Source organism: Etheostoma spectabile, chromosome 3 (assembly GCF_008692095.1).
Source record: "Etheostoma spectabile isolate EspeVRDwgs_2016 chromosome 3, UIUC_Espe_1.0, whole genome shotgun sequence".
In the NCBI taxonomy this organism is placed as follows: Eukaryota; Metazoa; Chordata; class Actinopteri; order Perciformes; family Percidae; genus Etheostoma; species Etheostoma spectabile.
In genome coordinates, this window is record NC_045735.1 from 31403583 (window position 1) to 31528039 (window position 124457).

General features: G+C 40.7%; 4 protein-coding genes across 7 annotated transcripts; 3 read left to right on the plus strand and 1 right to left on the minus strand.

Annotated features, from left to right (window-relative positions):
• Positions 1-7219: 7219 nt before the first annotated feature.
• On the minus strand, positions 7220-20989 carry LOC116676276 (CD5 antigen-like). The gene is made up of 9 exons (XM_032507502.1): positions 20916-20989; positions 15424-15456; positions 15062-15346; positions 13300-13617; positions 12918-13205; positions 10392-10694; positions 9998-10306; positions 9313-9395; positions 7220-8549 (listed from the first exon to the last, which is right to left on the minus strand). Exons 1-9 carry the CDS (start codon positions 20974-20976, stop codon positions 8439-8441), a joined length of 1791 nt encoding a protein of 596 aa, XP_032363393.1. The 5' UTR covers positions 20977-20989; the 3' UTR covers positions 7220-8438.
• Positions 20990-35947: 14958 nt separating this feature from the next.
• On the plus strand, positions 35948-62237 carry LOC116676636 (A-kinase anchor protein 1, mitochondrial). Its single transcript, XM_032507607.1, has 11 exons — positions 35948-36148; positions 41853-43477; positions 48848-48972; positions 51461-51587; positions 51752-51879; positions 52860-53037; positions 55053-55200; positions 57287-57354; positions 58059-58132; positions 60723-60788; positions 61842-62237. The coding sequence occupies exons 2-11, from the start codon at positions 41878-41880 to the stop codon at positions 61902-61904; spliced, it is 2577 nt and encodes an 858-aa protein (XP_032363498.1). The 5' UTR covers positions 35948-36148; positions 41853-41877; the 3' UTR covers positions 61905-62237.
• A 9309-nt stretch (positions 62238-71546) lies between these two features.
• On the plus strand, positions 71547-101521 carry LOC116676400 (CUE domain-containing protein 1). 4 transcript variants are annotated; one of them, XR_004328694.1, is made up of 12 exons: positions 71547-71751; positions 80460-81108; positions 82308-82435; positions 84668-84794; positions 86148-86412; positions 91025-91090; positions 91317-91397; positions 92529-92622; positions 94406-94464; positions 94808-94874; positions 99800-100301; positions 101511-101521. XR_004328694.1 is itself a non-coding variant. In XM_032507532.1 (11 exons), coding segments are annotated over exons 2-11 (1200 nt in total). In that variant the 5' UTR covers positions 71547-71751; positions 80460-80796; the 3' UTR covers positions 99801-101442. The 4 variants fall into 4 exon arrangements, 3 of the variants coding, with proteins under 3 accessions (XP_032363423.1, XP_032363427.1, XP_032363424.1); XM_032507532.1 differs by lacking the exon at positions 101511-101521 and having other exon boundaries at positions 99800-101442; XM_032507536.1 differs by lacking the exon at positions 101511-101521 and having other exon boundaries at positions 86151-86412; positions 99800-101442.
• A 2961-nt stretch (positions 101522-104482) lies between these two features.
• LOC116676354 (WD repeat and SOCS box-containing protein 1) lies at positions 104483-121234 on the plus strand. The gene is made up of 9 exons (XM_032507526.1): positions 104483-104889; positions 107599-107767; positions 109928-110211; positions 111207-111338; positions 112000-112100; positions 115581-115753; positions 116235-116348; positions 117482-117589; positions 118612-121234. The coding sequence occupies exons 1-9, from the start codon at positions 104850-104852 to the stop codon at positions 118772-118774; spliced, it is 1284 nt and encodes a 427-aa protein (XP_032363417.1). The 5' UTR covers positions 104483-104849; the 3' UTR covers positions 118775-121234.
• Positions 121235-124457: the final 3223 nt, after the last annotated feature.

Here is a 124457-nt window from a genome sequence, read left to right on the forward strand (position 1 = left end):
TACCCTTTTCAGACCCAGATACACTCACAAATGGACCATGACTATCTCTGCTTTTACAGCCACACCCGCTAGTGTGGATCATTTTTCTTGTGAACTGCCACGGTCACAGGAAAGTCAACACTTTCTCTCAGCTACTCCGGAGCCTCAACCTCCTGCTCAGGCTGTTCAGCTGACTGTGTTACCTGCCCACCACCTGCTCCTCTGCGTGACTCTCAACCTATCATCCTGTGGACTCCTGACACTGCTTTATCTGCTCCTCATGAAATGGCAGAAGCCGAATGTGTCACCGGGTCCTGGAACCAATTTCTCATAGTGCAGTGGGGCAGTCCCTGTATCCATTATTTGCTTCTTTCAGTACTGCCTCTCAAACAGAATAGAATCCCCGTACACCCACTGATGTAGGCTTCGATACTGCCGGCAGTTGCACTGCCGAGACAGGTCTAACTGACGTATCACTCTCGATGCTACCCAACCCCCGGATCCCCTAACCTGATGAGGTGAGTCCTTTGCCTTAGATCTAGTATACACCACACCCTTCCCCCTACACTCTTAAATCATTCCAACGAATGGAAAAAATCTGTTTCCTATAACACCGGCTAGGCAACTCATAGTTAACCCCTACTTTAATGATGGGTAAGGTTGGTTGTGACCTCCAATAACACCTCTGCTGTGGGCCCCTCAGACTGTGGCCATGAACACAAACAAACTGGTTCTGTCTCCCTCCTCTATTGCCACAGCTCGCGTTTGCCCAAACTTGGCCTTGACAAGAATTGGGTACAACCTGTGTCTAGCAAAGCATTTAGGGAAAAACAAACCTACCATTCACCCGTATCCACAGTTAGCGAATTAGCTTTCTCTTAAAGAAGTGCAACCTTAGGCTTGGTATAACCAGTTTATAGCTTTGGGCTTTTTAACCGGACAAGGGGCTTGTATGGCCTGCCTCCCACAGCTGTAACACACTAAACAAAAAACCGCTGCTTTGCGACCCGCCAAACCCCTGTGTCGTCTGATCTAAATGTGAATGTTTCCAATAGCTAGCCTGACTGCGGATGGCTAACTTGAAACCCAAAACCCCTTCCAAACCCCTCAACTTACCCCTTTGGAAGTCTGCGTTGTCCGGCTAAATGGTGCGATCCCGTCCCTCTGTGAGCAACACATAGGCATCCCACCAGATTATAACAGCCATTGCTGCATAAGTCGGATCACTCTCCTTGGCCCAGGCTGTCACTTCTGATACGCACCTTCCAGTACTGCTCCATAAACCTTGCCCTCCATCAGGTCCTCTTTACTGCAGGTGTCCCCGTACTGACCCACTTGCCAAAATAGTCTTTGAGTCAGTATACAGTTCTTGGTGTACTCATCGCCGGTGTGTCATAAGAGCACCACGTGACGGTAAGTTTTCCTCTGTTTGATTTCATACTTTTTTCCAGCACTGCAGCTTTCAATAATCATATTTTTTGTATCTTCTGGATTCTTGTCCACAAGCCCCTCTGGCCTTCCCATCAAATTTGGATCAACCGCACCGCCACTCTCAGCCGTGGCCGTCATGACCTCAAAAAGCCAACCTCCTACACGTAGTGAGAAATGTTCAACGTCATTCACAATCTTCAGCGTTGCAGCTTCGCTCTCCCTTCCGTGCCCGCGGTAGTACAGGTTGATGACGACCCCTGGCAGCCTCAAGGTCCACTGAAGTTGTGTGACTTGGTGAGTCAACACACCGTATTTCTGTTCCTGTTTTGCAGCTTCCTTTTTCTTGTCTTTTATCTCTCTCCATTGCAGATGCATGAAATTCTCAAACATATGGCCAAGGAGACCAGACCAGATTCAACAGATGAACCGGTTGTTCTCTTGACTGGAAGCCATCTTCAATCCCCAATGGCCCCTTCTTCCACTTCAACCTCCATCTGCTGCTGTTGGAGCTTTTTAGGAGGCATTTTCCAGCTTGTTTTAACTTCTGACACCACATGTAATGTTTAGCCCCATAGTGGAGAAGGAGAAATGGACTCTGGAGTTCTCCACCTGGTGACTTGATTTATTTCTTCAGCAGTCACAAGGAATTGCAGCATTGCCAGAATGACTTATTGAAAAATAATAGAAAAATAAACAAAACATGAAAACTAAATACTAACTATTGAAATTACTATCACCAACTAATATCAAACAAAATGATAAAAGGCTAAATCAGGCCCGACTGTTTGGGCCCTAGCAACTGCACTCTTACTGGCCAAAGTCGTTCTCCTCGCGAGAAGCCTCAGCCTCTTTCCTTTATAGCAGAAGCCCCTCCTACAAGACAACCAAGTTAATGGAAATCAATCAAACCCTATTGTGTTACTTCAGCATTCCAAACCTTTATGGCTACATGACTAAACGCTATATCAACGATAACATCAAAAATGAAAGTTTACATGCTGAACAAGTTCTCACAACAAAACTCTAGACATTCTGTACACCCCTCTGGACTGGCTGACACTTGGGCCATTCAAGATCTTCCCTCTATAAATTACTCCAGAATCTATCACTTCCTGTTTTGCCAATCCAACCCCTGCTTGCAATGAGAACAGGTGAATGAACTAAAATAAATAACTTGAACTGAATTATGTATGTGTTGCTTTTATCCAACATATTCCTAGTCGTTTGACAAGTACTGAATAAAATGACAAACCCATTGCTACTGCTTACACTAACCATTCCCATTTACTGGACATACAAAGGTTAGCTTAGCATGATACCACATGCTACCCCAGATTTACATGAAGGCATGGGCTAGCCCCATGACAGGCATCAACATTCAGTTTGTCAAGTAGGGGAGAGCCGGGACAGTTGAAACACTTTTTAATTAAACGTAATTAACAAAGCGGTCTTATCACACTGAAAGCTGATATTTTGTCACTAGCAACCTACACGTGTCATCTGTCAAATACAGTTGTATTTTTAGCTTTGAACATAACCGTTCAGGAGTTATTGCAGCAAGAGTGGGACGTGCGTAATGTTTCATCTGTCCCTCCTGGACGGGACGAATGAAACAGCATGCGGGGACAAATGAAACATACAGTTTAAGTCATATAACCTTCCAACAACTTTAATATTTTACTGTATATCATGGATGGTACTTCCAAAAGGTGTTATTATAGATAGATTGTTGCAGGTCTACGCGTCTTTGTGAACGTCTGTTAAAAACTAATTGCCATCATCCTGAAGCGCGTATGAAGCGGTTATTGAAATATCATGCACTGTGGATGATTGTGCTATTTTTGTAGCTAGAACAGTAAGTTTTTCTATTTATATCATGTTTCTATTGTAGAAATGTCATTTCAGTAGGTTTTTACGGGTTATACCACTGGACATCCAAATAACGCGCCCCAACCCTTCCGTCTCCATAGGATAACATGGGAAAACTCGACCCCCCACTGGTGGCTCAATATATTTTCATCTGTCTAAAACTGCTTTTCCATGTCTCACCTCCATAAATATTGTATGAACACAGATATTTGTGCATTTACTTAAATCCATGGAGTTCCAGCCAGGTCGGGGACAGTTGAAACAGCTGTTTCAACCGTCCCGACACGGACATATGACATTACAACGCCTGTTTTGCCTTCTCATGTAAACAAGCATGAAATATGAAAGTCTGGGATTGTGGAGACACCTGACTGGTCTACCGAATAAGCAGTAGTCAAACCTTTAAATGAAAAACCCTCGTTAATATCAAAACAATTTGACCGCTAATGAAGTTTACTTTGACCATCAAAACGCGTTTATCGGCTGTAACTCCGTGATAAAGAAAATAACAGGAAGATATTTAGCTGATAGGTGGAGGTTAACATGATCTATGTTCAGACCTAAGGAAGTCTGTCTATCATCATCGCACTCGGAGAAAACTGGAATGTTTCATCCGTCCCGCGTTTCAATTGTCCCGGCTCTCCCCTACATCTTCTAAGACAAACGTTGAGTCACTCTGTGTGTCCAATATGTCTGTGTGGTTCTTGTATTGAAGACACAAGGACTGGAACGATACTTGAAGTAGCGGAAGCACGTTGTGTTGATGCATGGGATACGACCTTGTGCGATTCATTTCACAGATGAATGCCTTTTTGTCTTCACCACTCATCGCTGCGAAGGAGGGATACTTGGTGATGTCATGAGCTTCACTTTTACAGACGGAGCAAGGTGATTTTGGTTTACTATTGTTTCTTGTTTCTCCTGAGCAAAACTTTTTTTTTGTGTGTGTTTGTGTTGAGAGCTTTGGCTCTTTTTGGTGATCTTTTTGGTGATCTGTGGCCTTGAAATTTATCAGCAATGGAGAAGCAATAGGGTTACAGGCTATCTGTGACTCTTTGCTCAGGAACTTTGTGAAGCATGCAAGATCTGGATAGCTTCCGGATGTGTCAAGTTCCTCTACAACAATTTGACTCCACTTTTGCACAATCCATTCTGGTAGTTTTTTGAGCAACTTGTGGTTTTCCTCACAATCGTGAAGGATAGCTAGTCCTTTGACGTGTGGGATTGCCTCAGTGCAGCCTTGGAGGCCATTACAGACTATGCACCCGCTATGTAGCCTGATATACTGTGTCATGTGGGCTGGAACCGGCACGTTTGATTTACAAGTGAATAAATCTAATTGGCAGTTTCATACATGATGTATAAAATTGCCAATTAGATTCACTATATCCATTACAGTGTTTCCCCTATTCATTTTAAGAAGTGCTCCGCTGTGAGTCCACCAACAAGCCAAATGTCTGTGGAGAGTTCAATTGTCTGTAAAAATAGCAGAACAGTATTATCTAGTAAAGTCAGTTGAACAGGTGAAGCTAATGCTGTTGGTAACCTACCGGTTACAAACAGGCTTTGCTAGTGATCAACAAGGTAACATGCTGCAGATCTGGTGTTATTAGCCGAGCTGGACAGAGAAAAGATCAGCAATGCTGTTCCAAGGTGTTTGGCGGCAATCTGCCATTCCTCCAGGATTTGTACTCCTCCAGGACACTGAGGCAGGCAGGAAAGATTGTAGCTTTTCCCTCTCACTGTTTAACCCTTCCCCCCTGCCGGCCATCAGTACCAAAACCTGACACCATCATAACAGTTTCTTCCCCTCTGCAGTCAGGCCCTGAACCCCCACTGACACTGACTCTCTAACCATCAGCATTTTAGCAATGTTCTTGTGTGCACATTGCCATGCTAGCATTCAGATGGCCAGGTGGATAACGCCTTGTCCCCCCTCACAAGCCGCGCTGGTCATCTGTATTTATAAAGAGTGGACATGAAGCAACGAACAGGTCTCCTTCAGAGCTCTGAACTTATGGCCTGAACACAAAGAGATGAGGGTGGGTGACTTTGGAGGCAGGCTTTAGGCTGCCCAATCAGAAGTTAGATACAGTACAGAGATTCCTATGTTTTTTTCTACTGAAAACATTTTGTTTACTTTTGATTGGGTGGGCAAGACGTACATTGCCCTAGCTTCAGCCGGCTAACTAGAACTAAACTAAAATGGAATTGAACAGTCAGAACTAAAATAAAATAAACTAATTGAAAATTCAAAACTATAATAACCTAAGTTTACGCTATGTGGATCGCATTTAACTTCTCTGAACCGAATTTCTGTGAAACTGGTGGTGATAAGAAGCTGCTGACAGATCACACCTTGTAGGACTGTGTGATTTCATGACAAGCAGGTCAGGCTGAGATTTTGTCAGTCATTAATCATTAGAAAACATTAGGGAGTCATTCCCCGGAGTCCTTCTGTTCTTTTTCCCCAGCATGTTTCCTCGGATCAGGGAGGCTCCAAAAATCAGGGTAGCAGCTGTCGCCATGGTCCCGCTACACGTCCTGCGATGCCATGTTACATCCTACCACACTCTGCTACGCCCAGCTACGTCCTGCTGTGCCTTGTAACGCCCACAGTGCACTGCTATGCTACAAAGAACTACTACAAACAAACTACTATTTAATTTATTTTTTGTGACTGTTACCGCCACTCTTCATTCTAATCCCAACCGGGTCGTCAGACACCGCCTACCAAGAGCATGGGTCTGTCCGAGGTTTCTGCCTAAAAGGAAGTTTTTCCTCGCCACTGTCGCACTGTTGCTTGCTCTGGAGGAGACTACTAGAACTGTTGGGTCCTTGTAAATTCTGGAATGTGGTCTAGACCTGCTCTATCTGTAAAGTGTCTTGAGATAACGCTTGTTATGAATTGATACTATAAATAAAATTGAATTGAATTGAATTGAATTAAATTGTGAAGCACAGGTGGTCAGAGTTCAACTAATGTCTTTACAGGGTCATTTATTTTAATATTTTTCAACCTGGACCCCATTTTCCATGTACTGGTGTCTGAGTGACTAATGTGAACAAAAATCTTTGAAATTGGTCCAATATTAGCCAAGAACGTTGTAACACTAGCTGGGAACCAGACTGCGATGTAATCATATAGGGCAAATGTGCATTGTCCATTTCCATCCACTAAAAGTACTGTTTTTACCAGTGACAGGCTCAGATTATTCTGAGAATATTATGGAAAGGATCCCTGCAGAGATGGACCTGTTTGGAAAAGACTATATTTCTTAAACCAGAAACAGCCCTGAATAACACCATCTCCAAACCCACCAGATTCCATTTCAATTCAATTCAATTCAATTCAATTCAATTCAATTCAATTCAATTCAATTCAATTTCAATTCAATTTTATTTATAGTATCAATTCATAACAAGAGTTATCTCAAGACACTTTACAGATAGACCACACTCCAGAATTTACAAGGACCCAACAGTTCTAATAGTTTCCTCCAGAGCAAGCAACAGTGCGATTTAAATAAACAATACTGTTAGCTTGTATAGAGTAGGAAATAAAAGCTCATTAAATCATATACCTCCATCCCGCCTTCATCAATAACAATTTTAAGCTTTTCTCATAGTTACATCTGTATCTCAGAATTAACAGACAGTTTTCTGGTAATTATCAGAAAAATTCTGGTCAGTCATAATAAGAACCTTGTAGTTTTCTCTTCTGTTGAATGCAAAGCGCTCACATTAAAAGAAAGCAAACACAACATTTTCACAAAATAAGAAAATTCAACACTAACAAGAGAAATTAGATAAGATGATACTTTATTCATCCCACAGCGGGGAAATTCCCTTGTTACAGCAACAATCAGCTCATTCAGAGTTTTATTTAGTTTAATTAAAGCGGTTTTATTTCATTGGAACATAATAGATGATAGTGAGTTAATAAGAAATCTTGATATGATATGAGATACATCGCGTAAAAAAAGTACAAAAATATAAAGTTAAAATCATGAATTAAAATATATATGTAAAACTGCTACATTTCAGTAATCATTCTACATAACTGTCATTGTATGAGTCCGGTACCACCGATATCTTATAAATAAGATCTAAACCCAGAACTTGTAACCCTCTTACCCTGAATTATACTTTTCATTTTGGCTTATGGCCTTTTTCTAACGCAGAATATGCTATATTTGGTGATATATAACCTAGCAAGCTAACATGACATGATACAGAGTTGCTTTAAAATCAGCATAGTATTCCTTTAAGTATGAAATTAAGCAATCCATTACAAAATCAAGTAAATTCCTGTACAAAAATAAACATTTGTTATAAAAAAAAGCATGACATTTGTTTAGAAAAAATACCGATTTGTACTTTGTTTGTGAGGTACATGACTTTAGTGCATTGTATTTCTTTAATCAATCACAAATGCTAACTGATTCTCAACTTGGCACCAGATTTGGTTCACCAACCCTGTATGTGCAGATCTCCAGCTGCAAGAAAAAAATCTTGTGGGGTGATTGTGTAAGCAGCTCATAACAACATTTGTTGTTAGGTTGTGAGGCTAGTAATTATTAATAAGTAAGTGAGATGGCAAAGTACAACCAAATTCTGCAAAAGAGGTAGCATTCTTCATTTTAAGCCAATCCCTGATGTTTTACTAACCCTCCCTAAATAGTTTACAATGTTAGCTATCTTAAACAGTTCATTATGTTTAATAGTATGGTCACATGATCAAAATATCCACCGCAGTCACGTGTTATGGTCACATGTTTAAAACGGGCAATGTGCGACAGTCTGTGTCGTTTTAGGAATCACTGGCAATCAACCTATTCTGTTGTTTAGGTATGAAGAAGGTGGCTCTAAGTTCTCTGTTTTCTCAGGATTTAATTCAAATGTCACTCAATTTAATTTGCTTTGAATATTGTAATACATAAATAAGAGGATTTTGTCAATGTTTCAAGTTTTTATTTAATATAGTTTTTCCAACATTGTTTCTAGTTTTGAATTGTAATTTCAAAGTCTCAGGCGTTTGTACGCTTTCAGTGGGAACCAATGGCCTTCGAGCTGTGAGCTTTATAGTATATAACGTAACATAATAATTTGTGCTCCTCTCACATCCATCTGGATGTGAGAGGAGCTCTTTGGAGGTGCTACTCTGTTCCTTCCTCTTCAGTTTGCCCTTCTTCTACTGCAGGAACACCCAGGTGATAATCATTTAGCTCAATGTCCTCCTGTGTGTCTGTCTGCCGTCCCCTGCTGGCCTGTAGAGATATGACAGAACACAGAGGTGACTTTCTGCATCACTCCAGTGGTTTCCAACCTCTTTCCTTAAGTGACCTTTTCTATAAACTATTGTTAAGTAGAAAGTCATATAACTGATTAGTGACTACTTTCTCAAGCATCTTGGAGTAGGTCAATGAGAGAAAATTAGTCTAAGAATATGTCAGGTTTTAAAGCTGTTTCTAGGTTCTACGTTTAAAGAGAAACCGAAAGAAGATGAGTGCAAGAGGGGATGAATTTTATCTCTAATCATTATAATTTTATCATTGAAGAAGATTATGAAGTCGTCACTACTAAATTTCAAGCTTTCGAGAGGCATTTCATAACATAACAAGGGGCATGAACAGTGTTTTAATTAAAGCAATGATCATCAGGTAAGTTATTAAAAATCTAGGTCACCGTGCCAACTGATATCATTGCGGCCATCACGGCCACTTTGTGCTACATGTTAAGGTTTATTTGGTAAAACGGTCATCAAGAAGAAATACCCCTCTAAAATGTAAAAGTAAATAATATTATTTAGTAACAATATTGCTTGTTTGTGGTGGTGATTTCCAAAATGCTGTGATCAATGTTGGTTCTTAAATGTCTGTCGCTAACGGTTATTTGGCTGTGTGAACGCTGTCATGATGTGTTTACATAATAGTTGGTTTAAAAGGTTGTCTTACACCCCTTAAAATTAAGAAGGCCATCAAACCCCGAGGTTGAGGACCAGTTGTCTAAACAACACGCATGTGTCCATACCTTATAGTAGAAGTAAAGAGCCACGTTCACCAGCAGCAAAGTCAGCAGCAGGACAACCGCTTTGATGATAAAAGGCCTCGAATCTGATCAAACCCATGGAGAGTTATCACACACAACATCATGAAATCCAACAAATCCCATTTAACACAAACTGTGGGGACCTGAAATCTAAAATCACTTTAACATGTACACGGATCGCTTACACCTATCACACTTATAAGTTAAAAAGTTAATTAGTATCCTCTGCTCAGCCTCTTTTTACCTGTGGCATGTAAACAAAGAGGTGTGACAAAGAGAGAGAGAGTGAAGAAGAGGGAGAGAGATAATATTGGCTAGTCTGATCATATTACCATTCTGATTAATAGCAGGTGGGTGAAACAATACATTAACAAGGAATATATGTTTAACTTTATCTAAAATATGAACCTAGCAGAGCTGCTGTCGGACAGCTTTAATAGTGTCTTGAGAAACAGCAATTTTAGATGGATTATTTCAGAAGCTATAAAAATCTAGTTCTGTTTCCTCTGTCAAGTTTATAACTGCAGTTTAGCAGTCTGACAGGCAGATAGGCAGGCAGACATGCATTTCGGTAGGCAGCTCACCAAGGCAGATAAGCAGTTATGCATTTTGGCAAGCAGGTATTTCGAAAGGCAGACAGGTATTTTGGTCATACATGATGTCATACCTGTGCCTTGTGTCACTGATGAGCTTGAACAGATGAGATTCAGGATAGAGGAATGGGAATATGACACTGCACACTCCCTCAAAGTAGATCCAAACTGAACACAGTCTGAGCTGATCATCCACACAGATCGGACTGAGGACTCTTTCTTCCATCCTACGGAAACAGGAGAAAGACAGCCCAGCTCTCTGCACGCAACAGCTCCTACCTCTGTGATCAAGCCAGAAACAATCACTGGTCTCCAGTCTCCCTGATGTTTCACCTCCAGTGACCCTGTACAACGACCGATTCCTCCCACCAACCTGACGGGTTCTGAATAGAAACAAGAGAGTTGTCTGCGAAAGAGTAAAGTAAATTTGAACAGAAATTAACCAAATCAAAGCTGCTCTTCTTCTACCTGAGCAGGTGAGTCCAACAGCTTTTCCAGATGAGCAGTTGTTTCTATCTGAGCCTGAGCTTCTACAGTCCAGGAGAGCACGCTCATTGCCACCACACTGGAACTCTTTGGTCCTCATTGGACCCTCCACTTCTCCAAAGAGCATCCCCTGGAGGACTGAAGGAGCCCCACAGCCAAGTTCCCTACAGACAACCTCTGCATCCTGCTGGTCAAAGTCAGCTTCACACACTGAGGACCACCTCTGGGTCTTCACCTCCAGTCTGCCTGAGCACAGACTGGTCCCATTTACCAACCTGACAGAGTCTGATAGATAGAGATGATAGAAGATAAATTAGAAAGCGATAAAAGACACCAAACAAAACAGTGTTGCCATAAAACAGTACAATGGCAACGTGAGTTTACCATTAAAAACAGAAAACATGGAGTCATGTGATCAGCTGGAGAGAGATAGCAGCTTAAAGTGTAGCTCTTGGCCCAACCTAACCAATTAATTGTGTTATATAGTTCCAACTCCGATATTCTATTATTGTGTGCTCGTCAGAGTTACTTAACACAGAACGGTTACAAGAGCAGAGCACAACGCAGCGATACTGATGCCATTGCAGAGGAACTACTGGAGGAACAGAAAACTACTTTCAACAAGTGGGAATCGAAAACGACAAAAGCTAACTGCGATTCATGCTCATTTAGCATCTCTGACTGCAAGCCTTGGCGCCGTCAGATCTGACGTGAACAATCTAAAAACTACCATGAAAAGAAACTGAAGTACCCTTGACAGCCATGGCCACGCTTTTCAAGTGCTGGAGGCGAAGCTGGCAGACACAGAGGACAGACACCAAATCTGCAATATCTGCATCGTCAGGTTAAAGGAGGGGGTGGAAGGCTCTAAAGGGAAAATGTTGACTTTGCATTACTACAGGATTTGCTATAGGCCGATACAGTTTATCTTATAGATTTTTATCATGCAATTGCATCCTCCTCAGCAAGCTCAAAAACAAAGGGAGTAGCCATTGTTGTCGAACGGATTCTCCCTCTTTAGCGTCATCAAATGTTTTTGATGACAATTTCTATAATACGCTCACCAATCAAATGCTGGAGTTAATGGACTATTCTTTTGTTGTTGGTGCGGACTTCAATGCTGTGTGGGACCTAAACATTGAACGGTCAAACATAAAGGCCTCTTGGGTTCAGGTTTAGGCTCCAAATGCTTTGAAATCATGGGCCAGCAGCTTGGGGTTTATGGACATTTGGCGTGCAGTTAATCTCACCTGTAAGGGTTATTCCTTTTTCTTAGGTAGACATCATTTTTTCTCCAGAAGAGACTTTCTTTTTGCATCCCCTCAGTTGTATTATTCTAAAGTGGTGTTACTTCCAATTGCATTATATGACCATAAAGGGGTTCTGAGCTCCACCACCCTTGGCCAATGTGTTGTTAGGTGGCGTTTTAATACTTATTTACTGAAAAATTAATCCTATAGACCCTTTGCAAACATGTGACAACGCCATTATAACAAATTTATAAAGTTTGTTGCAGAATTCCTGATATTTGCAGAAAATAATGTTGGCTTGGTAAACTACCATGGAAAGCAACTCTTGTAGTACTCTTGACAGCCATGGCCACGCTTTCCAAGTGATTTAATTTTTAAGTGTCACATCAATCAAGTCACAAAATCAGTTTTCTACCATCTTAAAAATATTTCTAAATTAAGGGGCTTACTGTCAAAAGAAGACTGAAAAATTGATTCACGCATATATAACAAGTAGATTAGATTCCTGTAACGGTCTGTTCACCGGCAGCCCGAAATCAGCTGTGCAGTGACTACAAAATACTACTTACTTCTTACTAAATATTACTGGAACAAAGAAGTTTGAACATATTACACCTGTATTTAGACTTGCACTGGCTCCCAGTAAAGGCTAGAATTTATTTTAAGATTCTACTCCTAGTATATAAAGCTCTCAATGGCCTTGCACCTCAGTATGCTCATTGGATATGAACCAGCGAGAACCCTCAGATCCACAGGCTGTGGTCTGTTAACCATCCCTCTCTGTAACTCGAGAGCAGGGGAGGTGGCTTTTTTGTATTTATGCCCCAATGATATGGAACACCCTGCCAGTGGAACTGAGAGAGGCATCCACACTGAACACTGAAAAAAGGCTAAAAACCTTTCTTTTTACAAAAGTCAATGAATACCTGAGTTTGTCGCTGCGTGTGTGTTTGTGCATGCGTGTTCAACACATTTTTTGTATATATTTTACTCTGTATAACCAAACAAAGTATTATTTTATGTTGCTTTTGCACGAAGCACGTTGTGTTACAATAACTTGTATGAGATGTGCTATAGAAATAATGTTTGTTTGATCGATATTTTGTTGAGCCACTGTCGCTGCTTAGCACCACTCAAGAATACTGGGATTTGTTTAAATAAATGCAAACAAGCCAGTGTTTTTATTCTATCCCAGTATAAATTACTCCACAGTGTTGTGGACATAGGTCTGGCAATGCAAGACTAAGGATGGGCTGACCTGAGCAGGTGAGATCCAGGATGTAGGAAGAGGAAAATGAGGCTGCACACTCCCTCAGACTAGATCCAGACTGAACACAGTCAGACCAGATCCTCCACACTGATATGATCGAGGACTGTTTTCTCTGTTCTACAGAAACAGCAGAGCCACAGTCCAACTCTCTGCAGGCAACAGCTGCTGTATTTGGGGTCCAGACAGAGTTAAAGTCAGACACTGGTCTCCATTCGCCCTGATGTTTCACCGTCAGTGTTCCTGCACAGCGGCTGACTCCCTTCAACCTGACTGGTTCTGAACACAAACAATAGTGTCATCAGTAAAAGAATAAAGTGAATTTCATTAGAACATAAATAAATGAATCAAATTAAAGCTGCTCCTCTTCAACCTGAGCAGGTGAGTCCAACAGCTTTTCCAGGTGAGCAGGTGACGTTTCCATCTGAGCCTAAACTTCCACAGTCCAGGAGAGCAGCCTCATTCCCTCCACACTGGAACTCTTTGGTCCTTATTGGAGCCTCCACTTCTCCATAGAGCGCCCCCTGGATGACTGAAGGATTCCCACAGCCAAGTTCCCTACAGACAACCTTTGCATCCTGCTGGTCAAAGTCAGCTTCACACACTGAGGACCATCTCTGGGGAGACTGATTATTCTTCACCTCCAGTCTGCCTGAGCACAGACTGGTCCCATTCACCAGCCTGACAGAGTCTGGAGAGGTGATAGAATATCAAATACAGAGACAAAAAAGGTACCAAACACCAAATAAAACAAATGATTCAAACTGGACTCAGCACAGTTCCAAAATAAGTTCATAATTAACAGCAAAACATATCCTTACATCTGCACAGAAATCCCATTTACATTTATACCATGATCTGGGGAGTACTCGATTCTGAATGGCTGCAGGGTATCTAAAAAAAAATGTTATAGGACACCTACAAGAGGAGTCCTATAACGATTGTAAAACATTTGTTTTTCAATGATTTAAAAATATTACTTGGCAAGTGACCAGGGTGTCAGCGGGTTAATGCCCTTAGGTGTCCATTGTCAGGTATTTATGAAATTCGGCGGAGGTAACCGTCCTCCCAATCGTCCATTACCTGACAATGAACACTTTGTTGGGCATTAACTGTTTCTTAATACACTCAATTTATTTCCATTTTTGAACACTTTACACTTCTTTTTAAACAATAATACGGTTTAATCATCTGAAGTTTTCTCTATTCTATTCCTTTTGGCTATGTACTCCACAATATTTTCTCTCCATACAGACAAGTTTAAAAGAGTTCACTATTTCTTGTTTGTCTGTAAACCAGAATAAAAATCTAGAAAATGAACCCTAAAATCTAAAAGAGATAAGGGCGGGACTCTCCTTTTAAGAAGGGTGAAGGAAGCCACGTGGGAGTTTGGATACTGTCAGGTCCCGAAGGAGTCCTTTCAGGCTGGTTGCTGGTTTGCCCAGGGGACAGACAGGTATGTTTCATATAAACAGATATGTATATTTATTTATGCATTCAGCTTTTAATATCCTAAGGGAGCAGCTCATCAGACTCCATTATGGCTGATGGAGACAGTCTGCTGCCATTCTAGCTAGTGCAGGTGTGTGTCAACCTGATTACATTACTTCCTTGATGTCACTGATGGGCTAGTCAGGATGAACAACAGTTCATTTTTAGGATAAAGGCTGACATCTGGCATGTGATTTTAGGCCCCAGCCGCTCTCTGTGTGTTGCCATTCTCAAAATGTCTTTGCTAGGGGAAACATGAAACTTTGAGCTAGCAAACCTGCAGCTAACTACTACTAGCCCACTGTATTTAGACACTCACTTGGAGGGCGACCAACCACAGTTTTGCCCAGCAGGACGCATAGTATATCATAGCCCTGCTTCTTCTTTAAGTCATACCTGGCTGCCTTCAATACAAAATAATATGACTAAGAAAACAAACTGAGCCTGTCACATTAACTTGTGACAGGCTGAAAATGGCAAGTTTAAAAAAAAAATTTGATCTGCAACAAGGCAGGCCTGCTTTATTCTTTTGGGGAATAATTGCAAAGATTTGCAAAGACTATGTTTACAGCATTTGCTAACTGGGATAATTTGCGATCATTTAGGGGGATTGCTGTCATAAGTAATGTTACTGATGGGCTTACCTGAGCAGGTGAGATCCAGGAGGTAGTAAGAGAAAGATGATGTTGCACACTCACTCAGAGCAGATCCTGACTCTACACAGTAAGACCTGATGTCCCACACAGATCTGTATGAGAAATCTTTTCTCTGTTCTACAGAAACAGCAGAGCCGCAGTCCAACTCTCTGCAGGCAACAGCTGCTGTCCTCAGGGTCCAGACAGAGTCCAAGTCATTCACTGGCCTCCATTCTTCATGATGTTTCAGCTGCAGTGTTCCTGTGCAGCGACCTCCCTCCAACCTGACAGACTCTGAACAGAAAGAAGAAAGTCATCGGTAAAATCGGCTGAGTCTGCCAAAATGATTCTTAATTTTTTTCTCTATTTACCTTCTGAGTTGTGTTTTCCTTCAGTCTGGAGTTCTGAGAAGAAAGTCAGAAGGTAAACATGTATAAAGCAGCACATTTGGATCACAGCTGTGGACAGAACAAACTTTCACAGGTTGTTCTGTAGAGAATCTTCTAGCGGCTCAAAAACACCTCAGTAAACTACTGTTTGGGAAGAATGTAAAGCCCTTGCAAAGTGGAAAAATGCAAGTGTTTATTTCCTATGTTAATTTTTCATTTATCTCTTGTCATATGGCAAATATATGTTAAAAATAAAACTAAAAAACACTGTTGTCATCCTGTGAAATGGTTTCAAATGTCCAATTACATCATCCTGCACTCGAGGGCGTTTACTAAATTAATGTCCAATTAAAATGTATATTAGTTTTTATGTCCCTCGACCATGACTACAAATCCTGCCTGATCTGGGTCAACAGCGAGCTAGCTAACAACAGCAGTGACAGAGGTTGTGACAGCGTTGAAACGCGCACACACACACACACACACACACACACACACATTTACGTTATACCATTCACACACTGTTGCGGCTGCTGACAATGTGGCTGAGCTCTAAGTCAATCATGGGAGACTTTGCTGATTTTCCCGGCTCTGTGCCAACGTAGCACGGCATGCTACATGCAGATGAACGGAGCTACAGCTAGATGACAAGGACCAGGTGAATGGGTGAGCAGGCAGAATGGGGGGAAGCACAGTTATTCTGCATGTACAGCCGGCTCTGCTGTCACTATGTTCATCCACTTGTCAATCCAATCATCTGAAGTTTGCTAAAGTGTGTTTCCATCCCACAACTTTAAAGCGAATAAAAACCTGAGCTTAATGACGTCACATGTTGTTTTGTGGTCAAATTGGTATAAGGAATAGATTTGAGACATTTTAAGGTGTCCATTTATTTTCACACTGAATCGCACAACATTGAAGCTAATATTTGCTAACAAAGTTTGCTAGCCAAAATGGATTGTGGTGTCCACCTATAAATGATTATTACCGTAAGTTGTAATAGTGCTTATGTGCCGGCTGATAGCGACATGTCAAGCTATAATAAGACAAGCATGACGCTATCAAAACAATATGGCTTGATACAGAGCCGTTTGAAAATCAGCAAAGTTTTTCCTTTCATCTTTTATCATTCAGATTTATCAGAAACAAAAACGGCACCCTGCACACCACATCCCCCGAGTCATCAAGAAGAAGGGAAGCATGTAGGTGTATCACGCCCAGAGGGGGGCCAGGTGTAGGACAACTGACACACATCTGTGTTAATCATATCCACAAGACAGAACCGTATGAACAGACATGTTGGATGGAATAAAAAGAGCACTGATTGGAAAGTTTGATTTATCTTCTGATTGGATGGTTAGCGGGCAACGTGCTAATTGGCTTGTCCGCTCAGGCCTAGTCTCACTTTGCCAGAACATCCACATGCTGCGGAGCGGAGGACGGTCTGGCCACTCCACATAGCCTTGCGGGATGGGAGAAAAATGTGTTTGTTTATACCAATGTGCTGAAATGTTTGGGGAGGAGCTGCCCAGCAACAGGCTGTATTTGTAGCATTGATGATGTCATCATTGACATCGCCTGTCAGAAGTCAGAACCAAGGAAGGGGGGTGTCTTGTATAGTGATTAGTCATGTTTGCTTTATGCATTTGAGGGGAAACTGGGGGGAGGTAGCATACCTCAGAAAAGTGTTCTTCTAGAGAAGATAATATCTACTTTAACTTCCGGGGGTGCGGCTCTGTAGCGACCAGGGGCCTGTTGCACGAAACTAGGATAAGGGATTAAGCCGGGATATTCAAGTTATCCTGGATGAATTTAGCTTGGACTTGGTTGCACGAAACCAGATTGAATTAAGCCCAGCCAAGTTACCATGGAGATTTATTCTTTGCGGCTAGCCTGGTCCAGAGCAGGCTAACAGCCAGGCTAAGATTAATCCTGGAGTCTCATGTGTCAAATCAGCTGCGGCTCTGATCCGAAATAAACGTGTTTAACAGTTATTGCGTTGTCTTCTGCATGTGTTCTGCTTTATTTTTATTAACATGCATTAGCCTACTTTTCACTTTTGTTTTCGCGAGTTTGATTTAAACCCTACTACAGTTGTTTAGATGTTAGAAATGGTTGCACTGGCACCCTGATGCGGAGTGGGACTTTTCCCGGTGGGACGGTACTATGTCGAGGCTGCCTGGCGTGCGGCCGCTGCCCGGTGGCCGGTGGCCGCCGCTGCCCGGTGGCTGCTGCCCGGTGGCCGCCGCTGCCCGGTTGGCTGCTGCCCGGTGGCCGCCGCTGCCCGGTGGCTGCTGCCCGGTGCCCGTGGCCGGTGGCTATTGCCTGCCAGCAGACCTGCGAGTTGTGTCAGTGTCCACTCTCTCTGTAAAAGTAGAGATGAGCGCGCAGCGCACTCCTTAATAAGTGGGCCTATTGTTTTTTGTTATAGCTTACATTAGTTTCATAACCTTCCTAATAAGTCTCACATCACCGGACTAAGAACGTGGCCTATATACAGCACGTATGTAGTGGAGTTATCATTCATCACACCGGGAACACCACAATGCTTCTTCATCTTTTTATTTTGGTGCGGTCACTTGTCAGAAGAATAAAAAAACATGAATATTGTTTTACATATGCTCACAGCGTGTATTGAAGTCATTTACTTTTTTTTCTAGTTGTGGTCCCTTTCTGATTGTTCTGTATGAACATTAATTGTACAAAGAATTAGATATAGCTTATAGAGATTTGTGCATGGTTGTAAAACATGTTCTCACGTTGTGAATAAGGGTTTGAAATTCCGTAGTGTCCGTAGGGTCCATTTCCCGAGGAACATTAATTCCCTCTGCTCTCTTTTGAGGCAAAGTAGATATTTTTAAACCCCCACACATTCAGTAGGGTCCGCTATGTTGGGCTTTTTTTCTCCGTTTGATAAGAGCCGTATTTCCCTTTTTCCATATTCTTCCCTCCTCGTTATTTTCCATTAGAAGCTGCTGCTCATTGGGTGAAACATTTGGCGCATGCGTCTTCTCATCTCTGCATCAGTAAATCTGTGATCAATACCGTGGTCTATTTGAGAAAGCCGTGAACGTGCACTTATCCTGGCTATCTCCACCTGGCCATCCTGGCTCAGCAAACGTGCAACCGATTAAGCCGCGATGAGCAGGTCACACTAAGTCAAGCTGCGCTTTTTCACTTATCCTGGATATCTTTATTCTACTTTCGTGCAACAGGTCCCTGGTCTTGTGCTACTGTCGCCTTTGTTTTCTATTAAGTGTTTTTCTTCTGTTTAAGTGTCTTTTCGTTTGTTTGTTAGCAACACGAACGTGTGCTTGTGACGGCATTGCCTATTGATATTGAGCAAGTTGATGACACCTCATCTGCCAGGTACTGCGGGCAAACAATAGCCTCAAACAATGGTATCAAGCCTACACTTAGCTGGCTGCTGTTGGCTCTGATGATTATTAGTGATCTTTTAGTTCCATGCACCGCAACACAATGGGAATATGGACTACAATGTACAGTATATACTCCAGAGATACATTGTTGTTTTTCCAACTATTCCAGTCTACACCCCCGGATCATCTGCCGGCTGTGATCCGAGCCACACGGGCGTAGCAAAAGCGAGGAAGGCGGGGAGGCGTCAGAGAGCATCTTCGCCGGCGAGAAAGTAAACCAACACTACCTCAATAATCCTGAGCAACACGCGGTCCAAAGGAACTGCTTTGAATTTCAGAAATCAAACTTTATTGTGTTTACTGAGATCTGGCTTCACAGAGTCCCTGATTCTGTGCTTAATCTGGACGGTCACTCGCTTGTGCGAGTCGACCGCCCCTCATGAACGTCCAGCATGAGGATTGTAGGGGGCTTGTGCATTGATATGAGTGACAAAGGGTGCAGACAGTATACAGTAAGAAGCACCATGTGCAGCTCTGATATAAATAGTAGACTGCTCTGTATACCCCTATACTATATTATATAGCTTTTTTCACCCAGCATGTTTCCTTGGATTAGGGTGGCACCTAAATCATGGTTGCAGTTATCCCAATGGTCGTGCTCCGCGACCTGCTATGCCCCGTTACACCTTACTACGCTCTGGAGTGCCCTGCTACGCCCTGCTGTGTCATTCTACTCCCTGCTATGTCCTAATACGCCCTGCTATGCTGTGCTGTACCCTGCTACGTCCTGTAATACCCTGCTATGCCATGAACTACTACAACTACTATTTCTAGTCATAGTTCCGTTATCTTTATTGTGACTATTATTGCCACTGTTCATCACACCCCCAACCGGCACCGTCAGACACCGTCTACCAAGAGCCTGGATCTGTCTGAGGTTTCTTCCTAAAAGGATTTTCTTTTTTCTCATCACCAAGGTTTCTTCCTAAAAGGAAGTTTTTCCCCGCCACTGTCACACTAAATGCTTGCTCTTGGAGGGATTGCTAGAATTTTTGGGAGACCACACTACCTCCCAGTATTATCATATATCGTATTATCAGATGTCATAGTTGCTGTTTATTGAAATGCCTTGAGAAATGTTCCGGGTCCCAGCTTAGGACAGAGGTAGAATCAGTGGAAATGAATATGTACTTTTTGGAATTTTGCCGGTCTATCTTTGACACTGTGGCTACGATACCACACACTTCCAGTTAGAGCAAGTCTAGAGAAAACTATAATTTACAGACACCCAACAATTCCCCCACTTAGTACGGCGGTGACGAGAAAAAACTTCCTTTGAACAGGCAGAAACCTCAAACAGAATATAAGTGTTTATAACAGCAACATAAACACTTTTGAGTTGAACTAACTAACGTACAGTATTATGTCATTGTTAAATCTCTTATAAGCTTCTTTGTTGCTTTGCTAGGAATAATGCTTACTCTATTATGTAATATACAGTTACAGCAACTATTCCAGTTGCAGTAACCGGATCTAAAGCCAGAACAATGCCTTATTAAGGTTAACAACTCCTTTAATATGCACTTGTGTTGTGTGTGTGAAAAAATCCAGCAGGATAGCTGGCTAACAACATCATCTTTGAGACGTTAGCCTCAGGTCCTGGTGAGTCTTAGTAGTGGTAGAAATTAACTGAAAGATCAATGCATGCCATCTTATCGGACATTGACTACAGCTGGCTTTTGCAATTGCAGACATTAAGCGATGCTCAAGTTTCAATGAACAATACATGGTTATTACTAAACATGCACAATTTCTGTACTTTTAATGTTTACAGTATTATCTTTAATAACTTCCTGTTGGTGAAATCAAACATTGTACCCATATGTATTAGTGCCTTGTCACATGTTAAGGCACTAATTACCTTGGGAGAGACATCCCAATGTCCCCAGTATGGACGCTTGTGTTCATGTGTGCGTGCATGCATGTGCGAGTCCTACCTATCAATAGTGGGTAGATTTCCTCTTTTCTAAAATGTCTTTGAGTGTTGTAAAAAGCACTTTATAAATAAAATGCATTATTATTATTCCTTGTTACCTGAGCTCCACAGCAGCAGCAGCAGCAGCACCAACAGGTGACCCTTGTCCATGTGGACCATCTCTCTGCGTTGCCGTCTGTCTTCTCTGATAATCCTGTGTGCAGTCCTCAGTGTACATCTGCATACAAAAAGAGGTGGAGCTTTACTGTGATGTATAATGTTGTGGTATTTAGTTTGACAGGAAGTGCATTTCTGTGAAGCTGAGAAAATTGACAGGTCTGTGGTTTCTGTCTACAGCAGCTGAGATGCTCCTATCCGATAAATGCTGTCAGAGTTTAATTATTATTGAAGGTATTCAATGTGTTAACATCAGCAGAGTCACCTGACTCACAGCTGCCAACAACAATTATATTGGTTATTGATTAATCTATTGTTTACGAGTAATACTACTGCAGTCCCAGTTCAAAACATGGCTGTTGGGAACATGCCGATTGCTCGGCCTGTCACATGATTGTTTTTATTCTAATGGGACAAGTGACGGGAACACAGATTATAAGCAATTATTTTGCCCCCTAGTCACTAATGTGAATATTGGACCCACTCTACACATGCTACACATCTCCAGAATATCCTTGACATTAAATTACATTAAAAAGGCGTTTTTCAGACACGCCACCGGAAATTTAATTTTGTTTGAGACCTGTTTCTGTCTCAGTACCAAACAACACAGAGAAGCTAATGTGAGCTAACATTTGTGAATGCCTTAACAAAACGTATATTCCTAATGCTAAATATGGCTGTTAGCTGTGTAAGTATCTAATGTTAGCAAAAGAAAATGTTAATAATATTTATATTGTGGGGGGCGTGTTGCATTCGCTTTGCCGCACCATTTGACTCTCGTTCAAATGGGGTGACTCTGCTACTAATCATTCATTGTCCTGTTGGAGACATTACTGGGAGAATTAAATGTTTAAAATATCAACTGAAAAAAAACACTTTTATTAATTAGTTTTTTTAATGTGTGCATGCCAACGTGGTGATCCCTCATATGGACTTTATTTCCTGCAGTCCAACCCTTCTGCATTCATCACTAACAACATGAGATTACATTTATTAAATACCAAATAATATTATTCTGCTTTCCCGGCAGTTTGTTCTTAAATTTAGTGAAATGACTGCACCAAGCAGAACATGCATAATCTACACAACACATCAATGATGACATGCAAAGATTCTTATGTCTTAGTTACTCAGAGTTGGGGGTTTTTAGCCGCAGATTATCTGGAGAGTGACTATGCCAATAGTGTTTCTAAATCACTTCTCTGAGATACAAATTCATCTGGATTACAAGAGACTTTCAAAGTATTTGATCTCAAAGGTTTCTTCTTAGTTCCAAACAGGTTTGACTTAGTTTTACCCAAATGTATTTAAAGATTGTTATCTAGCCACTTTCTAACACCTTACTAAGAATGTTATCATCAAATTGTGTAATACGGATGTGTAACTACTCCCACTCTGTAATGTTTCTTGTATTTTGCCCTGTAAAGCACTTTGTGACTTATGTCTGTGAAAAGTTCTTTATGAATACATTTTACTTACTTACTTTGACTGAACATAACATTAGAATTAGGCCTGCCACTCTAAAAACACAAACTCGCATGCAGGCAGTGATATAGTTCCTCTTTGTTTCACCTGCTAGTGGTTTGAGGTATTTGTTTGCGGTGTGAAAATGTTCTCACATTAAAAAAATTCATACAATTTTTTATGTGCAGGTCATTTTTGTATTGAGATCTATGTTTCAAAATAATCTGCTGACAGGGATTGGAGGACCCAAATGCAGAGAGGAGCTGGCACGCGGAAGAGGTTGCAAAAAGGTTTATTTTAACAAAAGGGCAAAAGAGAGTCCAAGCAAAAAGACAAAGTCCAAGGAAAAGGGAAAAACAAAAAACGAAGCTCAGGGGCTGGCAAAAACCCTCTTGGGAAGGTAAACTGTGGGGGAATAATGGGCTGGAGAAAGAGAGCCTGGAACGCTGACTTCCACACGAACAAGACAAAAGGATCTGACAAGAGACAGGCAAAGCACAATCATTAAATGTACAAGGTAATGAGGAAACGAGAGGCAGGTGGCAAGAGGGCAGGGGAGCAGGTGGAAAACATCAGGTCATCACAAGAGCGGGAAGACACAGGATGTAAAACTAAAGCCAAGACGAGACAAAAACCCAACTTCAAAATATAGCAGGAAACAGAACATACAGACACTCAGGGGAACACAGGACCAACCACACAAGACCAGGGAGAGAAGATACAAACACCAGACAGGACCAAAAGAGGAAACGAATCCAAAGCAAAAACCTCAAACCACAACCTCTGTAATACAAAAACATTTACAGTAAATGATGGCTGTCAATTTACAGCAGGGTTTTAACAGTATTAACCTGTTATTGTTAAATTAAGCACTTTACTAGCAATACAAAAACAATTGTAAAACTTCTCCTCTCACCAGAGTGAAAACCTGAGGCACACAAGCACAACTATTGATATAGGGTTGAGGTTTGGTTCCAGTTTAGGTAGGGGTGAACAGATCTCCACAGGGAAACTTACCTCGATACCGAAGGGGCAGTCTCTACCTGACAAGGGAGCAATGAACCAGGGGAAGTTTCTTAGAGACAGTCTTTAGGGGAATGTTGTTGGAGGAAAGCCAAGCGTTCTGACCTCGTTCGTACACAGGATGCCCGATGGTGATCAGCTATGTGCCGGTTACCCTGGGTGTCCTTCCAGACCATTCAGCGTCATTGCTTTGGGGGACCAGAAAAAGGGAACCTCAACAGTTGTGAGTTGTGTGAGAGGGAATGACACCTTACTGAAGGCCCTGAATAAGTGTTTGTAAGTTTGTAAAGCCCAGAAAGTATTGAAGCTGCTTACTGGAACTAGGGACCAGCTTCTCTGCCACTGTTTTATTTTATCTTGATCCAACGTCATTAGATGACTAGTTTCTGATGTAAACAGGCAGCACGGTTGGGTTGAGGGAAAATACATATTCTTATTAATGCTGACATGTCTGATGAGCTATTAACCAGTTGTTTAAATGTTTTTGAACAGAGTGTATCTGGTGAGTTCTCTGATGTTCTGAGGGACAGAGTTCCACTCCCGTGCTGCTATGACTGAAAAGGCACTCTGACTAAATGCACTTTTCTGCAGAGGAACAACACAGTCTCCTCAGGCCGACCCTTGTGTTACTCTCTGCGTGGTGTTCCTGATGGTTACAAACTGACTGAGAGGAGGAGATGACAGACCATGGATGATTTTGTATAACAGACAGAGGTTTGAATATTTGATGACATTTTCCCAACTTAAAAGCTTATGCTTTTGTAAAATGGCACAATGGTGATATCTTGATGGTTTTTTATCCAGAATTTTGATTGTCTGTTTGTAAAGTGACTAAAGATTTTAGTGTTGTTTTGTTTGCCTGTGACCAGGTTGTAAGACAGTAAATGATGTGAGACAGAACCATACTGGACATGAACATTTAAGCTGCCTGAAGTGACAAGTGTGATCTTATGAACCGGGAATTTGCGTTATTAAATTTGACTCGATTGCAGACCTTTTTTATCTGTAATTTAAAAGTTAGTTTAGAGTCTATTAAGATGCCTAGGTATTTGAATTCTGACACAACTTTCATTTTTTCCCCTGTCACATAAATATCTGCCTGATTATTTGCAATGTTTGATTTAGAAAAATACATTGAAACTGTTTTATTTGCCTCAAGTTTTAAGGAGGATTAATTTAGCCATTCAGAGACATGGGCCATAGACTGTGTAAGTTTTTCAGCAACTTGTTTTGTGTTTTTACCATTGGTAAAGTTGAGAAATGATTGTTTTGTCCGCGTAAATCTGAATATAGACGTCTGGACAAACTGAAGGGAGGTTGTTTATATAAAGTTAAAATAGCAGAGGCCCCAAAATAGAACCTTGAGGTACCCCTGTGGATATGGCGAGGGGCGGCGAGTGGTAATCACTAATCCTGACAGACTGTGAACGATTTGATAGATATGATTCTATCCATTTTATTGCATCTGAGGAGAAGTTCAATTTTCTTAGTTTGGTTAATAATATTTTATGAGTTACAGTGTCAAAGGCTTTTTTTAGATCGAGAAACAACTCCAAACACCCCACCGTTATCCAGTAAATGTTTGATATTTTCTATGAAAAAACAATTTCAGTTTCCGTGGAGTGTTGAGTTCTGAAACCAAATTGCATTGAATGAAGGGAAAATGTAGTGGTATTCAGATATGTTATTATTTGATGGGAAATTAGTTTCTCTGTGACTTTTGACACTGTAGGTATGATGCTGATTGGTCTGTAATTGTTCACTGACAATGGATCTCCAACAGCTGACTTCCACACACTTGGAAATACTGCCTCAATAATGGAGAGATTGACAATTTTGGTTACTGGTGTTAATAATGTGAAATTGAGTTATTTCAGCATGCACATATCTATGCCAAATATGTCTCTAGTTCTGGAAGCTTTTAGTGTTGTTATTGTCTGTAAGACTTTGGATTCTGTGACTGTGCCTAAGCTGAAAATTGGCTCTGAATTATTTATTGGGAAACTATTTAGAATGTTAGATGGAAAGCTTTGGGCAATGCTTTGAGCAATAAGTGGATACAGATTCAATAAAAAACAAAAAATTGAAGGCATCTGCAACTTTAATTGTGTTATTGGTAATTTGTCCATTTATCTTAATTTCTAAAAGTTGTTTCTTTTTTGTGTCCTGTTTTACAAGTTTTTTCAGTTGGTTCTAAATTGTTTTAGAATACCGGACTATCCCTCCAGGGTTCCTGTAAAAAGGGACCAAACTGCTCCGATTTGTGTGTTTTTTTAAGCAATTATTCAGTTTTATTGTGGATGTTCACTGGTTCATTTACATATTAGTAGGCTATTGTTACTAAAGTTTCCCAGACAATTCAAAAGACATGACATGGCATAATGCCTGCCACTCTAAAAACACATGCATGCAGGCGGTGCAAATAGTTCCTCTTTGTTTCATCCGTTAGTGGTTTGAGGTATTTGTTTGCAAAGTTTGAAAACATTTTCATATTTACAAAACTGTGTACTCTTTATGTGCAAGTCATTTTGTACTAGTGTATATATAGTGTCAGAATAATGGGTCTCACACAAAGTACATACAGTATGAGCGTCTTTTGTTATCCCCATATAATGAGATTTTATAATCCTCCATGTGTTTTCTGAACTACTTATTCTGTTCATGGTTACAGGCACATTTACATCAGGACTCAGAAAATGTTGTTGATATATACTAATAATGTTACAATTAAGTTGTTGTTTCAGGTAACGGGACTAGAGAAAATAAAAATGAACATCAATTTATCATGACATTTCTTGTCTTCATGTCCAGTAAACAAAGTTTGATAATGTCAGATAACATGTAAAGTTAAACTGTCAAACCTTCACTACAGTCAAATCTCAATCAATATTACTATCAAATGTCAATGATCAGTTATTCATTTATAGTGATTCAATATATTTTTAAACAGACTTCCAGAGTTCACAATTCAGGATAAATCAAACATGATCATTAAGAGGAAGACGATGGCTCAAAGAGGGGGTTCAAGAGCGCTCCCTGTCTGTGGAAGTTTCGAATTGTCGCAAACTGAAAACATTTTTTCACGAGCCATCCCCAGGTGCGTTTCCCCGGCTTCAGGTATGAGCTCTGAGTATCACAGACCCGTCCGTCGCTTCGTGTCCACTCTCTGTAACAATAGAGTGAGCAGCGCGGCTGGTGGACCCGCTCTGCTGTGGGGAGCAGTGACGCGTTGCATCCGTGTAGTCCTCCGATAACGCGCAACGTACAGCCTCCTCTAAACTCTGTCAGTAGACCAGAGACCCAGATGGTCCTCTGTGTCTGTCAACGGTCTGAATGAGATCCACCATATCAGCGGAGCAATAACATGCACAGCAGACTATATTCAACTCTCCAAATCTCGGACAACAGAGATGGGAGGAGTTTATTTGAATGTGCATAAAGTTGTAAACATGAGCAGAAATCTGATGAACACATCTGAGCTATAGCCTACTATATATACTATACATACGATACTGCAACGTTGGGCCACTATTGTGCATCTCTAACCTCTGCATCTCTAAATGTAACTGTAAATAATTAATTTAATGTTTTATAAAATGACAAATAGTCTTTATTTCCCAAAAAGTAAATCCAGTAAGGGGGGCACAGAGGATGAGGGCCAAACATTACTGAGCCTGACACAAAGGTTAAAGGATTAGAATTTGTGCAAAACAGTGGTTCTCTTCTTTAGAATTTCAGTGGTCTTGATCCCTCAACATTATTTACTTTGGGTCCCTGGTTCCCTACACCAGGGACCCCTGGACCTGTTCCCACAGACCCAAATCTTCTCAGCTGTTGCTGACATATGCTACTGTCTCTTCATGTTGTTCATTATGTGTGGCACATTGTCTGGGTCAGTTCTTATATCATGAGAAGTTAGTAAATGCTAAAAGCCCTAATACCTGTTGATACTACAACAACACAAAGGCTCTTGACCCTACAGTTTTGCACATATCATGCAAGACTTGATTTCTCCATTTTTTTGCACAAAACTCTCCAGAAAGTGCCATTTAATGGTTTATTTTTCAAAATTTTTTCCTGTGGGGGCATACCCCCAGACCCCCCTAGGGAGAGCCCCATCCCCCACATATAACAAATCCCAATTTAAACCCTGAAGTATAATGATGCTGAAAGAGCCAAAGAAATTGCTTTGTACGTGGCAAAATATGGGTTGGCCCCCCCAAATCTCACTCCAAGGTTTGGGGAAAAGTTGGCAGCCCTGGTTATAGTCTGTCTTTACCAGGTCACAGTGAACAACCTGAGACAAAATTGATGGCTGCTGTTTTCTAGCAAAAGAACATAGCAAAAAAACATAGGGGGTACCCAAAATATATTGTTAGGATTTAACGAAATGAAAGGCATTAGCAATTTCCACATATACTTTCGTTTAGAACGCAGCTTAATCGATAATGGGGAATCTTTCATTTTTGGTTTGGAATTGTGGCGACTGAATGCTCCTCATAAACGAGCCAGCATTTTTGACATTTGCTGCAGGCAGATCCCGGCCGTTTAGCCAATAGATTCTATCACACAATTGCATCCTCTTCAGCAAATTTTAAAACAAAAGGAGTAGCCATTGTTGTCAAACGGAATCTCCCACTTTAAGTGTTGTCCTCTTGGTCAGATGATACAGGCAGGATTGCACTTGTGTCAGTGTGCACCAAATGTTTTTGATGTCAATTTCTATAATACGCTCACCAATCAAACGCTGGAGTTAAAGGAGAAATCTGGTCGATTTCAAAATGTAGCTCTGTTTTCTTTAAATTTGGAGCGCTGTCATTAGCAAGACAAATGAAAACAATCGGTGCTGCCTACACCGAGTTATCCTCCTGCTAGCGTTAGCGCCCAACAGGCTTAAAAAGGGCATGTTTTAAACATTTTTTTTAGCTTCTAAACATGTTCAAAATGTCATTACCAGTGCCTACCCATAGTGATTCCTATCAAGTAAACACAGCAAATCTGACTGCAGTAGATGTGACCGAAAGGTGGGTTTCGACTAGTGTGGACTTCCTCTGTAAACAGGAAATAAACAGAGGTTTGGATTAACACAACTTTTATGCCTTTCTGTCACAGAAGTATCTCACAATCCAGACCATCAGCAGATTCACTACAATTTCATACGTCTCTTCATGCACTTTCTGCCCAATTAAAGCTATATAATTAATATCATGGTTATTGACTTTGGCTATATTATTTAATTAAATATTATTCTATTCAATTTAATTTTACGTCACTTACTTACTTACATTGCAATATTTTTCGTACTATGGCCACCTCACTTTACTTTAAAATACTTTTTATATAATGCCACTTTACGTTCATTCAGTACTTTTTCCACATTACCTGTTGTTTGACTGTTTGTTGGTTTGCTTTTTATTGTGGAAACACTGCTGCTGTTACAAGGGAATTTCCCCATTGTGGGATAAATAAAGTATGAACTAATCTAATCCAAAATGTCTGCCTTGATTAATGTTACTGTATCCATTACTGTAAATGTTTTGATTCTGAATGACCTGTCAGCCTTCCAGCTCTCTACAGTTCAAAAATGTTATCCAAAGTCCTTAAAGTCCATGCTATGAATTTGTGCTGCAGCAGTTTTCTTTGCGTATGTGACTAGTCCCTTGACTTGTGTCTGTCCGTCTGTGTGTGTGTCTGTGTGTGTGTTGTTTTGTCTCCCTGCCTCCTGTTTTTCATCTTTGTGTTTTTGTGGCCCTGGGACGCGTTACTATGTCCCAGTGCGTTGTTCGTGAATGCTATGTTTTTTTAATATAAAAAAAATAAAAATGTGATCACAAAAAAGAGAGGCTAAGGCTGTCACTTGAATGGTGTTTTGAGCTAACGTTAGCAATCAAACTATCTTAGATTGCTAAAACATTTTTGAAATGATTTCCATCTTCTGTTACTGTTTGTAATGACAAAAGTTTCTTATTTTATGGATTTCATAAATTTCAGTATTACGCGTTATGCTGTAAACCGTTTACAAATCTGCAGTCGACTTACACTGGGCAGCGACAGGCGCTCTGGTCTGTCAAAACGCAATGCCCATTGATTTGCCCCTCCTTGTAGCTGAGAGAAGCCAGCTTCCATTGAAAATGAATGACTTCCGTTAACTTTACAAGCTTAAGTCGGTAGCGGTAATAACTTCCCGTTGTTGGGAAGATGGCATCAATCTTACCATTTACTAAACCAGAGAAAGATTCAGCCAATGCCGGAAATAACAGGCCAATCTCACCAACATCCCATTTGTGCAAATGGACGTAAAAAATGACTGTTTACCTGTGGTCATATTCTTTGCTGAACGAGTGCCAAAGCAGCTTTAGAAAAGAAGATCCACAGCTGACGCTTTGATTAAAGTAATAATGAAATGGGGGGGGGGGGGGGGGGGACACAGTAAAGGAAGTGATGGCTTTGGTTCTTCGACACTGAGAAAGCTAATGATTCCATGTGGAGATAAGGGCTACTAATTAAAATGAACAAGTTAGGCGTAGGAGGAAGGCTACATATACATATATATATATATATATATATATATATATATATATATATATATATAGCAGAAAAGATCATTGGTGCCAACCTGCCCTCCTTCATGACTTATACTCTTCCAGAGTCAGGAAATGGGCAGGAACCATCACTGCAGACCCATCTCACCCGGGACAAAACCTGTTCCAGCTTCTCCCCTCTGGTAGGCGCTACAGAGCACTGTACGCCAAAACCAACAGACTCAGGAACAGTTTCTACCCACAAGCCATCTCTCTGATGAACAGCTGACTTCTTACCATCAGTGTCAGGTTCAATTCTGGTCAATAACCCAGTAACACTGTCTCTAAACGGCACCTGTTTACTGGTTCCACTTATTATTCCACTTATTTAGTATTATTCGTCATTCTCATTCTCATATCTCACTTATTATTTACTATTTACACATCATTCCCATTCTCACATCTCACTTATTTTTTATTTATTCATCATTCTCATTTCCTATTTCAGAACTGTTCATACTGTTCATCCTGTTCATACTGTTCATATTGTAATATAATAACATAATACTATTTATCTATGTTTTGGTTGTTTTTGTATGTGTAAGCACATTGTGAGTAACGATGCTCCAAAGAAAAATTCCTCGTATGTGTCCTCATAGCTGGCAAATAAAGCTCATTCTGATTCTGATATAACTGGATCATGGACTTCTTATCAAATTCAACATTTAAAGTTAATGTTGGATCATAAATATCTGTTCTGAAATTATAAACGAGATACCACAAGGCAGTGCAATTAGTCCAATTACTATCATGACTACACAATTTTCTCCAGTCAAACAGCTCCAAAACCGAGGCAATCCTTGTTGGCACCTCACATCAAGTCCATTCATCTTCCATAACCGGTATAACTATCTCTGGTCAAGACATTCCCCTCTCCACAACAGTCACCAATCTTGGTGTAAGATTTGATCCACAACTCACCTTTGAAGCCCATATGAAAAACCTCTGCAAGATCTCCTTCTATCATCTCAGAAATATTGCAAAACTCCGTTCTACACTCACCCTAGCTGATGCTGAAAAACTGGTCCACGCCTTTGTCTCCTCCAGACTGGATTACTGTAACGCACTTCTCATCGGAATCCCTAACAAGAGTCTGCAGAAACTGCAACATGTTCAGAACAGTGCTGCAAGGATCCTGATGAGAGTGTGAAAGTACGACCACATCACACCCATTCTCCACTCACTTCACTGGCTTCCCGTTTCTGCTATGATTAAATATAAGGTCCCAATTCTCACCCACCAGTGCATCTATGGAAATGCCCCCCCCTACCTGAAAGAACTACACATCCCTCACACTACAACACAATCCCTCCGCTCAAAAAACTCCAACCGCCTCCTACTCTCCAGAACTAAGCTCAGCACCATGGGTGATCGAGCCTTCTGCTCTGCCGCTCCTCGGACGTGGAATGCCCTCCCTGACCATCTAAGGGCACCACAGACTTTTGAAAAAGGACTAAAAACATTTCTTTTTAGCAGAACTTATGAGTTTTAACATTTCACAAAAATGTCATTGCACTATTTATAGATATTTTACACTGATGGTTTTTACCTTGCTTTTATGATCTTACCTGTAGCACTTTGAGATTTGTTTAAATGTAAAGTGCATTGCAAATACAATTTATTATTATTATTATTATTAATTATTAAGCTGATAAAGAAGCACTCTAAAACATATACAGGGCTTTGATGAGAGCCACTTTGGATTATGGTAGAATAATGTAAGAGGGTTGGGGTCAGTTACAATTCGGACACTACAGAAGAAAAATGGCTGACAACGTAAAAGTGTCCTAAAACGTGAATAGTGACTCATTCGAAAAAAACTGTATACATGCTTTGAACTTATTTTGTTTCATATTTAGCTCCCATCATACATCCCATTCACTGTTCAACTCGCTACTAGGTTTCAGCAGATAGTACAAATTGCGTGTCATTCATTGTACAGTCCTGATATTGTTTTGGAAACAATGAAATGGATGGATAGCAAGCTCGTCTTGTTGTTTAAGATAATGTTACAGTTATAATATAATGTAATTATATTTTAATCTTACAGTTGACAACCTTATACATCATTGTTTTATTCTGCAGCGGCAAGCAACCATCAGTCCATGAATGAGGGAAATGTCTGTGGATAGTTTGCATGTCGGTGATAACAGCAAGAGTGTGTGTTATCCACCTGCTAAAGTTAATTGTGAAATGAAGATAATGTCCGTAGGCACAAAATTATTACATTACCTGAAATGTTCATTATAATAATATAACTACAAAATGCATTCCCTGCAGTAAATGCTTATGTTGTGGTCTGCTGCCTTCCCCAAACTGTTGTGTGTCTCCCCTTTTCTTCCCTATGTGTTGTCTGTTTGCCGTGAGGGCGTTTCCGGGGGATTCAGAGGCGTGGCTTCCATCAGCACTCCGTCTTCCACTCAGCTGTTTCCCATCACTCATCATCCCACTGCCATTCATAAACCCGGGCTGACCGTCTCCTCAGCGCCAGATCGTTACATGCATTACTGTGGTAACTAGGCCCCCCAGTCGAATTCACTCGTGTTTTCTTCTACCAGTGTTCTCTTACTTACCTTGTGTTTCCCTCGCAGATCCGTCCGTTGTCCGTCAGTGCTGCCTACCATCCTCTCAACCACCCACCCTCAGTCCGCGTCTGTGTTTGTCATCTTCCGCTCTCATTAAACCACCTGAACTGTACTCAGTCTTCGTGCATTTGTTATCTCTGTGGTTCTGTCTTACTGAAACGTAACAGCTTATGAGTGCTGAAAAGCTAAATTGCTAAAGCTAAACTGGATTGATGACTTCTATGCTTAAGAAAAAAGGTCAAGTAGTGTGAGAGGTTTGAAAAGAGGGTATGGATTAATAAGTAGCCTATGAATTTCATTCAAGTGTTGAATAATACCAATAAGGTATCAAAAAAGTGGAATATTTAAAATTAAATTGTAAAAGCTGTCACTACACTAAATTGCTGGTTAAAATGTGGAAAAATGAAAATGGTTCAAATAACATGAATGTCTTTAAAAAGTTGAATAATACCAATATTGTATGAACGTTTTTGTAAAAGCTGACGCTTAACTGAATTGCCAGTTTTAATTTGGATTAAAAAATGGCTGAACGAGTGCTGAATAAGTTGGAAAAATTAGAAATGGGTAGGTGAAATTTGGAAATCATAATTAGCTGTGTTTGAATTTAAAGTTGTATGAATTTGAAGTTTGTATGAAACTCCTAATAAATGAAAGATGTGGAACATTTTTAGGTTTGAATTAAGTAAATAACACTTGATTTGGAAAGCAGCTGAAGCTGCTAATAAAGAGTAAGAAATGATAGAGGTTCAAATGTTTTGAAAGGCATAAACATATAGATATGGAGAGGGAGGTTCTGTTTTGACCTGGTATTTAATCCTGAGTGATCGGATCACAAGTAGACAGCTCTTAGTACACTGTAAACGCACTCAGGACTAGGCTTGTGCCGATTGGCGAGATGAGATGGTATTTCAACGATTAAAGGAGTGATTGGCAATTGGGTTTTCCTATGCATATATTAAAGCAAATTTAACTAACTTACTTTAACAATTGTAATATCTAGAATCTGCACCCTACTGTTTATTTTCTGGTGGAGCGGTAAGTCCGCCCACTGAGCCACGTTATTCAGCATGAATAATGGTGAATTTTAAATCCTTTACAGTAAATACAAAGCAGTTTGTCATCTCTTTTCCATGGATCTGACACCTGATGGGCTGTTCTCTTAGATACGCCCAGCCTAGCTAGCTAGACTATCTGTCCAATCAGAGTTTTCTGTTGCACGACTAAAACAACTTTTAAACGTACACAGGTTCCACCAAAACAAGTTTCTTCCCGAGGCACCGCGGCTTTTCCCAGTGCTTAGCACCGCCCAAGGCGACTGTTATTGGTTTAAAGAAATGCCAATAAACCAGAGCACATATTTCTCCCATCCACAAATACTGTGTGGACGAGCCAGACCCTCTTCTGCAACTCTGGAGGATGGTCTGCCTAACCAAAGCAAAACTAGGGCTGAATCCCATTTCTCCATCTTACTCCTTACCCCTACCCCTTTGGCCCTTGAAACCAAGTGGTAAGGGCTAGGGGTGAAAACATACCCCTATGAAATGGGACACCACTTGGTTATATCACCATACAGAATTGATCACAGACTTCCAAGATGCCGTCTGCAAGTGTGTCTATGTCAATTGCGTGGGAATTGACAAGTGTCATATGCATTTATATATTTATATATTTTATAATTATTTTATGTTCACTTTGGTGGTGCAGAGGCAGATGTTTTTATATGTGTAGTACTTTAGGTCTGTTTGCAATACATATGTGTATACACACACATGGTGTGTATCTATTTCAGTTACCACCGTTTTGAATGACAATGACCTTCAGAATTTTTTTTTTTAACAGAAATCTGTCTTTAGCCGGCACAATTAACAATACGGGGGACTGACAGCAGTTAATGTTAAATGTGCTGAGCAAATAAACATGTCAAAATAAACAAATAAACTACATTTATCAGTTAATACTGGAGAGGATTTTAAGATTGATCCATTGACTTTCAATGTGCCTTTTAAAAAAGCTTAATATTTTAAAAATTATAAATAACAGAAAAGAAGTCCCATCATGTGCTTCACCCTTGTGTTGTCCTTGGGTCAAATTGACCCGTTTTAAAGTGTTTTATATAAGAAATATTGATTTATTTCAGCCAAAATTCCTCCAAAAACACGGGTGATTTCATACAACGTTCTTAGATAAAATTAATGATAACTTTCATTGAATTTTTGGGGTGTTTTATTTAATCTTATTGCATTTGAATTCTTTTTTTAATGGTTTCAAAACAGTATCAGGACTAAACTTTGACATATACCCATCTGGGATCCACTCAACATCCTCAGATCTTAACTATTAGTCAAAATATTTAATCATTTCTGCCTTTTTAACTAAAAACTTATGTATAATTTGATATAAATGAGGTATGTTGACCATGAATTCCAAGAATAAGTGTGAAACCTATTATTAGACCAGCTCAAGTTTAAAAAAAAAAGCTCCAGTAGCAGGGAAAAAGTGACAAATAAATCTGAAAAAGCGAGAAAAAAACTGTTAATTTTCAATTTTGACCTAGAAGGACAAGTTCATGGTTAACAGGAAGACAACACAAGGGTTAAAACTGCTCACACAATGATTTGAGGGACCCAGTCAAATAGCGTCTTGGTTCACTGAAAACTAAACTGAAACTCAAACTAGCAAACACAATCTGAAATTAAACTAAAACTAAAATGAAATACTAAAGTCAAAACCCGTTCACAAAAATTCAAAATAACCTATCAATGGTAATACTGATGCGTCCGCCACAAAAACATCAATTGTAACACTGTACATGAAAAAACATAATTTTCAGCATCTTACTAATATATTATTATTATTATTATTATTATTATTATATTATTATTTCAGCAAAAAATACCTGACTTGGTTCAATTTAGTAGCGGGACGGTCACTTAACTTTATAGCATAAAAATAAAAGTAGGTTACATAAAGCCATACAATTATTTGACTGATATGATCGTGAAATATTGAATTCAATGTGATATGAAAAAAGGTCTTAAAAAGAGCTTTTTATGACGATTGGGCACCCGCCCCTCAAAATGTCCATGCACGTCCCTGTGTTTAACCTTGTGCAGCTGCAGCCATACATTAATCTCATGACATTCAATTCAAACTCGTGCCGTGTGTCGAAAGTGATATAGAAAGTACAACCTGGTACAATTGCCATCGTGACTCAAGTGACCACAGGCGCTTTTTCAGACATGAGCCCAACATGTTAAATAACTGTCAGATAACGTAAAGGTCTGGTCTGAAATATATGACTTTACTGCATTCTCAGTTAACGCGGGATTACAGACGACTTGGACACCTGAGTATCGCGAGATTTGACCAGCTGTTTAGTCTGTTTTTTTTTTAGACTGGTGCTGCTTGTCGGTCTACACGTGGGGAGGATCTGACTTTGCTTTCCACTGGGACACATTTGAAAAATTCACAATATCCGTATTGCTCTCATCGTGGCGGCACCAAGGACCATAACATACTGTAAGTAAAAGTAAAAACTCTGGAGACGAAAGAGCGAAATTAGCAACGAAGGGGGAAGCCCATGCAAGACTGTAACGTTAGCCATTTGCATCTTGTTCACACAGCGTGACTTAACGTAACGTTAGTTCAAATCTACTTACAGGGGTGCAACACGCGCACAGTGTATAAAGCCCCATTCATTGAAATTTTCACGCGTTTCTGCAAGCTGTTATGGGTTTACTGTGTCACCGACTGAATGCAGTACTCCCATGTCATTGAACAACTAGCCTGACGTTACACATCTTTCTCCAACTTAACAGTCAGCCCACTCCAGCTAGCCTCTTTCTCTGTTGTGTAACTTAGATTACCCCAATTACTTTTCTCGTGCGGTCTAAATGAATTTTCTAATCACAGGGCCAAGTGTTTTATATAGTAACAAATGCGTATAGGTTGTCAGCAGTAAGAATGCAAGTTAAGTTAGTTGGATATCATTTACGCCAGGCCGGCTAACACTAGTTAGCTAATACGAAGGTCTGAGGCCCATGCAGGACAGGAGCACTCCAGAAGCGCCCTTAAACCCTGCGTCAGTCTGGGACAAGCCCTCACTGGTGCGTTTTGATTACGTTTAAAGCTGTGTGATGCATTGAATTTATGTCATGGCCTAACGTGATGGTCAGACTGTGAAATTAAACTCTCAAGTGGTCCTACACACGAGGCTATCATTGTATAACTGGGGTTGTATAACCCATCAAAGTGGAATGTGCGATTAGCTGCCTTGGCATTTTAATTCGTTTATGTTCATAGACGGTTTAGAATTGTAACGAATGTGCGGGGCTAGCCTGCTAACTTCATACTTTGTATCCTGCACTGCGGCCTCCTCACCAGCCATGCTTTATTCCCAGTAGTGTAACGTTAGCGTTAGGTCACAACCACCTCTGGTACTGGATTTCGTTCCAGACAATGTTACGCCAACCTCCCTGCATCTGTCAGTCCACACTTTTTAGTCTTACTGGCAGAACGTGGTGCATGTTATTACTTGACATGCGTGCTTATTGCGATATAAAGTGTTTTATGTTGAATTCGGCCATCAAACGAGGCACCTTGCAACACACATTGAGTTACAGTTTCTATAAATTGTTCTCATTGCTAGCTAACTTACCCCTCTCACGTTTTCTTTTTGTCTTTTTAAAATGGGTTGTTCTATGTAACGTTAAGCTAAGGCACACACAAGTAGTGGTGAAGGAGGTATGGAAAGGAAAAGGGACTCGTGTGAATTGAAAGAGGAAAGTCTCTTGTCCTATTTTGATATAACGTTCCCTTCGCTGAATTAGCTAGCTACCTCATTGCGAGGAAACACGAAACTATAAAAAATATAAATGCAGGTTCACATTGTGGTCTGTAGGCTATACTAATTTGCAATTTCCATTTGCTGGTCTGTGTTGTGATGAAGTGGTCGTAACGTTACACAGCGGTTTGATAGTATTGAGGTACTTTACACATGTCAAGATTTAACGTCTGCTGGATTTCTTATTTTGAATCACAGTCTCATTGTGGGTATTATTAGCATACTAGCTAGCTATGATGTTTGGCATTAAGTCGCTGAAAGTTATTGACCCTCGTGAACAGTTAACAACCCGTTAGCAAGCTAGCTAAGTCAAGGTGCTAACTCTTATCTTGTCATGTAAACTGCAACGCTAATATTTTGTTGGGCTTTGTTTATCTGTCAGCATTAAGCATTAGCCTGTTGTAGCTAACAATAACGCTAACGTTGGTTTATTTAAATCTTGACTCTAGTAGAGCAGTGTAGCCCATGTGCTGTAAGCGAAATTAGACGGCGTAATGTTACTGATGCGCTCTCGGCACAGACGCACTATTCCCACATTGGTGTTCACGTTACTCGTTATAAAATGTAACTCTTTAATGATTGGGGTTTCCGACTAAACCAGCACGCTTGCAAACAGTGTGAACAAATTAACATTATTAAAAAAAACTCAAGCTTCACAGGTATACAGTAGGCACAGTCTGCTGGACGTTTTTAGATGATAGTATGTCACAATTCTCTGTATTCACTGTGCACGCTGCTTGGGTTGCCTGTGCTCAGCACGTTGTAGGGTTTGTAACGTGTAAATACAGCCGGACCACTCCCATTTATGGACACCAAGGGCACAGTCAGAATCTTGACTTTAAGCTCCAGAAAGGCAACGGTGAACACCTGTTTGACCTGGGAGCAGAGCTCAAGATTAGTTTGACTGCTGAGCTGTTATAGTAACCTTGTCCAAGGTGAAAGTAGTGTGGGCCACCATTTCATACGCACACAAAGTGTACAGTCACATTACTACCTTTCTCTTAGTTTAGCTGTCCATATTGTAAGATTTCAGTTTACAAATTTGTTCTACATTGAACATTGCAGGTGATATTATCCTGTGTGCACTTGTTAAATTATGATGCACATGACCACAACAACAAATTCAGGAAAAGTATAAAGGAATAGGCTAATAGATGATAAAACTAATTTTTATTTATAAAAATGAAATGAGTTATTTGATGTTAGAGATATCATTTAGAGTAGGGCTCTTCAACGTTCTTTAGGCCAAGGACCCCTTAGCTAAGAGACCGGGCAAGAACCCCCTTTCAGATGTTACATAAAATTAAGTTGCAAAATAAAGTGGGCCTACAATAACGTGTAGGGCAGCCTAGAGCCTTTATACATACTTTTTATGATCAGGTTTATTTATCTTTGCTTATAAAATTTTGGATTCAAGTTTACATACATTTAGACCTATTTTAACTTTTAAAAATTATCAAACAAAAATGTTGTGACCCCCTTGCAGTAACTCTGAGGTACCCTGTTAAGAAGATCTCTCACTTGCAGCATTTAGGAAGACTTTTTGGTAAAACAGCGCCTTTGCTGTGAAATGGATGGATAGCAAGGTGACACTGAGACTTCTCAAACAAAATGATATGGTAAAAGCTGGTGTAATCAGGAAGACACCACATTAACTGTAGAAGGTGGTCGCCAGACTGTTTTTCTCTCAGTCCATTGCACAGAAACAGGGTGGTGTCTAGTGAGAGTTAAAAAATGAATGTAACACATGCTCACTAAGTGGATTATGCATTTGCAGAATAGCAGGTAATTCTTGAAAAGATGGCAAATCTTCATTTTATCTTTCGAGTATATCGTTACTAAAATAAAAGTGCTATCCAGTTGCTAAAGCTCTGGGTGTTTGTCGCTAACTGAGACTAACATTAGTTCCTATTGCTGCTGTAACCAACACTAATCATTTTGAGGGAAATGGTGTGTAGTGTACAAATGCCAAATATCAGGTTTACGTTATTAGGGGTAAAGTTATAAGGATATACACAGGAAGTTGCTTGGTATTTTCATCCATTTGAAATTGTCTAGCAATTGTATGCCCTTGGCAACAACAATTGCATCACCCTGATGTGTGGCTGGTGTAGTCTTTCTCACTTCTTTGGGAATACGTTTTCATGGCTATGCATTATTCAAGACAAGGGCCACAGCCTCAGGAAATTCATTCATTTGTGTGTGCACCATCTAGCCCAAATGTTGACATTCTTAGAGGAGAGTCCTTACCTACTGGTCAATGAATTCATTAAATAAATCCCTTAATATGAATTTAGCCCATTGTTAGTTCTATTTTATAACCCCCACTTACTGTAACTATTGTTTTGCTCTTACACAAACACACACAAACCTTTCCATTGTTACCTTATGTTGAAAGTATATCCCCGGACAAGGCCTGCACGATTAATCGTTATAAAATTGCGATCTCGATTCACCTTGTTAATGATTTAATTTAAAAAAAATTATTTTCAAAAAAAATTATGACTTTGATTGTCATTTAATTTTACGAGCCGACAGCATCACAAACACTACTACTTTCTTCCGTGAGTTTTAAACATAGACTGTATAAAATAGGTTTTAAAGTGCTCCCAAAGCTCTGCAATGCTCTCCCTTCTCTTCATTGAAGCCTCTGTTTACAGGCTTGTGGTGATGCGCAATGTGCTATAGGTGCCAAAAAAATATGTTTGGTACTGACAATTTTGTTTTTTGTCATGATCAAAAAAATCGTGGCAGAGAATCGTGACTCTCTAAGCCAAAGAAAGTGATTCATATTTTTCCCTGAATCATGCAGGCCTACCCAGGACTGCTAGCTGCAGCGGGGTTGATCATGTAGAGCAGGTGGGAGTGCAAACAGCCATAGAGGTCAAAAGTCTGTGTGTGTGTGTGTGCCTGAGTGATTGTGTGTGTGTGTGTGCCTGAGTGTGTGTTTGTTGCTAATGACAGCCGTGTCTGGAAGCATGGCAGGATATGATTCAGTCACATCCAGACCATGTGATGCATTCCTCCTGTTGGAGGCAGGCTTGGCCACATTTGTTAAGGAAAGGCATGTCCACATGTCCCTTTTTAAACATGGACAGAGAGTCATCCGCTGTCAGGCATTGGGTATGCAGAGGGCTGTCCCAGTGTCTTCAGTTGGGTCTGATTTCCTATGTACAAGCTGACCATTTTGTAACCCTTAAGACCTTCAACTCAGTCTGGGTTTTCTTGTGTTCCTGCTGGGTTTCATTCTTTGGGCATTTTCCACAGAATATGATTTGATAGTGTAAAAGATTTAAATATACTGAACCACCCAGATATGGAGACACATTTTTACACATCTCGAAGGACAAGAAGGCACTGGCTAGGTTGGACTTAGATTAGGACTGCACGTATATTGTTTCGGCATCAACACTGAGCTGTGCAATGTCAAGTCAGGCAAATTAAATCGGACAAGTCATGCTACGATTTTTTTTTTTATGCTGCTTTACTGATACAGAACACAACAGTCTAGGGAAGCAGTTTCACAATAAACCCAAACTATTTTTACACTTGTCAGCGGTGGGGTCTGCACAGTCTGCCCAGGGACTTCACAGCCACTCTGTTCGGGGGGGGGGGGGGTTCCTCCCCGTTTCATGCTATTTCCCTGTGGCAGTGCCCTGGGGCCGATGCAGCGCCCTCTGTCGTTGCAGGTATGACTGTCAAAGGGGGTGGACTGCCATCAGGGGTCTGGGGCCATGTCGGCAACCCTTTTCCTGTTTCGAGTCGTCACCATTCATATTAAATAAGAACTTTCGGGCTACAGCTAACTATTATTTTTGATGTCGATTTAAACTGTTATGATTATCTTCTTGATTTATGGAATTGCTGTTTGGTCTACAATATGTTGATCAGTATTTACCAAAGCCCAAGATGAAGTCCTCAAATGTCTTTTGTCCACAACTCAAAGATATAAGTTTACTGTCACAGAGTGTAGAAACTAGAACATATTACATTTAACAAGCTGGAAACAGAGAATCTCTACATTTTTCATGAATAATGACTCAAACCGATTATTTGATTATTTAATTTTTGACAACTAATCAATTTTATCTCTGCAAATTTTCAGGAGGATTTTAGAAGATGAACTGAAAGGGTGAACAGTTTTAATACCTCCAAGTCTTTCTTGGATCTAGAATATTTCCGTATATATATATATTATATAATATATATATATATATATATATATATATATATATATATTTTATATTATAAGACACTTAAGCTTAACCCTTAAATCAACATGGCAGATCCAGACCAGTTTTCCCACATTTGCTTTACAGTTTGTTCACTGTGAAATGTCCCACAATTAATATGAATCTTTGTGTCTTTTGTAACTTTCAGGTGTAGCTGTTAGTGTCCTGAGGAAATGCCGCTGAGGTTTCGTTCTATTGCGCCCTACACACTACCCGGAGTCCTTGCACTGATCGGCTGGTGGTGGTACATCTCGCGGAAGAAAGAGCGGATCATCAGCCATGACAGCCCAGAGGGGGCTCCAACCACTATGGGCCTTAGAGCGTCTCCAGCAGAGGGTAGCAACGGTTTGGTCGAGAAAGGCACTGTATCTCCCTCAAATGGCACAGAAAGTCCCACCCACAGACCGCCGAAGGTTGGCGACCTGAGAACAGAACATGAAAATATTTCCCCGATCCATGTCCGGGACAATGAAGCAGCACCTTCACTAAGACAAAGTTCTGAAGAAGCTGCTCCTCACCTTGACAGAATAAGACTAGGGGAAGTCCATAAACCCTCATGCTCGACTCCATTACCTGGCAAAGAAGACTGCCCGCAGGTGTCGTTGAAAGACCATAAAGACCCAGAGAAGAGCTTAACACCTGCCTTGGTAAAAGAGCTGGATAAACACCTAGTCAACAAGCCAGCCTCTCCTTTAGAAGCCACAGTAGAAGAGGTGGTCTTGCCCTGCCGGTCTACCAAAGTCACCAGCGCCTCCCCAACAGCGCACCTTTCTGATGCAGAGAGGCCAGAGCCAGAAGGGGAAGTTGCAAAGCACTACAGCCCTGTGAATACACAAGCTGAAATAGTTGTTTATGCAGTCACCCCAGCCAAAGTGCAGAGAGTGATCCCATCAGAGGCTGACTCTCTAGAGACGCCCCCTTCAGAGCAGGATTTCCACCAACACATTCTAAGCAGCACCCCTGCCCCAACCTCCATGGCCCAGACAACGGACCAAGACTCCACTACCATATCAGAGACGCCAGAGGACATCCAGGTACACTGTGGCCGTGGAAAGGAGCAGGATCTGGAGCTTCTGGCAGCTGGACTCATACATGAGGTCATCTCTGCAGCCACCCAGGAGGTCCTTGGTGTCACCAGTTACCAGGTCACAGAAACCAGCCAGCCCAGTTGCAGCAGCAGCAGCACACCGCTGGCCGGCAGCAGACTATGCTCACAACAGGAGCCCAGCACAGCAGTACTGCAGCACCACCATCTACTGTCAGGCCCCACTCAGATAGGCTGCGAGGCCACAGAGAAGGAAGAGCTGGGGATGCCCAATGGCTGCTCCTCGGCCCCAGTATGGGAGTCTGTCGAGGTCAGTCACAGGGTTCATCAGACAAACCATGCACAGAGAGGCCATTGGCCTACACCGTCGCACCAAGCAGCACAGAGTCCCCCTACTTTGCTAAACATGAAACTGAAAGGCGATGAAGCAGCGGTGCTGGGCGACGACTCTGCCTGCAGTACGTGCCACTCTGAGGATGGCATTAGCAGCGAGGACCTTCAGAACAGCATGTATGACAACCAAACGGATGTGAGTCAGCTTACGGACTTGTCTGCAAAAGATGCCACCCAACCTCAATTGCGGGTCGAGACGGCCATGGAGGCATCGTTGTTGGCTGTAACTGAAGACAACTCATCGGATGCGGTGTGTGAGATAAAGAGGCTTAACGGACTGGGCCTGAGGAATGGAGCTCACGGGACATGTGAGGTGGAGACGGACCAGTCTGGAGGTGAGCTGTCAGTCTGTTGATTCTTGGTATTGGTGCAAGAAGTGTTGCTGAGCAAAGCCAGACCAATAATGTTTTTTCTTGGGCTGATATTAATATTGATATTTGAGAGTTTAAGAATTATTCTGCCATTAAATTTTGTTTTTTGGGCTGCACCCTAAATGCCAATGATTCAAATCATCGGTCAAGAAGCCCCCAAGTCGAATTTGTCAGTCTAATCAGTGTCCTTTTTTATTTTTAGCTGCGTTGTTGTAAATAGAGCAAAGCAGGGTAGTGGCATGACAGGATATAAGCAGAAAGAGATAGAGGGGAAAAAAAAGAGGGGAAGTCCCACAATTTGTTTCTGTTGGCTTTGATCGGTTCTGATGCTCTCCTCTCTGGGGAATGTCGGCTAAAACTACTTTTGAACCCAGACACTTGTACAGCCTCCTCTACTGCTGCACACTGTGCATGTCAACAGGAGATGCTCTGGGGTGCTCTAAAACCCTAGAAACTATGGCCAGCATGCACATTCTTTAGTGTTAAAATCTGATGTCTTCACATCACGGGTGAACAAAGGCACTGAAACGTTAGTCTTCATGTAAAAATTGAGACTCGTGTAGGCTGTTGTTGGAGTTGAGTGCAATGCCGCTGCTGTTGAAGAATGTCTGTCTGTCTGTCTGTCTGTCTGTCTGTCTGTCTCTGTCGGTCTCTGTCTGTCTGTTATGCATTGGAATTCTCATGTGCTGTCTTTTTTTACCTAAACGGGCTGTTTATAATATAAATGTTAATAATGCATAGCACAGCCTGACAATTTATGATTACTTATTTCTATATATTTATGTAAATAGTTATTTCAAGTTCGTGTGTGTGATTAATTTGTTGGTGTATTTGACAAGTTTTGTATTTTGCACTTTTTGCTTTTCACTTTTAAAATGCAAATAAGAAAAACGCACATGCATACCCGTGGAAAACATTTCATATAAAATCCATTTTTGAGTCTTTTGACAGAATTGTTTTCTGTAGTAAGTGGAGACCTGTGGATCTGGCCTTGTGGTGTCTGCATCTCACCTAGATGCGTTTACAGCACTGTATTTTAGTCATCTTACAGATGAATGACTTGGTTGATGGGGGAAAAGAACCCTCCATTCTAGCCTCTGTAACTCTGTCAGGAAGGCCTAGAGTCACCCTGACACAAAAACTTGAGTGTTACCTTTCCAATGATATCAAGCACACCCCAGAGTGTCAAAGTACATGGGTGCTGGACCACCTTTAATTTGAGTATGCCATTTAGATCAAAAAGTGTGGAATTTCAGTTGTTTCATAACCGGTTAATGTTATAAGGTTACGACATCGTTCAACATGTTCATGAAGTTTTAAATTATAAATTATAAAGTTAACGTTAAACAGCACTGGGCTAACCCACAATTATGTTCCCCAGCTGGTTAGCATATGCGCCGATTTATGTTTTCCTCTTTAAAAAAAAAAAAAATGTTTGCATTTCAGAACCTCAGGAAATGGACAGAGGCCGACATGACGCACACGCCTACTAACTCCATAGTAAAGCCGTAAAGTAGGCTTAAAAGAAAAAATCTAATGCTAATTTAGCCAGCTCTCCCACCCTGTTTTTTTTTCTGCCTCACTCCTCGCCGCTAAGGGACGTCAGTCGGGATGAAAGCGGCCCCGGGGACACGACACATCCACAGTTAGCCAGCAGCCAAACACTATTGTAAACTTAAAGCAGTTCAAACTCAGCCAGCACAGTTTCCAGCCCTGGGTGACAACGATGCTAATGGTGTGTGTGTGGGTTTGTGTGGTGTGTGTGTGTGTGTGTGTGTGTGTGTGTGTGTATTGTGGATTTAGCTGCTGGCTTATGTTGCCTCGCAAATCGAATCAAGGAAATGTAAATATGTGGGGGAAACTGCAGCTATTTTATCAGAATGCAATGGATTAACGTTACTTAACGTAACGTGGATAAAACAGTAATAGATAAACCTATCTGTGAACAGGTATATTTTAATTGGCAATTGTGTTAAACCATCTCCCATAATGCCACTACACAAGGTCATCAAAAGGCCATGTTTACATCCATTTTTTTGATTGAGAGACCCCTCAAGCGGAGAAATATACATATTGTTACCGTTTTCTCCAAGAAACTTAGCTCCTCCAAAGGCACTGGATGAAGGCAGCGTGCGTTGAACACTATCAAACGGTCTGTGTTCATTTTCCTACGTATGCTAGCTCATAAGACAAACATCACATAATTAACCAGCTAATTGTTAATGCTTGTTGAACTTACCCGTTGTTTTGTTTGCCTGTTGCGCTCTGATCTTCTATCTTCCATCATATTAATTAGGATCATATTACGCTAAGTACTCCAGCCTTGTCTTTAAAAACAGCTGAGGTTTGTTGTATGTGGAACTAAAGTCAAGGTCCCTATGGCCACTTGGCCAGTGCGAATGCATATGGCAAAACCGGTTTTGGGAGAGTAGTTAGAACTGTTTTAGAAGTGGACTGTTCCAATAACTGTGCACAACGCTGTGCTGAATTAATCAATTTTATCGTGATTTTGATTTTGGCTCCCAATGATCACCATCACAGAATAATCAAACTTTTTTTTTCTTAGCTCCATTATGTTTTTTAAGTAAACTCTTACTTTCTCGTGTTCTGAATGAGTGATTAAAACTTTTTTTTACTGTTTTATTTAACTTTTTCCTACTGTTTTTTCACTAATTACATCTTTCCAGAAGTCAATGAGTAATTAAATTATCGTGAGTTCAATATTGACCAAAATAATCATGATTTATATATATTTTTTCCATAATCAAGCCCTATAACTACATTCCTGTAACTACTTGGTCAGAAAGAGGCTTATGTGAGGCTGAATGTGCATGCAGGCTGATATTCACCGTGTTTTGTCAGGATTGAGCTTTGAGCAGAAGTCCACTAGCCGATTAATTTACTCAGTGTGAACACCATCCCGTCCATCTCCTTCTGCATCCGAGAACGTCTGGCAGAGTCGAGTTATAACTGAGCAGTCTGTGTGTGAGGTGTGTACGCTTTTACTGTAGCAGCCTGGTGTCTTTTCAGGCAGTTTAATGAAGGTAAACAGCGACCGTGCGAAATGTCACCGTGCTCTGGCCAAGCAGCAATGCATGAGAGTTAATACATTTCCATGTTATTCAGAGCAATTGATAGTAGGTGGAAAGCTTAAATTGTGACGCAGTGAAAAGAAATTGTGTATTAGGGACTCTCTGATTTATCAAACCGCTAATCATAATCGGTCAATACTTATTGAAAACAAGGGAACGGGCGCTCTGCATTAGTGTCTTTTAACCACTGATAAACTACTACACTAGGGATGTCATGATTACCACGATAGAAATGTTGACGGTAACAATTACTCCTTTCATTTTTTTAAATATTGTTTTTGCGGTGGATTACCACGGTGTGGAAACCCTGTGTTTAATCCTTCCCAGCTTCAACCGAGGCAAGGCAGGCGCACTGCGCTCAGACAGGACAAGGGGACAGAATGTAGCAGAATGGTTCTTCATCTTTTTTCTTTTCTTTGTTGAAGTGATGTGGGTAGCCCAGAACATAAGTTAAAACTATTCTGTAGCTTGCTAACTTTCCCTGGATCCAACTGAATCTCCTGATATAGGCCACACCCATTTCCGCCTAGACTTTTATGGGCGAAAAATCGCAATATATTAAACCTAGTTTTTTTAACTCTTCCTAGAGCGTATGATTGATCCGCACAAAACTTACACATAGCGTCTCCAGACCGACCTGACGAAGTTGTTAAAAGAATGTTTATAGAATAAAAATTGTGCATGTTGCACAAATAAATCTGTGTAGCTAACTTTGCCGTATCTTACCAAAATGAAGGCTGTTAACATGAAACTTTAGATTCTTGTTTGCCATAAACTTCTAAAGGTCCCCCACACATTTTACACAAAATAAGACCCTAGGGGGCGCTCCAAGTACAAAAATGTATATCTCATGAACAGCTCATCCGATTTTCACGACATTTGGAGGGAACCATCTAGGGGCATTCCTGAGGCCACCCCTACAGTGGGGTACTGATTGGGCGTGGCATATGGGACCCACGTTTGGTCACCACTTACACTAATGTGAGCAGTTTTAAATTTACATGGTAGATGTACAATTACACAAAAATTACACATGTGGACCACAATATCGTAATGGAGCCTTTTATACATTGTTGCTTCTTTAGAAATAAACAATGGACAAATGGTCTTTAAACGTTTCAGATGTAGGGTTATTTGCTGTCAAAGTGGCGCCAAAATGAATTTCAGTCGATGAGATGCGGGTGATGGCTTGATAGGAGGTACACTTTGTCAAGGCTCACTTATTTTACTGTTTATCAGACCCCAGATGAGACAAGAAGCTAACGTTAGCTAACGCTGCGGTCCCGCTGCAGGAGCCGCTGTATTCCTCCAGCACGCTGTATTAACGTTAGCTACTGTTTTAAAACCATTTTGCAGGTTAGTGGGGGTGCATACCGCTCAAAACCTAAGTGAAAAAGTAGCTAGTAATGTTCACTCAGCTTTTTGTTAAACTTTGTATTAAATGAGCGTTGATGTTAAATCACCGGTTTCAGGTAACCTCCCTATGGTACCGTCGATTTGCTGGATGGTTTCAAGGTAACAGTCAGTAGCTAACATTAGCCGATAAGCCCGTTGACAGTGACGTTATTGGTCATATTTTTGGCGCAGTATTTCTGACCGTACTGGTCATAGTGATTAAAAGTGTGATGGGATGCTAAAAATATGAACTAAACACTGTTTTCAGGTAACGTTAATTTTTTCTAATTTTCAGTTAACGTTCATTTTTCAAATTCTTCTAACTCACTAAAACTGCATATAGGTGGAGCTCGGCTACATACGGCACGCCAGTCAGAGTTTCAGAGCGGGGCTACAGATTAGGTGTCCCTATCGAACCTTCGTATCTGCCAGTAGTTCTGCATTACGTTAAATAAAACTCATGTGCAAATTAATTGTTTTTATACGGTGCACCACCATGACGCCCGTACCGTTTCGGTTCAATGCGAATACATTAACCGTTCCACTCCTAGCCTCGATGCATCGCAATGCGGACCTGGACGATTCTGCACTAATGCAGTGACAGACCATAATCTATTATTGCCTAATGATGTTATTTATTTATTTTTTTGCCTTTTGTCTGTTGTATGCTTTGTTCAGACTCAACTACATTCAGGGACAAGGTGACCTGTGATGTAATTAACACTGTGGAAGCATTATGCTGAAGTCTAACTCAAGTGATGGTTGCATGTCAACATATGGCTGAAGTTATCTATGTTGCTGGGAATATTGCTGGTAACGGTGATGATGATTTTGTGTGTGTATCTAGGCTCTGATGTGAACAGTATGGACTCTGTGGACAGCGGCTGCACAATGGGTGCCGGGGAAAGCCAGAGCAACCTCGCTGCCTCCTCCAGCTCTGAGCTCATCATCTGGGAGATCGAGGTGCCAAAGGTGAGTCAGGCAACCTGGTACAAGAATCAAAAAACACAACTTATGAGTGACATATCAACCGTTTTGTTTCACCGCACAACACGCCGAGAAGTAATTTCAGCATAAAAATGAAATCACCCAGCTTTTTCTTTACCAGTGTCAGTGAAATGTTTTAAGTCTAGTGTAGGGTCAGACCGATTATTGGGCTGTTTTTTGGCAGTTTGCAGATTATGTGTGTCAGTGATTTATTTGCCTGATAACCGATAAAGATAATGAATTAAAATATGTTCTACTTTGGTGCCACTGCAGCTCGGTCTATTCCTCTGCTTCGGTTTCACTCACCTCTGAGTCTGACTTAATGTCCCTCTCACAACACTACCTGACTCTCTTTTACTGTGTATTATGTTATGCAATATCTGTTCGAAGAAACAATTCTCTATTTCGTTCATGAACTAGTAATTACTAGTAATCGGTATCTGTATCAGCCTGGAAAAACCAGTATCGATCAATCCCTAGTCTAGTAATAAATACTGTTAAACGATATATACATACTATTATACAATATAAACAACTCAAAGGCTTTTACGTACTACTGATGTTTGGTATAAACAAGTTCATATTTTATGGTATTGTTTTTTTTTTTAAATTAATGAATTTTTTATGAAATGGAACATAAGCACCGAATTGTGGCTTATTTCAGTTTAAATCAAGAAATGCCAATCTTTGTATCAGGCAATGGTGTCAAGGTAGGATTGCTTGTGTAATTTGATCATGTTTGACTTTGGCGACTACTGTACTGATAGTAGTATCAAAGGAGACACTGGCAGACAACAATACACACCCGTTAATGATTTACAGTATAGGGGGGCCAGCATGTCCAAGGCCAAGTGCAAAGATTGCTATCTTTACCGAGGTAAGACTCCATCATCTGGGCCTAGTCAACTTGAAATGGCTGCTTCAGCAGCAGACTTTAGGTTCTGATGAAAGTACGTGCTCACCGGCCAGCCAAGTATTTACAAAGTAGTGTTGTATAATTTAATAATTTATCACAATAACTTGTGAGCTGTTTTAGGGATTTATGTATTCAGTGGGTACCAGTGGCCTTGGGGCCGAGTGGCACAGACAGTTTTGGGACGATTCCAAGTATTGAGTGACAGACTAATATATTGTTGGTCTGAACATGGCATTTGTGACAAGATGAAAAATGTAGACTAACCACAGTCTCATGCTTTTTAATATAACAGTGGGCTGAAACTGTCTCTGTAGATAACAAAGTGCAAGGTTATCCATGCATATGCTGACTTGATGAAAAGTGTATACTCTGAAAGAATAGTTCTCCAGAGTTGTGAGCATTGAGAGGTATGTAGAGTCAGTGGTGTTTGGGAGTGTTAGCAGGTGTGGTCACAATGACACGCCTTCTCAACTCCAGAGTCTCTCAAAGTAACCTTTAAACTTCCCGTGGTAATGAAAATGCGAAGCTTTTGTTTAGGCTGCCATGTTTTTCTCTAAAACAGGGACAAACTAGTTGGCTGTCTTGAAACACAGGATTTTGGTTTCAGTGGTGATATTATTGGGATAAATTAATGCATATTAGGGTTTTCACTGCAATTACACAGCTTAGGTTCAAGGTCCTTTATTTGTAATTTGCACAACAATAACATAAGTAGTTCTTGGTAATGATGATCTTAGGCCTCAAGCACCTCCAACAATGCTCATTAAATCAAATTAAACTAAAAACACAAGTAAACGCACAGAATATATAGTACACGCACATAGCAGAGCTTGCAAACTGTGGCTTTTTTTGTTGACAACTTGAACATTGTCATCACAATTCACTTTAAATCCAAAATACTTCCACAATTTCCCACACTTCAGTGAAAGAGGAGGGGGCTCCAGCATGTGCAGTTGCCATGCAGTCTTTTGACTGGCTGTAGCTAAGAAGAGGAGGTTGACTGACTCGCAGCACTTCAACACGACACGTGTTTTTTTTTCCGGGCGTGGCAGTATCAACAATTCTATTTTTTTATTTGGTATTCAAGATTGTTACTTAATTTTGATTGACACCCTTACTATAAAATATCTACGTACACCAGTGTGTGTGTGTGGTGTGTGTGTTGTGTGTTGTGTGTGTGTGTGTGTGTGTGTGTGTGTGTGTGTGTGTGTGTTGTGTGTGTGTGTGTGTGTGTGTGTGTGTGTGTGTGTGTGTGTGTGTGTGTGTGTGTGTGTGTGTGTGTGTGTGTGTGTTGTGTGTGTGTGTGTGTGTGTGTGTGTGTGGCGTGCGCGGAGAGAACTCACCCGGGGAAAACCCAGTGACAGACTTCAGATGAGGCTTAACTATTTAGTTGGAAGACAATACATATTGGATGCTAATGGTTTTTAGGGAACTATTGGTGTCCATTTGTGGGTGTTTTCTATTTATAAAAGTTTGAATTGTGGCCAGGCTCTCAGGGTTGTAAAGATGAACTGTCCTGTTGACATGTTGTCTTTTCTGCCTGTCTTTCTGGACCAGCATCTTGTAGGGCGGTTAATAGGGAAGCAGGGAAGATATGTGAGCTTCCTGAAGCAGAACTCTGGCGCAAAGATCTATATCTCCACCCTGCCTTATACACAGGAGTTCCAGATCTGTCACATAGAGGGTGAGTCACAGGGACCAGGTCCCCACATCCCCTAATGCTTGGTCAAATCCAGATCCCTACTGGATGAGAACAACCTCAGGATTTCAGAGAAACTATTGAACTCCATCTTTCGTGTCCATCGGTGTTGTTTTGAACCTAAAGCTTTACCTTGTGTTTCTTCCCAGGTACGCAGCAGCAGGTTGACAAAGCCCTGTCCCTGATCGGGAAGAAGTTTAAAGATCTGGACTTGACTAACCTGTATGCACCTCCGCCACCCCCGCTCACATTGCCATCACTTCCCATGACCTCCTGGGTAAGCGTGGGCTCTCTGGCTGCTCTTGACCACTGTTTACCGAACAGGACCGCCTTTTAGCTACTGCAATATATTTCTAGACTAGCAAGACTGAACATAAAAGCACATGTCAACCTAGGCTTCATTTGGTGCTATTCTCAATAACAGGCCTGCTACTAACGACTAATTTGATAGTCAAATGGTGTATCGATTACTGAAACGAATAATTTATTATTTGGATTAAGAATCTCACATATATTCATATATTGTTTTATCCAACAATCAGCTTTTAAATTAAGGTTGAGGTTGTTTTATGGCATGTGCTAACTTACAAAAAATGTTTAAAGTCAGAATTGGATTATAATCCAATATTTATAGCTAGGCTAAAGGATGTTTTAGAACAGCAAGAGTTATGTTTACAACAGCAAAGTCCAGGGTTTCACCTAGTGTATTACAAGCCTGGTGGCCCACCGGGTCCAAGCCACTTATTTTTTTAATGTATTTTAAAGTTTTTCTCTGACTTAATATCGGGCCCTATGGAATCTATAGAGCAGGGGTCTTCAACATTTTTTAGGCCAAGGGTTCCTTTAACTGAAATAGAGATGGAGCAGGGACCCCCTACTACATATATTTTAAAAAATTAAGTTGAATATTAAACCTTTTTTTGCATAGAATACTAAGCTATTAAAATAGCCATACAACTGTTAACATGAGTGCATACATGTTTTAATGTTAAACATGTGGAACAGTAAATCCCTGGGATGAACTGTATCTATGAATGGCTACCTTAGTTACTACCTTACTACCTAAAAGTTGGGCAACTTTTTTACCAGTCTACTTGTTGTCTGCCCTCTGTCACTGCACTGGTGTCGTTTAAGAAATGCTGGATGCTGCGTTCTTTTTGATGGAGCGTGGTGTCAGCCGTCTGGAGTGCAGACTGGATCCTGGAAGCTGTTTTACTCGATGAGTAAGCGTTCCTCTCGTGTCAATTGTCCCCTCAGCTTCTTCTCCCCAGCGGAGTGACCGTTGAAGTGATCGTGGTGAACATCGTGTCGGCCGGTCACGTCTTCGTCCAGCAGCACACCCACCCCACCTACCACGCCCTGCGCAGCCTGGACCAGCAGATGTTCCTCTGCTACTCCCAGCCGGGCACCCCGGCCCTCCCCTCACCCGCTGAAGGTAACCATGATCACACAAGTCGATGCACACTGATGTGTGTTTTAGTCATTTTTTGCCTAGTAGGCCTTTGCCTGCAAATGCACCTAGAACTGCATCTTCAACCATCATAAAGATACCCCAGTTACATTCTTTTCAGCAATTGTGAACATTAGAAAAAAATTGAAGTGCCCAAGTTCTGTATTTAAAGAACTAGTGTTGTCCTGGCCAACACCACAGTCCTATCCGCTGTTGGCAGGGGATTGCTAGACTGGTAGCTGGAGCGATGCCAGTTCACATCCTGGGTACTACCAAGGTGCTCTTGAGCAACTGCTTGGGGCGCCTGTCCGGCAGTCGCAGCCCACTCACTCTTGACATCTCTCCATTTGTTCATGTATATGACCTGTGTGTGTTTCTGGCCTGTACTTAATAATTTAAATTGTGATTTTTGGGAACAGTAAAAAAACAAGAAATTATTTAATAGCTAACCGGACTCAATAGTTACCATGCTCTTTTGCTCGAGATTTAACATTTGAACATTTGTGCGTCCAAAACTGTATGCTCATCCAGTGCCAATCACCTGCACCTGTGCTGGAGAGCTCACCTATATGGCTGCAAATGCGCCACCCAGTGTACAAAATATGGTATTGACGCACATAATTGTAATAGCTGTAACTATTGTAAGAGGCAGTACTGTTAATGTTAGCACCAGAGCTTGTTCAAATTGGAATCAAAATATCTGTAAAGAAGTGTACCGCTTTTAAAAAATAGATATACATTGTTTAAATCATTCATATGTTTGTGTTTTTCACAAAAAAAGACGATTGCCTTACTTGATGCCAACTTAGAGGTCCTATGGCAAGAAAATGTCACTTCATGAGGTTTTTTAACATTAATATGAGTTCCCCCAGCCTGCCTATGGTCCCCCAGTGGATAGAAATGGTGATAGGTGTAAACCGAGCCCTGGGTATCCGGCTCTGCCTTTGGGAAAATGAAAGCTCAGATGAGCCGATTGGGAGTCATAAGGGGCAAGGTTACCTCCCCTTTCTCTGCTTTGCCCGCCCAGAGAATTTGGCCCGTCCATGAGAAAGAGAAAGACATCATGGCATCCCACCTCTCGTCCTCAATAGCTACACACACAGAAATGGCATGTCCATGGAAAAGCTCATTGTGGGACTGGCTCTAGTGGCTGTAATTCTGCACCAAGGCTTTTTTTTAATTTTGGGAAAGAGACTTCAGATACAGTATTAGGGGACCGTTAAGGGTCTATATAAAAGAGACTTCAGATACAGTATTAGGGAACCATTAAGGTCTATATAAAAGAGACTTCAGATACAGTATTAGGGGACCATTAAGGTCTATATAAAAGAGACTTCAGATACAGTATTAGGAGACCACTAAGGTCTATATAAAAGCATTCAAAGAGCACCATGTCATGGGACCTCTTTAAAAGGGGCATATCATGAAAAACTGACTTTTTCAGTGTTTTTCAGTTCTTTGTGGGCTGCCTAGATCAGAAAAAAGGCATTAGCACTAATGGCTTGAACACAAAAATGGGTATGCTCTTAGCAGTGTACATTAAAATGGGCTATTTTAGAAAAAATAATTTCACTTTGCCGCTGTTGCAGTAATAATCTGGTTATGTGTACTGTGTGTCTGTAAGTCAAAACAAAGCTGGGAAGTTTCTGTGTTCAAATAGTTTTTCATGAAAAGAAACCATCAATTGTGTTCTATCTGATGTTTTGAGTTGTAAGCAGTGCGGAACCTCCATTGTAAAACATAAAAGGTTCAAACAAAGTGTGTGTGTGTGTGTGTGTGTGTGTGTGTGTGTGTGTTGTGTGTGTGTGTGTGTGTGTGTGGTGTGTGTGTGTGTGTGTGTTGTGTGTGTGTGTGTGTGTGTGTGTGTGTGTGTGTGTGTGTGTGGTGTGTTGTGTGTGTGTGTGGTGTGTTTGTGTGTGTGTGTGTGGTGTGTGTTGTGTTTGTGTGTGGTGTGTGTGTGTGTGTTTGTGTGGTGTGTGGTGTGTGTGTGCGCTCTCCAGGGTGTGATCTGTGCGCTCCAGCGGTGGATGGAGCCTGGTGGAGAGCTCAGGTCATCACCTTCTATAAAGAAACTAACGAAGTGGAGATCAGATACGTTGATTATGGAGGCTACGACCGAGTTAAGATTGACTCACTACGGCAAATAAGGTGAGTGTCAGAGGTCTCCCTGTGTTAGAACAGTGCTTTGCCATTGGAAATGAATCAGGCCTTAGGGAACTCTGAATATAGTTTCCTTCCAATCCTGGTTACCATCTGCTTTGTAGCAGTTCCTGTAGATGTATGTAGGCGCCTTCTCTTGAACTGGAATTACAATTAGTCCTGGACTAAAAAGTTAAAAACATATGTCTATTGCATCTTGTTTCTGGGCAGGACCAGGTTTAATACTTGTAAGCAGCTGTAATGTATCTAACTAAGAAGGAAGAATATCTGTCCCTCTGTCCAACGGGTTTCACCACAACCGTTCATCTAATAGACTTGACATTTGGCGGGTGTATTGCTGAGGACCAAAGGAAGTTTAGATCTAGGGGACATATCTATTAGTGGGTTATGTATACACTGTGTAGGGGGACTCCTGTTAGTCTGCTGAACGGCATGCTGGGTACATCTCGCTCACTGTTGCTTGTACAGTACAAGAACAGATGAACAAAGAGACTGCAGATGTTCCATTGTAGAAGCTCAAACAATTAGATGGATGGACTGTATTAATCCCAAAATGGGAAATTACTTTTTTATACCTACAATTTACAAGAACATACACACACATTTACTCGCACACCTACAGAAAATACAAGAAAAATACTAGAAATAATAAATAAGATATGGAAAGCATCCACTATGTAACTTTTAGGAATTAATCTTTTTGTTCCTGGAAATAGCCTGGCCCCAAATGGTAAATGTCCCTTACATTCTAGCATTGCTAGGGGACGCATCTATGTCATGGCAGGTGTGTTGCTTAGGACCTGAGGAAGGGCAGTGTGGAGTTTAAATGATACAGCAATAAACCCGTTCTCAACAGACACGTTCGCTGCGGGCACTGCTGTACCCAGAAATATAGTTTTTATTTTCTATTCAATAAGTTTGTTCTTGTTGTAAGTGTAAATGAGCTTTCACACATATTGCAGTCTTACTTTTCCAGACCTTCATCCACAGTGCCGCACAGGAGGGTCTGGCTAGTCCACACTGCATTCCTGGATGGGAGTAAAATGTGCTCTGGTTTATTCACATTTATTTAAACCAATCCCAATTGTCTTGGCCAGTGCCAAGCGCTGGACCGAGGAAACTCATGAAGGAACTTGTTTTGGTGGAACAGTTAACCATAGTCTTTAGAAAACCACTTCAGTTTAGAACACTAAACAAGGAGTTTTCCATATTTCGTGTGCTGAATTGCTGCTGAGCTCTCCGGCGTCTGGCAAAAATGGAAGCTCTGCGTATCTGCTCCGGAGGGCTGCGGCTCGCCGGAGCTGGGACGCAGCCGTTCCACAGTCGTAGTAGAAGGACACACATTGATTTGAAGGGAAACCAAATTACTCCGACGCCGTTCCGGAGCGGATTCACAGCCGTTTGGCATCCTGTGGAATTTGGGGGTTAGAGTACCCGCCGTTCTCTTTAAAATCGCAAGTTTGGGAAAACTTTGGTACAGTAGTATAGGCGAGAGAGTGGTGGATACGACTGCTGTTGTAGATCAGTGTTACGTTTCCAGCGTCGCGGCTCCGAACCCTAACCTTAGTTGGGACAGATGCCTTGTTACTTTAGGCTAACTGTATTAGCTTTAGCCGGACAGGGAGCTCCTTTCTGCGGTGAAAAATGGCCGGGAGACGTCATAAGGTTGCATTAATCAGGTAATTTAATTCATCTTTGCAGAGAACATATGTTGTATTTTCAGTTTTATAGCTGATTGTCTTATATTGTTTACAAGTTCCAGACTCCATCTGGAGATGATGTGGGTACTTATTGTTTACTGTTTACATCTGACTTCACACACTCAGGGGAGAGACTGTATGACACTAGGTGGTACAGCTTGAGACAATTGTACCAAACTCCTACCGAATCTTGATGTCTGAACCGTGACTTCTGTGTACCATTCCACCCGTTGTGTAGATGAGTTGATTTTAAATGTGTAAAGACTTCTAAAATGTGTTTTGAGTTTGGCATTATGGAAGACCATATGAAAAATATATGATCTATGTTCCAATACATGTTCTTTAAGAGATGTCTGCGTATTTTTATTTTCCAGGTCTGATTTTGTAACACTACCGTTCCAAGGGGCTGAAGTATTGCTTGACAACATCGCCCCACTTCCAGGTACTACCTTGTGTTAACTCATTATTTCAACACCAGTTTGACAACGGCAGTGCTTGAAGTTCCAGCGTCTAGTGTCTGTTCTTTCAACCGTGGCTTCATTTGAAATGGTCCAGTTAGTTGGTTGCGCTTTAAAAGTTGTGTCAAGTACATGTTGCTGTCTGAATACTGCAGTTATTGTACAGACGGAACTATTGTCTACCTAGAACTGTAACATTCCAAATTTTGCTATACAATTGTCTCAGAATCAATTGGGATTAACAATATAAATTTATTTTTTTGTCAAATATATAAAATATATATTTAACAAATTAAAGTTTTGAATGAATTCTGTGATACATCTTTTGGTTATAAATCACTGTAATGTGACCCAGAAAACGTGATAACAAACGTTCACAGCATATAAAGGAAAACACCCCTCTTTATTATCATAAAACATTTTTTCTCCCCTTGTCATTTTTGTTGCTGTGAATGGGTATGGGGATCAAGATCAACAACTAATCACTTATATAATTACAATTTGGCCTATTTAAACAAAATGAACAAATACCCGTTATACAGTTTTAAGTCCTTAGCTAATGTTAGCAATTAATTGTGGATAAACAAAGAGAGCGCAGCGCGATTTATGAAGAGAAAAAAAAAATTGACAATTGTATAAAAGTGGTTAGAGGCCTATGTCTGACATGCGTCTAAAATGTGTTTATCAGGAGAGGATCGCTTCTCAGCGGAGGCCACGTCAGCACTGGAGGAGATGACCAGAGGAGTGGCATTGCTCGCCCAGGTATGACCACCTTCCTCACTGAGCTACACTCCAGAGTGTCAAGTCCATAGTAGTCTCGCATTCAGACCTTCCTCCGCAGCGCTGTGGAGGAAGGTCTGACTAGCCCACAGAGCATTCTGGGATGGAAGAAAAACATGCTCTGGTTTGGCAGTTCTTTAAACCAATCACAATGGTCATGGCTCTCTATAAGTTACAGTGAACATTCATGTGTTTATTAAGCTAGTATCTACCTTCCACTCTAAGCACTCCTACAGTTAAACTGCATGCCTTTTCCTTTCTGTTGTGTGGCATTATGTTTTTCATCCTCCAAGATGAATCTCCCGTTGTCTGTGGTGTTGCAGGGGAGACAAATACGACATTTGAGTGATTTATTTATTTTTTGTTTTTTGGGTAAACTGACTAGATGCTCTTGATGTTTCACGCCCCGCAAGTCTCATGAAAATAAAAACTCCAACACAAAGGCTAAATCCCATTTCTCCATCTTACCCCTTACCCCTACCCCTTTGGCCCTTGAAACCAAGTGGTAAGGGCTAGGGGTGAAAACATACCCCTATGAAATGGGACACCACTTGGTTACATCACCATACTGTTTTGATCACAGACTTCCAAGATACTGTCTGCAAGTGTGTCTATATCAATTGCGTGGGAATTGACAAGTGTCATATGCATTTATATATTTTATAGTTATTTTATGTTTACTTTGGTGGTGCAGAGGCAGATGTTCTTATCTTAGGTCTGTTTGCAATACATATGTGTATACACACACACGGTGTGTTGTATATTTGTTTCAGTTATCACCGTTTTGAATGTCAATGATGTTCAGAAAAACATTTGAACAAAAATCTGTCTTTATTGCCCAATCAATTAAACGTAACAGGCAAAAACATTACATATATTATATTACAGAAACATGATCAACTATTAGAATCATAACTTACACGTCACACACCGAAGAAGGCTTCAAATGTGTAAAACAAAAAAGACACAAGAACACAAACAAACTACAGCTATTCTGATATTCCAGACCAGTCTGATGCCTGTTGGCCAGTAACCCTTCCCTCACCCTTCTTTCATCAGTGTCCCGTATTATAACAACAATATACAAGTGCATGAACAGGAATTAATTACAAATGATTACAATAATACAGTACCAATGCAATAATGAATGGGTACAACATGAACACATTTTTTAAGAAACTTCTGCTCGTTTTCAGCCCGAAAGTGGATCAGCTGCTGGGTGTCCTCCTGCATCCCTGTGATACAGGACGGTCCATGTAAAGCACGTAGCGATGTCTCCAAAGCAAGTAGTGTTGTGCTCTGATATCAAACGAAATTCTCTGCTAATGGTTAAAACTGTAGACATGCATTAAGTCCATTCAAGGCAGAGGAACGCAGACCGTTGTGCAAATCACCGTTAACGATTAGCGTTAGCATAGCAAGCTAGCGGTTTTTAAAAAGTTTCAATTAAGAACATGGTTGCAAGTATATATGCACAGGACTGTATAGACCACCAAACAAGACTGTAGTAATTTAATTTTTAAATCAATTAATTAAGCCCAAAATACTTACATTTATGGGTTTCTCACAAGGGAGTAAGCCTCTCCTCTCTAAGCATCGCTCCCATGACGCCATTTTAATGCTACAAAGACATCACCTGCAGTTAGCATCCCATTGACTGCCATTCATTTTGGCGCCACTTTGTCAGGGAATAACTTTACATCTGAAGCGTTTAAAGACTCTATTTGTCCATTCTAAAGAAACACGTCAATGTATAAAAGGTTCCATTACCTTGTAGCTCACGTTATGGCTCCGTAGCAGACGTTTTTGTAAAAATAGGCTAAGGATTGTGTCATAACCACGCGACTTGCTGTCACATAGTCGACAAATCACCATATTGCCAGGAGAAGCTTGCAGACAGTTTCAATATACATCAGCTGTTTTGGTTTAATTACTAACGTTTACTAGCATGCTAGTTTGCAGTAATTGGCCTGTGTCTGTTATCTCCTGACATGTACCTACGCTCTCCATCTCTGCTGATTGGGAATGATTGAGAGTTCTCTTGCACAACTACCAGAAGACTTACAACTTTCAGACACGTTGCCCACGTCACATCTACGTCGTCAAGCTCAGTTGGAGGCTGCGTAGTAACGCCTAGCCATCACCGGAAAAGTGCTTCTATTTTCCATCACTGGTTTCCATCCAGAACAACGGGATCTGTTGGTCCACTTCTTTAACTGTCTATGGTTTCTCAGGTTGATGCGGCAGCCATTGTTGCTTGTTGTACAATAGCCCTTGTCTACAAGTAATCTTGCGTCCTCATTTGGTTTGAAGCGGTATACACCCCTTCGTCTTGGCCCTAGACCTTAATCAAAAAGAGTAGTGGGACAGCACTAGGTTTCATGTGAATGCGCACAACCAATGGTAAGAGAAATGGGATTCAGCCAATGAAAGAGGAAGGTGACGGACTTCTGGCCAAAAAGACTGAAATCCCGCAGGAATTTGGATCAATCCCGGAAGTGGAAGCTCGTGGATATGGATTAAGTCCACTGTAACTGACTTTTGTCTGTGTGTCTGTCCCTCTCTGTGAAAGGTCTCAAACTACGATAACAACACGGGCCTCCCACTGGTCCACCTGTGGAACATGGTCGGAGACGAGGTATGATGCTTACATGCACCTGGTTTGCAATGCTCTGCACTGTATGTGACATGTACTTGTAGTGTTAGTTATGTATGTTGTACACCTGTACTGGTAGGGTTGAGGATGTCAGTAGCCACGTGGAGTAGCTTTAAAATGACTACGTACACTTTGTTGTTAACAATTAGTACTATGCTGACACTACCGCTTTGCCTGAAAAGCTTGAATCCATATGTGGTTTACAGTGAAAACAACAATTCAAATCAATTTTATATTTGTTAGATTTATCAAAATGGACCCACAGTGTAATGTTATACAAGGATAACCAGAGCTTTTCACATTTTGACTCTTGTAGGCCTGATTAGTTGGAGCCTGAAAGTAATAAAAGGAAAGCTAAAAGTGGGGATATTGCCAGGTTCTTTTGCAAAGAAAATTGAGAGAGGTGGAAAGGATTAAGAGAAGGAGGGAAATGAAGGAGAAGGCAGTAAACTGCAGAGAGCAGGGTGGTCAGAGCAGGAGAAGGCCACATAAGGAGTGGGAGAAATAAGTGAAAGAGTTAACGGAGATGCAGGAAGAGAGGCTGCTGATTCAAAAAGATGGACAGAGGCAGGGAGTGACCAGGAGGAGGCAGATGAAGATGAGAGGGTAAACCTGCCATTCCTCCTCAACCACATGGTATGTTTGTATTCTCCTTCCATATAATTTGCAATACAGTCATAAGGGGATTCCTGCGTACCGTCTTCCCATGCCACCTTGCATGGGACCTCTTGCCACCCCGTGTGAAATGTTCTAGATTGGCCACTGTCTAGACCTCATTGTATAACTTCCAGAGACTCGAAGATTCCCAGTCCCTTTTCCTCCCTTGCTATGAATTAAATATTTCTATTAAAAAAACGAAACTCACAGCAGTAGATTTGCAAGTATGACAGGACCTTTTGCCTGATGGAAATTGTGCTGAGGGAAGTGCATTTTAAATGTGAACTGTTGATATGAATTTTTTGTGGGTTTTGTATTATTGTCTTGCCCTAATTGATCTAGCCACCTTTTGAATAACGGTTTCTCTTCTTATTCCAGGTGGTTTCAGTTAACCGTACGCTGGCAGAGAGGGGCCTGGGTGTTTGGATGGATGGATTTTGAACTCTAACAGGCTCTGATCTTCACCCCTCCATCCACCCACTCACTCCCTTATTGTCTTGTGATCAGCAGTCTGGGACCCGGGTCACCCACTGGATCTAAGAAGATTGTTTTTCCTTTCATTTCTTTTCTTCTTTTTTGGTCCCCATTTCTTTGAAATGAATTAAAAATTGTTTGCAGGCATAATCTACAAGAACGGCACTGTTTCAAAATAAAGCAACCTTCCCCTCTTGTTCTTGTACACAAAAAGAACTCAAAGAGGGAAAAAAACTAGATACTTGTGAAAAAAAAAAACATTTTTAAATCTATATTGTAACTAAATAAAGGTTCAACCAAAATTTCCCCCCCTCCCCCATCCTACCTTAATTTTTTTGCTCTGGGCCTTTGCTCGCTGACTGTGGATCATCATACTGTGTGAAGGACGACTCCATCAGACAATGTATACACTTGTGAGTTTCATTGACACCTTGGTTATAGTTGTAGTCTGTAGGTTACTACATTTCAAATTCAATTTTTAGAAGATTGTTGGGGGTTCTTGTCCAGATAGAATGTAGGGGGCAGAAAGACATTAGAGACTGATGAGTGACGGCACGGCACAGAGCAGAGGAGGGCCCGAGTGGGGTGCCTGGTGGAGCACCCAGCTGCTCTCCAGCCTCAAGAGACATAGACTTCTCTGGGTCTGGGTCTCCACCCAGAGCGGCTGCTGCTGCACCTCCAACAGGACCAAGGAGCGAGCTGGTTGCCTTCGCTCAACCTTTCTCCACCATTTTGCACTGCGGTACACAGGAGCCTGGGATTTCAACCAACCAGACAACATGCAGTCAAACAGCTTTTCAAATTGGAACGCCGACTTGGGCAAGATTTGTTTAACTCAATATTTCCAAGATGCTTTTTTCTGGCAGCAAACAGCTGATGATGCATCATTGGACTGTTTTGTAATCCTCAAGTTACACATGTTCAGTTTTTAAAGAGTTACACAACTGAAGATCCACTCCATTGTTCTGATGGCACCTCAAAATCAAAAGATTTTGTGTCCCCAAAGTTATTATAAAAATAATAATCAAAAGAAAATTCTGGACTATGGAGCCACTCGGAAAATTTGCAATTTCAAGGCACCACAACGGTTCGGTGTGCACTTTTTTATTCTGTAACTATGTTACCAAGTGTTTTATCCTACACTTTGTAACAAATGTTAAAGCTATGGGAGGTCTGTGACTTTTTTTCAGTGATTTACTATTACTGATATTTCATGTTGGTCAAATAACTGAGGGTCTCATTGGTGTCCTCTGGTTTAATAATTCCAAAGTAATCAGGATTTTGGGAGCTGTGGTACAGCATTAATATGCTGTAATCCTAAAAAGACTAAAATCCATGAAGGAATTACCAAACTCAACTGACATGGGATAGAAACACTACACAAGATTTAGTTTGCAGTGCTGCTTCTCGGTGTCGACCGGAATAATAAGGGTTGATCTGAATCCAGTTTGTGTCATTAGTGGGCATGGTCGAGCAGCCCAGGGGAGACAGGGTCCTCTGCTCCACAGCGTGTCCACATCCAATCAGCCTGTGTGCACAGACGGAGCAGGGCCTTGTTCTTCACATGTGGATACGCTGCCTGGATCAATCACTTCTTCAAAGCGGGCTTTAAATCCTCAACCCAGACCTGAGAAATGTTTTGAGAATTCCGTTTCAGGGGCCTGCATCAAGAAGCAAATTCAATTTAGTGTGGCTGTCTTGGGGATCACTGGCGTCATTGAGCCTAACGCTGGTGATCCTGGATAATGTGGCGCTGGCTATCAACTGGCTCTGTTTGCTCTGGCTCCATCCGTCTGCCACACGTCTTTATTACAAATATCAGAGCCATGAGTGTAATACTTAACATGACGAGATGAAACGTGACACCCGTGGGGAGATTGGGTTATTGATGCAAAAATAAATGTTGATAATATAAACACTATTTGAATATAAGTAAGAATATAAATATGTGTAGGAATTGTCTTTTAAAATGTTTTGGCTTTTAGCATGTCCTATAGAGTCTTTTTTGCTTTAAATTATAGATATGTGATGCACATAAGACCGTTCTGCCAAAGTAGGGAGGAAAAAAGAAGTCACTCCCTGATGTCTCTCTGACTAAAAGGTTGCATTTCTAATTAATGGGAGCTAGTTAACGGTGTGGGGACATGTTTCTCTGATTAAAGACGGCAGTGGGTGTACGCATCATGTTCTGAGCTGTAGTGATGAAATAAGGGTGTAAAAGCACCAGCACTGTCAAGAATGAACAAATCTGTATAGTCAGTTCATTACAGGCTATTAGGGTGTTAAAGTACCCACTGATTGGTCGAAGCTCTGTTTTAAACCCAGAGTTAATACAACAAAAATGATTCTACTGATCTAAGAAATACTTGTTGCTTTTATTACGTTTCACTTTACTGTAAACCTTTTTTTTTTTTTTTTTGTCTATGTCAGGGCCCTGTAGTAATATTGACTCAAATTGTCCAGTGAGCTTCTGGTCAGAAGGCAGGCAGACAGGTTTTGATTAGGTTTTCTGTAGTAGTAGTAGCAGCATATGTTCCTGTGCTAATCTCCCCCGGTTAATACTGAGCCAGCCTGGTGATACAGGAAAACCTGAGCCAAGCCACTAATCTCACTCTGTGATACAGGCCCCTGATGGGAACACTTTTGTTTTTGAGAATGATCAAGTTGTTGGTGTAATTGTGCATTTTCACAAAATCATGTCTTTTATTTCCAAAATAAGAGACGCAGTGTCACTCGAGATTACGTAGTCCAAGGTTAACATCAATTTGAGTCTGGGTGAGACGAGATCATTTTAGCAGTTTGAGCAGTTGTTTCATAAAGAAGGATCACAAGAGCAGGGTTTAGTGTGGAAAGCCAAACAAACCAGAATTAAACTTTCATAAAACCCAAACCTATTCCCTCACTTCACAGTGAAGAAAACAGACATGTAGAGAGTAAACTATAATATAGGAACTTTGGAGTTTCTGTGATGATTTAGGAATTATTTAAACCTACTTTGTTATGCAAAAGGAGCTTGATTTGCTTAACCAACCATGGCAACGTTGCTTTATGAAACCCCTCTGGATTAGTTCAACTACATTTAAAGACAACGGTCCTACAACACGTTTTTCAGTTAAATCTGCATCTGAATAGGTTGTCACTCTAGATTTATTTTTTCAGACATTCGATCATGATGTTTCATCAGTGTCATGGAGTCAGACCTTCCCTGTGTTTGCAATTCAACGTAAGGAATTCATTTCCACCGTGGCTGTAATTCTAACATCAACTCTGTCTATTTCTTTTTTAAATCTCTTACCCTAGCAATAAGGCAGCTTTATTTTGAAATTTAAGGACAGAATGGGGAAAAATGTGGGCAGGCCTTAAGTGTTTTTATTTGACACAACTGAGAACTAGGAAAGTTAACTGCACTCAATGTTAAAAAAGTTAACTACTCAATGTAACACTGTAAACCACTATAAAAACTCAACACGCATTTCTATAGTGTATCTCAGGAATGGTAAATTAGGTTGATTAGTGACTCTACATGCCTGAGGGCAGCTGATAGAGGACATGGGCATGATTGTGCTTGAACAGAGAGAATTCAGATGTATATGAGGCATTTGGACAAAGGCTTACAAACAAGGCGTGTTGGTTCATGAAGAAGGTGTCCTTACGTTGTTGCTGGAATCGGAGCAGTAGCCATATTGTGTGTTGTTGGCGTGTGTGCATCCTCTGTTTCACATGAACTGAGATCCTGTCTGTTCCTTCTTTCTTTTTAAATCCAGATAAATATATCTCCCCCCCCCCCCCCCCACCTTAAAACAGTTTGATCAAACTAAACTACAGTTTTGTTAATTTCTGTGTAAATAAGATATTTGACTGTACTTTTCTATAACACTGGAGAGATAGAGATATAAAGGGAACATTTTTTTTTTTTTTTTGCTTCTGCTTGGTTTGATCTGGTTCATCCTGCCTCCCCTGTTTCAGTCACTCGATGTTCTCAAGCTATGGGACTGATTTTTGAGTGTTTGCATTGAAGTCATCATTTGATTATTTAAATGGGTGTTAAGCTCTTGTGCCCAAAAGCATTTAACATGTACAGATCAGTTTTGCTAGGCTCATCTTAAGTTTTGATTTGTTGATTGTACAGATCTATTAAGGGAAAAAAAATAAAAGTTATTTAAAGTGTTTATGGTACTTTCTTTTCCCCTATGCTCATTGGCGAAGAGATTTATTGGTTACAAAGCTCTGTTGGCCAATGGACATCTGATATGAACAGCTTTATATATATATATTTTTAAAACACACTTTCACAAGCTCACATCTTACCTCAAAGGCCACACCTACTGGGAGAGGGAGAGGATCTGTGTCAGAACATTGGCAATTCACTTTTTCTACCACAGCTACACAGACGACACTCAACTAATTCTCTTTTTCCTCCGGTCTGTAACGCATAGCAGAACAAAGCTCCGCCTGTCTGACTGATATCCCATTGAATCTCTCCAGTCCACCGCCATACTTGGGTCCACACACCACTTGAAACTCAACCTTGACAAGACCGAGCTGCTTTTCCCACCAGGGAAGGGCTCTCCTACCCCGGACCTTACTATCAACCATTGACATCTCCGCTAGGATCCTGGGTGTGATACTTGACGACCAACTCTCCCTTACTGCCAACATTCCTGCCAAAACCCAATTGTGTAGATACTCTACATGCTGCACAACATCATAAGGATACATAAACCTCTAAGACAGAAGGCGCCCGAGGTTCTGGTTCAGGCTCTTGTCATCTCACATCTAGAAAACAGCCACCCCCTCCTGGCTGGCCTGCCTGCAGCTCAACCAACCAGAATGCAGCAGCTCGACGGTCTTCAGCCTAGCCAAGTTCTCTCACGCTCCTCCGCTCCCTTCACTGGTTACTAGTTGCTGTCCGCATACGCTGACACTAGCACTTGCATACTGTGCGGATTAAGCCCAGCTTACAACCAGGAGATGATCAAACCCTATACCCCAGCCCACTCACGCCGCTCTGATTCGGCCAATCGGCTTGCAAATTACAATGTTCTCTGTTGTTATACACATTACACAGGCCTGCATTACACACAATGCTCAGTACCTAAACATGCACTAATGAGAAGGCTGCAGCTGTCGATGGACAGGCGCCCCGAGCAGTTGGGGGGTTTGGTGCCTTGATCAAGAGCACCTTGGCAGCACTCAGGAGGTGAACTGGCACCTCTCCAGTCCACCACCATACTTTGGTCCGTTTGGGGACTTGAACCAGCAACCCTTCATCCCAACCTACCACCCCCAAATTACCAGTAGGTAATCGATATATGGAACTGATATGAACATTTTTTTAAAGGCTTTAAAGCTTTAGTGCGTAACTTTTTGATATTAATGTAATGTCTGTTACATTCAAGCCATTGCCAAATAAGTAGATACAAAGCTAAGACCAGCTCCAAACAACTCTCTGTGTTTCTCAGTATGGATATGTTCAGAACATTGTGCCGTCCGGGGAATTTCCTGCGCAGAAACTCAAGTGAAGATAATGACCTCTTCTGAAGAGTCCGTCAAGTTTTTTTTTACTTCTCCATGTCCTCGTTTACTTGCGATTACGTAAGGCTTGTATCATGTGGATGCGCCGACAGTGTTGTTGTCATTCCTCATGGGGAGAAAGAAACTACGCACTATAGCTTTGAGCAATTATTTAAAAAATTAATAACTTTCAACATAATACCCAGTAAAAGAGAGTCAGAGAGTGTTTTGGGCGTGACATTAAGTTAAAGAAGCCAAAGAAGGCCTAGCACCCCTTTTAAATATTATTAACTTTATTGGTTATCAGGCAAAAAACACTGATACAGATAATCTGCAAACGGCCTAATAATCGGCCAGGGCCGATAATCGGTAATACTGTAATAATATATAATATGTACCGGTATTTACCTGCGATTACTAGATAGCTAGTCTCAAGATAAGGTATGAATTACAAGCTTAATAGTGTTTACAGAGTTGATATACTGAAATGCATTATGGGAGAAATCTGACTTCACTGAGCACCTTCACAACTGAAATCCATGTCAGTTTTTCTAAGTTTTTTCCATGATTATCATTTATTTTAAAACTGGGGCACGTTTTATCTCGAAACGGTGTGCACCGTTTTACTTTGGCTTCCGAGTTAAACGCCTTCTTTACTCAGAATAGTATAAAATGGTGTGCAACGAGCTTTGATGTACGTTTTCTCTCTTTTGGTGGGTGTGTAGGAGATTTTACGTGTGTGTGAACTCTTGGTAAAAAGGGAGTTCAATGTACCAACGTTTCAGTTTAAAAGAATGATTTGCTACGTTTTGTCTGGGCTGAACGTGCCCCTGTGTTGTTGTCTGTCTAGTGTTCATTCATCTGCTGTGCTGAGGCCCCAGAGGCTGTATGAAAAAAGACAGGATGCTAAAAAAAATGTGGCCTTCAAAATAAAAGGCCCAAACGTAGCCCAAAAACATGTCTCCTTGTCCCGATCCGCGCTGCCTGCACAATACGTTGTGCGCATGCACAAGATGATTATCCTGTTTTACGAGGATTTACGACACTGCACAAATCACTGTTCCAAGCTGTCACTGTCCGATGTGAGTCGAGTGTAGATTTGAGTTGCGCATGCTCAGATTTGAACGGTTTATGGGATGACGTGTCATACTGTTAAAAAGTTAAAAACAATGTTTATGTTTTGAAAACAATGTACTTTCGGTTTAAGTTGCCTGCAGTAGATATAATCAACTGACAGCCTTAATTAGTATTCGACTGCCTCACACCAACCCAGCTTCTACAGAATTGATTTGGTGTTGTCTAGCGTTTTGTATACATGGGGCAGCTCACTTTCCCCACAGGAAAGGTAATTGCTGTCCCAGCCTTTTGGGAGCCACACCTGCTGTGCTGAGACTAAGTAGGAACCAAGGGGTTCTCCTCTCTAAGCGTAGCCCCCATGGCGCCATTTTAATGCTACAAAGACATCACCTGCAGTTAGCATCCCATCGACTGACATTCATTTTGGTGCCACTTTGACAGTGAATAACTTTACATCTGAAGTGTTTAAAGACTCTATTTGTCCATTGTTTATTTCTAAAAAAACACAACAATGTATAAAAGGCTCCATTACCTTGTAGCTCACGTTATGGCTTCGTAGCAGACGTTTTTGTAAAAATAGGCTAACGATTGTGTCATAACCACGCGACTTGCTGTCGCATAGTCGACAAATCACCATATTGCCAGGAGAAGCTTGCAGACAGTTTTGACTTACATCAGCTGTTTTGGTTTAATTACTAACGTTTACAAGCATGTTAGTTAGCAGTAATTAGCCTGTGCCTATGTTATCTCCTTACATAAACCTACGATCTCCATCTCTGCTGATTGAGAATGACTGAGATTTCTCTTGCACAACTACCAGAAGACTTACAACACGTTGCCCACGTAACATCTACGTCGTCAAGCTCAGTTGGAGGCTGCGCAGTAACGCCTAGCCATCACCGGAAAAGTGCTTCTATTTTCCATCACTGGTTTCCATCCAGAACAACGGGATCTGTTGGTCCACTTCTTTAACTGTCTATGGTAGGAACCCCCAACGTGCATGTTAGAAGTGTAACCTCCTCATCTGAGGCAATCAAGAGGGCCACTGAGATACGCCCAACATGTCACCATGCCAACGACAGACCAATGAGAATGGGTTTAAATACACCTGGTGAAAAAGAACTGCCCCCATGTGCAGGGAATATGGTGAATAGTATATAGTATACAGTTTTTTCTAACAATACTGAAACTTGTTAAATCCATAAAAGTATAAACTTTTCTCCTTACAAACAATAACAGAAGATGAAAATCCTTTCAAAAATGTTTTAGCTATCTATGAATAATTGATTGCTAATGTTAGCTCAAAACTCCGTTCAAGTGACAGCCTTTGTTGTGTCTGATTGCTAACTTTGGCCAGCAGTGAACAAACTTCATTAAGTAGGTCTATTTTTTACTGTATCAACGTTACAGAAGTCCCTCGTTAGCATCTTGTGGACTACTTGTTGCAAAAACGCATGCGCAACTCATCTGAACTCGTCAAAAAGTGACGCATGTGCGACTCAAATCTGAGCTCAACTCACATCAGGCAGTGACACGCTTCTGCCGTTAGACTCCACCGGGAAGCTAACGTTAGTTTAGCCAACACCTAACTTGGCTAACTGCTAACTGACAGCTTGATTCAGTCTAAAATACCGTTAACTCAAACTGAACACTGGGAAAAGCAGGCTATAGCTGACATGACTGCTGTTATATATTGTAACGGTTATTTTCAGGTTTTATTTTGAGGGTCTTTTAAAGTTATTTAAAGATGTATATATTATATATTTATATATATATAATTATGCTGTCTTAGCTAGCGGTTAGCCAAATTAGCTGTTAGCTAAACAAACTTTAGCTTCCTTTATTCAGTGGTGCGTTGTGTTTTAAATGGGATGACTCGTTTCTTTCTCTCAAATGAAAATATGTCCACAGTCTTCTTGGATCTTGGATTTTCTTTGTTTTTTTTAATTCAAAATGATATGTTGTATGCTTATGAGTCACGCCGTAGCTGGTTAGCCTAAGGCATGGTCTAAAACTCTTTATATAAGGATTTTTCAAGACATCAATGGGAGTGTCACTCCCCGATGTAAGTCAAGTGCACATTTGAGTCGTGACGACTGCAGATGTGAGTTGCGCATGCGTCACTTTGCGACATACAAGATGCTAACGAGAGACTTCTGTAATGTCAATACAGTAAAAATGAACCTACTTAACCAAGTTCATTTACTGCTGGCTACAAGTTAACGATAAACACAACAAAGGTTGTCAGTTGAATAGCATTTTGAGCTAACATTAGCAATCAAACAATCATAAATAGCTAAAACGTTTTTGAAATGATTTCCATCTTGTTATTGTAGGTTATGACACAATAGTTAGCCTATTTTTACAAAAACGTCTGCTACGGAGCCATAACGTGAGATACAAGGTAATGGAGCCTTTTATACATTGTCGTGGTTCTTTAGAAATAAACAACAGACAAATAGAATCTTGAAACGCTTCAGATGTAAAGGTATTCACTGTCAAAGTGGCACCAAATTGAATGGAAGTCAATGGAATGCTAACGGCGGGTGATGGCTTGGTAGCATCAAAATGGCGCCATTGGGAGCTTCGCTTAGAGAGGAGAGGCCGTATGACACACTATGCCGTAAACCATTTCAATCTGAGCATTCTCAACTCAAATCTGCTCTCGACTTACATCGGGGAATGACAGCGAGAAATGGGAGAAATGAATGGGAAATTTACTTTCGGAACACAAGGTCTCTGGAGGAGGGGCGGGACTGTTGAGCTAAATAGAAAATTTAAATAAATGTGGGTGGATGCACAATATGAATATATGAGCATACCATAATTAGATTTATGTATTTCTACTTTTCACACAACTCTCATGTCACACCATATTGTAGGCACCAATACAACAAACTGGTGAATAAATTCAAAATATAATTCAAAATCTAAACAACAACATCTTTTTTTTTGAAAGCTAGGAGTCAGTAAAACACAACTTTTATTTAACTTTCATGCCTAATATTTGAGGTTTAAAAGGGCTTATACATACCACGCATGCCTATTATTTTGAAGCTTTGAGTTTGTTGTGGCTGACCTGACACATCCGGTCACCAGCTGAATTTAATGGCATAGGGACAGTATCCTTCTGGTTCCCATTACAATGCCAAAAACCACAGTCCTTCTGCTCAGCTGTGCTCCTGTGGATATCTGTTTTGATGAACCGTCTGCGCCTCAGTTAGTAAGTAACTTAACGCTAACGTTGCTCTGGTGTTTTTTTCTGCGAAGGACCCGTTTGACAACTTACTGCTTTAACTAACGTTACTGGCTTTGATGTGACTATTTCGCCTAGTTCATCACTCCTCTTTGTAAACACAAACACGGCGATGGAAAAGTCTCGTTTTTTATAGTAAGTGCATTTCTTACACTGCAAATGAGCGAGCGTAACATTTGTGTCTTGAATTCGTTGACATATTTTGACAGAGGCAATATGGGTTCGATGCTTCGACTGAGAGTTACTGACCGAGGCCTTGCAACGTAAACGGTAGACGACAATCCTCTGTCCGAGGACCTGATGTGCTCGGTTGAGATCACTTAGCTAGCTAGAACCGCTAACGGTAACACATCGCGGCTAAACATGGTTTAACTAGCTAAGGTCGCTGCTAACATTGGCTATTGCAGCATTAGCTAGCTAAGTCAAAGTTACTGTCGATACTTATTAATCTCGTTCAGACGACTAACGTTAATCAGGATATATAGACCAACAATTGACAGTTCTGAGGAGGCTAATAGCTGGAGATTACCGTTAGCCAGTTAGCAGCACATGCATTTGAGGGAACGCTTCCATGGAACGTTGTTACAGCTAAGGTAAGGTTATGGCACACTTAAAAATAAAGGTATTTTTATGTGGCCCTGCATGTCGACACGTACAGGTATACAATGGAACACAAGTTATGAGCCTTTACGACCCCCGAATTGTCTACTTTAAATAAGAGTGCAAAGTATTTAGGTTAAACCAACTTCTTACTTTGTCAACTATTCCTGTCAAAAAATCCTCCCCTTAAATGTACCTCTTTGGGCAGTGTAGCACATTTAGATTTATCTTATCTATACCAGGGCCAACCCTAAACTTTTTAATGCACGTTGCGTTTATTTTATTTTAGATTTTCACTTACATGTGTTGCAGCTGTAGCTATATTTCCAAACAAGGAAAGGGACCACCCTGTCTTTGCATTTAATTTGGATCACAGTCCGTTTTAGTAAAAGTGCGTGTGACACCTGTGGCTTTGATTTTCAACTGAACATTTAGCCCACTTTGTAGAAAATACCAAGATGTGATTTTTGGTCCACATGTCAGCTGTCTTCTAAGGCATGTGCATCTTCTGCATTGGCTTCCATCACTAAGCTGTGATGTTTTCTACATGGGTTGGACTCTGGATGTAGGTGGACACTCAGCAGCATTATCCCGAAAGGGGAACAAGGTAATTCTAGCAACAAAAAGTGAAAATGCTGTAAAAGTTGCCTTTAACTATAATTTATAGGCCTCCTACTTTTATACGTTTTTGTCATCTTGATGCAACCAGTTGTGAATGCAATATTAACATAGCACATTTTGGTGATGTTCTTATGTCAAAGTTGTCAGCAAACCTTTATTATATTCTAGGGATGGTTAACTGACCCACTGATTTAGCGGGTATAGGCTAAATTAGCTGTAGGTTTGATAATAGCTGGATATTAATTTTCCACTTACTGACTACATTACGAGTGTAGCATGTCGAGGATAGTTTAGGACACTGTATCAAAAAAATCACAACAGTATTTATTTGTTGTTGCTACTGATTTTACGTGCAAAAACAGCACTTTGTGATAGTGGTGTGGGCGAGACATTAAGTCAAAGGATCCAAAGTAGGCCTAGCACCCTTTTTAAATATACTAACTTTATTGGTTATCAGGCAAAAAACACTGATACATATAATCTGCAAACGGCCTAATAATTGGCCAGGGCCGATAAAAGGTAATACTAATGTACCGGTATTTACCTTAGATTACTATATAGCTAGTCCCAAGAAAAGATATGAATTACAAGCTTAATAGTGTTTACAGAGTTGCTATACTGAAATGCATTTTAATCTATGTCCCAGCTATTGGCACAGTTAGGGACTGTCTATAAATTGCTTTGTTCTGGCTGATGACACAGACTACTGGGAATTCTTTCAGGAAAGAAATCACCATAAATCAATAAAGACCCTTTTTCTCATTCTAATTGCTGCAGTAGCTGCCAATGGCAGGCTGCTACTTACTACTGATCATATTTTTCTCACATGTCACATGAAAGTGAAACAGGATAGAATAAATTGCCATAAAACCTCACCAAAATTCAATAAAAGACATTTTCTCATTCTTATTGCTGTAGTAGTTGCCAGTGGTAAGCTAGCTGCCTTGTCTACTCCTGGTTGTCACGGTGACACTTCTGTATTGATAGTAGCATGCTATTGCCTCGTATCTGCAAGAGGTCTTACTTCCGAGGTTTTGTCAAGTCACAACAATGTTTTTGGATTTAAAAGTAAATTTCTCGATAGGGTAACAAAAAATATGACATAAAATGCCAAACTGAAATACAATTGTCATTTAAAAATCGAATAATTTGATTATTAATGTTAATTATATTACTTTGTCAACTACTTGAGCCAAAATAAATACATATTGATAGTTCCTTTGTCATATATTATTTTAAACAAAATAAGAAAAATGTACAAACAGAAAATGGGGACAATGTACAAACCTTGTCTTTGACCTAGGAATAAACACCTGTTTTCAGTTAAAAGAATTGTTTGTGAAGACTGAACGTTGTCAGATCCTGTGACCAATACTTAGTGAGCAGTTTGACTTGATAGTGTAGCACTCGGTAACAGATTATATTGAACATCATTGTCATTCAGTCAATCAAATCCAATAATTGTCATTTTACACACAAATCAATTTTAAATGTGCAAAGATTACCACTGGTTGAGGTTATAAAAAAATAAACCCCAATGCCATTTTTTTTAACATACAGCAGGTAATGTTAGCCTACCGTTAGCTGGTAACGTAGTTTGCTAAACTAAAAGGATTCCAGCACCGGGACGTACAAAGGTCTGCAGCTGAAGACACAGAGGAGACTAGCTGCACTTTGAGCCCTATTTATTTTTATAAACAGTTTCCCCTCCTTAGATTAAAAACAATCTTGTCGACACAAGCAAGGTTTAAAAAAACAAAATAAAAACAACTCTCTATCAAGTTCTGTTAACAGCACGCCAAACCATCAGGTGGTGAACCCTAACCGTTAAGCCATGTTGGCCAATCAGAAGCCTGGAGTTCCTGTAGAGGTCCAACCAGGTCTCGTCTTCCTTGTCGAAAACCAGCGGCAAGATCTGTGTCATGGGAGTGCAGTCATAAATAATATTGCATTCCGACACCTTTTGGTCTGCAATATAATGGGAGAACTGTGTGCATGTGTCTGTAATCGGTGTGTCTGACCTGATACTGCATTTGGATGAACGGCCTATCCGTTTAGGAAAAGCTGCCGTTTTGAAAATTCTTGTAGACAGGGACTGAAACAGTACGGCCGCTGTGGAAAAACCGTGACGGGGCTGTAGTGTTGCGTTTGGGTCCGGCTCTGTAAGCATGTGTTGCATTCTAGGGGTGGGAAAAATGAATCTATTCTTGGATGCATTGCGATTCTCTCTAGAACGATGCAATGCTTGCTTCTGATAAGTTTGTTTATTTTTATTTAAGTTACTGACGCCAGATCTAGAAATTTAGAAACCAGTGACTGAAAGAGGATGGGATAATGGACAACAACTTAAAGATTAGGCAAGAGTGCAGAAAAAAAACAAATAGCCAAAAGGAAGAAAAAAAAAAAAAAAGTGTTTTGTATATATGTACACATGATCTAATAAGGCATACATCAAATAATCAGGCACATAAAGGCTGTTGATCTACTTTATCACTTTACATTTGACCAGCTCATGTTTCATGTTCTAAGAAGCCAATTCTCCACCTTTAAACATGACGGAGCCTCTGGCATGGACGATCACTGATCACTTCACAAGCATGTTTAGGGCTTGAGCATGGAAAGACTACAAAATAAAAACATTTCATTCAAACTGGTGTGTGACAAATCCTGTGTGTACAAAATAGAAACTCAAATTGATATGTATATATTTTTTAAATCACACATGGAAATAAAATCATTTGTATCAAATTGCGGGTTGAGTTTATTGTTACATCCCTTCTGACCACCTCTGGTTATTAAGGTAAAGTTTTTCTAAAAAAAGTTCTTTTAAGCATATATTTAATTGGCGGTAAACCCGGCTGCTGCACAGAGGCTCTGTGACTCTAAACTCAACTATCAAAGTAATATTTTACCCTATCAAATAGTTCAGTAGGTAATTAAACATAATGGAATTGTCAGTGATTGTGCAGAATGACAACTAATCTGCCAGGGAAGACATTGTGTTAATCAGTGAGCGGTGGTGGCAGGGAGGCAGTACAACATTGGTGTTCTCATGAAATTAATGGATTTCCACAGGGCAACAGGTGAGGCCAGATTAAGCCCCTCAAGGTACCACATACACACCGCTATTATTGTTTTAGGGAAGCAACACAAGGATGAAGACATTAAAAGAAGGCAAACATGCATATGAAAATCGACATCACCTCTAAATGGCTACACTTGGAGTTCAGAGATTAAGGCTTACTTGCACGGAGTGGCAAGTGACACATGAGGCTTAGTGTTGAGCCGAGAGTCAGGTGGTACGCGTTTGTGTGACACTACACCACACATGTGTACCTGTTCAGACAGTGCAGTTTTTACTGCTCATGTACTGTACCTTCTGAGCTCGTCAAAAGAAAGACTTCTAGATTTATTTATTTATTTTTTGGTTCAACTTGTAAGCAACGGTTTCCCGTACACTTAAACAGTTCTCTCTCTCTCTCTCTCTCTCTCTCTCTCTCTCTCTCTCTCTCTCTGGGGACAGATAGTTCTGGATTGTGTGCTAAATATAGCATGGTTCTTCAGTGCAAATGGATGTGATGATGACAGATATATTTGTGGAATCACATCCCCACTTATACTTGTATGCTCTCATTCTGTGGCTGAAACATTAAACGTCTCTGATGGTGTGTCAGGAGAATACTGTTCATTGTTTTGAAAAGGTTGAATTAGTTTGAAGTTGAACTTATGATGCTGACTCACCAAGCAGACGGCAGAGAACTAGTGGCGACGATAGCTTACTATGGCGTCGCATCACATTGCTTGTGTCCTGGCCAGAAAGTAGCTCTTAAACACACCACAAAGACTAGCATGTATGTTTTTAGCCTGCGCAGGAGGAAATTACTTCATGCCAGCAGGCGGCAGTAATCTATTCATCACTGAAAACGGGAAACTGGATATGTAAACCGTTGCTACATACGCCAAAACAGTCTTTACCTGAAATTAGCCAGGAGCAGCACGAAGCCTACCGTCCTTCTTCACTCCTGCCAGGGCAACAGCGGACACTGGGACACTGGGACACTTGGAGATGGCTAACTAGTTGGCTAATATGTTAAAGAGAAACAACTTTGCAGCCGTGGTTCAGCTTGAGCATGGTGGCCATTATAAGTTTTGTAGTGGAAACGTGATTGATCAGATGCCCTGTGAGTAGATCTCTGGTCAGGGCCCCCGACCAGTGCCTTTTAGGGTTAGGTCTTACTCCATTTTAAGTAATGTTTTATAAGTCAACAGAGTAATGAGACTATTTTCAGTTCCTGTATCACACTCATTTAGTGTCTCCTTGGGCTGCGGTTGAATAGGCAAATTTGCTTACTAAGTTTCCTAACGGAGAGAAATGACCCTGAAGTAGTTATGTGGCTGCCATAAGAGCCGTTTGAGATGTAAAAATTAAAATGAAAAGGAAAAGTGCATTATTGCTTCGTTTTGTTACCACATTTAGCATAGGACACACTGGGCCATCCTTTACAAAAGGAAAGGAGATAATGCCATCCCACATGTTAAAATTTTAAAGCGACACATTACCATTTCACGTTCATAATTAACATATAGTGCACGGGAGCACCATAATCCTGTAAGCACCATGTGTGCATTTTATTTTCAGTGAGACATTGCATCACATCTAATAGGCCTAATAAGGCATGTCCTTTATGGGACTGTTTGAGTAGTTTAATGAACCGGGTAATGTGAGAACTTTACTCTCCTCCAACATGTGACATGACACTATGTGCCAAACATTAGTTTATTTATAGCCCAGAGTAAAGTCTGAAACAAGTTACCTGTTTGTCCCATGGCTTATTTCAATGCATACAGTATGTTTTGTTTAAAAACACACTACAGATATGACTACATTATTATGACCATGTATAAAAGTAGGAATATTATGTGAGACTGCGCAAATCTGCTCCGATGGCATTAAAATAAATTACCTGAAACACTCCACCCACACCAACCCAAATAAGCTAATTGCCCTCTTTCTGTAGTGTAGGTATAGGCTGTATAGGCTACTGCTTTTAGATGATGCGTTGTAGTGATGTATACGTGTTTCTTCAAAGATTTATTGTAATAATGAGTAACTGTAAATGTTTCCATGCACCCAGTAATGTCACTGTAGCTGATATCGTGGGACATTTTTAAACTGCAAAACTAATTAGAAAGTTGACAAAGAAAACCTAACTCCACTTTTAGCTCATGAAGTAATCGACGGAGTGGCGTTGTTGACTGCTGGAGCAGACGGCTTTTTTTCTAAAAAAAGTTCTTTTAAGCATATATTTAATTGGCGGTAAACCCGGCTGCTGCACAGAGGCTCTGTGACTCTAAACTCAACTATCAAAGTAATATCAAAGTAATTCCTCTGCTCTGTTTACAATTTAGAGAATATTGTCCCTAGTAATAATGTATTTCTGTCACCCACCCGCAACCATCTAACCCTTATAACATAAAATATGTAGCCTACAGTAGATTCGTAGTTCTGACGTGTTCTGATTTTCTTGCATACACGTAACAATTATTTTCATCCAACTTCTTTTATTTGCTGAACACCTTTTCATACAAGAAACAGCCAACAGCGCAGTGTTTTATAATAACGAAAGACATGCGGTGGGTGCTTCACATGAAACAACATAATTATTGCAGAATAAGAAGGGTAAGTGAAGTAAAATGTACACAGTTGTTCACGTTTTATTAAGCCTGCGTGAAACCTCACGTTTAGAAGGCACAGGACGTAGTATCCAGATGCACTGGCAGACCCACGACAATAACATCCGCCGTCGCATGATTACAGCTGGGTGGAAGGGCAGTCGCATTCCCCTCGCACCACGGTTGTCTTATCCAATTCCTTTTTAAATTCTCCCTCACACCTTTCCTTGACCTCATGGCATTTACCATCGAGGAGGTGATTTTACTTTTCAACCACAGCCATGGTCAGTGTTTAACTTTAATCAAGGAAACTGGCTGCAACAGGCATGAGAGCAGCGCATGGTGGTGCGGATGGTCCGCATAGATCCGCTCTACAAGTGTAAAAATAGGACCGTCTTCGACCCTTTTTTATACAGAAATTACTCAAGTGTCATTATTTCTTTTAAATGAAACTACCGATATACAGGAAACAACTTAATGATTGTGAACGAGCGCATTGGCTGTTTTTTTTTTTTTTCTTTCTTCATTTCTCAATTATTTACCTCATCTGCTGTGAGCGCTGTTTGGGGGAGAAAAAATCCTAGGGGAAACACTGCTTTGTGTACACACACACACACACACACACACACACACACACCACACACACACACATGCGCCTAACGCTTTTAGGGTGGGCATCTTGTTTACATCAAAGCCAGACTCTTAGTCAATGGGAGTCTAAGAGAGGGGCTCTGTTTATAAGCTGTGGATGGGGCCTGGCACTGCCATGTGGCACTGGGCAGCCGCCAGCTACAATAACGCCACAGTGAACCGGGAAGGAGGGGAGAAGCAGACATTGCAAATGGATTAGGAGAAAGCTACAGCTAGCTTCTCCCTTCTGACCTCTACAATTCTTGAAAATTTGTCAAAGTCCGTTATTTAGCAAGAAAATGTTAGTGCCGATTTTCCAATTTAGTGTTGCGAATATCGATATTAATTTCAATATATTTAAACATGTAAATTACCAAACGTATCAAAATAGATTCATAACAAGTTTTCTTACAACATACAAGCTTTGTTTCAACTGACTGGACTGGTGTAACATGCATGAATGAATGAATGAATGATGATATGAATGAATAAGGACCATGTCTACAGAACAGGACATGTTGGACTGATTGGACAGTATAAAATAAATTAAGAGAACAGGACACAACTTTTTTTTTTTTTTTTTTCTCTCTGATTTGTTCTGTTTCTATTTCTTCCCTTACACTGTCACTCTGTTGAAATATGCACACACATGGCGCGCTACATAGGGTTTGTCATATAGTGGCCCCATGCGCTAACGTGTGCTGGTTGCACGGTAACTGGCCAGTGAAACAAGTTTCAAACGGACTAAATCAAACACAACTAAGCCACACAGTCAACGGATGGGACGCAGCGCTCCACAAAATAAACAAAATATGACATACTCATTGGACACTTTTGATATATTGCGATAACAACAATGAGGTGATATATATTGCACCCCTTGATATAATAATGGGCAACGTGATATTGTGATAACGATATTGAATCAATATATCTTGCATTTACTGATTTTCTGTGCTGCTTGATTTCTGGTTTCTTTGGATCCAGTACCTACTAGTGGTACTAGTGAGCTACTGTAGAATGAAACTCGCAAAACTCTGGGTCGTCGTTGACAAGCAATGACGTAGTTTAAGAGATAACAGAACTATAATAAGTTTGTGTTTGTGCTAGCTCTTACTAACACACTGTATGTGGTCTCTCTCTCTGTGTAGGTGCTGATGACTGGGATGTAGCTATGTGTGTATCCTGACGGATTTTGACTCTAATCTTTACCTGGAGTCCACCCGTCTCTTCCCGCCCCTGCTTGCCTGTAATACAGTCAGCCATGCCGGATGCAGCTGAATAACGAGTAGCATCGGGGTGGGGGGTGGGGGGGAAACAAGTTTTTCTAAACTCTCATCAGAAAGGCTGCCATGTTTTTTGTGGTAGAATGAGAAACTAAGTGCGGGAAAAGTGGAAAGAAAGTGAGACTGAAGTGGCCAAAGTGACAGAAAAGAAGAGCCATCCTATTAGTAGGTTGGCAGCAGCCGAGGCAGCCGGGCCCTGAGGATGACTAGCCTGTTCAAGCGCAGCAGCAGCAATGGAGGCTCCGGAAGCAGCGGAAGTGGCGGTGGGGGCAGCGGTGGGCAGGGGCAGCTCAACAACAGCAGGTCCAGCCGGCAGGTCCGACGCCTGGAGTTCAACCAGGCCATGGAGGACTTCAAGACCATGTTCCCCTCCATGGACTATGAGGTGATTGAGTGCGTCCTGCGCTCCAATAACGGGGCGGTGGACGCTACGATCGACCAGCTGCTCCAGATGAGCATTGATGGACAGGGCTCCGATGACAGTTCAGACTCTGATGACAGCATCCCAGCAGAGGTCAGTGGAAAGTAGTTCTCCGTGATATGGAGAAAAGCAGATATCACAAGAACGGGACCAAATATATCAGTATTGCGACGATAATGTAGGGTTGACAATTGGTGCTTTCACAACATATTTTCACAATGAAATAATCCTCAATGTGGATCCAATGACTAAGGTAAATATTAGGATAGTTAGTCTGGTAACTTCAGAAAATTACATCTTTTTACTGTAATGCAGCCTTTAAAACCAGGAAAAGACAACATTTATTACATATTACGATATCCAAAAACTAAGACAATATCTAGTCTCCTTCATCGATATAATGATATATTGCCCAGCCTTAACTGAAAGGGTCCTAGAGCACCAACACCACAGGGGAATTTAATGCAAGCCCAGCTTGATTAGGTGATTGACCATATTAACCAAACCCCATATTTCAATTATTACCGGTAGGTTCCCAGACAGAAACAGTTTGAGATGGATAAAAATTCAAATACCCATGGTGACAGTCCTTAAATGTTAAGTCGGAAAACTTTACGGAAAGTCATGGACGTGGAGCTCTGGCTCATAGCATACGATCTCAACAATCTTTGGTATGTATAAACCTTTTTTAAATCTCTTTTAAAACCGTTTTTTTTTAACAACAAATGTAAACCACAAAGTGAACAATTTGTCAAGTCAAACTTAAAATTTCAGTTGGTGCCCAATCACATGAACACGAGAAGTTGCTACATTCAATGAGCTAATGGAAAAAACGTTTTTGCAATTTTCTGCAGATTAAAACAGGCTGGTGTAATTTTTAGAGTTCCTTCTGTTCTCCTAGTATTGTGTAACATGCGTGATGTCATACATTACCTGGATTGATAAATAGTCTGCTGGTTCTTCAGTCACAGGTCAATGACCCACAGCTTCATGACCTGCTGGAGGTTATGCTGACCCAAGCAGTAATTGATTTAGAAAAAACTGAATTTGATCCCAAGCTAAGCATTAAACTATATAATGTATTTCCTAACGGCCTTTCTGTATTCATAACAGACAATCAAAACACTCAGGCATGAAAACGCTTTCAGCTTTTTGAGCTTGTGTGTGCTGTAGGGCTGATTAATCACAATGTCCAAACATTTAAATTCAAAATATGGAATCAAAGTGGAATTCTTTTTAAATTCAAGTGTGTGTACAACAAGGCGTGTGTTGGGCTGTCTGTTTCTTTCTAGATTCTGGAGAGAACCCTGGAACCTGACAGCTCAGACGAGGAACCGCCTCCAGTCTACTCTCCGCCAACATACGATATGCACATTTATGACAGGAAATACCCAGAAGCCCCTCCAACACCCCCGCCAAGGTAAGAAGAAGGAGGGAGGGAGGGAGGGAGTGGACTCTTGCATAGATGGAGCTGAAGCCTTAGAGCCACTTTGAAGGCTTTTTGTTCTCTTTGGGTTTTATTTACCAAATTAGTGTACCTCTGACTTTTATCAAATGGGTGGAGGGTTTGTAGGTGGTAACGGGTAATCTGGCCCTCCTACCAGTGCCTTAAGGTGTAGCACTCACTGCGGTGGTCCTTAGACGGTCCTGGGACAGTGCCGGTCTATCCATTTAATTTAAATGGGGGTAGTGCGTTTAGGCTGCAGGCCTGGGGTTGCAGGGAGGAGCGGAATAGAAACGTAGTGGAACGCGTGAAAACTTTAGACTGATTCAACTTTTGGAGAAACGCAACCTGACGTCACACATGCTGGGGCCGATCATGTAACCAGCAATCAGACTTGTCGGTCCGTTTTTTTTTTTTAAGGCAGTTTCAGAGTCCTATACAGAAAACGGGAAACATCACTCCATCTATCGCTGCCAGGGGTTCGATTTCAGCTTGGGCCCTTTGCTGCCTTTCCTTAGACTTAGACTTAGACTTGGCTTTATTAATCTCTTTGGGATGACTCCCGCAAGGAAATTAAAGTTACCAGCGTCTGTTACAGCATGAAGGAGAAAAAAAGAGGAATACAATTCAGAAAACACAATGCTATAATTAATGCACAGTCCTGTCTCTCTCAAAGCCATTACTACCTAATTATGCAGAAAAATTATCTTTGCCTTCTTCCTTTTTAATGGGCTGCCTCCAACCCCTCGTCCCATGGCATTGTACACTCGACCAGCAGCACTGATGTTGTGGACGCAGCCCACAGCACCATGTTTGACTGTAGTGTGGTGCTACAGATTTCTCCTGGAAAATGGAGCTGCCTGCCTAGCTACACCTTGATTCTCTACTCCACCCATGGTGACAGGTGGTGCTGGTGTCCTGCTGACGGTATCTGCAGATTCCTCTTTCCTGAGGAAGTGAATCCTATCAAAGTGTACCTTGACTGTTTATCTAATGAGCAAGTGGCACCTCCATATATAGATCTATCTATCTATCTATGCTGAATTGGCTGATGGTCTTGGAGCTCCGCTCTTTTGGACTAGAGTGCGGATTGGGCCGGATTTTTCTGTCCGAGCCCGGCCCGCGTCCGACAGAGCAGTAACCGAACCCGACCCAGGCCCGACAGGCATTAAGATATTTCTGTCCGAGCCCGACCCTAGCCCGACACAGTTAAAATCGCATTTGTTTCTCATACTAATGACACATGTACGTTTGTTTGTGTGGAAAGCCCGCTTTTATTAAGCAATTGTAGGAAGGCATTCGGAAATGTCAACAGATGAGCGCATCAATGCACACGGGGCAACAAGCGCCATTACCTACATAATAAGCTGTTTTAAATTCAAAATGTCCAATGCCTTATCGCGCTGATGTGACCGAGCCCGACCCGAACCCTAGCATCCTTTCTAAAAATCTGTTTGAACCCGGCCCGGCCCGTCGGGTCCCGTCGGGCTCGGGTCGGGTATCCATCGTCTATTTTGGACGTATAGACCTTTTGAGCTAATGGGGATGCTAGATGAAAAGTGAGGGGAACAATTCATGGATTGCATTAAATATGAACCATGGCTGTGCCAAATTCTGTACCAATTCTTTAAGTAGTTTTGCGATTAGGATTCACCCAGAGCCCTGCGCGGGACTGCTGCTGGATATCTGACTACCTCCCGCAATGTGTGTGAGTGTTTGACTCCTGCGGTGCATGTCTACTCAGCACATTAGTGTCTGTGAGCTGCCCAGCCTGCAGGTGCTATACATCCAGCAGTGCCTCTAGAAAGTCCCTGAGGGTCATTAAAGACTCAATACACCCACACAACAGCCTACTCTACAAGGTATTTGTGAACTCTATTGTCGAGCTCGCCGCAACAGGTGTGTGGGTGTGTGTGTGGTGTGGGTGTGTGGGTGTGTGTGGCGGCAAATACACAGATGTATTCTGGGTCGGGCTCAGGCATGCTTTGAACTCATTGTGTCTCTTCATACGTTCGTTTTTTTTCTGTTGATGAAATATGGGAATAGATGTTCCCTTTCTCTGACCACCCTATGTGATTTTGTGAGTGGGCAATTTAAAGGATGTAAATAATTAAAAGAAGTTTGAGAAAGGTAGAGGTAAGTTGATAATGTACCTAATGCAGTTGGTAAAGTTACTAATGTGTCCTGTTCCTCTATTGGCTCACATAGATTTGAAGCCCAGCCACCTCCAGGTCACCAGCAGGTCAGAAGCTACCGGAACTGGAATCCTCCTCTGCTCGGAAATCTCCCAGACGATTTTTTGCGGATCCTGCCACAGCAGTTGGAAAGTATTAAGGTAAAAATGTCAGCATACAGATGTTAAATGTGTCCATTTGGTTTCTTAGTCCCTCTTAAAAATGTACTTAAATCTTCATTTTGTAACAAGGCAGAAAATATCCATTTACATTATAAAATACAGTATTGCAGGCAGCGTTGGTTCCAAACCAAGTGCGTTATAAACCGAAACATGAGCTGGCCAAAATGCATATGCCAAGGCTTCGGCAGCGACATTAACAAAAGTGGATTATTAAACAAATGACGGCCAGCCAATGGTTATTGACCTACAGTAAGGGCTTTCATTGCAGTTTAAAAACTTTGCTATCTTGCCTTATCAATCACTGACTTTTAGTTAACAAACTGGCTCATCAGGCTTTCCCCCAGAAAAGTTGTTTAGCACGGTGGCAATCGTTCTTTCCGACAAGTATTTAAAAAGGCTATAAGACAGATTCCATGTGGCCCTACATTCAGTCAGTGCTAAACGCTTACTGGAGATTTGAAGATATGACTAGGTCTAAGTTTCCAGCCAAGCCATAAAAAAACTGTAGTTTAAAAAAAATATAATTCCCAGTGGCTGAAGCCCAGTGGGGGGCAACTGAGGCCCGGGGGGGCCACCAGGTTTGCAGATCCCTGGGGGAAAGCCAGCTCATTTATTACCAATAGGTCATTTGGGTCCTGTAGCAGGGTCTTGTAAAAATTTAAGTAAGAGCTCTGTTTTGCTGTGGAAGGTTAGAGGACTGTTTCTATTTACACAAATTAAAGTGAAATACTTTATTGGACAGTATTAACATAACCATGACATGAAAGCCCTTGCTGGATTACCATAGAGCTGTTTGGAGCAGATGGTGAACAGTGGTTTCTGCTGTAAATGGTATGGCCCTTTGGGATGGACATTGGCCTTTTTTACTTCGTAAACCTATAACGTGCACAGAAAAGATATGTAGCACCATAAAGGAAAGGGAGGGAAAAGCCAGAAAGCATAAAATGAGCACTTTAAACAATAATGTACAGTACCTTTTGACAAAATGAGTGCAGACAAGATTTGCTTTAAGTACACTACGTATTGGAACTATAGTTTAGGTGTAACCCCCCCAATCTCGCTGTAAATTAGGCCTTTGTCTAGTATAGGTGTTGTTTTTTTTTATTTTATTTTTTTTTTACTTTGGACAGGGCCAAGCCAGCTGTTTCCTCTGCCTCCAGTCTTAATGCTAATCTAGGCTAACTACATGCTGACTTCAGCTCTGTATTTAACACACAGACGTGAGATTGATGTTCATCTTTTCATCTAACTCTGAAAGACGGGAACATTTTCCAAAATGTTCACAAATGTCGTCCTGATGCTAACCAATCCCATTTCCTGTCTTTGCCTCAGCAGAGCTCCCAGAGCAGTCTTTCCCAGCCTTCATCCTCATCGTCTTCCTCCGTTTCTTCAATAAGCCAGTGGACCGCACCGTCTTGTCCTCTGTCAGGAGCCGCAGGGTCCACCGAAGGTCCCGGTTTGACAAGCGGAGCTACCGAGCAAGACAAGAAGCTGAAGCAGTATCTGGATGACGAGCGCATCGCCCTGTTCCTGCAGAACGAGGAGTTTATGAGAGAGCTGCAGCGCAACCGCGAGTTCCTCATGGCCTTGGAGAGAGGTAGGACTGTGGACAGTTGTTCATTTCACACAGATTTTCTGCTTATAATGTCGGCGTGAAGGTGGTGGATAACAGTCACTGGAAATAATACCTAGAATGGAAACACTGGGTTGTGAGATACTTGACAGATATTATTGAGATCTTCTTTTATAAGGTTGCTGTCCTGAATGGTTCCCTGGGGATTTTTTGACCTGCACACTGCACGCTCCTACTAGGCCTGTAACAATTATTACATAATTGTTATTGTCAAGTGTTTTACATAATTACCAATTTTTGTTTAACCACAATGAATTGCTAACATAGCTAAGGTCTTAAGGGTTATTACTGGAAAATTGTTTTTGTTTAGCTATGCCAACTTGTAATTATAAAAGTGGTTATTTGTTGGAATATATATATATATATATATATATATATATATATAATATAATATATATATATATATATATAATATATATATATATATTATATATAATATTATGGCATGCCGTTTAGGAAATATATATATGAAGTTATCCATCTGAATATATGGAATGAAAGTCTGAATATATGAAATAAAGTCTGAATGATATGGAATAAAGTCTGAATATATGGAATGAAGTTGAATATATGGAATGAAGTCTGAATATAGGAATGAAGTCTGAATATATGGAATGAAGTCTGAATATATGGAATGAAGTCTGAATATATGGAATGAAGTCTGAATATATGGAATGAAGTCTGAATATATGGAATGAAAGTTGGAATACATTGAATGAAAGTCTGAATATATGGAATAAAGTCTGAATATATGGAATAAGTCTGAATATATGGAATGGAAGTCTGAATATATGGAATGAAGTCTGAATATATGGAATGAAAGTCTGAATATATGGAATGAAAGTTGGAATACATTGAATGAAAGTCTGAATATATGGAATAAAGTCTGAATATATGGAATGAAAGTCTGATATATGGAATGAAAGTCTGAATATATGGAATGAAAGTCTGAATATATGGAATGAAAGTCTGAATATATGGAATGAAAGTCTGAATATATGGAATGAAAGTCTGAATATATGGAATGAAAGTCTGAATATATGGAATGAAAGTCTGAATATATGGAATGAAAGTCTGAATTAGGAATGAAAGCTGACGTCATTACGGCGCTGGCGCCATCTTGTGTTGTGGCTGATTAATCAGGATGTAACAAATGTGGACGCTATGAGTGAATCGGCTAGGAATCTAGTGTCAGCTATTTTGAGCAATGAAGAGATTATTAACACTCTGGCAAAAGCATGTACGGGCCAAAATACTGGTAACCGTATCCAGTGCCCCCCATTAGCTTCCAGTTGAAGTGTTACTTCTGCCGACATCTCCCAAAGAGACTCATAAATTCCTTCAAGAATGATGCATAGTTCTTTCGGCAACGTTTTGTTGAACAGGATTGCTTATAAGCACTAAGAATGTCGCAATAATGGAAATATGATCCTCAAGGTGACGCTATCTAATTTCCAAACTGTTTGTGTCGTTTGGAGTATGACCAGTTGTTGCAAAAAAACCCTGCAGTTCAACAAAGTATTGGACTATTTCAGCCGATGCCATTTTGTAAATCCAGTGAATTCAGAAAGGTATCCCTTTGGTGACAATTTCTGTCAATGTATTCCAACTTTCATTCCATATATTCAGACTTTCATTCCATGTATTCTCAACTTTCATTCCATATATTCAGACTTCATTCCATATATTCAGACTTTCATTCCATATATCAGACTTTCATTCCATATATTCAGACTTCATTCCATATATTCAGACTTCATTCCATATATTCAGACTTTCATTCCATATATTCAGACTTTCATTCCAATATTCAGACTTTCATTCCATATATTCAGACTTCATTCCATATATTCAGACTTCATCCCATATATTCAGACTTTATTCCATATATTCAGACTTTCATTCCATATATTCAGACGTCATTCCATATATTCAGACTTTCATTCCATATATTCAGATGGATAAACTTCATATATATATATATTATTTCCTAAACGGCATGCCATAATATATTATATATATAATATATATATATATATATATATATTATATATAGTATAATATATATATATAATATATTATCATATATATATATATATTATATATTATATATGATAAATAGACGTGGTTTACGTCATAGGCAGTTTTTTAACCAAAAAATGTATCCTGGAATTCATTCAAAACTTTAATGTTGCAAAAGTAAATATTAACAAATGAATAAAAAGAGACTATTACATTGTTAATCACAATTATTTCTGAGGCAATTAATTATACAGCAAACAGCTCTAGCTCCTCCCAAGGTTTTCACACTTTTCCCACTGATCTATAGGTGTGTGCTGAGATAAGCTGCACTGTGCCAGCATAGCTGGAAGAAGACTGCAAGCTAGTGAACATAAACTTACCAATGCTGGATTTAAAATTAAAATAAACAGCTTTGCAAATGTTTGGGAGGAAGGAAATACAGTTGAAGCTATAGTGGGTAGTTTCTGTCTCCCCCATGACAAATTTTAAGTAATGACAAAAATCCACATGCGCGTCCACAGGATACAAGCCTTCCGTTGATAGCGCCCGGGTCCCTCCCACAAATAACTTTTGTTTACAAGAAAACTCCACAGGGCACCTTTTTTTTTTTTTTTTTTTTTTTTTTTTTTTTTTTTTTTGTGCTTTTATTGCCATAATTTGCCTTGATGCTTAAGTCCTACGCTTGTCTCTTTGGAATAATTGTTTTGTCTAAGTAATGAAACTTTAAATGTAGGACTACAAACCACATGCAGGGTTCGACATTTAGCATGGCCTGATGGCGTGTGGCCACAAAAGGTTACTCCGTGGTCCCCCAATATCCCCCGTAGGTGTGATCGGGTCTCTGAGAATGAGACCGGAGAATGTAGCGTTTCTTGTAGCTCAATGGCGCTATCAGGAATGACACTGTTAACTATGTTTCCATGGAAATCATGATGTTGCAGTCCATAATTCGTTTTATGAACGGTGATCCCCAGCCAATCCATTTCGTTTGCCGAAGATCCTAAATTGGCGAGGGAAATGCTCTCCCCCCCGCCTTTTAACTCTCTTGTTCACTCAATTTTTAGTTTGAATACTGTCCATAGTTTTTGATCAAATATAGTGCTTTTTTCTAAAAAGGTTTAGTTCTTCATTTCCAGTTATGAACAACACAGTTTATGCAGCAATCAACGGCCTAGAGGCTTCAAATAAAATCCCTCCCACCTTCCACCCGTCCCACCCCCAAATATCCAAATATAACCCTTTTTACTTCCCTAAAACCAACTAATGCTTGTGTGTTTTGAGTGTCGCGAGCTCCTCTCTCTCTGGTTCGCTCATCACTCAATCTTTCACACACTGGCTGGGAAACCGTTATGCTGTGTGTAATGTTTAATCACCTACTGTAATAAAATACTTGTTTTCAATTATCATAAAAATGATATGTTATTCTGTTAGTTTTTATATATTGAGGTGTCCCAGTGGCTGTGTTAAGTTTTAGATTGCTGGTGTTAATTTTTTTTATATCTTTTGCTTTCCTTTACTTGGACAAAATGAATTCCATGTCTCCATTTTTTTCATACTCTTACATCCTTCAGCGTATGACCAGGGCCCTTGCTTCCATTGTTTTAGTATTTTTTGAGCAGGTTTTTTTAACCCGGGTTTTTAGGGCGCATAAGTGCAAATGACGCTAACCCTCTTCCAGCGCTAAATCCCCATTAATAATTATTGGCGTTAATTATTTGTATTATCATAGACGTCAATAACGAGATGTCATCGTCAACTCAGTATTTCGATGTCAGGAATGTTATTTTATTGATGATTTGACTTGTTTCCAGTGAGAGATTTTTATTTTATAATTTGCTGTTGAAAAGTTACTGTTGCTGCTCTAAAAACATAATTTAGCCTAGTTCTTTTTACAATATTCAATTATAGTCCCGTTCTGAATTTAAAGACAACCAGGCCGACATAGGAAACGCATGGCTAAAATGCACATTTCATCATCCATCTAAAGTAGAGCTCAACGATTTTGAGAAATTAATGTGATTGAATTTCAATTCATGTTTTTTTTATTTATTTAGCTAAAATAAATAAAGTTCAATATTCAGTATGTTACAGATAAAACCCATTGCTCTATATTATGCAAGGATGAGAAATTGCAGCAATTAGTGTTTTTCTTTTAATAACAATATAAATAATGAACGAACAGTGAATATAATAAGGAAGAGGAATAAAACGTGTTAAACCAAATGTTACACAATTAGCTAATTACATTCTTTCAAATTTTCATTCAAAAACAGTTAATCGTTCAGCCCAAATCTAAAGTCATGGTTTGTGATCATAGATACTTATACATACATAGATAGATACTCGTACATACTACCTATTATTGCTAACGATAATCAGGCTTTTTCTGAGACAAGTCGATGATGCAACACTGCAAATTTTAAAAGTATGTTCCCCTGTCATTAGACACTGGACATGGAGGTTTATAAATCTGGGTATTTTACCATTTGTACCAGAGCTCATCACATCTTGATTCCGCACATCAGTGGTCATAACATCTGCTCTCTGTTTTTAGATCGCTTGAAGTATGAATCAAAGAAATCAAAGTCCAATCATTCATCTAGTATGGAGAATTCCACAGGTAGATATCACTCATCAAGCTTCCTCTGCCCAGCTATTTTGCACACTGAATTCTACTGAAGGTCTGTGCATGTGTTTGTGTCTGTGCATTCACTGTGATATTTGTTGATTGTGTCAAGGAATTGTTCTCCCGACATCATACTATAATACTTGCTTCTACAGTTGATGTGTTTTGTGTGCCAGCACATGAGTGTACAGTGGGGCAGTGTTGCTGTGTCTGTGTGCAGGAGAACAGAACTCTGCAGCTTCGCTGGAGGCAGTGTCAGATGACGCCCTGTTCAGAGACAAACTCAAACACATGGGCAAATGTAAGTCTCCCCCGATTTTACAATCCAACGGATATTTCACAAATGATTGCGTTATCCTTTTTCAACAGGGTTCCCGTGGGGTCTTTCAAAGTCTTTAAGTCTTAAATTCAATATTCTAAAAATAAGTATTACATTTTGTTTACAAAGGTCTTAAATGACTGACTGACTGACTGACTGACTCTTGAATGTACAGTAATTCGACAGTACAGCTCTTGTTTACGTCAGTGTTTTTCTTTACGCTCTTGACCGTGGAGTGTGCGGGGACGTGGGGAGCACAACATGTGGATGTACTGTATAACAATAACAACAGCGCAACATGGTGTTTTTATCATAATTCCATCCATGGTGAGCAAGCTCTGGCCCCTAAATATCTAACCTCAGGCGAAAATCTATCAGTTGTCAGTAAAGAAAACAAAATGTCTCACACGTGCTACTAAGGAGCTAACATTTGCTCGTTGGTTAGAATGGGCTAAAGGTTCGGCCAGAGATGCGGACCAGTTGGCAGACGAGGCTGAGAGCAATGGGGCTGAGGTTAGCACAACAAGCAGAACAGCGTGCGAGTAAACCTGTTCAAGTCGTGAAACATTGCAAGCTCGGCTCGGGCTCTTGATTTGGGCTCGGCGCAAATCAGCCGGCTATGAGTGGATCTGAAGCAGATGAGCGAGCTGAGAGTAAAGAAAATCAATACAAAAAAGCTATTCTTTCACTTCTGAAATAAGTGTTCTACACATAGCCTAGCTAGGCTTACTGTAGGCTACTGGTTTGGTGTATAAATGTAATATGTTAAAATGCAATTAGGTTGAGAACAGAGTCTATTTAAAAAAAAAAAAAAAATCTTATTCCTAGCCATACTGACTCAAGTGATTCAACTGACTCACACAACCTGGTTCGGTTTAGTGAGTGACTCAGAATAACCCGAATCCTTAAAAGGAACCGGGTTAGGGAACAGGGAACTCTTTATTCCTGCTGCTTTTAAGCAGCCTTCAGACACAAAAGCAGAACAGGATGAAACAATCACTGAAGCAATTAGCATTAACATTGGTATATTAATTATATAATTGTATCTTGCAGAGTTGGAACTAATTGTGTCTGTTTTGTAGTTAATGACCTAGGAGGTTTTCTCTCTTCCAGCTACAAGAAAGAAGCTGTTTGAAATTGCCAGAACGTTCTCAGAAAAGACGAAGCGGAAAAAGTCAAAAAGGAGGATGCTCCTGAAGCACCATTCGTATCCTTTGCTTAACCTTGGTCACCCAATCTGGCTTAGAAATTTATTTGTTGTAAGATAGTGAAGTAGCCAGATCTTTAGTTACCACCATTGAATGCCATTTTACACTAGAACTGCTGGGCTCTTTAGGGGAACTATAACCACAAAGCCCGACGCGTCTGTGTCCTTCTGCATGGCTGATGGGCCATTAACGCGTCACCACTCTCAGCTACTACACAAACTCCCAGGCAGTTCTGTGCTGCTGTTTTGTTTTTTACCTTTTTGAAACTTTCTTGTGGCAAATGTAGAGGCAGTTATGTTTCCTGTTTCCTTGACGGGATTTTCACACCGTCTCAAAACACTCTGACAAGTCTGATCTCCGGTTACATGATTGGCCACCGTAGTGTGATGTTGGGGTTGTGTTTCTCCAAAAGTTGAGTTTGAGGGTCTCCCCCTGTGGAAAACCCAGCTGCAGCCTAAACGCACTGTCACCATTCAAAATGAATGGGAAGACCTGCGTTTTTGCCCAACCGTAGGACAACGGACGCAGGCTGTCTGAACGCATCCAGACTCTTAGTGGTATAAAATGTGCAGTTTTGTTATCTATTTTTAGAAAAAATATTTGAACCCACTGTTGTGTCTTACAGTTCCATATATATACACACACACACACACACACACACACACACACACACACAAAGGTTTCTGAGAGGAACTACCGCAAAACTCATCTGGATGTGATGCTGTTTAATTTGTAGCTAGTGCATAGCCTGCAGCATAAAACTTAGAAGGCATAAAACTGAATGCTGACACATTGTGATCAATTTCAGCATTTTTATTTTAGCAAATAAACTTAATGGTAAATATAATGAATGATAACATTATCACACATTGTCGAAGGTAAGAACAAAAAGTCTCCTTTTATTTATATTTGTCTCTCGCTCTCTTTTTAGTTCAACAATCAACACACAACCTGCCATCTGATCACACACATCCACACCACACTATGAAAATAATACAATTTAGAAACCTTGGTGTTTTCTTCAAATAGTCACTTTAGTAACGGTTCTGATATTCTAGCGTGTAGTGCACACATGGGGCTGACACACCTTGGTGTCTACATATCTTGTGTTTATGTAGGCACTAGTATGATGATTCAAAGGGATCATAAATGCATGTTAGTGAGTTTCTATGTCCCATTCAGTGTCTCAATGTGCTGTACAGCCATCATGCAAATGCATCAATTTGGCTGAGTTCCAACATTAATCACTTTTTTAATTCCTATCATTATGACAATATAGGTATGTGCAGAATAGGTATTTAGGAAAAGTCAGGGCAGGAGGGAAATGGCATACACAATGACGGAATTTTTAAACCCCATGTTAATGACCTGGGCTATGATAGTTCTAGTGTTGGAGTGGGAATACTTTAATTCAGCAAATAAAGTATTTTGCTTCAATAATTCCAAGTGACATAGTAGTAAGTCAACTCAACATATGCTTGTCCTTCAAGAGTGAAACAACCAGACATAAGATGCATATTGTTTTGTCTGTGTGCTTTTTTTTTTTTTTTTTTTTTTTTTTTTTTTTTTACTGCTGTTGAAACAAGGAAAATCCATATGGAGGAAAAAGATTTCCTCTGGGAATTAATTTACACCCTCAACGTCTTACGTTATCGACATAAAAACACTTCCATACTCCATGGATCAGCCTCCATAACAGATTTCTGTGAGTCCATACGTTGTGAGAGTGATCGGTCTTGCAGAGGCCAGGGTTTGGGTGTTCTTAACTAAGCTCCTCACCAGATTGGGCACCGCCAACTCTACAGCAAATCTCCTTGACGATGTAGATGGAAACCCCTGTGGTAAGAAGTGCATTTCACCCACACAATGGCAACCCTTTAGCTTGCTTTGTCATCATGTTACAGTGCAATGGGTCCAAATATTCCTTCAAACATCTCATCACTGGCCCATACATCAAAACATTGCCCCGTAGTGTTACTAATATTTTTGTGTGTTGGGGGGGGGGTGTTCCACTGGGTGTGTCTGTGCTGCGGACCCCTTCATGGTCTAAAGTTCTCTCCACCTCCTTTTGAGCTATTGATATTTTCAACAAATTTAAATAAACATAGCATAGTTGTTGGAGACCCACATATAATTGTGTTCATATGTTTTTGTGTGTTGTGTGTGTGTGTGTTGTGTGTCCAGAGGATGGTCAGCCCAGAAGAGCAAACACTCAGGAAGAGAAAGAACAACGCAATGAGCCAGTAGTATGGTAAGGTACTCCAGTCATTCCAGGGTGGTCTATAAGTGAGTGCTGTTGTGAAGACTATGTTGTAACTAGGGCTGCACCATATGAGGAAAATATCTCCGGAACTGCGATTATTCTGACTGATATTGCAGTTGCGATATGATTCATGATACTGGTGCGAATAATCATTCTAATTCTCATTGAGGAAAATAAAAATTAGATTGGTGTCCTCTATGAGAGGACCTGTCCCAAACAAAGATGTTTCTTTAGTCTGGAAGATAGGGCTTGTAGGACGGGATGTCTTGCAGCACCACAATACTTCATTCAGAATTGTTTGACATATATTTTGCCTTTTTAACTAATATTGCGCCCTTTCTGTAATTTGGATATTGCTCTAGTCCATGTTGCGATTTAATTTTGCAGCCCTAGTTGTAACTTAGGTATTTTAATCCGCCTGCATTGTGCTGGAAAGGCTCGGCGCACCATACAAACACAAATGTTTTGGTAAACTGCATCCAACTACCCTCAACATATGTAATCAATACATGACCTAGAAGAGGTTGCTGTCTTATCTTTTGGGTTAGAGTAGAAGGCTAAATCGAAGAGGGAACCGAGGAGTTTATTACATCGAACTGGGTCAGGAAAAAAGATTTCCCTGAGATCTGTCAGGAGGCAACAGTCTGGTGAAATAGCTAACTACATGTTGTCTAAGCTTCAACGCTACTCTGTTTACTGTCATTAAGATAAGCAGTCTCTTCTTCTTCTTTTTTTTTCTTTTTATTAAAGGAGAATTCCGGTTGATTCCAACATGGAGCTCTGTTTGGAAATTTGGAGTGCTGTCAGAGAGAAAAGTGAAAACAATCTGTGCTGTCTATACCGTGTTATCCTCCTGCTAGTTTAAACACGTTTTTAGCCTCTAAACATGTTCAAAATGTCACTGCATTATGTAGAAACAGGCTGTGACCTGACACCACAGTGGCTGCAGCAGGTCAAAAGTTCAAGAGGCCGCTGTTGCTTAGTTACCAATGCACATAGCTCTTGAACTGAGCTGCAGCTCTGCTGACTCCACTGTGGTGTCAGGTTACAGCCTGTTTCTACATAGTCATTACTAAGGACATAACAACAGCAAATGTTTTTTGTGGTGGAAAAAATACATTTTGGAATATTGGATTGTATGAGATCAACCATCGACTAGTGTGGAAACAGGATATATAAACAGAGGTATGGATTAACACAACTTTTATGCCTTTGTCACATCTACTGCAGTCAGATTCACTGTGTTCCCTCAGAAGGAATCTCTTCACATGGGTAGGCACTGGTAATGACATTTTGAACATGTTAAGCGGCTAAAACACATTTATAACTTGCCCTGTTTGAGCCTGTTGGGTGCTAACTCTAACAGGAGGATAACACGGTGTAGACAGCACCCATTGTTTTAGTTTTTTCTCTCTACTGACAGCACTCCAAATTTTCAAACAGAGCTACGTGTTGGAATAGACTGGAGGAGTTTTGGGATCCTTCAGTCAAAATAGACTTGACCCTCCCTTCACCAGCAATACATTTTTCTACAGTATGACCGTCCAAAATGATTGGGGGAGGAAAAAGGCATGACCCTCCCCAATAATGCATTCATGCTTTCTGTTTTGGTTTGGCAAAGACGTACAGACAACCACTGTTTTACAGCCGTAACACGCACGTCTTAACTTCTGCTTTCTCATCATACACATCATACTCTACTGTTATCAATTCAATTCAATTTTATTTATAGTATCAATTCATAACAAGAGTTATCTCAAGACACTTTACAGATAGACCACACTCCAGAATTTACAAGGACCCAACAGTTCTAGTAGTTTCCTCCAGAGCAAGCAACAGTGCGACAGTGGCGAGGAAAAACTTCCTTTTAGGCAGAAACCTCGGACAGACCCAGGCTCTTGGTAGGCGGCGTCTGACGGGCCGGTTGGGGTTAGAATGAATGGGTTACTGTTATGGCGGCCATTTCAGTAGATTTACCACTAACATTGTTGTGGAAACACAATAAGCATGGAAGCTAAATGCACACTTCCTGTATTACTTCAGATACTACGTTACTCCTCTAGTAAACTAGTATTCATGTGAAATTAGAAAACAATAAAACATTGAGACACAAAGCACACTGGGTAATAACCCATATTGACAGCTGGCCTGCCTAGTCACTCTGGAGAACGTTTCCTGCTTCGGTCCCCCTACAGGTTGTCTCATTGGAACTGCAACTAGAAACTGTATACATTGTCTATTTCGTTACTAAATTCACTTCTGAGATATTTTAAAATCAACTATGTAGGGCTCAAATATGGGCCATTTTATGAAAATTGATGGCTATTATGGCAAATTTTGTCCAACTGTGTTGGATTTCAGAAGCTCCACAGTGTGACGCTGGCATGCCGGTCGGCCTGTCCCCCTTCATAGACCCCGCTGTGAGCTGGCTGGAGCTCTCAGGAGACTCGCGGACAAGAGGCGTTTATTTCCCCGATCGTTGATTTAAATAACTCAACACACACACATCCATTATAACATTAATTGGAACCTGTAGTTTTTCGAAGTTATGCTCTACAATTATTGCGGGCGTAACAAATTGGCTCACCGGCCACAGAGCAGTAAGAGGCGAGTGAGAGCGTCTGACAGGGCAGAAAGACACTCGTCTCCCTGGGCAGAAAGACACTCGTCTCCCTTTGACAGTCTTGTAAATAAATTGTAACATGTAGATCTGTCAGTCTTCCTCTAACATAGGCGCCGATTTATGTTTTCGTCCGTGGGTGTTCACGGGCACACCCCCTTTAAAAATAAATAAATAAAAAAAGTTGTCTTTGTGTGTTGGGATTTGTGTTGGGTCAGACCCATCTACTAGCGATGAGGGACCGAGACTGAGAGCCACATGAAAAAGTATGCACCAAACAGCCACTTTTTTTTAGCTGAAATGTATCTGTTTTCATGAATATAAAAGTTGGCTGACCCTCCCCCTAGACCAAACAACATTGGGTGACTCTCCTTCAACAAAGATTAAAAAGACATTACCCTCCCCTATTTCCCTCCGGTGGTCCATTCCATAAATACAGAATGATCCCCAATTCAGTTCTAGTTAAATATGTAGTTTTTTCTTTTTTTTCTTTTCAATGATTGATCTACTTTCTGAAAAACATTGATGCTCCAGCGCTTCTAGTTGTACTTCTCAAGTATGAAGACTTGCGCCGATGTAAACCTGTTCAAACCGGTTTGATATGAAGCCAAACACTAGACCGGTATACTGTATTTTACCACTAGGTGTCGCTCTTGTCTCAGCCGCCCCTGAGTGAGACTGATGAGAGAGCCCGTAGTGAGAGTGGAGCACTCCAGACGCAAATCAATAAGTAATAATCAATAAGTAATAATCAATAAGTAAACAAGGCGTAACTCTAGGTTCAACATTGCGGGGGTTGAGATTTCCAGCTAACTAGGGAGGTCCCGGCACACGTCTGCATGTATTGAGAAAAGCATCGAACACATCAAGGGGGGGAAAAAACTTGGAAAAAGAGACAAAACATTGAAAAAAAAGCAACAAAAAACTTGGAAAAATAAACAATAACTCAAAGATTTTTTTTGGGAAAAAACAACGTCAAAAGGTACCAAAAACATTGATGGAAAATAAACCTCAAGAAAGGAAACAAACATTGAAAAGTCAGAAAAAAGCGGCAAAAATGTTGGGGGGGGGAAAAAGCATAAACTTTGGGAAGAGCCCAGAATGGATTATTTGGGGGGGGGGGGGGTTATATCATAGTGCTGTGGCACTGTCAGCACAGGCTGCTGATATCAGCTACTGTTGAATATCCCAGAAGGTGTCATGGTGACAGATGCCGGTTTAACCGGTTGCATAAAATTAAACCGGTTTAGCCTCGTACACCGGGCTGACCTGGTGAAACAGGAAAATCAACCCTCTACAAGTGATGCAAATTCTTGAGTTTGGTCTTGGTTTAAGAAAAAGATATATAGTGATGTCTTTTTATTTTTAAGAGCACAAAATGGAATTGAATAGTTTTGGGAGAATGAGATTATTGCAACCTTCCTTCCAGCAATATTTGTCTTTTATCATGGAAATACTTCAAAATGGTTAAAGATGAAGAGCCTTTCAAAACTACCAAAGACCCTCTAGTATTTGAGGGAAAGGAGGCTGCAACATAAAGAGCCCTATTATTGGAGCAACGTGACGCATTACATTTCCAATGTGATTCTTGGATAGATCAGACAGCCACTCGATGTCTGTGTGAACAGGCAGAACAGGCCGCCTGTTTTTGCATTTTAAGCCACTAGCACTGTGTGTGATTGTCACGGAAGAAGAACGAGTCTTGGTTGAAAAGAAGTGTCATCAGATGCCATGAAAACAACAAATAGATAATGAACATAATCTCTGAAGTGAAAATTAAGAAACAGTGAGGTTATAACCCACTTCTCTCCTATCCTCAAGTAGCACGAGAAAAGCATAAAATATCTGTAACATTATCCTTAGTGTTACTATTTTAAGACCCGTGACCCTAAAAAAAGCAGACCAAGTACAGTCATGCTGTCCGTTCTTTTTAGAGCCCTACCATAGACCCATTTTTTTGTGGGGGGTGGGGTGGGGGGGGGGAATAACAGGTCACATAGCAGGGATATATGTTATCTGAAAGCCTGGAACCTGAAAATTAATTTGAGATGTATCTTCTTCTACCTCTCTGCTTTCTTCCTCTCGACAAAGCTTAAAATAGAGATGACCTATTAAATACTTGATCCACTGTGCTTTCTGTGATTCTGTCAGCCGGCACTTTTTACTTTGAAAAACCTCTAAAAACAAAATGTCTATTTTCAAAACTTGATTCTGATCTCAATACAATGTTGTTTTAAAAAGCCTCTAAATAAGGTACAGACCCGAATCATTCAGACTCTCTTCTGCGTTTCAGATCACCCTTCGCTGCACCATATCAGGGTTACCGTGGCGACGGCAGCATGACCTTCGGGTGGCGGCCTTGCAGCTCTTCCTGTCTCCACCCCCACCCCCCATCCCCCACCCTAATCCAAACCAGCCGATGTAAAGGTTGTTTCCCCCTCCTTCCCAAGGAGAGGAACCAGACTGTACGCAGCCCTGGCCCGACTGTCTATGAAAGCATTATCTCTGTATTATAACACTTTAATATATCATGTGAAATGTAATGGAAATGCATTAGTCCTTCCCAGTATTTGTTAACTGCTTCCTTTAATCCCCTGAGAGGAACACTAGCTTAGTGATGACCTTGCCATATGAACCTTTTATTACTTCTCCAGACTGTATGTTTCTGATTGGTGTACCACAGGCTTGGCGTTTCGGATCCAAAGTGTGCACATGCTCCTTTATATACACTAAACCATGACAAGCTTTTTTACCATGTTTTCTTAATCCGATTGTAATATTCAACTGTTTCCAATGTCAGGGGTTATGTAAAGTTCTTATGTGCCAGAATATTGTGGCCGCTGTAACCGATTGATCACATTTGAAAGCGTGTGTTCTCAGGAAGCATGGTTGGAGCAGTTCACATGAACGGCTGCAGCGCTTGGAGCAATGCACTAGTTTGCTTTGTTTGGCAAGGTGAAAACGTGGTCATTCAATCAGATGTAGCAGCGCTAAGGCCGAGACGTTACACCAGGACGACGGACAAAGAATAAACATGGCTATCACGTAACCATTAGGTGAACTTGCTTACTGAGTTTCAACAAAATTGGTAATAAATAACTCCGGCCGAGGTCTAAAGGCGAAAGTGTTGTGAATGAACACACTTGGCGGCAGTCAGAGAGAGTGGCGTGATGCTGTAACTATTACATCAGTCTCTCCTTGAAGGCTTTCACAGTGTTTAACTCCATTAGTAGTAGTTGTGTGAAAAATGAAAAGGGGAGCTTGAGGGAGAAGGTAAAACTGTAAGGGTGATTGTGGGATTCAGTTTGGGAGAGAATTTGTCAGATGTAGCCCACCCAGTGCCGTCATAGGAAAGGTGTGTTTGGAGGTGATGTCAGACACTGTTAGAATAGGAATACTTGGTGTAAAGCATACTGAGCCCTTTACAGTAAGGAGTCAGTTTTTTATGCTACATAACATATGATCATAAATCAATCAATTTCTTCAATTGCTTTCCTACACAGCAATACCAAAACTTTTGATGAAACCGAGAATGTTGCCGAATGTTTGATTACCTTTGTCCAATTTTAATATCGTGGTTACACTTTGTAACGCCAGCAAACCAGTGGTGGCCTGTAAGGTATGAAAATGCATTCAAATATCTTTTTTAAAAGCAATGCTTTCGGTTTTCCCTGTTCTCAGGGTGGGAAACCAGTGAAGGGGTCTCAGCTTTGTCTGCACCAGTGACTCCTGCTGGTTGGTTAGGGTAGGTGCACCGTGGGAGTTAACAGCGGGGATGCTCGAACCCCCATCAACGGGTTTATAATGTATCGTACCAAAACGTATCCACACCATGATATCTTAGGAAGTTTAGACGACTGCGGGCACGTGAGGCTGGCTACAGAGCACTGTAAGCACTGTCCTATCAGCAGCCGGTGCTATATGAGTTTTACTGACTAAAGATGACTGTGAGCTGGGTGCGGAGCACTGCGAGGCCGTGGCAGAGGAGTTTAGCCAACAAAAAGTGAATGTCAGGCTATGACTGGTTCATCATAGGAAGAAGATCATGGTTTGGATTAAAGCTTCAGTGCGTAACTTTTTTTATTTTAATCAAAGGCCGTTACATTCAAGCCCTTGCCAAATGAGTTGCTACAAAGCTTATTAAAACTATCAGCTCTACACAACTCTCTGTATTTCTCAGTATGGCTATGTCCGGAGAACGGTGTCGTCTGGTGCCTTTCACGCGCAGAAACTTGAGTAAAGATAAAGACTCCCAGGGAATGAAGGCGTTTTCCCCGGGACATGAACTCCGCTCCATGGCTTGAAAGAGCTGCGTGTTATGACCCATCCACCTGACCACCTCCCTCAGCGCTCCACAGTGTTCTTATACTGCAGCAGTCAATGTGGTGCTCACAGCAATAAATACGTGGAATACATAGGAATTACAGTGCTTTTACTCTTCGTAGCTATATGTAAGCAGGTTAAAGACACAGCTGGAGACACCATGTGTCCCAGAGGTAGAACATGCCACCATCCTCCGGACAACATTCCAATGTAATGGTGAGGTTCAAAGGGAATTGGGCACTCCAATCCCAGATGTCAACATCTTCTTCCTCCTCCCCATAAACTCCTGCATTTCTTTATGGTCATGTCCTGTTGATTGGGATTATTTTTTCAGTCCTGCCACATCCAGAGATGGCTCAGAACTACATTTTTGGCACACCACTGTAAATTTTCTTTTTGAAGAATAGCATTGTTCTCATCTTGCCTGTTTGAACCAAACTAGGAGTCTGAGTCCAGTGCTCTAGGCATGCTTTATGTAAGCTCCATTCACTGCTTCACTCAAACTTTAATATTCTGCCAGGTTTCTGGAACTCTTGCATCAAACCTAAAGACATGTTTGCAAGATGTTCTGGAAGTAGAAATATCACCCAGAATCCTTTACCATGTCGGAGATGGTCCTTGTGGTCTTCAAGTAGATCATGTCTTTGTTTATCAAAAATATTTCTGAACTCCATGGGATAATCCATTGTTGTGATTTCCACTAAAGGATGGCTATGTCAGTTTTGAGAGGATAAAGCATGCTGAAACATGATTGGATCACCCTGTTGAGACTGATAGGATGCAGACTGAAGTTGGACTTAATGGAAACGGAGAGGACCCCTTTCTACGGCTCTTTCCATTTGTATGTGTAGATGTGAAGCATGGATTAAACTAGTAAACGTCTGATGTAGCCTGTGTGAACAGAAGGTGTTAGGAGAGGACAGATTAGACCAGTGAAATCAACTTGTCTTTCTCCCTTTGTGCATAATGTTTTTGTTTTTTTTTGTATCACTTTAGAAAATCTCCACAAATGAACCTGTCTGGATTGTTTTCCTCAATTTTGTGTGTTTGTGTTACCCACTTTGATTAAACTACTTAAATGTGCTATTTTTCTTATTTAGTGATGAGCGAGGTTTGGATGTCTCACATGATTTTAAATAAGGACCATTCCAGTGTTCATGCATGTTTTAGACCATTTACCATAAGTCATGTATTCATGACAATACTTTTAAAGCTCCCTATCAATATTTTTATATAAACAATATTCAAATGACACTTGGTGACTAAATACTTTTAAACCAGTAATGTACTTACGTCCAAATGTTGAGGAACTTGAGTCTTTCCTTTTCATGCCACTTACTTCTACCGCACTACATTTCTACGTCAAAAATTTGAGTTTGTTATGTTCAAAAGAAAGACTCTCCTACTCAGACAGGAGCCAGTCAACATGAGTCCCAGGAAGCAGAACAGATGGCTGGCTTCTTTTTGTAGTCCATGCAAGGGCGTAACTTTGGGTTCAAGATGTGGTGGGGGTTGAGATCTCCAACTATCTAAGGAGGTCCTGGACATGTTTGGTTGTATTGGGGGGGGGGGAAGCAGAAGTTTTGCCCACGTTGTATGGAGATCATCTCCATGTTTTGCTGTAAGTCACATGTCAAACTCAAGGCCCCGGGAGCAAAATCCGGCCCCTCGTAAATTTGGATCTGGCCTGAATATCAATTTAGGTTCACAATAAATTGTGGCCCGCCTGGTTGTGCGCCAAACCAAAAAGACAGGAACGGGTTTTTCACACTGTTATTACACCGGATTTGTTGACTTTGAGACGCAGACACTCCCCCAGCAGCAGATAGTTTACATATTCAGGCTGTGACACAGGTTGCTGGGAGTTGGCTGTGTGATAGCCTGCTATTAAAAATAAAATCATTGTTTTGCTTGATTTGCTAAATTGTACGATGGCTAAGAAACTTCTTTGCTGACTTTTTTAGGGCTTTATGTTGACCAAACTAAGTGAGAATACCATATGAGACATATAGACTTTTTGGGTAAATAAAATCATGTCTGGCCCTTAATGTGATTCTCATTTCCAGTGTGGCCCTTTGTGAAATTGAGTTTGACACCCCTGCTGTAAGTCATTGAAACTCCAAATGGGAAGAAAACATTGCCAGTGTTGGATTTTAAATTATTTTAAATTAATTCTACTTCTGGCTCAACAACTCTGTTTCTGAAGAAGACGTGGTTGTTTCTCCCCACCGTTGTGTAACAAGTTATTCGTGATTTTTGTGTTTCATTTTTGATTTCCAGTTAGGTTTTCTTGTACGCAAGGGCATTTCTTAGTCCTTGATATAATTTTGTTATACCTTGTCTGATTTGTTTGTGAGTTATATTTGTAAATATATTAACATGTACATTAAAGTTTTGTTTTTTTTAAAGTAAAACTTCTTGGACTCCGTTGCCTCTGATAAACCATGCCCAAAATGAAAGGATACCTTTTAAAGATGTTTCACTTTTCATATATCAAATTAGTTGTAATATTTGAGTCGAAAGAAGGAGAAAAAAAAATAGACGGCCCCACTGTGGGAGGTGTTAATAGTATTACCATGGCAACTGTGCTGACGTACAACGTAACCCTCCCACGGTTTATGGTCACTCCTCCTTTTGATGAAAATAGCCAACCATCCAGTAAAAGCCATTGTACTAACGGGGATCGTACTGAAGGCTACAGAAGTAAATGCTCTAGCTAACTACGTGTAACGTTTTTTTTTTTATCTGCGTGTTAACACCCGAGAAGCATTAAAGATTTGAACAGTGAAAATAAAGCGTGTTGTCGACAAAGGAAAACACGACGTTTGCACAGGCCGAACGACAACTGTATTTTTCACCAGGGACGTTAACGTTACGCTTGGCGGAGGAATTCAGACTTTGGTAGACAGCGGAAGAGGAAAACCCGCCGCCGAATTCCGTACCAATTTCACATTCCCCTTAGATAGCTTTGTTTTACCGTCTGTGCTCAGCTTTTCTCTTAGGTCTGTGCCCTTATTTAGATGGCAAGCTTTCCAGACTCTATTAACGAAAATGATATAGGTAAGTAGACATGCTAACTTTACATTTATAATTTTTTAACGGTCAGTTGCAGCCTGACATATAGCTAATGCATATCTAACGTTTATCAACATCAAACTAAAAGGGTTAACGTTAGTAACTAGCGTTGTAGCTAACGTTAGCTTACCTTTGGAGGCTGTAGTGAGCATTGTTGTTGTGTACAATGGTCTTGTGCTCGGCGTTTCAGCTAACGTTGGCATTAGCAGCTAGCTAGCTTTCTTTATGTCTGTAACGTTAACTTTATGCACATTTAGCTATATGTCTAATTTAACCGAAGGTGCATTGCTTGATTTACTATATGGTTTAAATGACGTTACTACAGTTTGTTTTCTCTCGTCTCGCTTAAGTGTAAGTCAACTGTTTAAAATGGATTTTCATCTGGCTGGTTGAAACCTCAGCTTAGACCATTGACTGTAAAAGACCCGTCCTTCCATGCACTCACACACACCACCGAGACGCTGCGTACGTGCGTGTCTACACGCGACGATTTGCATGCCTGGGCGTCCCCGGCTACAGCCCCCAATGTTTTATGATCAGCCCCGGATCTCTCGATTTCTCTCTATTATTTTTATTTTATTTGTTTACAACAACTAGTATAATATAATTAAAGCCCCGGAATGGCACATGCAAATTAAGAAAACATGTATTTTCCTAGTATTAAGTGGCTAGTAAGCCAACTAGTAAGCATCTTAAATTTACTCTTTTTTTTTTTTTTTTTTTTTTGTAGAACTCATGTTAGAACTGTAACTTTGTCCAGTTTTTTCCCGAGGCGAATAGTTGTGAATAGTGTATCTATCACCTAGCAACCGTCTGAGGAAAGGTGTAATTTTCCATTGACAGTTGAATAATTTTCGGAGGAATCATAGTCAAATCAGTATAATACAGTCTCAAGGGGTGGCACCAAGAGTGCATTTGAAAATTGTCATTGTACGCAATTGGATAACACTACGACCAATCACAACACCACACGGGGCTCCATAGTTTAGCTACCAGCGGAGCTAACGATGTAAGCCGAGTGTAGATTTGAGTCGCGCATTCGTCACTTTGCGACAAGTAGCCTACAAGATGCTAACGAGAGACTTCTGTAATATCAGTACAGAATAAAAATGGACCTCCTTAACGAAGTTTGTTCACTGCTGGCTACAAGTTATCAATCAAACACAACACAGGTCGTCAGTTGAATAGCGTTTTGAGCTAACGTTATCCAGCAAATAACCATAGATAGCTACAACGTTAGCTACAAGATAGCAATCAAACACAACCAAGGTCGTTGAAATGATTTCCATCTTCTGTTATTGTTTGTAATGACAAAAGTTTATTTTATGAATTTCAAACATTTCAGTATGACACGTTATGTCGTAAACCGTTTAAATTTGAGCAAACTCAAATATGCACTCAACTTACATCGGGGAGTGACACCCGTTGTTCTGGACGGAGACCAGGAGAGAAGGAGTAAGCCCTCCTCTAAGGGTCGCTCCCATGGCGCCATTTTAATGCTACGAAGACATCACCTGCAGTTAGCGTCCCATTGACTGACATTTATTTTGGCGCCACTTTGACAATGAATAACTTTACATCTGAAGCGTTTCAAGATTCTATTTGTCCGTTGTTTATTTCTAAAGAAACACGATAATGTATAAAAGGCTCCGTTACCTTGTACCTCATGTTATGGCTCCGTAGCAGACGTTTTTGTAAAAAATATTATAATGATTGCGTCATAACCACGCGACTTACAGTCGCATAGTTTACAAATCACTGTATTATCAGGAGAAGCACGCAGACAGTTTTGACTTGCATCAACTGTTTAGGTTTAATTACTAACGTTAACTAGCATCTTAGTTAGCATTAATTAGCCTGTGTCTATGTTATCTCCTTACATATACCTACGCCCCCGCCCCCCCTCACAAGTCACCACACAAATCTGTAAACAAAACCTTGGCCTTTGGGTTGCCAGGCCAGTTATGATTAGGCCATATGCTGGTGCCTCTAACTAACATCTACAAACTGGGGCAGCCAAAATGAACATACACTGGTTATTAACAAGCTGGGCAATCATAGTTTTGCATAGCATTCAGTTTATTTATATGAGTCTGGGCTAAGCCCCCAACCTCCTCCAGTCCTAGAAATGGCCCTGTATATAACGTTTCAATTTATTTACATTTGGTCATAAAAAGGTGTTAAAGTAACTGATATATGCAAGCATTCTATTCTTCTGTATAAAGGTACAAAAACATCTCTGATGCTAGTCTTTGTGCTGCTTGTGTGTTTGAGACAGTTGAGGAAGGTTACTTTTCATATCTGACTATCCTATACAAATTGACTAGGCAAGTACGGATCAAATTGGGGATGAGGGTACTTCCCTGTAAAAAAACAACAAACCGATAACAAAATAAAATAAACACACATGCATGAGTAATTGCTTGAATTTGTTTTTTTTACAGAGCATTTAACTTATTTATCTTGCAAAGTTTCCCACTTGCTGTTTTTGTACCAATGGGTTGGTTAGCGCAGTTAGCCACTCAGATGCCTGCATCAGTGACAAACTTTCTCATGCCTGTGAGCAAAGGGCAACTTTGGGATGATTGGAATTCCTGTAGGTTGGCCTGAGTAAGCAGAGGAGCTGTAACGTGTTAAGTGATCCTATCCATGCGCGTAGCTAAAGTAACAGTGTTGTCTGTCTGTTTTTTCCAGGTAAGGCAAAGTTCATCGGTGAACTGCGGGTGCCTGTTGCTCCTTTTGACCAGAAGTCTGGGCGCGAGACTTGGACAGTAGCTTTTGCACCCAATGGTTCCTACTTTGCTTGGTCTCAGGGGCATCGCATTGTCAGGCTCATTCCCTTGACAAAATGTCTGAAGAGCTTGTAAGTATCATTTGAAACTTTCACTCAGTTACTACCAGTACTAGTAGCAACCATGATTAATACAACATTAACATGCACATTTAAGGTTTTGTTCACTTGTTGTACCTTATCTTGAAACCCTTCAATTGTAAACCGTCAGTGTGTGGGAATCCTCTCTAGGCTCTGACTTTTTAGTATTTTAACTCAGACTGATAATTTTATGTGTCCATGTAATATTTGAAAATGTTTGTATTTACAAAGGGGGGCCCTGCAAAAAAAAACACTGGCGTAAGCTAGGTCTGAACAATATTGTAATTGGCATTGCAATGTGCGCGACAGTCACATTGCAGGACTTTGCGATGTTGACGTTAAAACTTTATTGCTGCTTGATAGAAACGTAAACTTTCATGGTTCTCCTTTTACATAATTATTACCGACCGACCCTTCCCCTTTAAGACAGGTAGCCATGTGGGCAACGTGTGTATGTGATGTTAGTCCGACGGGGTTAATTGTTATGGGAAGTGTGTAGAAAAGTACGTCTGTCCCAACTAACGTTACGGTTCAGAGCTGCAACGCTGGAAACGTAACACTAATCTACTACAGAAGCCTGTGTCTCATCTAACACAATTTACACTGATTTAGTTGTTCTTGGATACAGTTTGTTGCTAGTGTGCATGACATGCAGGTCAGTTTATCAAACAAACAAGCTGGCCCTGCTAGTTGACCACAACCTGACATTTAGAGGAAGCAACATGCAGTCATTGTCATACACTTTAGCTTGGATTGATAGTATTATATGAATACAATGGTGTCATGCTAGTCAACCAGTGTTTTTCTACCTAATTTCCCTCTCCAAAATCACTTTAGAAGAGTAGTCACAGCTTACTTGCTTTGATGTTTAAGCATTAAAGTTTAACAAAGAATGGTTCACATTAGAAAAGATCCTTTTTAATTTTTATCTTCTATGTAGATGCACTCCCCTACAAAATCATCACAATAGTCGAGAATGATTTTTATTATTTCCAAATACAGCTATTGTGTCATCTTTAAAAAAAGAAGTCGTTTTTCATATCGCAATATACACTACCTGTCAAAAGTTTGGGGTCACTTACAAATTTCCATACCACTCCATTATAGACAGAATACCAGCTGATCTGAGTGGGTGGCTGATCTTTAATGCAATATCTACATTGCCCATTATCAGCAACCATTTATCCAATGTTCCAGAGGCACATTCTGTTTACTAATCTGATATCATTTTAAAAAACTGAGAAAACACTGGAGAATCCTTTTGCAATTATGTAAGCACATAATGTAATTTCAAAACTGCTGACTGGGTTAAAAAAAACAATGCAACTGACCTCAGCTGGTATTCTGTTTATAATGGAGTGCAATGGAAATTTCTAACTGACCCCAAACTTCTGACCGGTAGTGTATATCGCAGGAAAAAAAATATCAGTGTCAGTTTTTTCCCAATATCGTGCAGGCCTAGCGTAAGCATAATATTCTTAAATTACGTGAGCTTGCTTTGTCCATGAAACTTTGTAAAGCATGTATGTATGTAAATGTGTGTATGTATATACATACATATATAATACATACATACATACATACACACGCACATCTCTAAGTCCTAACATATTTTGCGAGAACGCACACCAAAGTCTGTGAGTCTGGACTTTGGGATTGGGCCAGTGAGGTGCTTCCCAGTGCCAAGGACATGTGGCTTGTATTATCAGCTCTCTTTTTGCACAACAGGCTATTTTTCCACTCAATAGGGCCTTGTGACTCTCAGAGCCACACAAAAGTCACTGTAGACCAAGTGCTTGTTGTTGTGGAACGGCAGGCTGTTGCCATGTTTTTTTTTTTTTTCCTGCAGTGTCAAACACTAACTTCAGAGCTGACTAGTACCTCTGTTAACAGACATTTTCCAGGAGCCTGGGTCGGTTTGCCGGAGCTACATCATGCCAAGCAAAACATAACAATTACATTAGTTTCCCTACAGCTTCGCACCAGGGGATAGCCACACTGAGCTATGTTGCTGTGTCCTGGCTGCTAACAGTTTGGATGTGCATTTGTGTTGGAGACTAGATAGAAACCTGTTTAAATAAAACAGTCCATGGTTAGCTCTCAGTACTTTTGTCTCTCGTTAATCTCTTATATCTTTCTCTGTTGCTGTAGTTCTGTGGGCAAAGCTGGAGAGTCCACCAATGCCTCGAGCTTGGGTTGTCTGTCTGGTCAGAACAGCTTTGGGGGCCAGGTAATCCCAGCTGCCGACGAGCCCCGCGAACACACCATCGACTGCGGTGACACGGTCTGGGGCCTGGCCTTTGGCTCCTCGGTGCCGGAGAAGCAGAGCCGCTGTGTGAACATTGAGTGGCACCGCTTCAGGTTCGGTCAGGACCAGCTGCTTCTGGCAACAGGCCTCAACAATGGTCGCATCAAGATCTGGGATGTTTACACTGGTGAGGACACATTTCTGTTAATTAGAAGTGGTTTCCTAATTAATATTCATTAGTTGTTAATCTAACTATGTAATTAGATTAGGAAAGAGAACAGAGATTTTCTGTTTGGTCATAGCTCATTATCACTGTCCAATCACCAGACGCCAGCAGCCCAAGTCCAGTCTGTTTACAGCTGGAGATGCATCTAGCAAATACAGTTATTGCCTTCTTTGCAGTCATATACACTGCGTGACGTCCAGTGCCTTTTCCATTTTTTAGCTAAAAGTACGCTATGAACTAGTTGTTGTCAAAAAAATGACTTGGCAGCCACTTAAAGCATTGTACTAAAACTGTCAACAGCAGGGGCTTTTGAAGGCACTAAGTGTTTGATACACTGCTGGTTTTGCAGGTTTTCCTACTTACAAAGCATGTAGATGTCTGTAATTTTTATCAGGTACACTTCAACTGTGAGAGATGGAATCCAAAACAAAAGGTTTCTGTACACTCTAAAGCACTTTATTATTGGCATACTGTCAATAGCAGGTATCAGAAGGTAGAGTTGTGACCATATCGAGTTCAATTTAGCATAGTGGTAGTGGAGTTGCAGTTGTAAAAAGCTGCCAGTAGAACCCAGCGTTAGAAAGAGAGAGGGTACGGCCGCTCGCTTTCTCACTTACTCACTCCTGCCGACACACACTGACTGACTGCATTTTAGTGTGGCGCGGATCGCTCTCTTCCTCTAACTTTATTTTTTATGATATTAAACAAAGAGAAATTATCATAAATCAATACAAGAGCAGCCTACATTCTTGTTTACTGCTGCAATGAAATGCTAGGTTATGTTGTAATATTGGTGAGTGAAGACTATTATTCCAGTCATATTTCTTAATTTAAGTTTTCTTTAAAATAGTGTTAAAATCTCGTCTCATTCTCGTGACCCAATCTTGTGTCTCGTCATACCCCTATCAGTAGGTGTTTTAAGTAAACAGACTCAATCTTCCCATGTCTTGCTGCAGGAAAACTGTTGCTGAATCTGATGGACCATACTGATGTAGTGCGAGACTTGACCTTTGCTCCTGATGGCAGTCTTGTGCTGGTCTCTGCATCCAGAGATAAGACCCTCCGTGTGTGGGACCTTAAAGATGATGGTATGTAGAGCTGTTCTTTTCTTTCTTTAATAATTGTGACCTTCTGTTTCTTCAGCTAAAAGAACAGGGGAAATGCTAGCCCTCTGAACTGTAAAACCATTTTAGAAAAGTAAGCGAAGATCCAGGGGCTGTGGCCAGCTTGTAAATGTGAAGACAGCCCAGTTAAAGCCTGGTGTATTGGTAGTCTTTATTTCCCCATGACTCCGCACCAGCAATAGCCGGTCGCAGAAAGTTTGGACTTCCATTAGCTCTTTAAGTTTAATTACTAATGTTAACTAACATGTTTGTTTGCAGTAATTAACCTGTGCCTATGTTATCTTCTAAAATATACCTCCGCTCCCCATCTGGCCGGCGGCATTATTTTCTGGGTCGTCCGTCAGTCTGTCCCATCCCGCTGTCTCTTGTACCTACGCCAGCCCCCCCACCCTGTCCCTTCTCCCCTTTTATCTGCCTGTGTGCAGTCGTGCCCCACAGAAGGGGAGGGGCTGCTCCTCTGCTGCTCAGTCACAGAACAGAAAAGAGAGGTGACGGATTTGTTGGTCACAGGGGAGAAATACCTCCCGTGCTCGCTGGACAATACGGGAGACTTTTTTTTTTCTACAGAAAGCATCAACTAAAAGTACTAAAAATGCAATAATGCAAGGATGTTTGTGCCTTGTAGGTAACATGGTGAAGGTCCTGCGGGGGCATCAGAACTGGGTGTACTGCAGCGCCTTCTCCCCTGACTCGTCCATCCTGTGCTCAGTCGGCGCAGGCAAAGCAGTACGTACACAAGTTCCTTTTTCCTTTTCATGGGATTGCTAGCTAAACTTTGTTCAGTTGCTTGTGACAAGTTATGCTGAATCAACTTACAATTGAAAACCTCTGCCTTGCCCTCCCAGTTCCACCTTAGAACTAACTGTGCTCAGTGTCCTTGAAAGTTCAAGTGTGCCTCCTGCTTCTAGATTCTGTTTGGTTTTGTTTGCAGTGGGAAAAAACAGGCTTTTGGTGTTCTGAATTTTTGCATGCAGAGTAGATAACTATTTTTATTATTATATAGCTGAAGCCATCTTGCTTTATTATATATTTCAGATACCTCCAAAAAGCAATATATGTGGGTGTGACCAAACTAAATCTTTTAAACGTACAATATGTAATTTTCTGCATGTAAACAAGGACTTTTGATGACGTTTTGAATTGGCATTATGGGAGTTGTAGTTTTCATTGTTTTAACACAATTGGCAATATAAATAAATCTGTTTACGGATGGGTTTATCCATTACAGTTTTATCCACGTTACGTTTAGTAATGTTTATTCATGTCCTTCTGATAAAATAGCTGCAGTTTCCCCAACATACAGTAATTACGTTTTCTTGGTCAGTTGATATTGAGATGTATCAATAAATAAGATATCTGCTGTATTACTGTGTTGTAAGTGGCATGTCATCAATGACAATGATTCTGTGTGGCAGAAAGCAAGCTGTAATACGGTTACTGAGTATTTGTTCTTTTTGGGACATTGTATGATTTACGATTACTCTCAAACGTATCATGTGGGTGCCCGTGTTTTGAAGGAAGTTAGAGTAACTAGAGGGGTCAAAGGTTTAATGAAGCCACTTACAGGCGGCGAAATGAAACGTCCCGTCATTAAAATAAAATAAGAGATTTTTCTGGGTTTGGACATTGGTGGAAACATTTAGGATAGTGGAAGTACACAACTCAACAAAATATATTACATAGGTAGAGTTGTTTTTAGACATTTTAATGCAGAAATGTTACATATTGTACCTTTAATCATTACAGCAGGGGACTATCTTAAGTGACAAACACTGAATCACTGAAACAATTTTGAACACATGCATTTTTTATATTTTTCAAATGTCAGATTAAAAAAAAAAAACAATAATTTTCCTTTCTTTTATGTCATGTTGAATTGACGTCTCAAATTTCTGCAATGCTTGCGGCAGACATGTTTCTGGATATTGATTCCTTAAACTGGCCCCTGTTAGTTCACCTTATCTACAATGTTGCAGCTCTAGATCAATCTGAACATGGTTGTAATGGTAAACATGGTGGTATCTTTGTTAGGCTGTGTGTGTCCCTACAGTGTGTGTCTTGCTCTTCCTGTCACAGGTGGTAGCAGAGCTCAGTGTGTGATTGGTTTTGAAGGGAGCGCCGCGCTGACATTTTGAGCAGCCGGTGTAAACCAGGGACGCACAGTGCACAATGCCCAAAGGCCTGGCCAGGGGCAGCCTGGCGCCGATCTGTACGTAGGTGCTGCTCCGTGTCTGTCTACCTCTGCTGTTGCAGTTCCTCTATTCATTTTAATTTCAGTTTAAAACTGTCAAAGTGGTTATTTAATACTCCCTTTATCCCCACCTATCTCCCAAACCCACTTTTCCCCCACCCCCCATCTTTGAATAGCTTTGTCCACTGTCTGCACATACTAGCTTTTCTTTTGTTATTAGGATTTCTCTCACTGACAGTATAAATGTTTCCGTAATAGCACACTGTGTAGCATTGGAATGCTGCAAATGGCAAAACATAGCAAACAACTCCAGCCACACCAGTTAAACAAACAACCTGCCCCTCCCTTCACTGTCTAACCCCTGTTGTAGTGGAATTATTGTGCCAGTTTCAGACTAGTTTAGGTTTTAAATGGAAATATTTTTTGTGCCTTTGCATGGCACTTATATCCCACAAATTTCAGCAGTTGCCTTAAATCTTACAAAAGAACAAACCCATTTTCATCTGCAGTTTTCCTCTGTCCTTATTTGCTTTAAATAAAACATGTGAGAGTTACTGCTGTTGGCAGCAACAGTGGAACCACAATAAATGATCCTGCTTTTTATCCGCAAACACATGGGGTGTGACTTCTTGGAAATGGTTGAGTCTCTGTTAGTGCTGTCAAACAATTTAAAATATTTAATCACTATTAATGGGAGGGGAGGGGAGGGGGAAAGATTAGCATCAGCTGTGTGCTTGGCCATCAGGTGGTATTTCAGACTGGATGTGCTGCGATGATAGCTCAGTTCACAACGACAAAACACACAGATCACTTTGGTCTTGTCAACGGAACCATTTGGCAACTTTTAAAAAGTAAACTTTCCATTCAGAATCTTATTGGCATCCATCTTGGCGTCTCACGCTCGCCATCCACTCAAAACGTAGCGTTACTACTCTTTGGCCGGCTGTGCTGCGGTCCAGTTTAGCTGGATCCGGTGTGATGTTGTAGTTTTTCTATTGTTACTAGTTGCAACGGCATGTAAAAAGAACTACAAAGTATATTAGGCTAAAAATAATGCTAATCTCACAATAAAAAAATTGGCGCCATTAAAATGGGCTTGCGTTAATGTTTTTAATAACTTGTTTAACTGACAGCACTAGTCTCTATAAATTATAGTGTGGGTTAGACCTGCTATAGTGTCCTGAGAGAACTTTTGATATGCCACTATGAATAAATTAAAAAACGCTTAGAAATCCTACTAGAACCTGAACCATTAATCTACATGTGACTGTTGTGATTTGATCATTAAGTGCATTTGTTCAGCACTGTTTGCAGCACTTAAAAGCATTTCACATTTTGAACAATCAAAGAGTGACAAGGTGCAGAAGTTAATAAACTGGAGCGAAACTGGATGTTATTAGTACAAATTCTGACCATGGCTGACTGTTAAAAGCAGAAGGCCTCCACAGACTATTGCGTGTGTGTGTGTGTTTGTTGCCAGAGGTATCAACCCTTTGGCCATAAACTATTCTTTTCTCTTGCAGTATCTGTCTCTCTTCGTAGGCTTCTGCCGGAGCTGCGAGCCTATTGTAAACACAGTGAACTAAAACTGACAGGGGAAACCAGTGGAGTAACTTTATGTTACCTTAAGTTACTACTTGTTTTTATTTTCTCTTTTTTGTGTAGACCTCTTTTGTTAAAAATAATAAAAGATTGAAATTATGATTTTGTAGTTTAATACTACTATTTACTAGATGTTAATTATGATAGCCAATGTAGGTTCAGTGTTGCATTTTGACATAGCCTTGCTGCTTGTGTAGCATGTTCTGTTCTGTTTCTACTGCCTGGTTAAAGGTTACAAAGCATAACAATGACACTGAGCATAATTTGAGAATAACTGTTTAATTCTGTTTTTTAATTCCTGTTAATTTAATTCAAAAATAGTTACATGCATATAGTAATAAGTGTAAAATAGCACATCTATATTCAGTCCCAACCATTTCATGGGCTTTAACAGTCCTTCCTTCACGTTGCAGGTGTTCCTATGGAACATGGATAAGTACACCGTGATGGGGAAGCTAGAGGGGCACCACAATGATGTGGTGTCATGTGAGTTTTCACCAGATGGGGCGCTCTTGGCCACCGCCTCTTATGACACCCGGGTCATCGTGTGGGACCACCAGAAGGGCACCATTCTGCTGGAGCTGGGGTATGAAAATAACACCCAATACGCAGGATGTTTTGGTGCTGCAATATCTTATTACTTACCACACAGGCCATGGTGGAGTCTCGTATTTTAGGAAAAATCCTCCTAACTTAAGATTACTTACTATCTTTTTCTAGAGCTTTCATACCTCAGGGTCTTCCTCAGTAGATCGTGTATGTAGTTGTCATGTCATCTTTCCATCTGTTGAAGACCCCGAGATGCAGTTAAGAACCATGGAAAAACAAGAGTTTATTTTCGTGGATATGTATTGTTTGTGTGTATAAATAATTTTGGCCAGTTTGCTCTTTGAACTTAACCTATGTAACTTTTATCTAGCAGTGGTGCGTGAACGCAGTCAAAACTTAAACAGGATAATTGTAAAGGGTAGGGGAGCCTCACCATTTTGAAATAGTGAATTTAAATTTTTAACCTGGAAACGTTGCTATGATGCTGTTATTAAGCTCCTGCTTTGAACTTTCTCCAGCCATCTCTTCCCTCCTCCATCACCCATTTTTGCTGGAGGGGCAAATGACCGCTGGGTTCGCTCTGTGAGCTTCTGCCCTGACGGCCGCCACATTGCCAGCATCACTGATGACAGGTATGTCATTTAAGTTATGTCTGTTCCTAAATTGCCTCTTTTTATAAAACATCTATCCCATTGTCCACTGTTGTTTTTCCTTGTTATTTAGTGTTGGGTCTCTGGGTTGGATTTTCAACTTTTTCTTCTTCTTTTTTTTCTTCATTAAATGGGGGATCTTTTAAAAATGAAAATAGTTAACATGTTAACTACAGTATAACACCTAAGAAACCACTATGAAATAAGATAAACAACATATGTATTGTATATATTTCCTCTTCTGGGATGTCGAGTCAAGTAGCTTAGATGTATCGGCATGAATATTTCAGCAGTAGAATAACAAGAAAACCTATTTCAGTACAAGCCTTGACAAACCCACGTTTAGCAGTCTACCTCTTGAGTGGAGTTTGGTACACTCAAGTACTTTTTCGATGCTTATTCATATACATGGGCTGATATTTCAGCATAGCATAACAGCATAGCGCAGCAGAAAAGCGACACTGTTTGCTGGAGTTTGTTTTTAAATCTTGCAGGGAGTCATGAGTCTTAGTGGGACTTTAGAGCACAGAGCTGCTGTATGCTGGACTGTCACAAGGTAGCTATTAATCACTCCGACCGCTGGCAGGAGGGGGGCTGAATAGTTGGCAGAAAATATGCTGAGAGGAGAGGCAGGAAGAAGCTCCGCATAATGGCGGCGGGGGGGGGGGTGAAGCAAAGCAAACCCGTTGAGCCCTCCCACTGAAGGCTTAAAGTATTTAAGGGAAAACACTGCCAGTCATGTTTTTCTCTCTCTCTCTCGATAGCCATCTCTTAGAGCTAGATCCATTTGATAGCCTCTTTTTTATACAAATAATACTGGTTTAAATAAACAATGTGATAGTAGTTCACATCTTTGCTGAGCAAGGCCCATATGCCAACATGTCGGTTTAGTTAAATTTTATTATATAGTATCAAATCATAAGAGTTATCTCAAGACACTTTACAGATAGAACAGGTATAGACCACACTCTATAATTTACAAAGACCCAACAATTCCAGGGATTAAAGAAAAGAAACACTTGGGCTGTTAATTGCAGTTTTACAGCAGTCCAGTTTGCTGCGTGCAGTTTGGATTCTGACAACAGTGTTCTTGTGTGACTTGTCTGTCTGCTCAGGCTGGTTCGTTTCTGGAGCATCGAGGAAAGAGCCCCTCAGGCCATCGCTTCTCTGCCTAATGGCCTCTGCTGTGCCTTTTCTGCTGAAGGGAGTGTCCTTGCTGCTGGGTAAGGTTTTAGCTTATGTACAGACACACACACACAGATTATGTCATATTTCCTCAGTTACACCTCATTGACTTCTGCCTTCTGACCAGAGGTCTGTTACCTAAAGCAGAGATCAAAGTCCAGCACCTAACTTCAGTCAGGGCTAAAGCGGTGCAATAAATGTCAATTCAAGCTCACACAGTCCCACTCATGTTCTTATGGGTTCGTAAGCACCCCGAGAGTTAGAACATAAATCAAATGGATAAAGCATTGCAAACAGCTGTTTGGAAAGAGTGCTGCCATGTTCACAGCCACCTGGCAGCACCTACTATTGGAAACATAAGAGGAATTCAAACCTCTTTTTTTTTTTTTTTTTTTTTTTTTTACGACTTTAAGCAGCAATGGTGAAGGGATAGCTACGATGTTCAAGAAACATTCCATCGGGTTGCCATAGAAATGGAAATCGAACATCACAAAGCAACATTGTAACTCACAACGGCTACGCAGAAACCTCTGCAAGAAGTAGCCTGGTGATTATTTAAAATGCCCATATTATACTAATTTTCAGCTTCATAATTGTAGTTTGAGTTTGTACCAGAATAGGTTTCCATGGTTTCGTTTTTAAAAAACACCATATTTTTGTTGTACTGCACATTGCTGCAGATCCTGTTTTCACCCTGTGTGTTTAGGTCTCTGTTTTAGCTACAGAGTGAGACATCTCACTTGGTTTAGCTACAGACTGACAGTTATCCTGCCAGCATAAGTTGCCATAGTAACTGAGCATTAACTATGTTGAATTAACTGTAAATAAATCCGACTATCCGAGTTAAGCCTGGCTTATTTTTGGAACGGGCCTGTTCTCCATGTTCCTCAGCTTGCGGGCACCATGGCAGGCTGGATGCATTCTCAACTGTTGTTTTAGTTTTGGTTTGAACTTTTCCACCAAACTCACATTTTATTGCATTGGTGCAGTCCTGTGATTGATTCCAAGTTCTTCCACCTCCCCCCCGATGATTTATTGCTGTCGTTCCTTTCTGTTCCAGGACTCGTGACGGTGCTGTGCACTTCTGGGAGTCTCCTCGCAGCATTGGCAGCCTGCAGCACATGAGTAGGATGTCCCTCCGCCGGGTGATGAGCACCCAGCAGGTGGAGGCCCTGGCCATTCCCACGCCGCTCCGTGACTACCTGACCTACAAAGTCATCTAACCCACAGCACCAACTGTTCCTGTCACAGCATCATCTGGCTGAAAAACCCATGCGTTACTTTCAGAAAAATAAAACCGTTTTACACAGAACTTTGTTGAACAAACAAAATCAACCGGGAAAGGAGGAACAGAGCCGCCTGCGCTCAAACCCCCACCACCTCCACGCACAGCAGGATATTCTGTTGCTTTTGTAAATATTTATTTTTGTAAGTACTTTAGTGAGTGAGCGTGCTGTACACCTGTAAGGTCAGGTTACTTCGGGGGGGCCTCCCGTCCCCTCCGTCACACCAGTGTGGAACCTGTACTCTTCCAGCTGGCTCCGGCTCTCCACCAGGTTCTGTAAACCCTTCATCTTTTCTTCTGAGTTGGAATGGCTGTTGCACTTAACGTGAGAAGCTTTGGCAGCGTTGCTTTCTCTTCATGTCAGGGTTTCTGGTTGGGAGTGGTTTAAAAACGAGATGAAGCGGTTATTGTTCTCTCTTAGGTTTGAACATTTACCTGAAACAGTATTCACACCATCATGGCACACTCTCTTGTCACTGAAACCAGAGCTGTTTAATGTGCCAAGCAGTAGTTTTTATGTCCTATATAGAGACATTTGCCGTTCAGTGATCCAACACAGTACGTTAGCTAGTTTAATTTAATTCTGCTGTTTGGTCACACCAGAATCCGGCACAATGACAAGTGATAAATCATTAAGGCAGATAATTTGGCACATCTTAGGTCATTGCAGATATGTTGGTATTGCTGTATATATCAGCTGGTAAATGGCTAAATAAAATGGCAAGGATATTTTTTGGGAAACCTTGTTCAAAATTGAGTGAATCGACCTATTGTCATTGGATTTTTTTCAATCTGTGTATTGGCCTCAAACAGCCGGTATCGGTCGGGGGAATTGATGTTTGATTGGTTTACCAGAGATCACCAGAACACTGGCTAAAATGACCTCCATTCATTAGGATTATAGTAGGACTTCCAGACACACTCGACTGATGACAGAAACCGGTTGGAGTTGGTTGACCGCTCAGATTTTCCATGTCAAAGTTCAGCATGGCTTTACAGCGTTACAGTCCACGGACCACAACAATGTAATTTATTTAACTGATTAAATTAGTTAAATTAGGTGTAATGTTTTGTCATTATAAAAAGAGAGAGACCCTTTTCTTCTTTTTCTTTTCCAAAGCTACCCGGTGGCCGGAAATGAGATTGGTGGAGGAGGTAAACAATGCAGGCTCCAAATTGTCTAAAATTTGTCTTAGCAAAATATTTGAGGACGGAATGAGTTCAACACATCCGTACAAGAATACACATTGTGTTGTGGTGAAAAACACTGAATGGAAACTCAACAGGGTACCTTACTAAACCCACTTAAAATTGCCGCTGATGTGTGCTACTGACTAAACTACACCAGCTCAGAGTTTCGGTGAAGTGCAAACCAACAATTAGTCCAACCCTGTCATGATGCCGGTGGAGCCCACCCAAAAATGTCTCAAACTGGTGACACAAATGGTGTGCGTTTGTTTTTCAATCCCATACCTGCCAATACAAATCCTTGAGACCAGTGTTTAATGGTTTCACACTTAAGCACCTCTAGCAAACCAGTACAGAGTTCCATGACATATGTATGTGTGTGTATATATAAATTGTATCATGTCTACATGATTTTTTTTTATACCCAGTTCTTCTGTTGAACATTTTTGTTTTTGTCTTTTTGATCTCTGTTAAATGTGAAAATGTCTGCAAATGGGCCAACTACACGTTTTACTGCTAAAGCCCTGAAAGAAAAGGTGTGTTACATTTCTATACAGGTCAGATTCAGACTGTGGAAGTGTTGCTGTCCTGTCGCTGCTTTTTGCAGCGTTTAGAAATGGCAGTGATTCCAGCAACCCTGAAAGTGGTCACAAGCTGCCAACCAATCAGCTGTCAGCCTCGGCTAGCAGCCGTTAAAAACCATCTGTTCCGTCCCGGTAGAAATGTATTCACGTGAGCCTCAATGACCCTTTACATTCTTAGAATCTCTTGTTGCTTGAACATTATTTTCATTGTGTGTGTGTGTGCGTGTGTGTGTTGGTGATATATGAGATGTAAAGAAGGGAAAGTGAGCTTTTAGTGTTGTCCTGTTGTCTTTCTGTAGGAAGATGGGCGCAGAACAGCTGTCAATCATTCTTGGCAATAAGTTCTCTAACAGTCAGTGCTAATGCCAAAGGTTTTCCTTTTCAGATCCTTTCTGATTTTCTGCTGAGATATGGAGCGTGTCTCATGAATGGGCTGCAGTACTTAGTTCTCTATACAGAACCTTAATGGGTTTGCGTTATATGTTTGTATACTTGTTACCATTAGGATTGGCAATACAGTCCTGCCTCAGTGAGATGCGGTTGAATACATCAAATATATATGAATGTATGATGTTCCTTGTATTTTTTTTGTGTGTGTTTGTTTCAATAAAGACTTTTTGACAAAATAAGGGTTATTAATTCTTGAGATGGAGAACATTGAAACTAAGTTTTAAGGTGCTTTATGTCTTTGGGCACTTTTTGACTAGTTTTACAGGCGGTTAGCACAAACTAAAGCTCAAAGGGGGCATGTGGAAAAACTAACTTGCAGCATGTGTTCTAGCAATCAAGACAGCGTTTGTCATCAAAACTCCCGGCTGAACAGAACGGATCTGGAACTCTGCCCGGCACGTTTAGGACAGGTTTGTTCTGACAAGCTGATGATAAGCACAAATGTTAACGGTAAAACAATGTGTGTCTTATGCAAATACAAATTACGGAAATGTAACACAACCCCCTCCCCAAAATGGTAAAATTATAAAATAGAGATGGTCCAATACCCATTTTTCTTCCTTTCTGAGGACCAGTCTGATTCCAGTTTGTTAGATATTTTCTGTTTTAACAACTGTATACCACTATCCCGGTATGAATGTGATATGACCGCTATCTTTGTTATTGGCCTGGCTCGGGTTCAACTCTTTGTGAAACATGAATAAACGCAATAAGCAATAACTGCCACAGAACTTTATTTTATTATCCAGTTTGACAGTCAGTTATATCCTCTGGGCTAAATTCCATGGTATCAGATCAGTGCATAAACTCCAATACTGGAGCATTGGAACTCTTCTACAATAGAATAGATCAATTGTTATAACTAATAGAATAGATAAAGGTGAGTAAGACATTTTAAAACAGGAATAAATATTGAATAATGAAAAGTTGAGCTTTCCCACTTTGCTACTTGGACAGACTGCTCCAACAGGAAGGAGTATAAAAGGTTTTGTCCTGCTCTGTGGAACAACTAAAACACTGGGGGGACCTGAGGGAGCGGGGTGGTAGACATAGAAGTAAAAGTACCAACACAATTATTTGAAATCCTTCTTCAGTAAAAGTAACAGAAACGAGTATTATCGGTAAAATGTATTTAAAGTATATTTAAAGTATCAGCAGTAAAAGTAGTTGTAATGTAAAGTATGGCACTATTAGTTAGTTTTAAATGTGATGCAACAGTGTGTAAAGTGTACAACTGTGGTGGAGCTGGTTTATTGACTTTAGAACCAGTTAGAACCAGAACGCTTTTTTTCCCCCAGTGGTTCCCAACCCTCTCTACATCTGATGGTTGTCAGGTGATTATGGTGTAGGAAAGTCAAGAGAACAAACAGATTTGTTTCCCTTTTCAGACTTTTCTCTAACTTTTGTTTTTTTCTATGAAATATTGGACACTTATTGGACAGTGGGCCTCAATATATATATATATATACTATATATATATATATATATATATATATATATATATATATATATATATTTACACTGTATTTACACACACACACACACACACTTCATCATAAACCCCACCCAGACAAAAATGAAGTGAAGATGACACAGTAACTACAATATTCAACACCATTCAACAAAATAGACAACAAACCACATAGACACCATAAACCCATCATGCACGTCTCTTCCCAGCATAAAGCTTCTCATGAGCCTTCCAGAAAGTTCAGGTGTTTTCCCAATTTTTTAGTATAGTAGAGTTGTGTAAACTATGGGACAATGTGTTTAGCACTGCCAAAGCCTACTATGTATTTACATTTGAGATGCATATGTGATTTTGTCCAGAGTGCCCACATCTATTGTCTGAAGTGTTATCTTCTTTCAGCTCACAGAACGTAACCGTAAGCTGGCTCTTCGGCAGGGATGCAGTACTCACAGGCCTAACAGGCGCAGGGCAGGGCCCCAGCCCCGAGGGCTTCAGGGGCCCCTCAGCCAGAGCCTCAGTCAGAAGTCCCTAAAGTCCAACTGAAGTCACATTTTCTTTGTGCAGTCAAAAACAATTTAAGTAATTATGATAATTAAGAATAACAGTTTAAACTTATTGATAGTTTTTATTATTTAAAAAAATAGAAAGTCATTTGGGGAAAATCTCAGAAATGCTCCTTTTCCTCTGAGTGTCTGTTTGGCTGAGTCCCAGCAGGGGACAAGACAATCCGTGCTGTTGGTAGTGGTATTTAACCCTTGTGTTGTCTTCCCTCCGACCTGCGAATTTTGTTTTTTTCTGAGTCAAAATTTAAAATGAAAACCCTTTTATCAACGTTGTGGTCATCTTTTTTGACCCGTTTGTGTCTTCCCACAATGTTTTTGTCACCTTTTCAACGTTTGTCGACTTTTTCTGAGCCTTTTGAAATTTTGTTGTTGTGTTTTTTTTTCACAAATTATTATTGCTTTTTTTTTTTTTTAAAAATTTGTCACTTCTTTTTTTTTTTACATTTTTGTCACTTTGTCCGGCAGTTCTTTCACATTTTTGTCACTTTCTTTGTTTTTATGTATTGACATTTTAGGCACTTTTATTGACATGTCTTTTTTTGACATTTGTCACACACAAGTTCTTTTATCAACTATATGTTTCTCCAAATACTGTAAAATTGACAAAAAAACACTCAAATTCAATGAAAGTAGTGAACTGATTATTAATTTAACTTGTGAGGAGAGTTGTTGGGAACCATCCACGTTACTTTTTTGGACAATTTGTTTGAAAGAAACCCAAATTTCTGATATGAAGACTTTTTGGAAAGGGATCAAGGCTGAATCCCATTCCTTCCCCTTACCCCTTCCCCTAGCTTTTGCGCGTTCACGCGGGACCTAGTGCTGTCCCAATACCTGTTAGGACCGAGGGGTAGGGGATAGACCAAGGGCTGTATAGCCCTTGAAACCTAGTGTGGATGCGACCTCACTTGAAAACACACAGGCATCAATGGCTGCCCGTCGACCAGAGAGACACATAAATGTAAGTACTTTCAGCTTAAATAATAGATTTAAAAGTTCTGACAGTCTTGTTTTGTCGTCTATGCAGTCCTGTACATGTGTACTTGCAACCATGTTCCTAACTGAAACTTTTTAAAAACCGCTAGCTTGTAATGCTAACGCTAACGCTAATCGCTAACGCTAACGTTGATTTGCACAACAGTCACGCATTTCTCTGCCTTGAATGGATCGTATACATCGCATAGATTGTATAGCTATATATATATATATGTATATATATTAATATCAACGGTCTGTGATACATCGCTACGTGCTTACATATACCGCCCTGTATCACACAGGAGGACACAGGAGGACACAGCAACTGGTCCACTTTGTGGCTTAAAACGAGCAGAAGTTTCCTAAATCACATGTTCATGTACTGTA

Excerpts from the sequence above, each read along its gene's own strand:
- LOC116676276 (XM_032507502.1), bottom strand. The coding sequence starts at position 20,976 with ATGGTCCACATGGACAAGGGTCACCTGTTGGTGCTGCTGCTGCTGCTG. Across the intron at positions 13,618-15,061 it reads CCTGGATCTCACCTGCTCAG|ACTCTGTCAGGCTGGTGAAT; the intron begins GTAAGCCCATCA and ends TCACCTCTCCAG. Across the intron at positions 10,695-12,917 it reads CCTGGATCTCACCTGCTCAG|ACTCTGTCAGGTTGGTAAAT; the intron begins GTCAGCCCATCC and ends TCTATCTATCAG.
- LOC116676636 (XM_032507607.1), top strand. The coding sequence starts at position 41,878 with ATGCCGCTGAGGTTTCGTTCTATTGCGCCCTACACACTACCCGGAGTC. Across the intron at positions 53,038-55,052 it reads CCTCCCCTCACCCGCTGAAG|GGTGTGATCTGTGCGCTCCA; the intron begins GTAACCATGATC and ends TGCGCTCTCCAG. Across the intron at positions 60,789-61,841 it reads GGAACATGGTCGGAGACGAG|GTGGTTTCAGTTAACCGTAC; the intron begins GTATGATGCTTA and ends TTCTTATTCCAG.
- LOC116676400 (XM_032507532.1), top strand. The coding sequence starts at position 80,797 with ATGACTAGCCTGTTCAAGCGCAGCAGCAGCAATGGAGGCTCCGGAAGC. Across the intron at positions 81,109-82,307 it reads ATGACAGCATCCCAGCAGAG|ATTCTGGAGAGAACCCTGGA; the intron begins GTCAGTGGAAAG and ends GTTTCTTTCTAG. Across the intron at positions 84,795-86,147 it reads AGCAGTTGGAAAGTATTAAG|CAGAGCTCCCAGAGCAGTCT; the intron begins GTAAAAATGTCA and ends TCTTTGCCTCAG.
- LOC116676354 (XM_032507526.1), top strand. The coding sequence starts at position 104,850 with ATGGCAAGCTTTCCAGACTCTATTAACGAAAATGATATAG. Across the intron at positions 104,890-107,598 it reads TATTAACGAAAATGATATAG|GTAAGGCAAAGTTCATCGGT; the intron begins GTAAGTAGACAT and ends TGTTTTTTCCAG. Across the intron at positions 117,590-118,611 it reads GGGAGTGTCCTTGCTGCTGG|GACTCGTGACGGTGCTGTGC; the intron begins GTAAGGTTTTAG and ends TTTCTGTTCCAG.